The following is a 143,372-nucleotide window of genomic DNA, read 5'->3' as shown; positions in this document are numbered from 1 at the left end:
TTTGAGAAAACTTTCCTTTTTTAACCATGTTCATGATTTAAAATAGAGTTTAAAAATTAAATATTCTCTTTTATTAGTGATCCGGCGGTAAGAATGGGGGATCCACTTCCTGAAGGGTCTCAGCTTGAGGACAGATGGAGGGCTGACTAAGCGGTTAATGGCCGCGCCGAGCAGCTGAGTAGGTCCGAGCGGAACCAAAGATAACCCAGTCATGGGCTGAGGTTTCCGACGCCAAGGCAGGAGAACCGAATGGTTGATCGGGGCGTCTGCCCGGCTGGGACCGAAGGTCCGAGCGGGTGGCCCGTTCGGCCAGGATAAGGGCGAGGATATGAAGGTTAGCCGAGCGGCCTATTCGTTCGGCTCGGGATATGGGGTGTCAGCAAGGGCATGTCTGATGATTACGCTGTACACAAGAGTGTACGATGGAGGATCTCGCCGTCACATCATGGAGAGGTTGATATAGTGGCGGTATGGCCTTATTGACGTCTTTCTGACAGACCCATACATGGACATGGTCCTTCTGACAGACCCATACCTGGGCATGGTCGAAAGCAGGTGATTGCTTTGATTGGCGCGCCTAGGCTCCTTCGAGAGGTCTATATAAGGTCTCCATTTCTTCACCAGAGGTACGCAAGTCTTCATCCGGAGGCCACCTTTTTGTTATTCCTCGCCTGACTTGAGCGTCGGAGGGCCGTCGCCGGGACACCCCTCCCGGCTCGATTTTGCTGCAGGTTCGCCGGAGCACTCGAGGATCCAGCAGGGAGCGCCACGTGCCCAGTGTCTGTTGACTCCTGGTTCGGACAGGATCAATTTGGCGCCGTCTGTGGGAACGCTCCTGCATCCGAACGGGAACGATGGACGAGGCTGGACGACAACACACGGTGGCGCTTTCAACAGAAGAACTCGACGCTCTGGTCGAGATGAGGGCCGCCAAACTTGTGGAGCAAAAATAGAAAGCAGCGGCCGAGCGGCCGGAGCAACTGAGTAATAGCGGGTGCTGCTGAGCGGCCTCAGCCACCGCCGCCTTCCAGCGGCTTATCGCACGCCCCAGCTCGAAGAGATAGAGGCTCTTCTTCGGACGAAATGCCAAGGCGGGATGACAGGAAAAGCTCCCCGGCGGACTCATCTCCCGAGCGGATCAATCGCCAATTCTCGGAGGCTATTACGAGACCCTCTACCCAAGCACTACGTGCCTCCGACGATCGCGAGTACAACGGAACAACGGACCCGGATGATCATCCGGTAAGTTTGATAACACCACAACCCTCCATCAATACACGGAGTAAAGTGCCGCGTCTTCCTTACAACTCTCTCGGGTTCGACAACGATGGTTTCGGAGGTTGCCGGACGGATCCATCACTAGCTTCAAAGACTTCCGAACGGCCTTCCTCCACCACTCCGCCAGTAGTCGGCGTGTCAGCTTGTTCGCCATCAAGCAGGAGCCGAGAGAATCACTTCGAACTTACATCCAGCGGTTCAACAAGGTGGCAATGGATATTCCAACGGCCACATCGGAGACCATGATGAATGCCTTCACACAAGGCCTAGTGGATGGGGACTTCTTCCGGTCGCTCATCCGAAAGCCGCCCCGAGATTATGATCACATGCTACACCGAGCCAATGAATACATCAACGTGGAAGAAGCGCAAGCCGCCCGGAAAAAGGAAACTCCAACCGAGAGGGCGCCTATTCAGGCCGAACGGAGACAGCAGGCCGCTCATCAGCCGCCTAGAGGACCAAGGGCCGAAGCAATCCGCTCCCCTCGTGTGAGGTCCCAAGTTCAAGAAGTAGCTGCCGCTCGGATCAAGCCAAAGAAGAAATGGACCCCTATGTTCTGCTCCTTCCACCGGACGGATACGCACAACACGAGGGATTGTCGAAGTCTTCCCTTCGTGGCTAATCCCGTGCCCAGGAAGGCTGAACGACGGTCTCCTTCCGTCGACCGAAGACAAAGGACCCATGAAGCCGACCGGACTCGCACCCAGAGGCGACATCAGCAGACGCCCGATCGGCACCGATCTCCAAGACAGGAGAATCGCCGAGCGTCCAGAGAACGGTCCCGGTCGTCCGCTCGGGAAGAGGAAAATAGGAGCAACACTTCCCGAGGTGAGATCAACGTTATTGCTGGTGGGCCGACCGGAGGAGACTCCAACCGAGCCAGAAAGGCCGGCGTCCGGCAGCTCCAGATCCACGCGGTCGGTTGCAGCCAGGAGCGGGCAAGTGGACCGGAAATCACCTTCGGACCCGGGGACTTAGAAGGAGTTGAAGTGCCCCATGACGATGCTCTGCTCATTAAAGCGGTAATAGTAAATTACACTATCCACCGCATATTCGTTGACACAGGGAGCTCGGTCAGCATCATATTCAAGAAGGCGTTCGATCAGCTGCAAATTGATCGAGCCGAGCTGCTACCCATGACAACCCCGCTCTATGGGTTTACTGGCAACGAAGTTCAGCCGGTCGGACAGATCCGGCTGGCTACTTCGCTGGGAGAGGAGCCGCTCAGGAGGACTAGGACTATAAATTTCGTGGTGGTCGACTCTCCCTCATCCTACAACGTCATTTTGTGACAACCGGCGCTCAGCGAATTCTGAGCGGTCGTCTCAACCTTCCATCAGAAGATCAAGTTCCCCGTGGAGGACAAAGTGGGAGAAGCACGAGGAGACCAGCTAGCAGCTCGGCGATGTTACATCGAAATGGTCAGAGCAGAAGCTAATTCTGCTCGGAAAACGCCTCGGATCGAGGTAAACACCATCACCGAAAAGCCACCCTCTTTAATTTATGAAGAAAAAGAGGAAGTACAGATCCACCCGACCCGATCGGAGGCTACAACTTTTATTGCCTCTGATATGGATGAGAAGCAAAAGGAGGAGCTGATCCAATGCCTCCGACGAAATCATGATGTATTCGTCTAGTCGACACATGAGTTGCCCGGGATTTCGCCAAGCATAGCGCAGCATGAGTTGCATGTCCGACCGGACGCTCGGCCAGTGAAGCAGAGAAAAAGGGATTTCAGTGCCGAGCAGAATGCCATCATCCGGGCGGAAGTAGAGAAACTTCTGGAGGCCGGCCATATACGCGAGGTGCAGTTCCCGAGCTGGCTGGCTAACGTAGTATTGGTCTCCAAGTCGGGCGGCAAGTGGAGAGTCTGCATCGACTTTCGGGACTTAAACAAAGCATGCCCCAAAGATTTTTATCCCCTGCCCCGGATAGATCAGCTGGTGGACTCTACGGCCGGCTGCGAATTAATTTGCATGCTCGACGCCTACCAAGGATATCATCAAGTGCCGCTCGCCCGGGAAGATCAAGAAAAAGTAAGCTTCGTAACGGCCGACGGCACATACTGCTATAATGTGATGCCGTTCGGATTGAAGAATGTCGGGGTCACCTATCAACGCTTGATGAACAAGGTGTTCAAGGAGCAGATCGGGCGTAATCTGGAAGTCTACGTGGATGACATTCTTATCAAATCCGTCCGAGCGACCGATCTTTTCAAGGATATGGAAGAAACCTTCCGAACGCTGCGCAAATATGGAGTCAAGCTAAATCCCCAGAAGTGCCTGTTCAGAGCAAAAGGAGGGCATTTCTTGGGGTACATAGTGACCGAGCGGGGAATCGAAGCAAATCCCAGCAAGGTGAAAGCTCTGCAAGACATGTCCCCCCCAAGAAATACAAGAGAAGTGCAGAGGTTGACCGGTCGGATAACTGCTTTGTCCAGATTCATCTCCAAAACCGCCGACCGGAGCCTTCCATTCTTCAAGATCCTACGCAAGGCTACTAAGTTCCAGTGGGATGAAGAATGTGACCGAGCGTTCGGAGAATTGAAGACATATCTTAATTCTCTGCCAGTGCTGGCCAAGCCGATCGGGGGTGAGTCACTTTATATTTATTTGTCGTCAACTGAGCATGCTGTAGGCTCAGCACTTGTGAGGGCAAGCGGCGAAGAGCAGCCGGTGTATTTTCTAAGCCACATTTTAAAAGATGCTGAATCTCGTTACACCGGGCTCGAGAAGTTGGCCTTTGCTTTGGTTCTAGCCGCTCGGCGCCTTCGACCGTATTTCTTGGCTCACACCATCATTGTCCGGACGAACAGTCCACTAGGAAGAGTACTGTTGAATCTAGAAGCGTTCGGACGGCTCATCAAGTGGACGATAGAATTAAGTGAATTTGACATCCAATACCAGCCCCGCTCGGCGATCAAAGCACAATCCTTGGCTGATTTTGTGACCGAAGTGCAAAGGCCAGAGCCGGAAGCTATGTGGAGAATATATGTGGATGGGTCCTCCACTCGGCTCGGAAGTGGGATTGGAATATTGCTGCTCTCACCTCAAGAAGAGAAGATGCACCTATCCGTCCGGCTGGATTACAAAGCTACCAACAACGAAGCAGAGTATGAGGCCATCATAGCCGGATTGCAGGCAGCCCGGCATGTGGGTGCCGGTCGGGTGACTCTCTATTCGGATTCACAGTTGGCCGCTCAACAACTTTCTGGCACCTTTGAAATCAACAGTGTTCGGCTTAAACTCTACGTTGAGGCCTTTGAAAAACTCAAAGCTACTTTCCGAGAGGTTCTTATACAGAAGATCCCCCGAACGGAGAACCAGGCAGCAGACGAGTTAGCCAAACTCGCGAGTTCAATAACGCCAGTTGTCATTCAGCAACCAATTGAAAAAGTACTGCTGGTGGCGCACGTCGATCGGATGCAAGGCCTCACGTTTCCAAGTGACTGGAGGACACTTATTATAGAATTTCTCCATTCGGGCACCGCACCCTCCGATGAATATGCAGCCCGGCTCCTCAGAAGAAGAGCCGGTCGGTTTACACTCATCGGAGAAAGCTTTCTCGCGCCCGTTGCTGAAATGTGTAAGCTCGGAGGACTCAGCTTACATCCTCCAGGAAGTACATCAAGGATCATGCGGTGGTCATCCGGGCGAGCGCTCGTTGGCCAAGAAGATCCTCTTGGCCGGATACTTTTGGCCAACTTTACAAACAGATGCCGCTCGGACAGTATCTACCTGCCTTTCATGCCAGAAGTATCACAACTTCTCCCACCGACCGTCAGAGGAAATGAAGTCAAGCGTTTCATGCCCGTTCGACCAATGGGGAATGGATATTGTCGGTCCATTTCGGATGGCGACCGCAGAGGAAATTTTTGCCGGTGGCGGTCGATTATTTCTCCAAGTGGGTGGAGGTCGAGCCACTAGACAGATCACCGAATGATGGTCAAAAATTCATCCGCAACACATCATCTCGAGGTTCGATCCTCGCCGATTGGTCTCCGACAATGGGCGGCAATTCACAGGGAATGTGCTAGAAGATTGGTGCAAAAGCTACGGCATCGAGCAACACTTCACGTCCGTGGCTTACCCCCAAAGCAACGGTCAAGCCGAAGTAGCCAACCGGGAAATTCTCCGTATTCTGCGCGCTCGGCTCGACCACGTGGGAGGAAGTTGGCCGGATGAAGTGCCGGGCGTTTTATGGGCCATCCGGACGACTCCTAAGGAAGCAACGGGCGCCACACCGTTTCATCTGGTGTACGGCGGCGAAGCAGTTATTCCGGTTGAAGTCGGCGTCGAGTCCGTCCGGGTCCAATTGTACGATGAAGGCAACGCCGATCGGAGGAATGTGGAGCTGGATTTGATTGACGAGGAGCGGGCCAAGGCATCCGTTCGGCTGATGGCATACCGGCAGCGGATGAAGCAGAACTACAACCGTCGAGTAATCCCCAGATCATTCCAGGTCGGCGACTTGGTCTGGAAGAAAGTCAAGCCGGTCGGCGACGTCGGCAAGCTTGAAGCTCCGTGGGCAGGTCCCTTCAAAATCATCGAGAAGTTTCGCTCGGGTGCGTATTATTTGGAGGATGAGGAAGGTCGGCAGCTAGATAGGCCGTGGAGCGCGAACCACCTCCAGCCTTACCGGGCAGGGTGAAAGGTGTGCCTATGTAAATCATCTTGTGTACTTTTTTCAACTGAATACTTGAACTGCAGAAACGAAAATTCAAGAGAACAAATAAGGTATCTGTTACGCTCCGCAAGTGTACGGAAATGTCGCAAGTAATATAAAAGATTATCGTATCCACAGGGACTGGAATAAGCACTAGAAATGTCTCAATGCGAATTAGCTAAACAACTATCCAATCGTTTCAAAAGCAAAGTAAAGGTAAACAAATCTAATATTAAAGATCAACAAACAAGAGTTTAGTGTTTTGGGTTATGATAAAGGGAGATTCTAGGAGTTTCGGTTTCTTTGTAAGATTTCTTGAATGTAAATGGTTTACCAATTCTTATCCCTCAATTGTCAAACATGTAGAAAGTTGCCGGCTCCCTCTTGTAATAGAGAACCGGCTAAGGACTGAGAAATGTATCTAAATAGGATTAATTAGACATGAACCTATGTTGTCCTTACACAGAAGTGCACCTATTACTATGCCTTCCTCGGATATCAACGTAGAAGCCCATGACTCATTAATCTATCAAGATACAAGAAGCTAATCATAAAATCCATCCTACTCTCTTGAATATCCCTATTTCCTATTCAAGATTATCTCTCAAACGTCCTTACACGGGCTTGCACCTGTCACGTGGATCCCTCGGATGATCGAGTGAGAGTTTATCTTTACAAAGTCCATAAGAAATCCAAACAATCAATCAAGAATGAGAATTAAGCACAAATCACCATCAATCATTCAAGATCTAATTGATACAAGCAAGATAATGTCATTGAAACAAGAAAATGGCAAATCCATAAGAGATTACATCAATCCATCATACAAATACTCCTTTAATCCTAGAATACAAGATCTACTCCATGAATCGAGGAAGAAAACCCGAAGAAATAGAGATTACAAGCATTCCTTAAATCCCCCAATCCAAGAAACCAAGAAAAGGGAGAAAGAGAAAACTTATCTACGAAGAAGCTTCGTCTTCGGATCCAATCCTCGCTCCGGAGTCGAAATCGTCGAGATCTCCCTTAGAATCGCCCAGAAATCCTCCCAAGAATGGGAGGAAACCACCAAATCTTGCTTTCTCCCAAAGGGGGAGAGATCCCCTTTCAATTCATGAAGAAGGGTTTAAATAGAGGAGGGAATCGGGCGCCACACGGCCCCGTGACACGGCAGTGAGATCCACACGCCATGTCCAGCCCTTCTCTCGCCATCTGCAGTGGTGCACACGGCCAAAGACCCTTCGCTCGAAATGCTACACGGCCGCAGTGGTGCGCACGCCACCTTCTGGCCTCGAAACCTCACACTACTGCAGTAGATCCACACGGCCACCACCTGCTTGGCCTCAGGAAACCTCACATGGCCGTGTAGATTTACACGGCCATGTAAGGTTTCAGCACTAGATGCCATACATGGCCGTGTGCAGCTGACACCCCCTTGCATGGCCCTTGCACACCCTTTGTCTTAGCTTTGAATAGTTATGTTTCATTGCAACATCTTTTAGGCCACCAATATGGGGTTTTCTCCCGTTTAAGTCTTCATCAAAGTTGTAGATCTTGAAGTTATCTACAAGTCGGTATAAAGAACAGCCCAAATCTCCAACCGAGCACAAAGTTATGACCGTTTTAGTTTCAGTCTGTAGTACAGAAAACCTCACACGGCCTTCACACGGCCGTGTGAGGTTCACACGGCCTTCACACGGCCGTGTGAGGTTCACACGGCCCCAACATGACCCCTACACGGCCTTAACACGCCCATGTGAGTTCTACACGGCCAGAACATGAAGAAAACATAGTTTTGCATGCCCATGTCACTCTGGAAGCTCTAGACTTCATTTAAACTCTGTTTTTACTCCAAATCACGTCCTGACAATCAAAATAAGCAAAGAGTGGATCTCCGAACAGAATATAATGAAAGTATGATATTCTAATGAAATAGGGTGCAATAAATATAGATTATGCCAATGAAATACAAGTAGATGTGCGTCAAAGTATGCATAAAAGAGTATATAATCTACGCATATCAGTATCGCCAACTAAAAAACGAAGGCCCCGAGCCGCTCGGCCGGAGGTAAATGGGTCGAGCCAAGCGCTCGAAAATTGAAGGCCCCGTACCATTCGGACGGAGGTATATTATCCTAGCCAAAATGCTCGACGAAGCAGACCCTAAGCCATTCGGCCAAGAGTATGTTATCCAAGCTGGGTGAAAGGAACAAAAAGAGGGCAAAAAGCTTCACCGAACGGAAGCGTCAAAATTAGTCTGGAAGCCCGTCTAGCCCAGACGTTAAATCGTAGAGCCGCGCCGATCGGCTATAAACATCCGCGCCGACGAGCACCGTCGTTAAAAATCGAGAGCCGCGTCGATCGGCTATAAACATCCGCGCCGACGAGCACCGTCGTTAAAGATCGAGAGACGAGTCGGCGTCTAAAAACGTCCGAGCGGAAGGCCGACGAGCACCGTCGTTAAAGATCGAGAGCCGCGCCGATCGGTTGTAAATATCCGGGCCGACGAGCACCGTCGTTAAAAATCGAGAGCCGCGCCGATCGGCTATAAACATCCGGGCCGACGAGCACCGTCGTTAAAGATCGAGAGACGAGCCGGCGTCTATAAACGTCCGAGCGGAAGGCCGACGAGCACCGTCGTTAAAGATCGAGAGCCGCGCCGATCGGCTGTAAATATCCGCGCCGACGAGCACCGTCGTTAAAAATCGAGAGCCGCGCCGATCGGCTATAAATATCCGGGCCGACGAGCACCGTCGTTAAAAATCGAGAGCCGCGCCGATCGGCTATAAACATCCGGGCCGACGACCACCATCGTTAAAGATCAAGAGACGAGCCGGCGTCTATAAACGTCTGAGCGGAAGGCCGACGAGCACCGTCGTTAAAAATCGAGAGCCGCGCCGATCGGCTATAAACATCCGGGCCGACGAGCACCGTCGTTAAAAATCGAGAGCCGCGCCGATCGGCTATAAACATCCGGGCCGACGAGCACCGTCGTTAAAGATCGAGAGACGAGCCGGCGTCTATAAACGTCCGAGCGGAAGGCCGACGAGCACCGTCGTTAAAGATCGAGAGCCGCGCCGATCGGCTGTAAATATCCGCGCCGACGAGCGCCATCGTTAAAAATCGAGAGCCGCGCCGATCGGCTATAAACATCCGGGCCGACGAGCACCGGCGTTAAAATCGAGCCGCGCCGATCGGCTATAACATCCGCCGACGAGCACCGCTGCAAAGAGCAAGAGACGAGCCGGCTATAAACGTCCAAGCGGAAGGCCGACGAGCACCGCTATTAAAGATCGAGAGCCGCGTCGATCGGCCAGAATATCCGCGCCGACGAGCACCGCGTCGTTAAAATCGAGAGCCGCGCCAATCGGCTATAAACATCCGCGACGAGCACCGTCGTTAAAATCGAGAGCCGCGCCGATCGGCTATAAACATCCGCCGACGAGCACCGTCGTTAAAGATCGAGAGACGAGCCGCGTCTATAAACGTCCGAGCGGAAGGCCGACGAGCACCGTCGTTAAAATCGAGAGCCGCGCCGATCGGCTATAAACATCCGGCCCGACCGTCGTTAAAATCGAGAGCCGCGCCGATCGGCTATAAACATCCGGGCCGACGAGCACCGTTAAAGATCGAGACGAGCCGGCGTCTATAAACGTCCGAAGCGGAAGGCCGACGAGCACCGTCGTCGAAGATCGAGAGCCGCGCCGATCGCTGTAAATATCCGCGCCGACGAGCACCGCGTCGTTAAAATCGAGAGCCGCGCCGATCGGCTATAAACATCCGCCGACGAGCACCGCCGTTAAAGATCAAGAGACGAGCCGGCGTCTATAAACGTCCGAGCGGTAGGCCGACGGGCACCGTCATCGAGAGCCACGCCGATCGGCTATAAACATCCGCCGACGAGCACCGTCTAAAAATCGAGAGCCGCGCCGATCGGCTATAAACATCCGCCGACGAGCACCGCCGTTAAAGATCGAGAGCGAGCCGACGCCTATAAACGTCCGAAGCGGAAGGCCGACGAGCACCGCCGCAAAGATCGAGAGCCGCGCCGATCGGCCAGAATATCCGCGCCGACGAGCATCGTCGTTAAAAATCGAGAGCCGCGCCGATCGGCTATAAACATCCGGGCCGACGAGCACCGTCGTTAAAAATCGAGAGTCGCGCCGATCGGCTATAAACATCCGGGCCGACGAGCACCGTCGTTAAAGATCAAGAGATGAGCCGGCGTCTATAAACGTCCGAGCGGAAGGCCGACGAGCACCGTCGTTAAAGATCGAGAGCCGCGCCGATCGGCTGTAAATATCCGCGCCGACGAGCACCGTCGTTAAAAATCGAGAGCCGCGCCGATCGGCTATAAACATCCGGGCCGACGAGCACCGTCGTTAAAAATCGAGAGCCGCGCCGATCGGCTATAAACATCCGCGCCGACGAGCACCGTCGTTAAAGATCGAGAGACGAGCCGGCATCTATAAACGTCCGAGCGGAAGGCCGACGAGCACCGTCGTTAAAAATCGAGAGCCTCGCCGATCGGCTATAAACATCCGGGCCGACAAGCACCGCCGTTAAAGATCAAGAGACGAGCCGGCGTCTATAAACATCCGGGCCGACGAGCACCGTCGTTAAAGATCAAGAGACGAGTCGGCGTCTATAAACGTCCGAGCGGAAGGCCGACGAGCACCGTCGTTAAAGATCGACAGCCGCGCCGATCGACTGTAAATATCCGCGCCGACGAGCACCGTCGTTAAAAATCGAGAGCCGCGCCGATCGGCTATAAACATCCGGGCCGACGAGCACCGTCGTTAAAGATCATGAGACGAGCCGGCGTCTATAAACATCCGGGCCGACGAGCACCGTCGTTAAAGATCAAGAGACGAGCCGGCGTCTATAAACGTCCGAGCGGAAGGCCGACGAGCACCGTCGTTAAAGATCGAGAGCCGCGCCGATCGGCTGTAAATATCCGCGTCGACGAGCACCGTCGTTAAAAATCGAGAGCCGCACCGATCCGAACTCGCGACTGTGAACCTGGACGGAACTAAGGACGCCAAATAACGAGCGTTCGCAAGTACTAAATTAATTAGGTCCGATCGGCCATCGGTTTGCCAATACTTCGCATTCACTGGATGCAAACAGTGTAGCCAAGCGTTAAACAATTTCGAGGAAAATGAGTCTACCGATTAACCTGATCAGTCGTTTAGTAGGAAACATGGGGAGCCCAACTGATTCTACGAATAAGCAGCAACACACTAAAAGGAGACAATGAAGGGCAAACAAATACAAGCAAAGGAACATAAGGAGGCCGAACGGCACGTACAAAAAATGTTGCATCCGCCGAGCGGATGAAATACAGAAAGCACTTGAAAGAACTCGCCTCACTCCGGGTCTTCAAAATTAAAGAAGGCGTCCGGGATATCATCAATCATGGTCGCCAGGTCGGAGGCGGGAATATGCATTCCCTCGGGAAGGTGGCCACCCTTCTTCAAATACGCCAAGGTGACCTTGACCGCCTCGGCGAAAGTTGAGGAAACGTTGCCGCCGAATTTTGCGCCGAACCGTTCCGAGCGGAGGTATTCTTGGCGCGCTGCTGCCAGGCGACTCGGCTCTCCCTCCTTATATTGTCTGAACGCCGCCCGGGAGGCAATCAGTGAATCTTGAAGTACTTTCTGGTCCACCTCCGATTTGGTGCGTTCAGCGGAGCGCTCATCCCGTTCGGCAGCCAGTTGGGTCTCCAGCTTTTTAGATTGCTGATCTAAGGCTCGGACTTCAACTTTCATCTTATCCAGATCAGCAATCGCCTGCCTCTTTCGGCCACTGGCGCGCTTCACGTCCCCGTCACGCTTCTTCACCAAGTCTTCAAGTCGGGCTACCTCTGCAGCCAGATCGGCGGCCTTCTTCTGTTCAGCCTCAAAGGCTTGTTTCTCCCGCTCGGCCGTGGGACCCCCCGACACTTGAAGTTTTTCCAGGAGCTCCTCCAGCTCGGCTAGCCGATGGCTAGTGGCGATTTGCTCAGCCCAGCGTTGTAAAGGAAATAATGAAATCAGGAACCAAACAGTAGCATGGCACAGGAAGAAAAATGAATTTACCTGAGTGGCCTGCTGCATGTTGTTGTCGCCGAGCTGCTTGGGCGTCATGAGGGCCACTTGAATCTGCGCGTCCTCAAAAAGCTTGGCGAGCGGACCCGTCAAGATTATTTCGTGAACGGGGCTCGATGGCCGATCGGAGGACAGTAAATATTCCTCCGATGGGAATCGGAGGGTAGTCTTGATGGTCGGGTGGCCGGTCGGCACTTCTTCAGCTGTAGCCGCCTGGCCCGAGGACTCTCCTATGGTGAAAGTTTCGCCCAACCGTCGCAGGCGACGACGAGTCCGTGTAGGAGAGCCAGAGGGCTGTGCGGTGGGCGAAGCCACAGGGGTCCCGATCTGTGATGGCGTGCGAGCAGGCGAAGTTACGCCGATCGGCGCCTGTGGTTCTCCCTCATGGGTCGGCGGAAGGCTGGAGTCTCTTCGACGTTTTCGCCGAACCTCCAATGGTGGGATCCGAGGAAACAGGATCACGCCTCAACCTCCGCTGAAGCGGATGGGCAGCTTCTGTTTCGGGCGGACTGCGCCCCTCCCTCTCCTGCACCCCCTCGGCGAGCTCTTTTTTGGTGGCCGCCTCAATTTCCACGGCCTTCAATTTCAAATTAGCGGTAGCCTTGGAGCGCCACATGACTTCAGCTGCAGTAAAAGAAATTAAAATCAATTAGACAAAAAAGACTAAGAGAGTAAAGAATCCTTACTCATGCGGAAGGGGAGATTTGCCCGAACGGGAGACAATCCGAAAATATACAACACCCCCTTGAGCAGCAACTGGTCGATCTTGTAGCGCTGACTAGACAACCAGTTCGCCGCATGAAGATAGGCTGGATTGCTTCTGAACTTGCCGAGCTCCGGCTGATTCGGCACAGCGGTCTGCCATTTGGTTCGGAATGCTGGCCGCTCGGGAAGTCGGATATAGAAGAAAAACTCCTTCCAGTGTTTGTTGGAGGTCGGCATATTATCAAAAAATTTAAAGCCTATTCTACTTTGGAAGATAAAAGTGCCCGGCTCGGATTGTTTGGGGTAGAAGAAGAAGTGGAATATTTTGGGGTCAAGAGGGATACTGTGCAGCTTAAAGAGGACAACCACCCCGCTCAGCAGCCTAAAGGAATTCGGCACAAGTTGGCCGAGCATGGAAGAAATCGACCCTTGGGTAGAAATCTAAGGCCGCCCTGGAATTGGTCTAGAAAAAAACAAATGGTGCCGATCGGGGGGTCATGGGGCCGGTCAGTCAGGTCGGCTACAACTATTTCATAGTTATCGGGAATCCCATACGTCCGAACAAGGCGCCGAGCACCCTCCTCATCAAATCGACTCTCCATGGTCAGGTACCAAGGGCCCAGAACACCAACAGCGGGTTCGGAGGAGCTTGCCATCTCGAAGAAGCAAAAAGATAGCAAGAAGTCGAAGGAATGGGAGCAAAAGAGGCAAAACAAGTTGGGAGGACCTTGTAAACGGAGGGAGAAGACTCACTGAGAAGGAAACGGACGGAAAGGATCACCGGTGAGATGGTAGCCGCCGAAAAACAAGAACTGGATCGTCGGAGGTCACGGCAGAGGAAGAGGCAGAAGGCAACGCGCAAGCGAATATGCGGCGATGGAAGGAGACGGAGGCTTTATACGGCTGAGGTCGGTCGACCTCCGCCGTCGGATGCAGGTCACGGGAGACGAGGTCATCATCTAACCGTCCATTTCAAAGCAATCGGCGTCCCATCGTACGGATCATCATCGCCACGCAAGAGGAGCCACGTGGCGCTCTGTCACCAGGTGCAATTAAGGCGCCCATACCACGCATGTTTCGGCTTAATGAAGAGGATTTGCGTGATTTTCGAGAAGATTTAGACAAGCAAGCAGCCACGTTGAGCGACAAGACAACCAAAACGAAGAGCCGAGCGGCTAAGTTCGGTATAAGGGCCGAACGGCTCAAGGGATATTATAAGCGAGGGTAAGGCGGCGACCGCCCGCTCGGACACATAGTCCAGTCAGTCGGACTCACTGCCTCCTTCGACTAGACTTGAAGGGAAGGCAAGTGATCCGGCGGTAAGAATGGGGGATCCACTTCCTGAAGGGTCTCAGCTTGAGGACAGATGGAGGGCTGACTAAGCGGTTAATGGCCGCGCCGAGCAGCTGAGTAGGTCCGAGCGGAACCAAAGATAACCCAGTCATGGGCTGAGGTTTCCGACGCCAAGGCAGGAGAACCGAATGGCTGATCGGGGCGTCTGCCCGGCAGGGACCGAAGGTCCGAGCGGGTGGCCCGTTCGGCCAGGATAAGGGCGAGGATATGAAGGTTAGCCGAGCGGCCTATTCGTTCGGCTCGGGATATGGGGTGTCAGCAAGGGCATGTCTGATGATTACGCTGTACACAAGAGTGTACGATGGAGGATCTCGTCGTCACATCATGGAGAGGTTGATATAGTGGCGGTATGGCCTTATTGACGTCTTTCTGACAGACCCATACATGGACATGGTCCTTCTGACAGACCCATACCTGGGCATGGTCGAAAGCAGGTGATTGCTTTGATTGGCGCGCCTAGGCTCCTTCGAGAGGTCTATATAAGGTCTCCATTTCTTCACCAGAGGTACGCAAGTCTTCATCCGGAGGCCACCTTTTTGTTATTCCTCGCCTGACTTGAGCGTCGGAGGGCCGTCGCCGGGACACCCCTCCCGGCTCGGTTTTGCTGCATGTTCGCCGGAGCACTCGAGGATCCAGCAGGGAGTGCCACGTGCCCAGTGTCCGTTGACTCCTGGTTCGGACAGGATCAATTAGTTTCTACAAAAGATTAAGAAAAGATTTGATATCTTTCCTTATTTGTAGATTAAAAGGAGATTTTAATTTTTAAAGATAACTTTCCTTTTTGGAAATCATCCATATGTTTAAAAGAAAGATTTTAATTTATAAAATTTCCTTTTTACAAACCACCATGAAGGGAAAAATTATTAGAGAAATTTTTATAAATTTTCGAAAATAAATTAGGAAGTTTTAATTCTTGTATGAATTAAATTTTTCCTTGATTGGGATTAGAATAGTGGCCGGCCATATAGTTTGAGAAAAAGAAATTGATTTTTAAATCAATTAAATTTTCTTTTTCATGGCAAAGGAATTAAGGAAGTTTTTATTAAAATTTCCTTATTTGTCAAGACCAAGGAATATAAAAGAGGGGGTAGAGGTGCCTTCATGGGGGATAACCTCTATTCTATTTTTCTCCTCTCTTTTTCTCCTTGGGTGTGGCCGGCCCCTCCTCTTTCTCTCTTCCCTTTCTTGTAGCCGAAACCTCTTCATTGGTGGAGTTGCTTTGGTGGCCGGATCAAGCAAGGAGAAGGAGAGAAAGGAAGCCTAATCTCTCGCATCCCTTGGAGCATTGGTGGTGGCCGAACCTATCCATCAAGAAGGACTCTTGGTGGCCAAAACCTAGAAGGAAGAAGAAGGTGCTTGGTGGTTCTCATCTTGGAAGATCGTTGCACACACAACGTCCGGGGTTAGAAGAGGAATACGGTAGAAGATCAAGAGGTCATTAACATACAAAGAGAAGGTATAACTAGTCATTTTCTTCCGCATCATACTAGTTATTTTTCTTTGTATGAATTCCAAACACAAAAGGCATTAGATCTAGTTTTTAAAATTTATTTTTCGAGTTTGTGTTTTCTTTATTTTTCGAATTTGTGATTCGATTATTTTTTTGGTTAACCTAGAGTTATTTAAGGAAATTAAATATTAGCTTTCCTTAAAAGGTTTTGTCTAGACGGTGGTGGTTGCTCCCATATCCAAGAAGGCCATGTGCCTCGCCATGCAGTCCTGGAAGCTAATTTTGGAAATTAATATTTAATGAAATTAATAACATAGGTAGATTTGAATCAATAGTATTAAGTTTCGCTTGCGATTCAAATCTAAACCATTAAGAACAGATAAGTTAAATTTGGAATCAACGATGTTAAGTTCCATCTGTGATTCCTAATTTAATTTCTAATTAAGAACACAATAGATTATTTAAGGAAAGGTTCGACACTTGTACAAAAAAAAATTTGTATAGTGGAACCAGTACGATTTTCCTAGGACTAACCAACAATTGGTATCAGAGCTAGGGTTTGCCTCTGTGTGTTTAGAATTCAAATATGTTATGCACATGTTATACATAATTTAGGCAGGATAATAGTAGGATGTGCTAACTTTTTGGTTGCAGGCTCCAACTATTATGGCTTATAAATGTTATGTGTGATTGGACCCTTGGACATGTCAAGGGCATTATTTTGTGTGTGCATGATTGTATGTAACTAATACAGCAGGAGCTGTATTAACCCTAGGATTTTAGAATTTTATTTTCGATCTAGATTACATGTACATTCCCTCATGGAATATAGGATCGATATATGTAAAATTCTATTTTTGTCGCGGATCGGATACTTGCGAGGCGTGGTACTTTTGTAGCACCAGAAGCGCAGCGGAATAAGAAGCAAGATGGATGCGACGACTAGACCCGATGGCGGTGGCTAAAGATGGCAGCAGCTAGGGTTGGAGCACACGGGAGACAGTGATAGAAAAAGGTCATAATAGTTGGAAAATAAATTTCCATATTTATTGCTTTTATTTACTGTGATGTGTGTGTATGCATGTGATGTATGCTAGGATAGTTTAAAATTCCTCACTTTAAATAACTAAGTGGGAGAGGGATTTATTTTAATAAATTCCACGGTCTCCATTACTGGTTTGTAAGTGATGCAAACAAACTTGCGCGTTGGCTCTGAGTGCCTTCCTCCATATCGGATGAGTTTGTTTGCGGATCACTAGATCAAACTTCCATTTAGGATGACTATAGGAAATTAATTAAGAACGTGTGATCTTCCCCATCGGAAGGGGCACAATCTTATTAATGGACTTAGTGTCAAGTAATGGTATACACTTAGGCACGTCTAATAGTATCCTCCCCATCGGAGTCACTGCTATTATTTGTGTGACCAAAGGAAAACCAACTATTAATTTGTCAAAAAGATAAGTTGACAAGATAATAAAATTAAAACCCCTCTTACAAATGTCGAGTTTTTGTATACGTCCACACTATCGTGACATACAAAATTCACGGTGTATGAGGTAATTTATTTGTCAAGATGACAAGAAAATAAAATTAATGGGAAAAACTCCTTTTACAAATGTTTGGTTTTGTATACGTCCACACTATCGTGGCATACAAAATTCACGGTGTTTGAGGTAATTTTATTTGTCATAAAGATTTATTGACAAGATAATTAATGGGTAAAACCCTCCTCTTACAAATGATCGAATTTGTATACGTCCACACTATCGTGGCATGTAAAATTCCCGGTGTTTAAGGTGTTGGTGAATTTAAATAATATTGTTTGAGGAATCAATGTTATTTTAAATTCAAAGTTTTGACCAAAATATTTGATCAAAGATAGACCAACTATTAATTTTATTTATCATGAAGTTAGGATGACGAGATAATAAAATTAATGGACAAAATCTCTTTTTTGAATTTGTATACGTCCACACTATCGTGGCATACAAAATTCACGGGGATTTTAAAGTGTTGGTCTTGACCAAATATTTTTGTGATTCTTAGGATTTTAAATGTTTATCAATCCCCTAGTTGTTATACTATAGAAAAGACTTAGTAGTCCCAATTATAATAATTGGAAATAGGACTTGGACATTAAGGTAGACTGCCCTCTTAGAACTGAGAACAATATAGGTGTATTTAATTCATTAGTTGTTGAAACATGTTTAGTGGTATTATCTACCAGTACCTGGAGTGTAGATACAGATGCCACTAATCATGTCTGCAATTCATTGCAGGGGTTCCAGGAAACCCGACAACTATATGAAAGGGAAATCACCGTCTATATGGGCACTACTGTAAAAGTAGCAGCTGTTGCAGTGGAAGATGTTTATCCTCTGATAGGAATAAAATATGGATTTTCAGAAATTGTCTTTACATACTAAGTTTAGAAAGAACCTGATTTCGATTTTTAAACTATTAAAGAATAGATATTCTGTCTATTTTGATAACTTGTTATCAAGAAAAATAGGGAAGTTATCTGTTCTGGTACATTTATTGACAAATCCAATAACTCCCACGATGTAATAAATGGAAATTAATAACACATTTTCTAAATAAGAGAAAGTAACATTCGGAGATGAATCAATCATATTTTTGGCATCTAAGGCTAGGTTATATTAACTTGAGTAGGATTCAAAGGATAATAACCAATGAACTCTTGGGTTCATTGGTAGTGGAAATCTTTCCAACCTACGAGTCTTACTTGGAAGGAAAAATAACCAAGAAGCTTTTAAGTCTAAGGGGTATGGAGCCAAAGATATGTTGGAATTGGTTCATTCTAATTTGTGAAGACCTTTGACTATCCCGGCAAGAGGTTGTTTTGAATATTTCGTCTCTTTTATAGACAACTATTCGAGATAAGGATACATTTACTTGACGTGCCACAAGTCTAAGTGCTTTGATTAGTTCAAAGAGTACTAGGCTGATGTGGAGTAACGTCAAAGTAAAAGTATCAAGACACTACGGTGAAATCGTAGTAACGAGTACCTCTTAGGAGAGTTTAGGAGTCACTTATCAGAAGTCGGGATTTAATCCCAACTAACTGCACCTGGTACACCCCAACAAAATGGTGTAGTAGAAAGAAGGTATAAGGCCCTTATGGAATAATTAGATCGATGATGAGTTATTCAGAAAATTACCAAATTTGCTTTAAGGATATACACTGGAAACGGAAGTGAATATAGTACCTTCTAAGTCAGAACTCTCTACTCCCATAGAATTGCAGAATGGACGTAAGTCTAGTCTGAAGTATATTCGGATTTGGGTGGTCTAGCACATGAGAGACACTGATAAGTTGGACATGAGTTCACTTGTTTGTGAGTTATCCTAGAAAAATGAAAAGAGGTTTATAGTCTTTAAAATCGGAAGTTCATTGTTGGCACCAATGCCCGATTTTAGAAAAGGACTATGAACCACAAGCCCATGAGTAAAAATTGTTCTTAAGGAAATTAAAGGACACGTCTAATCTAGTACCAACTGTACAAGATGAAATATTACAAGAAATTGCAACACGTATCACAAATAATACACAATTGCAGAAAGTGCCTCGTCGTAGTGGGAGGGTTGTTAAGCAACCTAAAGGATTCATGTTTTGGGAGAGTCTTTGGACTTGATCCCTGGTGGACATGAACCTGATCCCCGGACATATGACGAAGCACTCCAAGATAAAGATGCAACATCTTTGCAATACAGAATTAGAATATATGTATTCTAATAGAGTCTGGGAGCTTATAAAATCACCAAATGGTGTAAAAGCCATTGGGTGAAAATAAGTCTACAATAGAAAAAAAAAAAAAAAAGGATAGACAGGAAGGTAGAAACTTTCAAAGCAATGCTTGTTGAAAAAGGAAACTTTTTCACCGGTAGCCATGCTTAAGTCTATCCGGATTCTTTTATCTATTACTTCTCATATGGACTATGAGATTTAGAAAGTGGATGTCAAGACAGCTTTCCTTAATGGAAGTCTTGAAGAAAACATCCATATAAAGCAACCAGAAGGGTTCATTGTAAAGAGCAAAGAGCATCTTGTGTGTAAGCTCAATCAGTCTATGGACTGAAGTAAAGCTTCAAGGTCTTGGTACATTCGGTTTAATAAATTAATCCAGACCTATTGATTTATTTTATAACCGAATGAGTTTTGTGTATACAAGAAGTGTGATGGAAACGTGGTGGTATTTTTTGTACTATACGTAGATAACATTTTTGGTAGTTGGAAATAATATCAAAGTATTGTCAGAAGTAAGGGTATGGTTGTCCAAACAATTCGATATGAAGGACTTGGGAGAATGTATATATTCTTGGGATCAAAGGGATCGCAAGAAAAGAATATATTTTACTTATCCCAAGCTTCATATATCGAAACAATCCTTGCTTATTTTAAGCATGCAAAACTCCAAGAAAGGTTTCTTACCTTTTCAGCATGGAGTAGCTTCATCTAAAGAGATGTCTCCGAAGACATCAAAGGAGATAGATGAAGGCAGTTCCTTATGCTTCGGCTGTTAGAAGCCTAATGTATGTTATACACGAGATCATAAATCTGTTTTGCCGAGGGCATAGTTAGCAGATATCTAAGTAACCCTGGACAAGGACATTGGACTGCGGTAAAGCATATATTGAAGTACCTTAGAGGCACTAGAGATTGTATGCTAGCTTACAAGGCAGATAATTTGGTCCCTGTGCATCCAATCAGATAGGGGCAATAGTAAGTCGACCTTAGGGTTTTGTGTTTACTTTAGGAGGTAAAGTCATAACTATGGAAGAGTGATAAGCAAAGGTGATTTTTTCAGACTCCACCATAAGAAGTTGAGTAAGTGGCAGCCTCTGAGGTAGTCATAGAAGTTGTATGGCTCAGATACTTCATGATGGACTTAGACATGTTTTCTGGTTTGCCAAAAAATTATTACAATTTATTGTAATACTAATGGTGCAGTAACAAACTCGAAGAAACCATGAGTCCATAAGGCAAGTAAACACAATAGAGCGCGAGTACCACCTAATACGAGAAATCGTATAAACGAGGAGAAGTTGTTGTCGCCTAGATTGCATTAGGTGATGACCTATAGATCCTTTCACTAAGGTCCTTAAGGCAAGAGCTTTTGATGGGCATGTTGAAGGGTTGGGAATCAGATGTATGGTAGCATTTATGGCAGCATAGTCTTTTAGTATAAGTGGGAGATTGTTAGAGTGTATACTAAAAGTCTAGCTTTTGTATAAACATTTATTTAGAAATAAAGAATCACAATGGTCAAATATCTACATTTATTTGTTAAATGTAATTTGTTCAATTAATTTATATTATAGATAACATGGTGTGTAGTGTCACACACAGGAGATCATGTTATCAGTTCTATATAAATTATAAACAGTTGCTCACGACTAAGATGGAAAGGAACAAACCATTGAAATAGTCGTAGTGTAATTAGAGATTAGTTTATCTTGACTAATAAATTGCACTAGTACACTCTAACTGTATTGAGTAGGACCATTTTAGGTAAGTTCTTTTTATACTGACTTGATAAAAGAACTAGACCTTAGTTATTATGAAAGTGTGTGCTCTTAATCCTAATATAATAACAAACACATATATTTAGTATTTATTTTTTTGACTTATCAATGGGTGAGATTTAGCTTGATAAGCCAATAAGCCCGATAAGTTGGGAAATGATATTACTTATAGTGTGTGTTGTTAATTATAGAAGGAAACTGTGTCCTAGTAATCTAGGTTGAAAATGACCCCAAGAGAAGCTCATAAGGATTGTCTTGTTAAACCCTGCAGGTAGACTTAGTCCGACATGACGATAAGGTTGAGTGGTACTACTCTTGGACTAAGATATTAATTAAGTGAGTTGTCAGTAACTCATTTAATTAGTGGGCATTCATTATCTTAAACACGGGGAGACTAACACACTCATAATAAGAAAGAGCCCAAAATGTAATTTGGGATTGGTGCGGTAGTTCAATAATAGTTCTTTAGTGGAATGAATTATTATTGATGAAATTAAGTTATGTGTTCGGGGCAAACACGGGATGCTTAATTTCACCGGGAGACCAAAACCAATTCCTCCTCTCGGCCTCTATCGTAGCCTCTTAATTATAGAGCACTATACCCACCTATACCCACATTCTTACCCATCCTATAGGGGTCGACCAAGCTAGCTTGGAGTCCAAGCTAGGGTCGACCAAAGGCATGGTTCATGGGTTCATGAGGTGGTCGGCCCTAGCTTGAACCCAAGCATAGGTGGCCGGCCCTATTAAAATAAAAAGTAATTTTATTTTTTAAAATTTTTCTTATGTGGATTTCATAGTTTTAAAAGAGAGTTTAAAATTTAAATCTTTCCTTTTATAGCTTTCTACAAAAGATTAAGAAAAGATTTAAAATCTTTCCTTATTTGTATATTGAAAGGTAGATTTTAATTTTGAGAAAACTTTCCTTTTTTAACCATGTTCATGATTTAAAAGAGAGTTTAAAAATTAAATATTCTCTTTTATTAGTTTCTACAAAAGATTAAGAAAAGATTTGATATCTTTCCTTATTTTTAGATTAAAATGAGATTTTAATTTTTAGAGATAACTTTCCTTTTTGGAAATCATCCACATATTTAAAAGAAATATTTTAATTTATAAAATTTCCTTTTTACAAACCACCATGAAGGGAAAAATTATTGGAGAAATTTTTATAAATTTTTGAAAACAAATTAGGAAGTTTTAATTCTTGTATGAATTAAATTTTTCCTTGATTGGGATTAGAATAGTGGCCGGCCATATAGTTCGAGAAAAGGAAATTGATTTTTAAATCAATTAAATTTTCTTTTTCATGGCAAAGGAATTAAGGAAGTTTTTATTAAAATTTTCTTATTTGCCAAGACCAAGGAATATAAAAGAGGGGGTAGAGGTGCCTTCATGGGGGATAACCTCTATTCTATTTTTCTCCTCTCTTTTTCTCCTTGGGTGTGGTCGGCCCCTCCTCTTTCTCTCTTCTCTTTCTTGTGGCCGAAACCTCTTCATTGGTGGAGTTGCTTTGGTGGCCGGATCAAGCAAGGAGAAGAAGGAGAGAAAGGAAGCATAATCTCTAGCATCCCTTGGAGCATTGATGGTGGCCGAACCTATTCATCAAGAAGGACTCTTGGTGGCCGAAACCTAGAAGGAAGAAGAAGGTGCTTGGTGGTTCTCATCTTGGAAAATCGTTGCCCACACAACGTCCGAGGTTAGAAGAGGAATACGGTAGAAGATCAAGAGGTCATTAACATACAAAGAGAAGGTATAACTAGTCATTTTCTTCCGCATCATACTAGTTATTTTTCTTTGTATGAATTCCAAGCACAAGAGGCATTAGATCTAGTTTTTTGAATTTATTTTTCGAGTTTGTGTTTTCTTTGTTTTTCAAATTTGTGATTCGATTGTTCTTTTTAGTTAACCTAGAGTTATTTAAGGAAATTAAATATTAGCTTTTCTTAAAAGGCTTTGTCTAGGCGGTGGTGGTTGCTCCCATATCCAAGAAGGTCATGTGCCTCGCCATGCAGTCCTGGAAGCCAATTTTGAAAATTAATATTTAATGGAATTAATAACATAGGTAGATTTGAATCAATAGTGTTAAGTTCCGCTTGCGATTCAAATCTAAACCATTAAGAACAGATAAGTTAAATTTGGAATCAACGATGTTAAGTTCCGTTTGTGATTCCTAATTTAATTTCTAAAGAACACAATAGGTTATTTAAGGAAAGGTTCGACACTTGTACAAAAAAAAAATTGTACAGTGGAACCAGTACGATTTTCCTAGGACTAACCAACAGTCTATGCATTGGTGCTAGCCGCTCGAAGACTCCATCCGTACTTCTTGGCACATCCGATCATCGTGATGACCAATAGCGCCCTATGAAGGGTCCTTCTTAACCCAGAGGCGTCTGGATGGCTGATCAAGTGGACGACCGAGTTAAATGAGTTCAACATTCAACATCAGCCCAGGACAGCGATCAAAGCACAAGCCTTAGCTAATTTTGTCACAGAGGTCCAAAACATCAAGCCAGATGCAACTTGGGAGATATACATCGATGACTCATCCACTCGGCAAGGCAGCGGGATCGGCATTCTATTGATTTCACCCCGGGAGGACCAGATGCAGCTGTCCGTTCGGCTGGATTATCGAGCGACGAATAATGAAGCTAAGTGCAAAGCCTTGATAGCCAGCCTACAGCCAGCTCGGCACATCGGAGCTACAAAAATCCTCATCCACTTGGACTCGCGGTTAAATGCCTAGTAGCTATCGGAAACATTCAAAATGAGCAGCTCCTGACTCAAGCTATATGTAGAAGCTGAAGACAAATTTTTAAGAAGTCATTATATAGAAGATCCCCCGATCAGACAACTAGGCAGCAGACAAACTGGCTAAGTTAACTAGTTCATTATCCCCGGTCGTGATAAGTCAGCCGATTGAGCAGGTCTCACTGGTGGCGCATATCGACCGGATGGAGGGAATTTCCTTTTCAAACGACTGGAGGACACCTTTGACTGAATTCCTCCGATCAGGAAGCACATCGTCCGATCAGGAAGCAGCTCGTCTATTGAAAAAGAGGGTCGGACGATTTACGTTGATCGGGGATCAACTTTATAAGTGGGCTTTCTTGAGGCCACTGCTCAAATGTGTTGGATCAAAAGACACAGAGTACATCCTCTATGAGGTACATCAAGGCTCATGCGGAAGTCACTCGGGTCGCTCACTAGCCCGGAAGATCCTTCTAGCCGAATATTTTTGGCCCACACTTCAAGAAGTCGTTGCCCGCACTGACTGACCGAGGAGATGAAGGCGTCCACGGTGTCTTGCCCGTTCGACCAATAGGGCATGAACATTATTGGACTGTTTCCAATGGTGACCGCTCAACAAAGATTCTTGCTCATTACCGTAGATTATTTTTCAAAATGGGTGGAAGTCAAGCCGTTAGAAAAGATAATCGAGCATATGGTCATCAAATTCATCTGGTAGAACATCTTGTGTCGGTTCAGCATCCCCCGATAGATTGTCTCAAACAATGGGAGGTAGTTCGCCGGTTGGAGGCTCAGGGAGTGGCGTGAAGGTTATGACATTCAGCAAGCATTTACCTCAGTGGCTTACCCCAAGAGTAATGGCCAAGCAGAAGTTACAAATCGGGAGATCCTCAGACGTCTACGAGCTTAGCTTGACCACGCAGGAGGTAGCTGGGTTGACGAGCTCCCCAGCGTCCTATGGCCCTTCACACGACTCCAAAGGAGGCGATGACATAACACCATTTCATCCGGTGTACGGCGGTGAAGCGTTAGTCCCATTGGAAGTCGGAGTAGAATCCTATCGGGTGCAGCTTTACAACGAGGTCAACGCCGAGTGAAGACTTATGGAGCTCGATTTGGTGGACGAGGTGCATGATAAAGCTATCGTTCGGCTGATGGAGTACCAGCAGTGAATGAAGTAGAACTACAACCGGAGGATGATTCCAAGGTCCTTCCAAGTCGGTGATCTGGTGTGGAAGAGAATAAAGCCGGTTGGCGATGTCACTAAACTCAAAACCCCATGGGTGGGACTCTACAAGGTCATGCAGAAGCTTCGCTTAGGAGCCGACTATCTGGAGGATGAAGACAGAAGACAACTCGAGCGGTCATGGAGCACGAACCATCTCCAACCCTATATGGCCAGGTGTGAGGTGCGTGAATAAATACAAATGTATCTGTATAAGTGCATGTATGGCTTATGGATACATGATAAGTAGGAATAAAATCACAAATGTTCCAGACTCTTGAGCCAATCGGCCAAGTTAAAAGTTAAGCGGTGACTATAAATCCTAGTATTCACCGACGGTCAAGCGGTGACCTTAAACCCTCGTCTACGTCAATGGTCAAGTGGAGACCTTAAACCCTCATCTACATTAGCGGTCGAACGGCGACCATAAACCCTTATCTACATCAACAGTCGAGCTACGACCTTAAAACTTCGTCTATGTCAATGGTCGAACGGTGACCTTAAACCCTCGTCAACATCAACGGTTGAGTGGTGACTTTAAACCCTCATCTACATCAGCGGTCGAGCGACGACCTTAAACCCTTGTCTACGTCAACGGTTGATCGACGACTATAAACCCTTCTCTATGTCAGCGGTCGAGCGGGGACCTTAAACCCTCATATACATCAGTGGTCGAGCGGCAACCTTAAACTCTCATCTACGTTAACCATCGAGCTGTGATGTTAAACCCTAGTCTTCATCAACGGTTGAGCGACGACCTTAAACTCTCATCTATGTCAACCATCAAGTGGCGACGTTAAACCCTAGTCTTCATTAGCGGTTGAGCGGTGACCTTAAACCCTCATCTTCATCAACGGTCGAGCGATGACCTTAAACTCGTGCCTACATATTTCAACCGTCGAGCGACGACGTTAAACCCCGGTCTTCATCAACAGTCGAGCGGCGACTTTAAACCAGAGGCTACAACGAGAAACAGCTGATTAACTACTCTAAAGTTAAGCTTACTATGAATAAAGATGATCGGCCAGTATAACATTGTTGATCAGTAGTTTATGGAGCCACACTTAAGAAATTTTTCGCAGAAATGGTAAGTGGTTTGTAGTCTTACTCGAGCAAAGCATAGATCAATGCATAAAAGGAAAAGCAAGCCGAGCGGACGATCTTCCATTAACACTTAGAATTTTTACAATGAGCAATACAAAATCAGACAAGATTTTCAAGAGCAAGTTCACTCGAGGTAATCCAGCACATCGTCAGGTAGCGACTTGGTCATCTTGTCTTGGTTGATGACCTTGTTTGTCTGAGCGGTCGAGTTATAGCCGCTACCCTTCAGCTGGTTGAGCGTTCCATCAATTGCAAGGTTGAAGAGATAGAGTGCCTGGTCAATAAGTTGGTCATTGAAGACATCTAAGCGGAGGTAGTCCCGCTTCATGGGCTCGAATCGGTTGGACTCAGCACCCTGATAAGCCTCAAGGGCTGCTCGGGATGCTTTTAGGTCCGCTTTCAACTTGGCTAGCTCCTCATCCTTTGTGGCGAGCTAGGTCTTCACGGCGGAGTGCTCGACCGACCCTCCTGCTCGGCAGTCAAGGAGGCCTCTGCCTCCTTTAGGTTCTGAGCCAACACCCAAAACTCTTTGTTCTTGGTTTCAAAATCCTCGATAGCTCGGAGCTTTTTGGTGTTGGTCGAGTGGATCTTCGCTTCGAAGGAGGTGGCCTACTTGTTGAGCCTCGTCAGCTACATTGTCTACTCGACACTCTTCCCCTTCTCTGCCTCCAGAAGCTCGGAGCTCCGCTGCAGGTCGGCCCTTAATTGGGCCGCTTCGGCGCTCATCTTCTCTAAGCATGCCTGTGAAGCAGATGATTGACCGCTCGGAGCGCGCAGCTATTGGAATTCATGCTCCAAATAGGTTAGCTTGTAGCACATGACCAGACTCTCTACCCAAAACTGCAATAATAGGAAAATGGTAAGCGTCGAAAGGATAAAAAGTAAATACCAAAGTAGCATACATACCCCAGTGGACATCTGAGAGTCACTGTTGGCAAGCTCCCCCGGAGAGATGACCGCTGCATGGGCTCAGGCATCGACCTATATCTGTGCGAGCGGCCCTTGGATCCTTATCTAGTGCTCAGGGTGAGGGACGTTGGGTCGTCCGTACTACGATACTCGTCAGTCAGCAAATGAATGATTACCATTATTTGCCTCTGGCTGCTCGGGCCAGAGGGGTCTGAAGTCACCCTACCTGAAGACCGGGACATCGGGACTAGTTGGATTCTGGACACTTGGGACGCCGACAAAGATGGTGGCATGAAGGCGACTGGCGGCGCGCAAATTATCCCCTGAGGCAGCACGGACAACGAGGGTGTCCGATCGGAGGACATGGAAGTCGAAAGCTCTACGACTTCCTGCTTGAGAGGAGGAATGGAGGTCTCACCCTGCTCAGAGGAGGGTCGAGAGACGACCGATGTTGGTGTCTACAAGGCAGAAGTTGCAGAATGGGAGGATGCTTCCGCGTGGCGTCTCTTGCGCTGTCATAGAGGTTCGCCGGAAGTAGCTAACTCCGAAGCGACCGCGATCGAAATCATTGATGACTGTTTGGGCGGAAGGTTCGTAGTAGCCACCGCTCCACTAGCAGCCATCTGGTTGGCTCCTCCTCCGCTCCTCAGCGCTTGTGTTCCCTCCACGTCGCGCAGCGGATCCTCATGGGAGCTGACTGGCTGCAGGCCATGACCCTCCAGCTCTGCCACGGCTGCAACGTTGATCTTTGCGTCCGTGAGCTTGCACTTGTCGGCCAGACGTGCTCACAACATGATTCGAGCTGCAAAAGAGGAGGAAACATAAGTTAGATTCAAAGATTGGGGAAAGAAAGGGCATACTTAGGCTGGACCGAAGCTTCATGTGGATCGGGCTCAAGCCGAACACGTAGAGGGCACCCTCCAGCAGCAACTTATGGATGTGATACTTCTGACAGGACAAGATTGAAGCTTCCTAGAGATAGTCCGATCGGCTTTTATAATTCTTGAGTAGTGGTGGGTTTGCCACTTCTAGCTGCCAGCTGGTTGAAAACTTTGGCCGCTCGGGAAGGCAAACGAAGAAGTAGTGGTCTTCCCAGTGCTTGTTGGAGGACGATATTTTATCAAAGAAGACCAACCCCACTCGGGCTTGGAACAGAAAAGTCCTCGGCTCGGACGGATAATAAAAGCAATGGAAGAGCCGAGGAGTCAAAGGAATGTCATGTAGGCGGAACAAGACTACTACCATGTTGGAGTGTATACTAAAAGCCTAACTTTTGTAAACATTTAGAATCACATTGGTCAATATCTGCATTTATTTATTAAATGTAATTGTTCAATTAATTTATATAGTAGACAACATGGAGTGTGGTGTCACACTCAGAAGATCATGTTGTCGGTTCTCTATAAATTATAAACAGTTGCTCGCGACTAAGATAGAAAGGAACAAACTATCAGTATAGTCGTAGTGTAATTAAGTATTAGTTTATCTTGGCTAATAAATTACACTAATACACTTTAAGTGTATTGAGTAGGATCATTTAGGTATGTTCTTTTTGTACTGACTTAGTAAAAGAACTAAACCTTAGTTATTATGGAAGTGTGTGCTCTTAATCCTAATATAATAACAAGCATATATATTTAATATTTATTTCTTTGATTTAGCAAAGGGTGAGGTTTAGCTCGATAAATCAATATGCCCGATAAGTTGGGAAATGATATTACTTATAGTGTGTGTTGTTGATTATAGAACGAATCTGTGTCCTAGTTATCTAGGTTGAGAATGTCCCCAAGAGGAGCTCATAAGGATTGCCATGTTAAACCCTGCAGGTGGACCTAGTCCAACATGACAATAAAGTTGAGTGGTACTACTCTTGGTGCTAGATATTAATTAAATGAGTTGTCAGTAACTTACTTAATTAGTGGACATTCGTAATCTTAAATACAGGGAGACTAACACACTCATGATAAGAAGGAGCTCATAATGTAATTTGGGAATGGTGTGGTAGTGCGGTAATAACTCTCTAGTGGAATGAGTTATTATCGATAAACTTGAGTTGTGTGTTCGGGGCGAACACAGGATACTCAAGCTCATCGAAAAGACAAAACTAATTTATCCTCTAGGTCCCTGTCGTAGCCTCATTATAGCCTCAAGTCCATCCAAATATAAGGCTCTTCTTGGTGTCCAAGAAGGGGGTCGGACCATTGCTTGGTGACCAAGCAATGGCCGGCGGCCACATCCTCTTGAAGGGGTCGGCCCTATAGCTTGGTGACCAAGCTTGTAGGGGCCGACCATAATAATTCAAAAAGGGAGGGTTGTTTTGAATTTTTAAAATATTCTCTTTGTAGAAAACTATAAGTTTTAAAAGAGAGATTTTAATTTTTTAAAAGTTTCCTTATTTGAATTAGGCCACATGTTTAAATAGAGAGTTTCAAAGATTTTAAAACTTTCCTTTTTTAACCATCCTCATGGTTTAAGAAAAAAGGGAAAAGAAGTTTTAAAATTTAAATTTTCTATCACCATGTTAAAAAAGGAAATTTTATAAGAGAGTTTTTAAATTTTAAAACATGGTTTTAATTTTTAGAAACTTTCCTTTTTTAACTCATACTTTAGGAAAGAGAGCTTGTAAATTTTATAAGAGGATTTCTTCTTGTAAAATTTAAAAAAAAATTATTTTTCCTTTAATTGTGGTCGGTCACCTTGCTTGGTGCCCAAGCAAGGGCCGGCCAATAGGATTAAACCAAATTCAATCCTAAACCAAATAGGATTGATCTCAACCATTGATTGATGATTGATTCAATCAAGAGGAAAGAAAAGGAAAAATAAAAAGGGAAAAGGAAAAACTCTTGGATGATTTTATTTTTTGTAAAAGGTTTTTCCTTATTTGCCTTGGCCAAGTAATATAAAAGAAGGGGCGAGGGGGCTTCATGAGAGACAACTCTTATTCTTTTGCTTGGGTGATCTCTTGGTGGCCGTCCCTCTCCCTTCTTCCTCTCCCTTTGCTCTCTTCTCCTTGGTGGTGGTGGTGGCCGGATTTTAGAAGAAGTAGGAGGAAGCTTTTGGGTGGTGTTCATCTTGGAGGATCGTCGCCCACACGACGTCCAAGGCGAGGCAAGGAATACGGCAGAAGATCTTGAGGTCATTAGCTTACAAAGAGAAGGTATAACTAGTATTTTTCTTCCGCATCATACTAGTTATTTTTCTTTGTATGAATTCTAAATACAAGAGGCAATTAGATCTAGTTTATCGAATTTATTTTTCAATTTTGTGTTTTCTTCTTTTTCGAATTTGTGATTCGATTGTTCTTTTTGGTTAACCTAGAGTTATTTAAGGAAATAAATATTAGCTTTCCTTAAAAGGCTTTGCCTAGGCGGTGGTGGTTGCTCCCATATCCAAGAAGGCCATGTGCCTCGCCATGCAGTCCTGGAAGCCAATTTTGGAAATTAATATTTATGGAATTAATAACCTAGGTAGATTTGAATCAATAGTGTTAAGTTCCGCTTGCGATTCAAATCTAAACCATTAAGAACAGATAAGTTAAATTTGGAATCAATGATGTTAAGTTCCGTCTACGATTCCCTATTTAATTTCTAAAGAACACAATAGGTTATTTAAGGAAAGGTTCGACACTTGTACAAAAAATTTTGTACAGTGGAACCGGTACGTTTTCCTAGGATTAACCAACATACCCCACACAGCAGCCGAAAGGAGTTTGACACTAACTGATTAAGGGAAATACAGAAATATTTACAGACTACGGATAAAAAAGGGTGAACAGGGAACCATACACTGGCGGTGAACTAGTCCCTAAAGAAACATAGAAAACTTGGCTGTGGTTCATGTGGTCGGTCAAAGGCAGAAGGAATGCCAATTTGGTAGCCAGGGAGAATTCATAAGATGATTTCAAACTCTCAGCGTCGTCCCCGTTAAACCTGGACTCAGTAGAAGTATGTTGGGACCTTGACGTCCGCTAGAGGGGGGTGAATAACGTCTCACCCAAATCGATCGCTTCTTCCTACACTTGTTAGTTACGCAGCGGAAATATAAACAAACAAGTAGAAAGCTAATCTAAATACAAGACAAAAAATGCAAACTAAGCTACATAATCATTTAACGTGGTTCGGAGATTAGGGCTTCTACTCCACGGCTGTCCGTAAGGTGGATGATCCCGATCCGTCGGTGGATGACTCCCCGGCAAACTCCGGCTAGCTCACGTAGCTCCTTGTGGGTGGAGAAACCTCACCACAACTCTCACAAGAACACTTGAGACGCTAGGGCACAGGTACACTACTAATAGGGGTTAACCACCTCTATTTCATTAACCTCAACTAAGCTCCCAAGTCTTGGTTATATAGGCTACGGGTTGGAAAATCCCGCCTACCAGTCGACTGCCAAAATCATCAGTCGACTGCTCTCTGTGAAAATTCGACCGTTACAAGCCAACGTCTTTATACCAGCCCTTTGTTCGCTCCCAGTCGACTGGTGCAGTCGACTAATGAAACCACCAGTCGACTGCTACACTAATGCTACAGTAAATCCTAATCCTAGGATTTAACCCTCAAGTGCATTCACTCAGGACTCGTCCTCACCCGACCAACCTAGACCTAGCCTTCTAGCCTACTCCATCAGTCTTGCATCCCTCGGATGTCTCCCCATCCTTCACGTCTTGCATTCTGGAGCTTCCATCGGCCTTGTCATTGTTGTCGGGTCTTCCTTTGCCAAGAGGTCTCGCCTCCGGGACTTCATCCATTGCCAAGTCACACTTGGACTTACGTTGCCAAGACTACATGCTTGGACTTACACCGCCAAGACTCATTCTTGGACTTTCCTCCTTTGCCAAGATCACACTTGGACTTTTCTTGTTGTACCTGTATCCTGCACACTTACAATGCATATCAAATACAACAATAAACATAACTTAAACCTTTGCCCAAACATCAAAACTTAGGGTACCCAAATTTCTCCAACAAAGTATACCAGAGACCAGGGTCAGGGATGAGGGGTTGTGAGGAACTGGCCATAAAAAACAGACTCGGTGAAGAACAACGAACAGATTGGAACAAGAAAAAAAGAGGGAGCTTATAGGAAAGATCTCCGGAGAAGAAGAGAAAGTGAATCGTCGCGGAGTAGCACGAAGATGAAGGCACGCGAAATGAAGAAGATGGTGATGCATGAGAGGTTTATAAACCTCACGGTCGATCGACCTGACCCGTCTAATCTAGGATTGCAAAAAAACTAGGAGATGATCTAGCTGTTGAATTCAAAAAGGCGCCTGTCGCGTCGCCAGTGGATATCCGCTTGTCACATCAAATGTGCAATGGTAGAAAGGAGGGCATGTGGCGCTCAATCACTGGGAGTCATTAATGAGACTTAATTAAAAGGTATGACCGCGTGCTCGGCCATAATGATCAGAGATTTACATGATTTTCAAGAAATCTGGATGACATCAAGACATTCAGCCAAAGAGGCGCAAGGAAAGGAGAAAGTTCGCCAAGTTTTGTTGATCATCGTCCCAATCGAGCATAGATAAGGGATTGTCACATTGACAAATGGTCGAGGAATAATCTGCATTGAAAGGCATGGTCCGAGTGGCAGCTACAGACCTAGCATGGCGATACGAAGCCGAACAGCGAAATCGTGGAAGCCACTAGAGACTCTACTGGTCCAGTCAGTCGGACTTGCAACCTTCTTCGACTAGACTTCAGGGGGAGTCTTGTGATGCGGAGATAGAGGGAGGCCTACCTGGCACGGGGTCAACTGTGAGGGTGGAGGTCAAAGTCAAGATGGTTAATACCTGGGTGTCAAATGGCCGAACGGAGGACAATTAAAATAGCCGGTCAGGCTATCAGGGCTCGACCGATGGGAGACATGTCTGAGCAGACCTCCAGTCCAGCTCGAGATGATACGTATGATAGTCGATACTCCATACGGAGTAGCAGGACACCGAGGGAGACTAGATAGCTGGTCCAAATGGGGGAGGACAGGTTGCTACATAGTTATCGCACGGAAGAGCAACTGAGGTCGATAGAGCGGAGGGGTCCCGGTCGAGCGGCTACCCGCTCGGCCAAGCAACGGGACTTGGCCATGAATGGAGCGGAGTCCTGGCCGAGTGGCTACCCCGCTCGGCTAAGCAACGAGACCACTGTAGTATCTCTCGATATCTTTTTAGGAGGTAGTGTCGCTGACACGAGACATGGTCGACAGGCAGATCGTATGACGGAAGCTTCTAGTGTCTCGTCAGGGATATGCATGCCTTGTTAAGGTATATTGTGAGAGGTACTTTCCTGACAAGTCCTTTCATAGGACATATCAGAGAGCATGCCTATGCCTCGAGAAGCGTGCATGTCGCCTACAAGGCTCTATATAAAGGGGGGCAATCACTAGCGGAGGTACGTGTTATTACTGTTTGGTGCTAGTTCTACTATTGCTCCACTTCTTCTCCACTTCCGGTGATTGACTTGAGCATCGGAGGGCCAACGCAAGGGACCCCTTCCCTGGCTCGGCACTAACGTTACTTGTTTGCAAAGAAGAGCGAGGTCTACAGTTGATCAGCGAAGCCGTCACATCTCCGATTTTCTACCTTCCCGCTTTCGAATAGGATCAAATACAAAATACAAATGAATTGACTTTCAATGATTACTAGGCTTAGAGACTTAACACTATAAAAAAAAACAAGTTTACTGATGGAAATATCCGTTGGCATTCCATCGGTATATACTTGTATCGACGGATTTCCGACGGAAAAACAACCGTCAGGAGAGCATATGTTGGAAATATGTTTTCCGACAGAATAAGGAATTCAGTCATTAATATTTTACTGACAGAATTATAATTCCATCGTTAAAGTTGCCGAAAATACTATACCAGCAATCGGGTGTCCTTCGACGGAAAATATTTTTCCGTCAGCAAACAACAAAAAAATAGCCGATTTTACCGACGGAATCACTTTATTCTGTCAATAAACTATCAAAATATTGATAGAATTTAGTATTTTCATCGGTGTTTATTTTTGATAATCATCGACGAAAATTATATTTCATCGGTATTCCGTCAGAAATCGAAAAAAAATTACAAGTTCAATATGTTTACATGCTCTTCACTATATACAATTTCTAAATATACAAAAAAAAAGGTAGATCCGCTACCTTAGCGGCCCCCTAGTACTGGCCCCACGGATATGGAGGGAGGTATATACAGATACACAGACATAGGCGCACTAGGTCATCAATTTCTGAGAATCAACCCTTGACCATTACGCTAGAGATGTCATGAGCCACCGTCTGCGTTACGCCTTGGGGGCATTTCCAAATATACAAAAAGCATCACAGACGATGTCTTATACATACAATCCACACATACAGATAGATCAAATATAATCCACATACATCATATAACAATCACACACAAATAATTACACTTACAAAATTCACACATAAAACATATTCCATATATCTTAATGATTCATTCTTCTTCGTACAATTCATATAAGTACAAATAAACTAACTGATCTTGTTCGAATGAGGGAAGCTAGAAAGTCGGGGATGGGGTGACTACTGACGGGATGAAGACCTCAATCCTACAAAACAAAACCAAACCAGGGAAGGAGTCCCTGACGTTGGCCCTCCGACGCTCAAGTTAGAATCAGGAAGAGAGAATGAGTAATCAAGAAATAGATAAATCTTACCTTTCCTCATACCTGACGTACCCTTTTATACCTTTCTTTGTGAATGTTCATCTGTCCTTATTTAATGAAATTAATTGCCAGAAGAAGGCTTCTTTGTCTTAACTTCCGTGCGATAATAGATGGAGTGTTCTTCTTTGTCTTGGCTTCTTCATATTTAATGATAGACGGAGTGTTCTATTTTGTTTTCTCATTCCCTCCTGTGTAATGTCATTCCTTGCACCGGACGGGTGGTCCGAGTGGCTCATTTTCCTGCTGACCAAAACAACCGGCTACGGGTTTGTCCATTCGTCTGACCGGCTCATGATGTCCATTTGTCTGACCGGTCGGGTGATCCGTTCGACCACTCCTTTGCCGATCGGAGTAACCAGATAGCCACCTTTGGTCGAGGCTCTTTCCGTAAGCCCCGATGTTGACCGCCTTGACTTTGACCGACATCGTGTCAACTGACCCATGACAGGTGGGCTCTCCATTATGACCGCATCACAAGCCTCCCCCTCAAGTCTAGTCGAAGAAGGCTATAGGTCCGACTAACTGGATAACTGGTTTCCTTGGTGATTTCTACGTCCGATCAGAGTGTTTGGTCCCTAGTATCTGATTGATGCATCAACCAACGTCGCTCGGTCGTTGTCTAACCATGGCAAATGGACGATCAGTCCGATAATCAGTTCTCTATGCAGAGTGGGACGATGAGCAACAATACTTTGAGAATTCTCCAAATACGCTTCTTTGAACGGGCGCGGTCATCGCCAATGTCATCCATATTTCTCGAAGCCCATGTAAATCATTGACCATTATGGCCAAGCATGCAGCCATCCCTTCTAATTAAGTTTATTAAATGCTATCCGGTAACCGCATGCCATGTGTCCCTCTTTCTGCCGTCGCACGCTTGATAAGACAGGTGGATATCCTCTGCTGACATGACTAGTGCCTTTTTGAATTCCACGGTCAGATCTTCTTTTAGGTTTTCGAAACCTTGGATCGGACGGTTGAGAGCGACCGACCGTGAGGTTTATAATCCTCGCGTGTGCCATCATCTTCTCCAATTCGTGCCTTTGCCTTTGAGCTTCACCGTTGTGGCATTCCGCTTCTTCACCGGTGGTCTGCCTGTACTCCGGTGGTCTCCCTGTAAGCTTCTTTGATCGATTTTGTGTGATCTTTCTTGGAAAGTTCTTCGATCGATTCATAGTGTTTGTTTATCGTTCATCTTCGATCTTGTTGTTTCGTTCTGTCGATGGCAAGCTCATCTCAACCTCCCGTCGTCGTCCCTGGGCTCTAGTACACCTCCATTGAGTCTAGGTTCGACGCAAAGGCAATGCGGAGAGTTTGAGGGCTGCATATGAAATTCTGCCTAACTATCAAATTGGTCTTCCCTCTGCCTTTGACCGTCCGAATGAACCACCGCCTGGTTTCGTAACATTTTTTAGGGACCAATTTATCGTCGATCTACGATTCTCGATCCACCCTTTCTTTTCTGCTGTATGTAAATATTTTCGTATTTCTCTCCACAAATTAGTGTCGAACTCTTTTCAACTGCTGTACAGGGTCATCGTTTTGTTCCGCCTGCGCAGTATTCCCCTTACTCCTTTGCTCTTCCACTATTTTTATTACCCCAAAATGTCCAAGCCAGGGACTTTTCTCTTTCAAGCCCGAGTTGGCCTAGTCTTTTTTGACAAGATGTCATCCTCCAATAAACATTGGAGGGACTACTATTTTTTCATCCGTCTTCTCGAGCGTCACGATTTCCCGACCGACTTGCGACTGGAAGTGGCGAGCCCACCGAAACTCAAGAAGTATAAGAGCCGATCGGACTACCTCCACGCAGCTTCACAATTGGTCAGGCAAAAATACCATATCCACAAATTACTGCATGAGGGAGTCCTTTACATGTTCGACTTGAGCCCAATTCACACGAAGTTCCCAACCAGCTTAGGTATGCTCTTTATCATCCTTCTCATTGAATCTAACTGATTGTTTCTCTATTTTTGCAGCTCACATAATGTTAAGGGCACATCTGGCCAGCAAAGCCAAACTCACGGACACAAAGATCAACGCTGCAGTCATGGCTGAGTTGGAGAGCGGCAGTTTGCAGCCGATCGGCTCACAAGAAGACCCTCTTAGAGAAAGCGAGGGAGCGTTGGCCCTAGTGAGCGAAGGGATAGCTAGTTGGATGCCCAGCGATGGAGGGGTTGGTGCATCGAATCTTCCCTCCGCACGACTACCGGTGATTCCAATTGAGGGGGCGTCAGACTCAGCCTCTTCTAGGGAACCACTGATAAGCCGCAAGAGGTGTCGGGCGGAGACTACATCGTGATTCGCTTCCTCCATGGTGCGGACCCCCACTAGAATTAGTCGGCGCCTTCCTTTTGCCGAGCGGGTTGAAACTTCGACGCCAGCTCCTGCCACGGTGACCGTTCCCCCTACATCATTTGATCGGATACCATCCCTATTCGGTTTGCCACAAGGAACTATTTGTGCGCCGCCAATTGCTTTCATGCCGCCACCACTGAAGATTCAAAAGTCTAGTATCAGGTAGGCATCAATGTCTCGGCCATCCGACAGAGTGACCTCGGCCCAATCAGTCCTGAGCGGCCAGCGCCACATAACGGCGGTTATCTATCTTTCGACTGAGGAGTGGCATGATTTGGACGACGATGAATCCCGAGCCCTCGAGCATCAGATAATCATTCAGAGGTCGCTCGTACAGATATGGGTTGATGCCCAAGCTCGTGCAGCAGTCATGCCTCTGGGAGAGCTCGCGAACAGTCATACCTAGATGTCCACTGGGGTAAGTTTTTTGTATGTTCTTAATTTATCTCCGATTGACTTATAATTTCCTGGTTCCTCGTAGTATTGGGTAGAAAGTCTGGCCATGTGTCAAAGACTTACTTTTTAGAGCAGGAAGTTAAGCTGCTGAGGGCGTCGAGCGACCAATCATCTGTTTCTCAGGCGCAGTTGGAGCACATGAATGCTGAGATGGCTCAACTAAGAGCTGATCTGGCTAAGAGCGCCGAGCAGCTGGAGGCAGAGAAGGGAAAAAATGTCGAGTAGGCCAACCAATTAGGTCGACTTAATAAACAGGTCAGCACCTTTGAATCCAACATCCATTCAGCCAACACTAGGAAACTTCAGGCTATTGAAGATCTAGAGATAAAAAATAAAGAGTTTCAGGTGTTGGTCCAGAACTTGAAGGAAGCTGAGGCTACCCTGAAGGCAGAGCAGGACGGACGATCGACCGAGCAGACTGTCACGAAAACCCAACTTGCTGCAAACGATGAGGAGCTGGCGGCATTGAAGGCAGATTTGGAAGCCTCCCGAACGACCTTAGAGACTTATTAGGAGGCCGAGTCAAGTAGGTTTGAGCTCATGAAGTGATCCTACATCCGCTCAGATGCTTTTAATGACAAGGTCACCGGCCGAGCACTTCGTCTGTTCGACCTTGCGATCGATGGGATGCTCAGCCAACTCAAGGTAGGCGGCTACCTCCCCACCACTCTAACAAGCAAGGTTATCAATCGGGATAAGCTAACTGAGTCGCTGCCTGACGATGCCTTGGATTATCTCAAGTGATCTTGCTCGAGCAAATGATTTTGTATTGCCCTTCATGCATGTTTGTAATCCTTATGCAAGTGTTAATGAATGATCACTCATCCGGCGATCTTTTCTTGTTCGTTCATCCCCTCATTGTCATTCGGCATCTTTCTGTTTGACTTGCATTTTTAGTCGTTCACGTGTTGCCTCGCAAACCTGAGCAAAACTATGAGTAGTTTATACTTTTTAAGTGTGGCTTTGTGACCCTCCGATTGGTGACGAGCAGTCATAGCAGATTTATCCACTCCTGATTATCGAACGGTCATTGTATTCTGAAAACTTGGAGCTTTCGAGTAGCGCGTGTTCCCGATCGACCGTTTTCAGTCGATATTGTTCTGCATCGGGCCTGAGTTTAAGGTCGTCGCTCGACCGCTGATGGAAACAAGGGTTTAAAGTCAACGCTCGGCCATTGATAGGGGTTTAAGGTCACCGCTCGACCGCTGATGGGGACAAGGGTTTAAGGTCGCTGCTCAACCGTTGATGGAGATAGGGGTTTAAGGTTGTCGCTTGACCATTGATGGAGACAAGGGTTTAAGGTCGCCGCTCGACCGCTAATGGAGTCAAGGATTTTATGTCGCTGCTCGACCGCTGATGGAGACAAGAGTCTAAGGTGGTCGCTCGACCGTTGATGGTGATAGAGGTTTAAGGTCGTCGCTCAACCGCTGATGGAGACAAGGATTTAAGGTCGCCGCTCGACTGCTGATAGAGACAAGGGTTTAAGGTTGTCGCTCGACCGCTAATGGAGATAGGGATTTAAGGTCGCCGCTCGATCGCTGATGGAGACAAGGACTTAAGGTCGCCGCTCGACCATTGATGAAGACAAGGACTTAAGGTCGCTGCTCGATCGTTGATGGAGATAGGGGTTTAAGGTCGTCGCTCGACCGCTGATGGAAACAAGGGTTTATGATCACCGCTCGACTACTGATGGAGACAAGGGTTTAAGGTCACCGCTCGACTGTTGATGGAGACAGGGGGTTTAAGGTCGTCGCTAGACCGTTGATGGAGATAGGGGTTTATGTTGGATTGAAAAGAATTTAGATATCTCCACAATGACATGATATTGTCCACTTTGGGCCTAAGCCCTCATGTCTTTGCTCTTGGGCTCTCCCCAAAAGGCCTCAACCCAATGGAGATATCTTTCTCTTTATAAACCCACGATCTTTCCCATGTGTTTTCAATGTGGGACTATGTTTGCAACCTTGCAACACCAATAGTTTATAGTCGCCGCTCGACTTTTAACTTGGCCTGGTCGACCCAAGAGTCTGGAAATCTTTGGTTGGCCCTGCATCCAGAAGACATACACAAGTACATTTATATTTGCTTGCGCACCTATCACCTGGCCCTATAGGATTGGAGATGATTTGCGATCCATGGCCGCTCGAGTCATCTCCCGTTTTCTTCTTCCAAGTAATAGGCCCCCGAGCAGAGTTTCTGTATGACCTTGTAAGGCCCCACCCATGGTGCCTCGAGTTTGGTGACGTCACTGACCGGCTTGATTTTCTTCCACACCAGATCACCTACCTGAAAGAACCTCGAGATCACCCTCCTGTTGTAGTTCTATCTCATCCGCTGTCGGTAAGTCATTAGTCGAACGACCGCTTTATCCTGCACTTCATCCACCAAGTCGAGCTCCATTAACCTTCGCTCACCATTTCTCTTGTCGTAGAGTCGCACCCGGTCGGATTCTACTCCAACCTCTACAGGAACCACCGCTTCTCCTCTATACACCAGCTGGAATGGTGTTACGTCGGTTGCCTCCTTTGGAGTCGTGCGAAATGCCCACAAGACACTTGAGAGCTCATCGACCCAGCTGCCTCCTGCGTGGTTGAGCCGAGTTCGTAAGCCTCTGAGGATCCCCCGGTTTGTGACCTCCGCCTGGCCGTTGCTCTGGGGGTAGGCGATTGAGGTGAATGTTTGTTGGATGTCATAGCCTTCACACCACTCCCTGAGCTTCTGACCCGCAAACCGCCTCCCGTTATCCAAGATGAGCCGGCGGGGGATGTCGAACCGACAGAGGATGTTCTGCCATATGAACTTGATGACCATTTGCTCACTTATCTTTACCAAGGGCTCAACCTCCACCCATTTTGAAAAGTAGTCCACGACAATGAGCAAAAACCTTCGCTGACCCGTCACCATGGGAAATGGTCCCACGATGTCCATGCCCCATTGGCCGAACAGGCAAGATACCGTGGATGACTTTATCTCTTCGGTCGGTCGATGTGAAATATTGTGATACTTTTGGCAGGACAAACATGTGGTTGTCGTCCGAGCGACATCCTCACGGAGAGTTGGCCAGAAGTATCCGGCCAGGAGAATCTTTCGAGCTAGCGAACGACCGCCTGGATGACTTTCACAGGAGCCTTGGTGCACTTCTTGCAAGATGTATGTTGCGCCCTCTGGTCCAACACATTTGAGCAAGGGCCTAGAGAAGTCTCTTTTGTATGGATGATCTCCGACCAAGGTGAACCATCCGGTCCTCTTCTTTAATAAATGTGCCGCCTCCTGCTCAGCTGGTGTACTACCCGATCGGAGAAATTAGATTAACGGTGTTCTCCAGTCGCTCGGAAAGACAACTCCCTCCATTTGGTCAATATGCGCCACCAAAGCAACATGTTCGATCGGTTGGCTGATCATAACCAGTGATAATGAATTAGCTAACTTAGTCAGTTCATCTGCTGCTTGATTGTCCAATCGATGAATCTTTTGTACAGTGACTTCTTGAAAATTTATCTTTAGCTTTTCAAAGACTTCTGTATATAACTTGAGTCGAGGGCTGCTAATCTCGAGCGCCCCCGCCATCTGCTGGGCGGCCAACTGGGAGTCCGAGTGAATGAGGACCTTTGCGGGTTCGACATGTCGCGCTGCTTGCAAACCGGCTATCAAAGCTTCACACTTAGCCTCATTGTTAGTGGCGCGATAATCCAGCCGAACGAAAAGTTGCATTCGGTCTTCCCTTGTGGAAATGATCAGGATGTCGATCGTGCTGCCTTGGCGGGTGGAAGTTGCTTCTAGCTCATCGTTCTGGATTTCTATGATGAAATCAGCTAAGGCCTGAGCTTTTATCGCCGTTCAGGGCTGGTATTGGATGTTGAACTCACTTAGTTCAGTTGTCCACTTGATCAGCCGGGCGGATGTTTTCGAATTGAGGAGCACTCTTCCCAAGGTACTATTAGTTATCACGACGATTGGATGGGAGAGGAAATACAGGCGGAGTCTCCGATTGGCTAGTACTAAAGCGTAAGTTAACTTTTCCAGACCAGTGTAGCAGAGTTCAGCGTCTTTCAATATATGAATTTAAAAAATACACGGGTTGTTGCTCTTGCCCATTTTTCTTAACTAACGTCGAGCCGACGACATTCTCAGTGGATGACATATAGATCCAGAGCGGCTCTCCTGTGCTCAGCTTAGCTAATATAGGCAAGGAGTTGAGATAATCTTTGAGCTCTTCGAACGCCTGGTTACATTCCGCATCCCACTGGAATTTTGTTTCCCGACGCAGCACCTTGAAAAATGGTAGGCTCTGGTCGGATGATTTGGATATGAATATGGACAGAGCGGTAATACGCTCGGTCAGCCGTTGGGCTTCCTTCAAATTATGTGGCGGTGGCATATCTTGTAGAGCTTTGACCTTGCTCGGATTCGCCTCGATCCCCCACTCGATGACGATGTATCCTAGGAATCGACCGCTCTTGGCGTCGAACATGCACTTGTTTGAGTTCAGCTTTATTCCATAAGCCCTCAGAGTTTGGCAAGTAGGTCTCCTTGATGTTTGTACAAAGATCAATAACTCTTGGAGATTTTATTAATACGTCGTCGACATATACCTCTATGTTGCGACTGATCTGCTGCCGAAACACCTTGTTCATGAGCCTCTGGGAGGTGGCGCCAGCGTTCTTTATTCCGAACGACATGACGGTGTAGCAGAATGTTTCATCTATAATGATAAAGCTGACCTTTTCTTGATCTTCTCGAGTGAGCGGTACTTGGTGATAACCTTGATATACGTCGAGCATGCAGATCAGCTCGCAGCCTGCCGTAGAGTCCACCATCTGGTCTATCCGGGGCAACGGATAGAAGCCCTTCGAGCACGCTTTATTCAAGTCATGGAAATCTATGCAAACCCTCCATTTGTTGCCTGGCTTGGAGACCAGTACGATGTTAGTAAGCCAGCTCAAAAATTGCACCTCCCGTATGTGTCCGGTCTCCAGCAATTTCTCTATCTCTGCTCGGATGACCAAGTTCTGTTCCGTGCTGAAGTCCCTTTTCTTTCGTTTTACTGATCGAGCGTCCGGTCAAACGTGTCGCTCGTGCTGAGCCACACTTGGCGAAATGTCGGAAAGCTTATGTGTCGCCCAAGCGAACACATAATGATTTTGTCTGAGGCAGGCTATCATCTCCGCCCTTTTCTTACCCTCTAGATCGGCAACGATGAAGGTAGTTGCTTCCAAGCGGTTAGGGTGGATCTGAACTTCTTCTTTTTCTTAGTAAACCAGTGGGGGGGGGGGGGTTTTTCAATGATGGCGTTTACCTCCAAGCGCGGGTTTTTCCGAGCGACTCTTGCTTCAGACTTGACCATCTTGACGTAGCATCGCCGAAAGGCTAACTGGTCTCCTTTGACTTCTCCTACCCTACCATCCACCAGAAATTTGATCTTCTGAGAGTAGGTGGACACCATCGCTCAGAACTCATTGAGTGACGATCGGCCCAAAATGACGTTGTAGGCTGAGGGTGCATCTACCACGGGTGCATCTACCACTATGAAATTTATAGTCCTTGTCCGCTTCAGGGGTTCTTCTCCGAGTGAGATGACCAACTTGATCTGGCCGATCAGCAACACTTTGTTGCTCGTGAAACCGTAGAGCGGAGTCGTCATTGGCAACAATTCACTCTGGTCAATTTACAATTGATCGAATGTCTTCCTGTATATGATATTTACCGAGTTCCCTGTATCAATAAAAGTTCGATGAATTGTATAATTGGAAATTACCGCTCGGATGATTAATGAATCTTCATGGGGTCCTCTACTCCCTCCAAATCCTTAGGATCGAAGCTAATCTCAGGTCCCTCAGCTTTCTCCTTGCTGTAGCCAACAGTGTGCGAGCCACCGCGCATGCAACTTCCTTGCTCGGTTAGAATCTCCACCGGTCGGCCTACCGGTGATCATTCCTATCTCCCCCCGAGCGGCATTATTTCGGTTCTCTTCTTTCCTTGCGGACAGTCTGGTCTGTTCGGAAGAGGCGCGGGAAGGGATTCGGTCCCTTTGTAGTTGGTGGTGGCGTGGCTTGGTCGTCCTTTCCTCCTTCCTTCGTTCTGCAGATCAGCTTCGGTGACGTCGGTCTGGAAGTGGCGATCGACGGCGGTATCTGCGCGGAATCGACCTGCTAGTTGCCAGGTCATAGCAATCTCTGGTGTTGTGCGTCGTTGACTGGTGGAAGGTGCAAAACATAGGTGCCTACCTCTTGCCTCTTGGACGAGCGGTCGCCACCTGCTGTATGGCATGTGGCCTAGTCTCCTGGTGTGGAAGGGCTCCCAACCGAGGCCCTTTAGGTGGTTGATGATTTCTCGGTTGACACCGTTCGGATGCTCTTGCAGGCTCAGCGGTCGTCTCCTTCTTCCTTGCCGCCTGAGCTTGTTCCACATTAATGTATTCATTGGCCTTCATTGAGACATGACCAAAGTCCTTCGGCAGGCGCCGAACGAGCGATTGGAAGAACTCTCCCTCGATGAGCTCTTGGGTGAAGGCGTTCACCAACACATCTGAGGAGACTGCTGGAATGTCCATCGCCACCTGATTGAAGCGTTGAATATAGGCCCTCAGGGCCTCTCGGGGCCCTTTCTTCAGCGAGAACATATTCACGCTCGTCTTCTGATGGTGGCAACTACTAGCAAAGTGATGTGGGCATGCCGCTCGGAAGTCCTTGAAGTTGTGGATCGAGCTATTCGACAACCGTTTAAATCATCATTATGCCGATCCAGATAGAGTGGTAAGGAAGACTCGGTATTTTACCTTGTCCGTGTACTAGTGAAGGGTGACCGAGTTATCGAACTTAGCCAAATGGTCATCGGGATCGGTTGCTCCATTGTACTCTCCGATCGTCAGTAGGGTGTAATGCTTTGGCAGAGGGTCATGTAGGATCCCCTCTGAAAATTTTTTATTGACCCACTCAAGCGAGTTGTCTTCCCTCGGCGCTTTTCGTTTTCATGCATCCCGTACGAGAACCTCATCCGAGGAAGATCCCTGGTCTCTATCCACTCGGCCCCTTTCTTCTGGGGGAGCCCATGATAGCGCTCGGTTGAAGGGGGATAGTGTATTACGGGTGTCCCGATAGGAGTCGATCGGTCTCCTATTTTGCTCCCGAGCGGAAAGTTGATCCGCTTGATCTCCTCTTTCAGCCTGCCGACCTGCTGCAGAGGCAGCAAACTCATGCATTGGCCGATTGGCCAACGCTTGTTGTTGTTGCTTTAATATCTTTGTCACCCGAGCTTGTATTAGTGCATCAAGATCCTCTTGCGTTAACGTCACTATTGTGAGTCATCCAGTGTCTTCCATCTTCTTACTCGGATGCGGGCTACTCTCCCATAGATGGTGCCAAAATGATCCTGTCTGAATGAGGGAAGCTGGAAAGCCGGGGATGGGGTGACTACTGACGGGATGAAAACCTCAATCCTGCAAAACAAAACCAAACCAGGGAAAGGGTCCCTGGCGTTGGCCCTCTGACGCTCAAGTTAGAATCAGGAAGAGAGAATGAGTAATCAAGAAATAGATAAATCTTGCCTTTCCTCATACATGATGTACCCTTTTATACCTTTCTTTGTGATCGTTCATCTGCCCTTATTTAATGATATTAATTGCCAGAGGAAGGCTTCTTTGTCTTGACTTTCGTGCGATAATAGATAGAGTGTTCTTTTTTTGTCTTGGCTTGTTCATATTTAATGATAGACAGAGTGTTTTGTTTTATTTTCTCGTCCCCTCTTGTGTAATGTCATTCCTTGCGTCGGACGGGCAATTCGAGCGGCTCGTTTTCCTGCCAACCGAAACAATCGGCTATGGGTTTGTCCATTCATCTGACCGACCCATGATGTCCATTCGTCTGACCGACCGGGTGATCCATTCGACCACTCCTTTGCCGACCGGGGTAACCAGATAGCCACCTTTAGCCGAGGCTCTTTCCGTAAACCCCGGTGTTGACCGCCTTGACTTTGACCGACACCATGTCAAGTGACCCATGACAGGCGGGCTCTCCCTTATCGCCGCATCACTAACTTTCATATTAATAGAAACAATTATAATCATCTAAAAGAAACAAAACTAAACAAATTTACAGAATACATATACAAATATTCATATCTAAATCCAAGTTTATAGAATACATATCGCAATAAAAAGTACTTCAAATAATACAAGAACACTAGATAATAAAGAAAATTTTGTAGAAAGTCAAATACAAAATGATCATGTTGATATATAAATAAATAGTTTGCATAAATATGTATAACGAATTTTATAGGAAACGATACCTAAACAAAAATGAGCATATGATGACATGAAGAGTCAATATGTAAATAGGGTCGAATGTGACTCTTGAAACATATAGTAATAGAATATTTAGAAATGAGCATATTATAATATCAAAACAGAATAAATATATTACCACGGTCTATATATGATAAATAAAAAGATAAAGTGTACTTGAACAAACCTCAGAAAAAGTTAATCATCATCGTCTGATGGATCTTAAGTCTCCTGTGATTAAAAATCATGTGATGCCTAAGTAAAATTAGCTATGATCACACGTATCTGGGCCATCGGAGCTTCATTACTCACGTCACGTTTGGCTCTCTTCTTCTCCTCATCAACCCTCCACTGATCCATGTCGGTCATCCTCTGATCCATTTTCAATTGTGTACACAGTTCTTAATTTTCACATTTTAAAGACTGCGTCTCACTAGAAGAAGAGGAACTAGTATGGCGGCCCACCAGATTCCTCAAACAATCAAATACAACTTTGACCTGAGAGCCAAGGTCGTAGAAGGTGGAGTTTTTTGTCCTTCCACCAACAACATCATAATAAATCTCATTTAGAGCGTTAGTGGATAGAGACTGTAACTCTCCCCCATCTTATGATTGTTGAGATGCTTGAGCCACCCTATCCGTCATTTGTTACTGTATGAAAAAAAATATAATATCCAATTAGATCAGTATTACTAACTACTAATCAAGATAGAAACAAACAATGTAATAAAGTTAATAATCTTACATGTAGAATCTAAGATCGAGAATCAACAAATGGTATATCCTTCTTCTTATGGGTCTTTAGAAAGACCTCCATACACGTGGGTTGTCGGGCAAGCTCACATTCCTATATACAAAATAATTTTGGATAAAGTTATACAATTTTGGTAATAAATATAAAATTTATCACAAAATATAGTTCTAAATTATACTCACCAGATCCAAGTCATGCTCAACAATGGATCTGGAACCTGACGTATGTCGAGTTGTTTCGGTGCTTGGGCCACCTATCTCTGTATTTCTATTTGTTTTTTCCTTTTCAACATTGGTTTGCCACCTTTCTACAACCCAGGTGGCTATCCATGGTTGTCTATGCACTCCATATAGCCTCAGAAACATACACGGGCCTAGTGTCATTCTTTCTCATATAGTACACTAGATCTTCTTTTCTTCGTAGGGTATTCAAGATAGAAAACTTGACCCGCTTGTACCCCGAAAATAAAAGGTTCAAACTTGTTGAGTCTTTTGTTTTCATTAACCTCAACTAAATTATAATTTAGATGTATTTTGGTACCTATTCTTGGGGTCGGATTATACCGTGAATATTTGAACAACACACGCCTCTTTATAGGTAATGTAGAATATTCAGTCTCTATGATTTTTTCAAGTCTACCATAGTAATAAAACTCAGTGTTATTGTTGTGCATAGATCTTTTGACGCAAACACCAGAATTATAAGTTAATTTCCGTGAATCTCGTTGTGTCACGCAGAATTTAAGGTCGTTAACATAGTATCCAGAGTATAGCTTTATTTTACGGAGGGGTCTTGATGCAATATTCATTATCTTATCATCTTGCACATTTGATATTCTACGGTCTTTCACCTATAAAAATAGTTATTATATAAATTAGGATACTTCTTAATAGACATGAACTAAAAATTTTTACACATTCTCTAACTTACATATATTTAAAACCATAATGGAAATTCGGTCTCTAACTTTGCAGATACCTCACTTGTGCCAATTGATAGATTTTGTAGATATAGTTATTATTCATACAAGTTGGAAAATAAAGTAATTATATAAAATTTGGGATATCAAACAAAATAATTAAACGGAGGATAAATGTTTGATTAGAGAAGTTAACTTACTTTATGTATGGTTTGACCTCTTCACAGTTTAATTATATGTATGTTCTTACAGCATGGTATTCTTCTTCGATTAACCATCTAGAAAGCGATGCACCCATTGACTTACCAGGAAACTTGAAACTATAAAGCATAGATGGGTTTATCGGCTGGGGAGCATTATCAGAATTTCTAAAACACTTGCGATGTCTTGTTTACACACTATCAGCAAAATAATACGAGCAGAAAGAAGATTCTTCTTCAACTAGATAAGCATTACATATTGACCCTTCAACTCTTGCTTTATTACGAATATTATTTTTTTAATTTCCTCAAAAATCGTTCGAATGGATACATCCATCTGTACTACACAGGACATGCTATTTGTGCCTCGTATGGTAAATATACTGGTAGATGTTCCATTAAATCAAAAATAACTAGATGGAAATATACGCTACAGCTTACATAATATAAGAGGAATATCTATTTTTAGCTGAAACATATCATTCATCATAATACAGCTCACAGTCAAATCTCTAAAAAATAGACTCAATTCAGTGAGTGTTTGCCAAACATTTTGAGGAAGTAAATCATGGAAAGCTATTGGAATAAGTCTTTGCATGAATACATGACAGTCATGACTTTTTACTCCAAACATCTTTAATCTGTCATATCCACGCATCGAGTCATATTTGAGGAATACCCATCAAGAAATTTGATTTCTTTCAACCAATTACATAAAGCTTACTTACTATCTTTGTCCAATATATAACAAGCCTTTGGAAATCTATCAGTTGTTTCATCCTGATGCAACTCTGGTCTGTTGACTAGTTCTTTTAATTTCTCACATGATTTTGTAGTGTCTTTAGTTCTTCCAGGCATGTTCATCACAGTATTAAAGATATTATAAAAAAAAATTTCCTTAATATGCATGACATCTAAATTATATCGAATAAGTAGATACTTCCAATACGGTAACTCCCAAAAAATACTCCTTTTCTTCCAACCATACTTGTACATCCTAACAATATATTTATTTATCTCATCGGAACCAGATTGAGATACTGGTAGAAATTCATAACTGTCTATTTATTCAATGATTTGTTCACCTGAAGCATGGATTGAAGGTTTTCTGACTATAATATTTTTTAGAAAATTTTTCTTATTTCACCTGAAAGGGTGATCAAGTGGTAAAAATTTATGATAATTATCAAACCAAGATACCTTCCCGCTGTAAGGTAATGAAAATGCATCAGACTTTATCATGCAGTATGAACATGCTAATTTACTGGCCGTGCTTCATCCCGACAACATTGAGTATGCTGAAAAATCACTAATCGTCCATAATAATACAACATGCAATCTAAAATTAATTTTACTTGCAACATCATAAGTCCCTGACCCTACATTCTATAATTCATTCAACTCGACAATCAGAGGTTACAAGAAAACATCTATCTTCTCTTTGGGATTGGTTGGACCAGGAATAAGAGCTGTAAGAAACATAAATTCATCTTTTATGTACATCCATGGAGGTAAATTGTATGGTGTTACTATAACTGACCAACATGAATATTATTACCCCGACTGACCAAATGGCTAAAATCCATCTGCAGAAAGTCTCGATCTCACATTACGCGGTTCCATTATAAAAGAGGAAAATACAACATCAAGATGTTTCCATGTAGAGAATCACAAGAATGACTCATTATACCTCCATCATGCTCATGCTCATGATGCCACATCATATGGCAAGCTGTAGTAGCAGATACATACAAACGTTGAAGTCTAGCAGTTAACGAAAAATAATACATCACTTTCTAAACAATGTTTTTCTTTTTCTGCCCTGGTATGCGAGTACCATGTTTATAACGAGGGTGTGTACAGATTTTGCATTCACTCAGATTGTTGTCTTCATTCTAAAATATCATGCAGTTGTTTATACAACAATCAATCTTCTCTATCAACAAACCTAAACCTCTAACTAATTTCTTTATACTGTAAAAACTATCAGTCATTATGTTATCAGTAGGAAGCAATTCTGACATCAATTGACATATGTCATCATAACATCTTTCCAAAAAATAATGTTCTACTTTCATATTCAATAACCTTGCAGTAGCTGATAGTTGGGAATGACCAGAAGGAATGTCTCTCACACTTCTCTTTCACTAGCCTTTAACATTTCATATAATTGTTGATATTTGTGTGTTGGTGTTTCATCTATATTGGAATAATCAACTGCAAAATTTATCGCATCGTGAACCATTGATTGCATTGTAATATCATTAGTTGATGATTCAGGCACAGTAAAAGTTGTGGCAGACGACGAACCACTAGAAGGTCCAATTGATTCATACAAATAAGACTCTCTGTGATAGTACCAATTGTAGTAATTTGGCATAAAACTATTTCTACAAATATGTACTTTTACGGTATCCTTATCACGGTAGGCTCTATTCCTACATTTCAGATGATTACACGGACACCGTAACTTAGCATCATTCATATATTCTAGATGACTCTTATCAAAGTTAACAAACTCTTCAAGTTCAATAATAAAATCATTTCTAATAAATCTATTTTCTAATCGATTGTATATCCAAACTTTGTTCATAGACATTTTCACCTAAAACTAATAAATTGAGAATTAAAAATTAGCTTGGATTAACGTACTAACACAAAACAAACAAAAGGACTATATTATGTTATACATTAACATACTAACATAACATATATCTTAATTGAAACATGTTAAATAATATAAAGTACAATTTACTAAATTATACCTGAAAAATATTTAGTTTATCCGAAGAAGAGTAGTAAATGCTATTTGTTAACAAAATAAAAATAATTTAGCTCAAATTTATTACAAAAAATGCCAATTAAAAGCAGGAACTACTGCTGACGGCAGTCGCCAGCAGGTAGCCAGCGGCTGGCACGAACGCCGGGTAGGCACCTGGCGGTTGTCGCCGCTACCAGCAAGCACCTAGCGGTCGTCGCCGCCAGCAGGCACCTGGCGGCCGGCGCAACGACCAGCAGGCACATAGTGGCCGCCGTCGCCGCCAGCACGCACCTAGCGGCCAGTGCAAAAGCCACTAGGCACCTAGAAGCCATCGTCGTCGCCAGCAAGCACCTAGCGGCCGGCGTGGCAGCCAGCAGGCACCTGGCGACCGTCATCGCCGCCAGCAGGTAGCTGTCGGCCGCCATGCGAGCCGCCTGCATCAGAAAGAGGGAAAGAAAGGGGGGAGAGGAGGGGTTACCGACGATCAAGGAAAACGGAGCGAAGGTGGTGCACGTGGGAAGAACACGAAGGGTCAGGGTTTTCATTTTAAGCAGAAATACCGACGGAAATGTATTTCCGTCGAAAATTATAAAGTTTATCGACAGAGGTAAACCCAAACCTCATACCCTAAACCAACCAAGAATTACTGACGGAATGATCATTCTGCCGGTAATCTCAAAGTATCTATGACGGAATAACTATTCCGTCGGTATACCCATCGGTATTGTTGTTTTTTTTAGTATAAAATGTTAAGTTCAAAAGAATAGTAGTTCAATTAACCAAATCTATAAATTGATTCATTAACTCGCCTCTATACATAAAATTAGATTGAATTAATTTCACATAAATTTTAGATTGTTGATCCAATGTCTAAGCTACATTTCAAAAGCCTCTAATCAATTGCAAGTGGGGTTGCCAAAATGGCTGATAGAGCTACAGTTCGAATTTAGTCTTCTTATCGAGACTTAACTACTCAACTGAATCGAAACTTTCATCATGAGATGCACAATCCTTCCTTCGCACGATTGTATGAAAGAATGTAGGATTAGGTTTGATACAGTACAAATACTACTCGATAACAAAATCAACTTCTTACCCTTATTAGACCAAACTTTTGGACTAAAATAATTTATATCAACATAACAGCAATTCATCATTTAAGCTTATACACTGAATTATTACTCTAAAAATCCACATATAAACTTAAGTGTCAGAATATTAACACTAACTATTTTCATTAGCAAACACAGTGAAGTATTACAAAGAAAGTTCTACTTGATCTTAAGACCAAATTTAGTTTTCTGATATACAATGGGAAAATAATTTCTACTTGGGATTCTAAGACTTTGTTTTCTCACTTTATTCATAACCACACAACATTAACCAAACTCAACTTATGAAAATTGGTGAACCACGATAAGGCTTACTGTTTGTTAATTATAGGCTCAAAATACGATGCCAACAGACTATTACAATAAAACGCCTTCCAGGATGAATTAGCAATATGAATGCCTGCTGAAAATAAAAGAATAATAAAGTAAGTTACTTGACAATAAGATGAAACCATAAGATAATTTACTGATCGCTAGGCAAAAATAAAAGGCAAGCATATGTTAATCAAGACATTTTGAGACAATAAAACCAGAACCTGAATGTAATTAGAATGAAAATAAACTTTTAAAATGACGTGTATGAGCAAAAGATAGTGCCACTAGTTTAACAGAGAAGAGACATGATAAAATTTGTGGCATAGGTCGTTATAGAAGAACTGTGCACATTTGTTAAAGTCGCTGCAAAAATTATGAAGCTGAAACCGTCGGTATTGTTCTTTAGATATGACAGATCCATCAATGAGGGCTCCTCAAAAGCCAATCAACTGCAGCATGGACGTTTCCAGCAGTGGCTTCTAATGCGCGAATGTTTTCTTGAGTGTCAGAGAAGCCCATTTCTTGTAGCTGAGAAAGCTGTGTTGCATATCGTTCCTCAAGAGGCACTGCAACATAAAGACGACAATGTATTAAGTATAAATTGTTTGATATGAAGAAATATATAAATACATATTATAGCATTTTGTTAAGATAGGGTAGAAGTGCGCAACCATCAGGGTTAGGAGCCCCCATGCCAGACCCAAGTCCACTAAGCATATTCATCATAAATTCTAAGCCACTGGTATTGATCGCTCCTGCAGCGAAAGAAGATGATAAATGCAATTTCTTATTCAAACTCAGAACTCAAGCTTGAGGACAATTCTCAGATATGATCAGCACGTGTCCTGAGATTCCTTGTACCTGTTGCAGTGGCACCAGTCTGATTTTGTTCCCTGAAAGAGAAGGCAAGAGCTCTGCTCGGTAAAATGCCAAGGTTTGAAACGGAACTAAAGCAATTTTGTGTTCATTTCATTGACCTTCTAATGAATTACATGATCCTACCCATTATAAACCTAAGCTGTACTGGAACCATCGTTAATCTTTATGTATAACAATTATTAGCATCACTGCAATACATCCAGTCAATATAATCATCAAATAAAATCTAAAGCAAACTGTATTTTACACGTGATCACTGTCAGCTCAGTAACATTGAGCCTTTAATGAACTGAACTAAGAGATGCAAGTGAAGCAGAGAAGTTCGGAAATTTGCTCAAGCTATGCCATCAAAAGAAATATGAGTTTGAAATACTATGCCTTACATAAAAAAAAACAACTTCCATTTAGTTTTCTTACCATGTATTTGGAAAAATAGTTTTCGCAGTGCAATTTTATAGACATCAAACCAAACAATATGGTATGGGGAAAAAAAACACTGTTGCCAGCACTCTAACAAAAACAGCCTAACTCATTTGAAATCAGAAAGAAACGACAATTATCGATTGGTAAAATAATGTCAAACTTGACAAGTCCAATCTAGCGAGTATCAACCTAGAACCAACATTTTTAGATGAGTGATTAAATGATAGTTACTATGGAGAGCACTAGTATTGATGCAAATGAAAACAGTTTCATAACTCACTGGCTTGTTTGCCGCTGGCCACCTGGGGATAAAAGTGTCTGCTGAAATGATAGAAGTTGCTGCATACCAGACAAATAAAGATTTGAGAACAGAACACAAGTAATGTATCAAAGCGTTGTAAATGCATCTACCTGCAGTGTCTCAGGAGAAGTAAGCTGCTGAATTAATTCTGGATTCTGTAACATACTGCTAAGCTGAGAGTTGGAACCCAACAAGTTACGGAGTTGTGGATTCAGAACCTGATAGTAAACAATCAGATAAAATATCAAAAATTGATGGCAAAAACAATTCCTTCTCTCTAATAATAAGATTTTTTTTAAGAAAAAATGCCTGATTCATAAACTGAGGGTCGGAGAGGAGACTCTGCGTCATCTGCATAATGGCTGGGTTTTGCAGAAGTTGATTGACAAAGGATGGGTCTGTCAATCCACCAGCCATCCTTTCTAACCCTGATAATCCACCAATGCTTGGAGATCTTCCATCATGAGGAGGAGCTGGTGTGGTATTGGTTGTCTGCACTCCTGAAATTGCAGGAACTTTTAGCATATAACCAATAACACTGCAACAAATACAAAAATGCTACCAGTTCTGCTCCATGGGTTTGGAAGTGGGTTACTATTTGGTGAAGATGATTCACTAGTTTGATTGGAACCAGTACCAGGCTGGTCTGGTGTCAGATCTCTAGACTGCACACCACCCTGATTCCCCAAAAGTGCTGCAAATGGATTTTGACCCACATCATTCCCCTCGTTTCCTGCCCCTGCTGTAGCATTAAGAAACGGCTCCTGGACAGTTTCATACATTCGCCTAAGCATGTTGAATCCTTCTGGGGATGACTCAATGTTGCTCATAGCTCTATCAGTGCTCCGCATCAATTCTCTCATGAGTTCAGGATTCCTCATGACTTCCAGAGATTGCCGAAGAGTGCTGGGGTCGTTTAGGATGTGCGCGAACTCAGGATTACGGTCAATGATCTCACGCATTTGAGGATTGTTCATTATCATGTTTCGCATCAGGTCAGGATTATTTATCAGACTCTGAACAGCAGGCATATTCATCATTTCCCTCATCATGCTTGGATTTTGCACTAACTGCTGCTGCATCTGACTGAGATCTGGTAAGCCAAATCCAAGCATGCCTGATCCAGCACCATTTCTAATGTTACTACCAATGCCAGGAAAGAGCGAGCTTGCAACATCAGCTCCTCCAAATCCCCCACCTCCATTAGAACCACCACTCTCAACTCCTGAAACTCTATTAGCAGCTGGAGTCACATCGGAAGGTGGATTTTGCAGGGTCAAACCATGAACCAAATGAATTGTGTGATCTGACTCCAAGCCTAGGAAAGACAAAAATAAGAGACTAATTTAGAAAATATGAGCCATGATTAAGAAGTGAATTAAAAATGCCAATTTCAGCCTAAGTGCAGATGAAAAAGTTTGGTCATTGTGTTAGGCATTGACGACCAACATTAAAGTGTCTAAGCCTAAGAGCATGGATCTGAACTGAATTTGTTATAAGACTAGGTCCCCACGTGTAAGTGAAATGAGGGGCTTTTGATATGCAAAATATTGATCAGAAGGCCATCCAAATCCCATCAGTACCATGCAATAACCCATATAGTTGAGGCTAATACCGCTTGATCATGATTGAAAAGTGAACTAACCACAACTATAAGTCATCTAGCTGCTAAGAATTAAAAATTAATTTTTCATGCAAGAAGAAAAAGAGCAATGCTATCAGATCTAAATGAACCAACTGCTAACAAGTAGCAGTACATAATTCAGAATTCCATTAGAATACAACAAAATCTAAAGCATGAGTTCTTATGTCTAAAAATTAAAAAATGGAAAAACCTTTTAAACGTACATATGAGTGAGACTTTCAAGTTGCAAAGAGAATACTGATTTGGTTGAATACTGATCAGATGCTTCACCTACCCAGTTGAGAGTGGTTCATGTACAGGCTTGGATGAGGTATTTGGCCACAGTAGTAATCTCAAGAAACGACCACTGGTGACACCAGGAGTGACCTTGTACCTATTGACAATCTCAACCAATTCACAAGGGGAATGAAATGACTGGTGTCTGAGGAGAACTTGTTCTTTACTGAATTGAGGTTGAAAAGGTTGTCGAGCGAAGAGTCAAAGCACAAGTCGCGGTAAGCTTATTCATCTTAAAGATTCCTCCTAAAGAATTAATGCAAAGAGAACTCCACTCAACCGGACAAGGACTTGTGAGGCTAAGATAGGCTAAGGCTACAATTAAACATAAGGCAGTGAGGGGGTCAAGCAGGCTTTGAAGAACTTAGAAGTTCGAACTCAAGTTACAGCAAGTAGAGTGGGAAGGATCTAACTAGCTAATTGACAAGGTTTAAATGCTAAGTAACCTCCCACCTAAGTGTGTTTCTTCTTTGGGATACGTATTGCTCTTTCATTGGCAGGTAGAAATGGCGGGCATCTATCCCATGTCAAATAGTTGGAGAGGATACTTCAGAGAGGCCACAATGCCTTATTAAACACTCGTCAAGGCAGCTTGTGTTAACAAACAACAATGAACCTTTCAAAAAAAGGCAAAAAAATGAACACATGATGAGATTTAGACGTTTCAACATGATCCATTCAAGTTCCTTATCAAAACAAGTAGAGATTTTTCTAAGTGTGATTCCTAAACACCATCCTTTTAATCCCGATCCATCATAAATTTCAGAGACGTATTATACTAGAAAAGACGAGTTGGACCAAAAAGAACTAGAAGCCATCATCTTTAAGCAGTTCATCCTTCTTTCATACTTAAGCATTATAGTATGCGATTGACAACGGCCATTCAAAGGAACAGAACAACGACCTACAAGTAGATGGGCAAACCATCGGCGAAAACAGCAAATATAAGATAGAAATCAAGGAGGAAATCGGTGCACCATAGCTCATTAGGGTTTTTTCGTCCTTCAAAATCTGGCCTTTGTAAATCAACCGCTGCCGCTCCGCCGGGACATCGGACTTCTCCTCCAGGAGAACCTTGAAGGCCCCTACCGTGCACTCGAGTGAGGCCCGCACCGAGAGTTTGGACCCGTTGGAGGATCGGACATGGATAGTGACTGCATCAGCCTCGCCGACGGCGCCCGGGTCGGCGGAGACACCAGGATCGCCGTCGGTGGCCATGAAACCTAGACCAAGGTGGATCGGATTCCAATTCAAGAACTGGGGGATATAATCGAGAAAAGGAAGCGATTCGTCCTTCTGGTGGCTTGGAGGAGGGGAGAAGGATTTCGTTGCAAGGAAGAAAAAAGATTAATGGAAAAGGGAGAAAAATGAGAGGGGACAAGGGCGTGCTTCTCACGTGGGCACGAAGGCAATCGTCCGCGAACCAGTCCACTCAGCTAATCGTCTGGTCGCCGCAATATCATGTACATCGTCCGCTCGATCTCTCCCGTCCATCGCACTTTTCCTGGCTCCTTTCATCCTCCGTTAGATCGCCATCCAACGCTCCACACTTCTCCGTCTCTTCTCTCCGCCCGCTCATACGCTCCAACGCCAAGCCACCGTAAATTCCGAGCCTGAACTCTTCCGATCGCTTCGCTCCTCTCGCCATTGCCCATCTCGATCCGCCTCCTGTGTGTCTTCCCCTGAGAATCCCTCCCATTCTCCAGCGTGCTTGATCGACTTTGGAGTAGTTATATGGCTGTCTCTTTAATCGAGGGGTTCCCACATCACAGATTTCTGGGAACATTGCATATTTTGCTGTTACTTTCGATTTGATGTGAGATCTCTTTGGTTTATTCATTGTTGTTTGGTTTTTGAATCTCTAGAGTATTGCTGGTCCTGCGGCACCATCGGAATCCTTGCTGCTGTTCGCGTAGGTTAAATCTGACGTCAAATGGGTTATGCCATCGCGGATTAGACGTGGGATTTGTCGGTATTCGATATCAGTTTCTCGTCGCTGATTTGTGCAGATGTTTCGATCTCAAAGCTCAAGCTTAGGAATGGATCTTTTGGTCGCAAAATTCAATCTTACTATCACGTTACGCGATTGATGGTACATTTTCTGGTTCTGGAAGCACATTGATTGAATTATGCGCAGAGACCGTGAGATACCACGGCAGTGGAGAGTTGTTTTACATTATGGGTCTGATAGAGAAACTTTACCTAAATCTATTATCTTATTCCTCACCTGGATGGGCCGCGGCTATTGGTGGTGCCTTGGTTGTTATCACGCTGTTCCTTTCCATGTTCCTTCTATTCCAGCACCTCTCCTCATACAAAAATCCAGAGGTTCTGCATATTCTTTTCATCGGCTGGTTTACTGAATTTTGCTTCAGATAGTTGTTCTATGACCTTACTTTTTCCTGTTGCAGGAGCAGAAGTTTCTAGTTGGTGTCATCTTAATGGTACCTTGCTATTCAGTTGAATCAGTAAGTTCTCTATTCACTAAATGATACAATTTGGTGAATCCTAATCTATTCTAGCTGTGCCATTTAGTTTATTTGAACAGCTATTGGTGAAACATGGGTTTTTTTGTGTGCTGGTAAAATGAAAAGAAAAAAAAAACATTTTGGACCACACAGCATATATGAGTAATAAATATGGTTTCACATTAATATATGACCGCAAAATGAACATGGACTTGACCACATGTTCTTTTGCTGCTAAGTACTTGCATTTAGGGTGATATATATACTTGCTAAGATGTAGTATTGTTGCGACTGGATCAACTATTACACAAGCATGCATGGCTGCAAAATGGTATGTGATGAGACCTTCAACACTCGAACGGAAGTCAATATTGTATGTGATATAGTTTCCACATCAATAGGAGTCAATTAAGGGAAGCCAATTGGCACTTAATGAAACTTCAAGTATTTAAATGTCAGTTAAATTGAGACCTTATTGATTTTTTCATTTATTAATTTCCATTTTTGTTCAATCGATATATTATATATATAATGATAATGACTGCTTTTAGAAGAAAAAAAACTTATTGGGCATAACATTTTATGAAACTCTGGTGAATGATTATTGCATAGTGCAGAAAGTAATAAATAGTTGTTTCATGCTTTCTAAATAATTTAAAAGTTGAATTCTCAGATGCTTAATACATCAATTATTTTTGGCAATTCTTTCTAATATATGAATGTTTTGGAGTATTTTATGTTCATTGGATGTGGAAATTTAATTGTAATTCATACTTAATGCACGATGAATGTGAGTATTGTTAATTCTTCTGAAGTTATTGAGGTGTTAACATTCACGACACGAGTATATGCTAGTTGTTAGTCAAAATCTGGTGTTCGATAGAACTATTTAACATATTTACTAATCACTAATGTTTTTCCAATACATTAATAACTGGAAGTTGATTCAAATATGTGGTCTAAGTGCTTTGCCTCAAATTATAAGTTACCACCCATTCACTCCTCCCTCTCTCACACACACACGCATTGATCAGTTCGATTCTTTTTCCATGAAATATTTGGTATATTGAGTTGTAGCAAAACATTTGGGATCTTTAACGGATGTGTGAACACAATGAAAATATCTTCACATACATTTCTCATATACTTACTGATTGATTTTCAACACATGGTATTTGGTTGTTGATGACGTTGATATTCTTGTTCATTCTCTGGAGTTTTCTATATTCTGAACTTTTGGTTTGTTTACATATATATATCATTTTCTTCTTTTATTTGTTTTATTTCTTTTGTGGGCAAGCAAGTAGGGGTGAGCAAAAATTCGGTAAAAATCGAAGTAACCAAACCAAACTCATCAAATTTAGAAATTCGGTTTAGTTAATTCGATTTTCATTTTTTAAAAATTCGGTTCGGTTCTTGGTTAATTCGGTTCGGTTTTGATTTTAAAATTCGTAATTTGGTTAAACCGAATAAACTGAATAAGGATATTAATTTGATTATTTTTTATTTAAAAATGTAATTAATTAAAAAATATATGTAATTAATTAAACAAAATTTAAATTTAATTAATTTGGTTTTAAATTTTCAATTGATTCGGTTAATTCGATCAAAAATTGAATTAAATGATATTAATCGGTTCGGTTTTGTTCGGTTTTCATAGGAAAATTCGGTCGGTTCGGTTGGTTCGGAAAAATTTCGGTTTGTTTAAAAAAATTCCAGTTTGTTCGGTTTCCAATTTGTTTGGTTCGGTTTTAATTGAATGATTAGCCCTACAAGCAAGCAATTCGTGGTGGATTCTAAGGTTGATTCTTTTAGTACACAATTAAATTTCCGGTTGTTGCAATATTTTGGATATCAGAATATCAACTTTCCCGCCCCTAGGATGTTCTCATGGCATTGTGGACTCTTTAAGCAGTTTGCCATCACAGTGAAAATCTTTTCACATATATTTCTTAATATCAAGTACAAATTGGTTGTCCCTAGCAAAGTGTGCTAAATATTGGTTAGTCAATGATGTTAATATTGTTGTTCATTCTTGGGAATTTTCTAAAGAATTTTGCTATAATTTTATTCCAATCTGGACTTTTCGTTTGGTTCAATTTGTTTCCAGGAAGTATTTGACATGTTGAATTGCAGCCAAATTATCAATCTATGTTTCATTAAAAACATTGCTGAGTTGTTTGTTATTTGAATTTAGTATGTATCACTGGTGAATCCGTCTATCAGTGCTGATTGTGAGATTCTGCGAGATTGTTACGAGGCCTTTGCCATGTATTGCTTTGGAAGATACCTTGTTGCTTGCATGGGTATGCGTCCATCACAATGAAGATTCTTCTATATAATCTGATTATATTTCTCATACCTCGAAAATTTTATTCATGCATAAATGCAAACTAGTCATGATGTTTCTCTAAGTAGCAATATGTCAAATTGTATTGTCAGTGGATTATTTGGATTTAGTTTGGCTGGGGATCTCAATATACTAACATTTAAATCATGCTTAGTATACAACAGAAATGTCTCTTTTGCTTATTTGCTATGAGATTCTTATAGTTACGATTCTGGGATCTGACTAAAAACAACTGATAATTATATCAAGTTTTTGTTATTCTTTCTCTGGGTTTGCTTCATTGCATTCTATCAATACCTTTTTCACCGATATCAGACGAAAATTGAATTGGCAAAAACCGAGGAAAGATTTTCCCCTCTCTTCCTTCTCTCTATTTCTGTCTAAGGAAATGGAAATAAGGTACCATGAGAGAAATATTTCTATCACTTTGTTTCCATCTGTTTTTTCCCGGGTAGGAAACTCACATTTAATGCTCTCCAATCATAGAAGACATACTTCCATTCAAGTTGAAATTTTTTAAGCAATTTCTCTAGTTTGTAATTACTGATATTAACTGATTGCTACATGTTCAGTAGTGATATCTCAAAATTTTATGGATAATGACAAACCTATGTTTTTGAACAGTAAATTCTTTCTTTTTCTACCTTGTTTATTATACTTGCTTTTGCATTTGTCAAGGTGTCAAATGAAATCTAATGCTAGCAATATTCTAGCGCACTTATGGGTGGCATTACATTGCATCATTTATTTATTTACCAAATTCATCAGTCCTTGCATAATTATTCAGTTAGATAACTTGTTTGATATTTCTTATTTGGTCTGCATAATGATCTCATTCAAGTTGAAGCCAGAATTGTTTCTTATTGGCTAAGATTTAATTAGTTAATGTATGAGAGAAAAAATTTGTTGCTGTTGTTTTATTGGCATAAATCTTATGGGAAAGTTAGAATTCTAATTGATCAACTTCTTGTTAACACTAGTTTGTAACCAGAAAGATTTATATGTTTCTGCATGACGGATACATGCTAGAATACAATCGTAGCATATAATCAATTAAGCATTTGGCCTTTTATGTCATCAAATTGCTCCTTTCTTTTGACTTTTTGCATGGAAATAGCCAGGTTTTTCTGCATAGCACCATTTTTAATGTAATTTTGCCTGTTGAAACTATTGATATTTTATTAGATCTAGCTATCATTATATCTTCAAAAAATGTCCTAATTTGACATGAGCATGTATTGTGCTTTCCTTAACAGGATTTTGCTATTATTTCTGATTATCTCCGCTGCTCTGCTGTAGGTGGTGAAGAGAGAACAATTGAATTTTTGAACAGACAAGGTGGTGTTACCTCCAAAACAACCTTACTAGAGAATGTTTCTAAGAAGGGAATAATAAAGCATCCTTTTCCAATGAACTATTTTTTGGAACCATGGAGACTAAGCGAGTGGTTTTATCAGAGTATCAAGATTGGAATTGTTCAATATGTAAGCTTTTGCTGTATGATTGCTAGATTTCTCTTTTTAACAGATGAATTAGTTTACACTACTCCTGGCCATTTCATACAGATGATAATAAAAACTTTTACTGCGATTTTAGCTGTGGTTCTTGAAGCTTTCGGAGTATATTGTGAAGGAGAGTTCAAGTGGAAGTGTGGGTAAGTCAAGTCCAAGTCCAGATTTCGTGGCTAATGAAATATGTATGGTACTTGTCCCTTTTCGTGTATTTTTAAAACTAAACTAGCATTTCAATTTAGATTAGTAAACATCTTTGTTAAAATCTGGATAGCCAATTGCCTTCCCCAAGTTGGTTGACACAGAGTTTCAAGTCAGATGCATCAAAATTGTCAATTTATGAAGGCAATTATAATGCATGACTACATGTAAATCTTATAAATATTCTTTCTTTTTCTCTCATCAATAGTCAGGAGTATGATACCTTTTGTGGTAGATATTTAGCAAAATGAAAATCACACAGGTTAATGGAGCATGTTATCAAATTAGAACATGCTTATTAAAACTTCTCTCTTCCATAAAAGGATACTTGCTGTTTTGTGAAATATAACTGTTACAGACCTAAATGACTGGAAGAATACATCATCTCAAAATTCTAGAAGCCATGTAATTGATAGGCATTTGTATCTTGGACTCTTAGGAGTCATTATATATAATAATATTTAGAAAGAAGTGCATTGCTTTCAGTCACATATGGGTTATTAATTTGATAGCATGAAACTCTTGGCCTTAAGAGAAGCAATCAAACTTGTTTTTATATGGGTACCTATAAGAGCTATGTTGTTTAGCTTGATCAAGAAAGTTAATATTGGCACCCCCACGGGTTGGCACAGTTAGTTCATGCAAGAGTGTTGCTGTCAATAGGCCTAAAGTAGATTCCCAATGGGTGCGAAATACCCCGTTGGTTGTCTCAACCCCTCCTTACATGCGTTGCTGTTATTAGGTGAATCCTCCCACGATTTACCTCCCTTCCAAACAGTGGAAGGCCACCTTGGAGGGGTCGTCAAGGTGACGATTTTTACCTTTTGTTGCCAAAGAAAGCTAATATTGGCACTACCAGTCATAGGGTAGAAACAATGTTTCTTCTCTCCTGTTATTTTGATGTTGAAAAATAGTCAATTGGGTATGCCACCTCATAATTTCTAATGACGGTGAATAATCATCTAATTTTCAATGCATTAATTTAAAGAGGGAACAAAATGTATCCCCTCTCAAAATCTCTTTTTTTTTTGTTATTTCTTTATTGAGGGAAAACTCCGATAAACACGTTTAAGATAATACGGGCATGTACTTAGACAACCAATAAATGCTCTAGACGATGTGAAACTATGACAAACATGTGCATCAAACAAAGAAGAAGAAGACCAAAAAATACTTGTTTAGTAACAATAAAACAAAATAAAATTTATTTAAGTATAGATGATGATATAGTAGTAGGGGATAGAACCCAATGGCGTAAAAGAATCCATATAGCTGGCCTCACCTAGTGGGATAAGGCTTGGTTATTGTTGTTGTTGTTGTTCTCTTGTCTAGTATTGTTTATTTAACATGAAAAACCTCTGATCTCATCTTAATTTTGTAGGTACCCTTATATGGCTGTAGTTCTCAATTTCAGTCAGTCTTGGGCATTGTATTGTTTGGTCTTATTTTATACTGCTACAAAGAATGAACTAGCTCATATAAAGCCACTTGCCAAGTTCCTGATGTTCAAATCAATAGTTTTTATGACATGGTGGCAAGATGTGGCGATTGCCCTACTTTTTAGTTGGAATTCATTTGAAAGTTCTATAGCTCAAAATTTGCAGTTTAAATCAAGTGTACAGAACTTCATTATTTGTATAGAGGTAATTCTGTCTTATATTTAATCTAATACGTGATCCATTACCATATCTATAAATATGCTATTTGAGATACTGAAATTGCACTGAAGCAATGTATTAATTTTCGTAGTCCATAAAACTGGTTCATGTTTATTTATGGTAAATTTATTGGTTAAAGATAAGATGTTTTCAATTATTTTCTTGCCTCTGGAGGATCACTATTTTTTAAGAGGTGGAAAGGAATTGGTTATGGATTCTAATCCTCTGTATAGTTTTTCATGGGTATATTATGTTCTTTTGTGTATATTTTCTGTTGATCTATTCTGTTCCTTACCTTTTGAAAGTTGTCTTTCAGGTGACGTATTATCTGTAAAAAGGCTTCTACTTGAATTCCTGCATTAAAGACTATTATCTAGATAAAAATCTAATAGATTAGTTGTTCCAGTACAGATGTTTATTGCTTCGATTGTGCATCTCTACGTGTTCCCTGCTGAACCGTACAAGCTAATGGGTGAACGAATTACCAGTGGTGTAGCTGTTCTTGGAGACTATGCATCTTTAGATTGCCCTTTAGACCCTGATGAGGTTAGGGACAGTGAACGACCAATAAAGCTTAGGCTGCCCCAACCTGATCTTGCTACCAAGAGTTCTACAGCTATTAGAGAGAGTGTTCGAGATGTATTTGTTGGAGGAGGAGAATATGTAAGCTCCACAATCACTCTGATTACTGCATTCCACTAATATTCTTGTTGATTTTCTCTGGTAAGAGTTCTGATCTTGACTTGGCTAAAGAAATATTCTCTAATTTCAGTAGAATAAATGAAGTAAAGATTCAGGAAGGCTTTGAGAAAGCTTATGATTGAGGGCTTATAGGATGATAAAATATATTTATACACGCTTGTTTGTGCACGTCTATTACATATATATATATATATATATATATATATTCTCATTTTAATGGCCATCATTCAGGTGTGGGTGAGAATTTTGTACTTCATAGCTTCATTTGATTGGTTTAAATTCAAAGTACAATTTGATTAGATAGTTATTATTGTATTTTTTTTTACACAAGCAGGATTGGAACTCCTGCATATTAAAGTTTACTTGCATCATACAAACATCTGTTTACTCGCATCATATTTCCTGGAGAAACACTCCAAGAATCTCATATTGTCTAAGAGAGCAATCGCCCTTTTGATCAGATGAAGTGATACCCTACCCTTCAGCAAGGGCATGACTTAATTGTCATAGGTACACTAACCCGAACGTAGGATATATCAATAACAAAAAAAACAGGTGCATTTCAGTGCAGAAGCATAAAAAAACTGATATTAGACTTGAGATATCTTGTCTGCTTATTAGCTGCTATTGTGTGGAATATTTGTGCAAGTGAAGTCAACGCCAGTTCTTTTTACATGATCCTGCATTTTCTTTTCCAGATTGTGAATGATCTAAAGTTTACAGTCACACATGCAGTGGAACCCATGGAGAAGGGTTTCACACGATTCAATCGGAAGCTTCACAGATTTTCAGAAAACATAAGAAAGCATGAAAAGGGAAAGTTAAAAACCAAGGATGACAGTAGTATGGGTTCATCTTCATTGGTTAAGCGAGTTCGTGGAATCGACGACCCACTCTTGAATGGAAGTGTTAGTGACAGTGCGGCCAAGAGAGGAAGAAGACAAGTGAAAGAATCCGGAAATAAAAGTGCAGAAAGTGGGGGAGAAAACAGTGACACTGGCCATGGTGGGTTTGAGGTGCATGGATGCAGGTGGATCACTAAGGACTGAGGAGCCAGGAGCCAGGAGCCAACTTCTCTTCATCAGGTACTAAGTTGGATATGTCCAAGAACACATGAATACAAAAATAGCATCTTTCTCGGGCTAATGTGAAAGAAGCAGCTATTTTAACTACAAGAACTATTCATGTTTCCTCCTTGGATAGCTTCGGTAGAGAGAAAAGGTGCACGGGCTCATCTACCTAGGATATCTGGCAGTGATGATTGCCATCTTAAAGTGTCTTCACGACCCAAAGCACTAGCCTTTCAGATCTCTCCATGTGCATTGTAAGGCCATTTGGATCAACAAATTTCGTTCCCAGTAACAGAAATATTTATGCCATAAAACTTCAGAATTTGCAACTACTGTTACATTGTTATTGCGTATGTTTGCTATTTTGCCTGCTGCGTTCTTAAGAATTGTTGCCAGTAAATTAAAATAACATCAGAATTGAGATCTGCATTCTGTTTGGTAGAATAACTCAGTTTGAAGCTTGAAACCTCTAAAAACTTATGAGATATAGAACAATCTGTTGCAAAGACCATGAGAGGAGAATTTCTTCTCTCTTTTTTTCTAAGTTTTTCTTTTAATTTTTTAACACAATATATATATGGAAGGGATGTGGGGCAACTTGCAAAAGTAAGGCCAAGAGACCTTGATTGGCATCTCAGTTTATTCATTCTATTAGAAACCTTCACTTTGATTTGCCAAGAGACTATTTTCACCCTAAGTTTATACCTCTTTGTGCCCATCTGCTCTATACTTACTAGTTCAGTAATTTGAATTTTAGATAATCATATTCCAAGTTTTGCCTATTTTATTCCTCCCTGCCTTTTTTACTCTTCTTTCTCCCTTTTTAACTAGATTGTCCCCACAAAGAACAATTGTGTGTTTTGACCAGAATTATGGTCTACCTCATAAGATGAATCAAGACAAGAAATTTTTTTTGCACACAGACAACCTTGATGGCAACAACATCCAAATAAGAGAGGAAAAAAGGTTGATAGGATTATGCCATGAAACATTTTGACAACTTTGCAGTGCTTTCAAGGATTGGGCTTATTTGATTTTGACCAACGTTTAGCTGAAAAATTCAATGCAAACAACATTGACTTCTGACTCAGTGTTCCAAATCAAACTCCTGCATATTGTACAGATACATTCACTGCTAAGATAGTCAACTGAACCATCACCATCTTTAATCACCTCTGATCTTTGAACCTGAGAAAGATCTTCTAAGTATGAAAGAACATCAGCAATTTTGTGTTTTGCGCAAGTAGTTTCTTCGTACTGGGAGATTCAAAACGGATCGAAGCATAGAAATCACAAATGGTCCCCCCAAAAAAAAGTGTTCATTCATCATCCGTTTCAGATTTTTTTTTTTTTTATTATAAAAAAAGTAGATTTTTACAAGAGGAAATTTTAATCGAGAGAAGAGAAGATGCAAAAATCTTTGGAATCCAGATCAGTTCTTGAAAACCTGGATCAAGAGAGTGAATTGAGACGCACCTTTTGCCATCTCCTCCTCCCACCACAGCGAGCTCTCCGTGGCGCTCCTAGTACGGAACATGAAGGTTGCGCCGCTGCTGGAGGCCGAGGCCGAGGCCGAACCCCTGAACCACCAGTCGTGGACGTCCCAGAGAACGTCGATCGCCGATCCGTCGAGGTAGATCGTCCGATTTCCTCTAAAGTTCAAATTGACCTCCCTCACGTCGATCAACCTCTTCCGATCCACGCAGAAGTAGAGCTCGCCGTCGTCCCCTGTGGCGGCCTCCCCGCTCCCTCCCTCTCCTCCCTTGCACCGCACCATCACTTCGTGCTCGCTTCCGCCGTCGCGGAAAACCGCCTTGGTAGAGTGGTGCGTGGAGCCAAACACCCGCTCGCGCCGGGCGTAGAGCACGGCGCAGTATTCGGCCGCCCGCGGCGCGTGTTCCATGCGTTCGACGAAATGCCCGCTCAGATCTCCGAGCTGTAGAACCAGCTCCTGGTCGGCAATAATCACGAGGTAAAAGTCCTTCGCCGGATCCGGCGCCGCGCCGGCGAACTTGGCAGCGGAGACGTCCCAGTGGAGGGCGCAGGCGGCGGCCCCGGCCGAGAACGCCCGGCTTCCTTTCTTCTTGCGCAGGATCACGCGGTGGGTGGCGGAGCCGTCGAGGTCGATGGAAACGGTTAGGAAGGCGTCGCCGGAGGCGATCCGGCGCCAGGTTAGTTCGATGAGGAGCTGCTTGCGGGAGGAGAGGGTCGCGCCGTAGGAGCAGCAGACGGTGTTCTCCGACTGGGGCGGAGAGGAGCCGTCGAAGGCGAGACTTAGGGTGGATTCGGCGACCTTGACGGCGTTGTGGCCGAAGCAGGCGACGATATCCTTCATCGGATTTGGAGGAGTTAATGTTCGCGGTGAGTTGGTGGAGTCGAATGGCTTGAAAAGTCGAAAAATGGAGGAAGAATAATTCGCTGGCTTCGAACTCCCACCAACGCTTAAAAAGAAGAGCCGAGGGAGGTTGGAGGAGGACCCACTTGGAATCGATGTCATAAAAGGCAATAATTAAAAAATATTTAATCCAACCCATTCGAAATTTTATTTTGACTTTTTTTCGAACCATTTTAAAACAAGAGGTCCGTTGTTGTGCTAAACAGTGCACAGAAGCAGAGTAAAAATTTTGAAAAAAAAAATAGATTAACTGAATCAATCGAATTTAAGTTAATTTAATTTTATGGGTTAACTGAATTAATCAAATTTAAGTTAATTTAATTTTTATTTTTTAAAATTTAATTTTCAGTTAATACTGTTAAATTCGATTTTAAATTTTATAATTTAGTTAAATTAAATAAACTAAATAAATCAGAATATTATTTTAATTATTTTTATTTAAAAATATAATTAATTCAATAAAATCTTTTTTTTTAAGTTAGAATCGAATAAGATTTTAAAATTTTGATTAATTCAATTATTAAAAAAAATAATTAATTTAGTTGGTTAAAAAAAAAAATTTATTTAATTTTTTTTATCTATTCAATCCGATTCATTCGATTTTAACCGATGAATAAATAAATACCACAAATAGAATTGTAAGACAAATATCTGAATCTCTGATGGACTTTGATGGTAACGGATTCGTTAACTAATCCTATTTCCTAGAAGGAAGAGAACAACCTGAAACAATTTTGCAAACTCTGAAGAACAAAATGAAAATGTTAGCAAAACTTTAAAGGGAAAGTAAATTCTCTGTGTTCTCTCAGTTCCATGAGATTAATCCACAGTAGATGGGGAGGATAAGGGTGGGAAAATGAAGACTAGAAAGAGATACATGCACTCTTCACGCATGCAGTGGAAGTCATTGAGAAGCAACTAATGAAAAAGCAGCCACCCCACTCAGCCGGAGATGGCAGGATGGCCATAAATGAGAAATACTTCAAACAGTCATCATCAAGTGCTACCAAGGCTGACAATAAGGTGAAAATGACATGTCATGATAAGATGCACCAATAAGATTGATCAAGCCAATACTCCTCATGCTCGTTATAGTTTAACTACTTGGCACGTTCTATTCGACTAAATACAGTTTGCATCATCAAAATCAGAATCAAACTAAATGAATTGATAAATATAACAGTTTGGTTCAGTTTGGGTTGGACGGAACAGTAGCTTGTGGTGCAAGTTGCAGAGTCCCATTATTTCCAGGAGTACGTTTTGATGTTTTCAATAAACAACAGCCAGAAGTTTCAAGACAAAGCCCGTGAGCACTAATTATAGATGGCAAGCTTTAGTTAAAATTAAAATTAGAATAAATAAACCAATCCAACAACTGATGAGAAAAAATCAGTATATCGAGATTGATATGAAGATAAAATCTATTCTTAGGATTAGTATGAGATTTCCCTAACTAGGAACAAATAAGATCCATCAGTTTAAATAACATAACGATAAGGAATGATGATACCAGTAAGAGAAGACAGTGGGATAATCAAAGATCAGCCCTTCCTGGATATCTTGGAAAAGGTATAACATCTCTGATGTTGTCTATCCCAGTGGCAAAAAGAATCATGCGTTCAAAACCCAAGCCAAATCCACTGTGCTTGACGGTGCCAAAACGTCGGAGATCTAGGTACCATTCATAAGGCTCAAGAGGCAACCCTGCATCTTCAATTCTGAAAAAGCAGATGAAATAAGCCATGTAAACTTCAACAAAACAAATGAAGAGAACAAGTAAGCAAACTAGAGGTGGAAGAATATTCTGACCAGGTGCAACAATAAAAAGCACTTTTCAAATTACTAAAAACATGACTTCATTGAAGAATCCAGTCAGTCATGATGCAAAAATATCTTCTCACTTATATACATTCATAGAAGGCAAATCTAGTGTAATTTAATTTCAAAGCATGACACAACGTGCAACAATAGGAAAATAATTATCCAAGAAAGAAAATTGGAGGGATATTCTAATTTTGCCTAAAATTTTGAATTTCCTCGTGAACAATAGAAAGTGATTATGGGATTTCAAAATCGAAAAATAACCCTGACAGATCTCAAGTCCAATCATGCATTCAACATGAATAATGGAGTTGGCTCTAGCCTCCAAACTCTTTGGAATCAAGATTTTAAAAGAAACAAATGAACAAATGTATACATGATAAATTTTAAATGAAAAAGGAAGACATAAATATCATACACGTAATGTTCAAGCATACACACCAAAGTTGACCACAGCTAAATACAACTGAAAATTTAAATTTATTATCTGTACCTTTTAGTGAGGATCTCTAAACGCTCCTCTCTTTGGCTTCCTCCAATCAGTTCACCAACCTAAAAACAAGAAATTCTCCAATAAGATGAATGTGACTGCAAGAGAACTTTAAAATGAAATAAAAATAGGTGGATGACACACAAAATCAGGAGGAAAAGTTTCAGTTGGAAGGAAAAATGCACCAAATGGAAGGCATACCTTGGGCACAAGCACATCCATAGCTGCTACTGTTTTTTGATCATCATTGAGCCGCATATAAAATGCTTTAATGCCTCTTGGATAGTTATATACAATGACTGGCTTTTTGAATATCACTTCTGTCAAATACCTAAATCATGCGACAGATTGTCAACCCTTCGAACCTTCCAGACAACTTTAAATATACTTTGCAGCAATGTTACTTGTACCTTTCATGTTCTGATGCTAAATCAACTCCCCATTCCACCTTGTTCTCAAACTTCCTGTCTGTCACATTGGCTAGAAGCTCTACAGCTTTGGTGTATGAAACACGCTCAAATGGCATAGATGCAACAAGCTTCAAACGCTTTATGGCTGTCTTATCATAGTTCTTGACCATAAATTCCATGTCATCCAAACAATTATCAAGTAACCATTGACAAAGAAATTTCACATAGTTCTCAGCATAGTTCATATCATCCTGCAGTTAAGAAATTACAACTAACTCACTAGAATCTAGATTCTAGATATAACTTTACTGCAATAATAAGCAACAAGCAGAACTATAAACAAATATCAAATCTGTGTAAGCACGCTAATGAGTAGCATTAGACTGCAAAAACATCAAGTTTCCATCACTAGAATAACAAAATATTCAAATATTATACCTCCAGATTGGCAAATGCTATCTCTGGTTCAACCATCCAAAACTCAGCCAAATGTCGTGATGTGTGGGAGTGCTCCGCTCGAAAAGTTGGGCCAAAGGTATACACATTTCCAAGAGCACAAGCATATGTCTCAACCTGAAGTTGGCCAGATACTGTAAGAAAAGCTTGACGCCCAAAAAAATCAGTTGCATAATCAATCTTTCCATCCTTCTGAAGAATCCCAGGTTTCAAATTAAATCTTTCTTCAAGCTTTGATGCATTTTCCTTTGCCTTGTTTAGCTCAGCAACAGAAGCAACTATCTCATCCTTGCTAGCCTTTGACGATTTTAGTACTGAGACAACTTCTCCTTTTTCTTTGACAAGAAGCTTAGAAGCCTCAACATCAGATTTTGATGGTGGAGGATTCTGTTGCAAGTCTTTCGCCAACTTTTCAGCATCACTAAATAGTGTGGTAACTTGGAACATCTCACCAGCTCCCTCACAATCACTAGTGGTGATTATAGGAGTATGTATGTACCGAAATCCATTTTGCCTGAAGAATGTATGGGTTGCATAAGCCAGCTCATCTCTAATTCGAGCAATCACAGATATCTGCAACAATTTATTGGGAACAAATAACAAGAACATCGAAATGGAGCAATTAGCAGAGACACATTGTATAAATAGGGCATTTGAGAAAAAAAAATAGTATTTCCTGCTTAATATGACAACCAATAAAATCAAAATTTCATACAGGTATATATGCATTTATGTGGTTTTAAATTTCCATACTCGAGTTAAAAAAAGATGACAAATTGAATACCGTGTTGGTGCGGGCGCGGAGATGCACGAAATCACGAAGAAACTCGAGCGTAAGCCGAGTCTTTGGGAGGGGGTACTTCGCCGGATCCACCGGCCCGACCTCGAGCACCTTCTCCACCCTGAGCTCGACTCTCTGCTTAGTACCCTCGGGCGGCTTCTTGAGCTCGCCCTCGACCAGCACGGAAGTGCCGGTGGGCACCAGCAGGGACAAAGGGTACACCGCCGCGTCGACGATCACCTGGAGGTTCGCGAGGCAGGAGCCGTCGTTGAGCTCGAGGAACGCGAATGATCCCTTCCCCTGCTCGCGCCCAGTCTTGACCCAACCACCGACGACGACCTTCCTGCCGACGAGGTCCTCGATCGTGCCAGCGACGATCGATTTGATGAAGGTGCGGGGGCGAGAGCGCTCCAGGGTGGGGTCAGCGTAGAGGGAGGCCGCCTCCAATTCGCGCACCGGTGGATTTGCGACGGCGTCCATTTTGGATTGGCGGCGGCTAGGGTTTTGGTGGGTGTACGGGGCAGATGTGGCTGAAGGATCTTTATAGAATTTAGACCTTACGACACTCGTACGAGGTCGAGGACTGCGAGGAAATAAGATTCTATCCAAAGGAAAAAAACAAAGATTCTGATTCGATGGGCTGCCGTTGGGGGTGTCGTCGTTCAGTCAGCGAGGAGTTTTGCTTGGGGAAATATAGAAACAACTTTTCATATTCGTATTGATAATCCAGTATCCAGTTGAATCTTTTCTTCCAATTTCTGGATCATGATTTCAAGGTCGTGTAATTTTTTTACTGACACTATCGATCCGTGCTAAATATTTGGCAATACAAGTTGTCAGCTGCAACATAGGGATCAAACCATGTTTACTTATAAAGGAGTTTTCGTCTGTACATGTCCACGACACTCATGGACAATTTAGTAATAGGAACACCTAAAAGTGACCCATGAGTGTCATGCACAGGCAGTTGTACAAGCTAAAAACTTCCCTATACATGCTTCATTTTTATCTATTTTATTCCACTAGGTAAATATTGACACTTTTTGAAGGATACCCTGTTTTCTCACAACAGAAATATCATTCTATTCTCATAACATAAAGAGTCGAATCCAAATTCATATGATATAAAACGAGCAAATGAAGTAATTCATGAGCGAACCATACTGTTACAAACAACCCTACCCGCCTGCTGTTTAACATTTAAATAGTGAGAAGAGATCTGCCACTATTGGCTTCATTTGAACAGTCAATTCAGATGACTTGCGGAAACAATGGACTAAAATGGATGACTTGTGGAAACAATGAATTAAAATGTGAACAATTTCTTTTGATGATTAAAGATAAAACAAAATACTTACGGGCATAAGTTGGATAATCAAGTCAAATAGTCTAAGAACAATCAGATAACAGATACTATCATCAAAGGTTAACATTAATCATGAGCACCGGAAGCTTTAATTATATGCCCCGGCAACAGGAAGCCACCACTGTAACGAAGTAATCATGGGGAAAAGTTGCTTGACAAGAATCCTAGCATTGCCTGGGAATATTAGTTCTAACATCGCAAACCAGTTGTGTCGATTTCAGTCAGTTATTCTCTCGTAGAAGTACAGGTACCCCATTTCTTTAGGTGGATCCACGGATGCTCCAACTTTACTGTCATTGAATATTATCCATCTTCCATCTTTATAGACATGAGCCACATAATGGCCACAGTGGGTGGAAGTCCCCATATGACTAATAAATGACATGAGCTTGTATCCTGCAAAATGAAATTGTTAAATGATATAAAGATAGCAGTCAACACGACCAAAGAACAAATAATAAAAGTTAAAAGTGAGGTTCACAAAAAATTAAAAGCACAATATAGTCCAAATCTGATAGTTTCGCCCCCAGCAGAGATGCACAAAGTTACAAAGATATCGAAGCTGGTAGGGAAAAGAAAATTGCAGGTTGTTCAATGATCTGAAAATAGGCAGCAGAAAGTTCTTCTGTTCCTCATGGAGCATCTGGAATAGGTATTCATCAATCTTTGAGTTTAAATTTTATGAATACAGATGAGAGTAATATTTGTAGATTTGCAAACATAAAAAATGAAGTCACTGTGAAAAAGGAAAAAAAAAAACAATATACTGTGAGACATGGTCTATAGCTAACTGCTACCGAAGAAATAGAAACTTCAAACTGCTTACTGCAACAACAAAAAAAAATTCCAGATTTTGAGCGGTAAACAACTATATAACTAAAGGTGTGGTGTCGGTGAGCATGGCCCAGATCCCAGCCCTGAATAAGCAGGGAAAGAGCGAGGCCCAGTCAACAGGACAGGACAGGACATAGTCACAGTCCCAGCACAGCTTGATTATGGTTGGGTAGGGCTGTTTCAATCAAAATCAAAGCTCGGACAAACTCATATTTCCACATTTAACTCGAAATATCAACTGCAGTAAGTTATTAATAGATCACACTTTCTCTGTGACAACCCATCTATATTTCATCCATACAGCAATATCATCCATACCGGAGGGACTAAAATAAGGAATACAATTTCAGTTTTATGGGTGAACTATAAAACAAAACGATATAAAGTCTACCTAATGCAACAAATCAACTATGAAGTTTGAATATACCATCAACCAGTCTTATCCCACTAGATGGGATCGACTATATGGATCATTTTATGCCATTGAGCTCTATCTCCTACTATATCATCTATATTTAAATAAAATTTATATATTTTATTGTTGCTAACCAAGACTTTTTTTTGGTCGTCTCTTCCTCGTTTAATATGTGTTTGTGTTTCACATCGCCTAACTGGAGCATTTATTGATCGTCTAAGTACATGTTCGTATCATCTTAAACGTGTCTCTCGGAGTTTTCCCTCAATAGATGCAACTCTGACTTTCTCTCTAATGCTTTCATTTCTTATTCTATTCATTCTCATCACATATCCACCTTAACATCCTCTCTCTGCAACTCTCATCCTCTCCTCATGTGCTCGAGTCATAGCCCACATTCAGCTCCACGTAACATAGCAAGTTTAATTGTGATTTTGTAGAACTTTCCTTTAAATTTTAGAGACATTTTACGAGCACATAAAACATTCGACGGTCTCCTCCATTTCAACTATTCTGCTTGTATTCTAAGTAAGACATTTCTCTCAATCCCTCCATCGTTTTGCAAATATGATCATAAATATTTAAAGCTCTCGATTCCAGGCAATTCATCATCTCCTATTTTAGTAATTGTCTCATTACGTTTAATATTGTTAAACTTAAATTCCATATAATCTGTCTTTATTCTACTAAGCCTAAAACCTTTCCTTTCTAGTATTTCACAGTAAGAATCTAATTTAACATTTACTACTTTACATGTTTCATCTACCAAAACAATATCATCTACAAACAATATACAGCACGATACTATGTCTTGAATGTGTGTAGTGAGTTCGTCCATAATTAGTGTAAAAAAATAGGAACTTGGAGTTGATCTTTGATGTAACCCTATCTTATTGGAAATGCTTCAGTTACTCTGTCAAGTCTTTATTCTAGTCGCTACATCCTCGTACATATCCTTAATTAGTTTAATATATGTTACGTTAATACCTCTCTTTCATAGAATTCTCCATATAATTCTCTTATAACTCTATCATAAGTTTTTTTCTAATTCAATGAATACTATGTGTAGATCTTGTTTTTATTCCTGATATTTTTCAATTAGTTGTTTAAGAAGATGTATAGCTTCTATTGTCAATCATCTAAGCATGAACCCAAATTGATTTTCGATCACCGTGGTCTCCTTCCTTAATCTTTTTCCTATTATTTTTTCTCAAAGTTTCATGGTATGATTCATTAATTTAATACACCTATAGTTGCATAATTTTGTACGTCTCCATCATTCTTATATAAAGGAAGTAGAGTACTTACCCTCTATTGATCGGACATTTTTTTCATTTTTAATATACAACAATAACAACAATAACAAAACCATATCCCACTAGGTAGGGTCGGTTATATAAATCCTTTTATGTCATTGAGTTCTATCTCCTACTATATCATCATCTAAGGTTTAAAATTTCGACCCGTGCCGAGGTTTCGGTCTCAGACCGGAACGATACGATTTCGGTATCGTATCGTACCGTGCCGATACAGTTTCGGTATTTTTTTATTTATCTATAGTAATTATAAGATAAATATGTTTATGGTGTATATAAAAATAAGTTGTATATTGATTTATTATAAGTTCTCAATTATTGAATAATTTAATATTATTAGAAAAAATAATTAAAAATAGTTTTATTTAAATAGAATTGATATATCAATAATTTAAATTAAAATGGAAGTATCTATAATAATAATAATAAAAAGTATATAAATTAATACAAGATATTACTTTATATTAATAATAATTATATAAATTAACTATTTATTCATTTAATTAATTATTAATTAAATAATATATATTTTAAATAGCAAAAAAATATCAAGTAAAAAAATTTTAAAAAAAATATCAGAATATAAATATAATTTATAAAAATTATTTTTAAAAAATAGAATTTTTAAAAAAAATTGAATTTTTAAATATTTTTTTGAAATTTAAATGAAATTTAAAATAATAAAGAAAATATTAGAATATAAATAAGAATTATTATATTTTTTAAAATTTTTAAATTAAATTTACAACATTATTTTTTTCAGAATATTAATTAATAAAATTTATTAAATTCATTTTAATTTTAAATATATTTTTATATATCTTATTAGGATAATTTAATTAGGGTTTATAAAAGCCTCTTCGAAATATCCCATGTCCTCCTTAGGAATTGTTTAATTTAATTAATTTAATTAAATAAATAAATATTAAAAAAAGAAAAAAAAAAATCGCGGCCTACGCGAGATCGCCCGCGATCATCACGGGCGATCCCACGGCCAGTGTCCGGCGACGCCGCCGAAGGCGTCGCGCGCGACGTCTTTGGTGCCGAAGGCGTGCCGGGCGGCACGAAACGGTATTTCATACGTTGTCATCATCTATACTTAAATAAATTTTATCTTGTTTTATTGTTGATAACCAAGTTTTTTTTTGTCTTCCTCTTCCTTGTTTGATATGCGTGTTTGTCATAGTTTCACATCGCCTAACTGAAGCATTTATTGGTCGTCTAAGTATATGTCGGTACCATCTTAAACGTGCCTCTCAGAGTTTTTTCCTAAATAGATGCAACTCCAACTTTCTCTTTAATGCTCTCAATTCTTATTTTGTTCATCCTCATATGTCCACGCATCCACCTTAACATCCTCATCTCTGCAACTCTCATCTTTTGCTCATGTGCTCGAGTCATAGCCTAACATTCAGCTCCATATAACATAGCAGGTCTAATCACTATTTTATAGAACTTACCTTTAAATTTTAGAAGTACTTTACGGTCACATAAAACACAAGACGCTCCCCTTCATTTCAATCATTCTTCTTGTATTCTATGTAAAACATCTCTCTCAATTCCTCCATCGTTTTGCAAAAATAATCCCAAATATTTAAATCTCTCCGTTCCGGACAACTCGTCCTCTCCTATCTTAACAATTGTCGTATTACTTCTAACATTGTTAAACTTAAATTTCATATATTCTGTATTTAATCTACTAAGCTTAAAATCTTTCTTTTCTAGTGTGTCCCACCGAGATTCTAGTTTAGCATTTACTCCTTCACGTGTTTCATCTACCAAAATAATATCATCTGCAAACAGCATGCACTACGGTACTATGTCCTGAATACGCGCAGTGAGTTCGTCCATAATTAGTGTAAAAAAAATAGGGACTTAGAGCTAATCCTTAATGCAACCCTATCTTTATTGGAAATGCTTAAATTACTTCGCCTGAAGTCTTTACTCTGGTTGTTACATTCTCGTGCATATCCTTAATTAATTCAATATATGTTACGCTATCACCTCTCCTTTTTAGAATTCTCCATATAATTTCTCTTGGACTCTATCATAAGTATTTTCTATGTTAATGAATATCATGTATAGATCTTGTGTTTTGCTCCCGATATTTTTCAATTAATTATCTAAGAGGCATAGCTTCTATTGTCAACCTTCCAGGCATAAATTCAAATTGATTTTCAGTCACTGGTCTCTTTCCTTAATTTTTTTATTACTTTTTCCCAAAGTTTCATAATATGATTTATTAGTTTAATACCTCTATAGTTTGCACAATTTTGTACGTCTCCCTTGTTCTTATATAATGGAACTAGAGTACTTATCCTCCATTGATCAGACATTTTTTTCATTTTCAATATCATATTAAATAATTTTATAAGTCATTCAATACCTTATTTCCCTATACACTTCCATACCACTATCGGAATATCATTTGGACCAACGGATTTTCCATTGTGCATTCCATTAAAATTTGTTCTACTTCTGAAGTTTGAATTCTACGATAAAAATTAAAATGTTTATGCTCATTTGACCTACTTAAATTATCTAAGTTGGTCGTCTAAATCTTTATTAAAAAGTTGATGAAAATACCTCTTCCATCGCTCTTTTATTTCTCCATCGTTTACTAACACCCTATTACATTTATCTTTAATACATTTTATTTGGATAAGATCTCTTGTTTTCCTTTCTCTCACATTAGCTATTCTATAAATGTCTATTTCTCCTTCTTTTGTATCCAATTTTTGATATAATCGTTCAAAAGTTTCATTCTTTGCTTCACTCACTACTTTCTTAGCTTCTTTCTTGGCTATTATATATTTTTTAAAATTTTCCTCATTCTTACAAATATATAATTCCTTATAAGCTATTCGTTTTTCCTTCACTTTCTCTTGTACTTTCTTATTCCACCACCAAGATTCCTTACTTAGTGGAGCATGTCCCTTTAACTCACCAAGTACACTCTTAGCTACTATTTTTAACTTTGATATCATCTTATCTCTTGTTGTATTAAAGTCATCATATATTTTACCTAATGCTTGTACCTCTACCTTCTCCTTAAATAGATTTTGCTTCTCATCCTTTAACTTCCACAACTTAATTCTAGGAGTTGTATATATTTTCTTTTTATTGATACTATGCTTGAGGCGTATATCCAATACTACTAACCTATGTTGGGTAGTTAAGCTTTCTTCAGTGATGACTCTGCAATCTTTACAAATCTTTCTATCCTTCCTATCCATAAAAAAGTCAATTTGCGATTTATTACTTTCACTTTTGAACATAACTAAGTGTTCTACTCTTTTCTTAAAAAATGTATTAGCTAATATAAGGTCATAAGTTATCGCAAAATCTAATATAATTTTCCCTGCCTCATTTCTCGTTTCAAACCCATAACTTTCATGTACTTTCTCATATTCTTCATTTTTTACTCCGACATGCCCATTTAGATCACCTCCAATTAAAATCATTTCATTTGGCGAAATATTTTGTAATACTTCATCTAAGTCATCTCAAAACCTTGATTTGGTAGCTTCATCTAATCCTACTTGCGATGCATATACGCTAATTATGTTCATAGTTTTTTTCGTCACTATTATCTTAAGGGTTATATTTCTATCCCTTTTCTAACTACTCTTAACAACTTCATCCTTTAACGAACTATATACAACAATATCCACTTCATTTCTTGCTTTACTCTTTCTTGTGTACCATAACTTAAAACTCAAATTCTCTATCATCTTTGCCTTCTCGCCTATCTATTTTATCTCTTATACACACAAAATACTAATTCTTCTCCTAATCATCGTATCTAATACCTCCATTGAATTTACCCGTGAGAGTTCTTATGTCTCATATTCTAAATCTTAGACTATTAGTTTTCCTATCATATTTGTTCTTATCCAACCTATGGTGTAAGAACTCTTGCCTATTTAACACTACACCCAAGTTCTCATGGAGATATAGCGGTCTTTGCTGATACGTTATAGTCGTATCACGTGAAGCCTTACATATTTAGCACTACACTGAGTTCTGGAGATGTAGCGGTCCTTGCTGAGGCGTTACAATTGGGCCCTGCAACGCGTACCTTCCAGGGAACAACCAAGCATTAGCACACTAGTTAATCGATGAACTCATGGACGGAATTTGAAGTTGTTTGGATGAACAACATAATATATGGATGGTACCAAGTTTGATTATTAGAAATCAAGTTGTATGGCTAAAAGGAATTACATCGTGTAAAAGTATCTAATTGTGAGATAATTATGTGTTATTACTTGTTACAAAACCTTACATCTTAAGATTTGTATAAAGCCAGATATGCAGTTTTATACCGTCTTGTCTCTCAGAAAACAGTAACATGGTGATGCGTAACAAATGAAGACAAGAAAACAAAGAAATCCATCATTTTCATTATGAAGGAAACAAAAAAAAAGGGCAAGTAGTTAAAGAACACTAACTTCCACTTCCATCTGATACCCCAGGATCACCAGCCTCCACAGCGTTTGAGGTTGCATCTGTATCCTTTGAGCTAGAGACCTCTGGGTGGCTAAAAATCCAATCAGTTGCTTTCTCTATGTCCCCTCCCTATGTGAAAATACATACCAAAACAAAGTTGGATCTTGTAAAACAACTATATAAGCAAGCAAAAATGTAATATTTAATTGAAACATGTAAATCAAATGATCAGTCAACTAAAGGAAGTATCAGAAAATACTATCATCTAAAAAAAAATTTATTCTTACAGATGCTTTTAATGCTTTTCTAGCCACCTCTTCGTGGAACCCAAATGAAATTAAAGTTTCAACACTTGTTTCATCAATAGATTGAACTTCCATAGCATGAGAGTTATACAAAATAGGCTCATCTATATCTGCATTGAAATGTTGAGAACCGGTCAAAACAATTGAATCGCCTTTCCAAATAACTTCTAGATCCTCTCTGTAAGGCTAAAGGACCAATTTGATCCAGAAAAATTGCTTACAGGAGTTGATGCTTAGAAAAAAATTTGTTCAGTGATTCTAGACACAAACCCGGATCATCCATGTGAGATAGCAGCCATGTCATTGCTTCCTCAACTCCAACATTAGCCGTGTTTAGGGCAGCCTTTTGACAATGGAGATAATTGAAACCCATAGCCGCAAGTTTGGAAACAATGTCCTCACTAGCAACTAGTTGGGTAGCTTCAACCTCCCCAATGACACCTGCAAAACAAATGCATGCAAAAACAAGAAAGTACTGAAGAAAATATTAAACAGATGGTGCACTTATAGCAGCTGCTTTGCCTCTTGGATTCACAGAGAACAGAGATTAATACTATTAACCTGTTTCTGGCAGTAATTCTTCTCCTGGCTGTAAACCATTGCTGCGCATGTGTGTGATGTCAATTACATCAGGTACATCAATATAAACATCTGTAGAATAAATTGCAAATGTACAGAAAACCCAAAATAAGAAAATAAAAATACCAAGACTCACTTAAAAAGGTGAAAATACCAAAAAGTAACACAATAAAAGGAAGATACCTAGTTTCTTTGGCACCCAGCCTTCTTCCATCACAAACTTCCTCATGTGCAAAACCAGATAATCAGGAAAAGTAGCCAAACCAGCAGTCCTTGAAAAACATTTGGTAGTTGCTTTAGAAGACATAGGGTAAATCATTGTTAAAAATCAGAAAAAGAAGCAATTTATTTAAAAGCCTCCTGATATTATCAACATACTTGTTTGCTGTTGTCTTAGCATCTAATGCTGAACTGTAAAAGTCATGAATTTCCTCAGTGGATGAAAAACTAGCTAGGCACGATTCCAAAGGGACCCTTGGTCGTACAATTTCACCACTAGTTCTGCCCAAGCATGCATTCAAAATATATAAACATACAAAACATGAAAACAGGAACAATGAAAAACCTGTACAATCGTCCTATAGCTTACATATCAGCCCCTTCTGCATTCTTTTCTGCTTTGGTCTTGTTAAAGCCTTCAAGCTGTTCTGAATCATTAAAGAGCAAAATGAGTAATGACTTTGACATATCAGCATCAAGAAAAGGGCAAGCATAACAAATTTACCTTTGTTAGTAGCCTCATGTAGTGGTATATTTAAAGAAAGAATATAATCTGATCTTTTATTATAAGCAACTTTTCCAGAGGGGCACTGAAGTCTCTCTTCAATCACAAACTTGAAACTCTTCGAAGGATCCAGTGCAGGTTTTTCAGTATTGGCCCGTTCAACTTGGTCAAGCAAATGCAGAAAAAACTCAAGTGCATCCTAAACAGGAACAAAACAACAGAAGCAACAAATTTAAGAAACTCATAGGGGAATAAGTAATAGCGGGCAAAAAGTTAACATATAACTGAGCAAAAAAAAAGTTTTAAATTATATCTTCCAGAGTAGAGGAAAACCAATTTATTAGGATTTTTGTACTAAATCTATAGCCTACAACCAGAGACCATCAACTTTATGTTTGTTGGGTATTAAAATCCTGAACCCCTATATTTGAATAAAACCATTGACATTGTGAAATATACAGTCTCAACTCCCAACAGTAAATGGATTCCCCATCTTCCATCAGTTAAAGTCAATCTTGCAACAAAATCAAGGGATATGTTAGTATAAAAATTTTGTAGATGAAGGCAGCAAAAGAGTTCATATAAACAATTAAGTAGATTTCCAGTGATCTTGAACAACTAAGACAACAAACAAAAAGGCTGGCTTCTTACACGACAAATCAATCAAGTGGTCTGCAACTAGTTCCAGTGCTTCACTGGTTCCTATTAAAGTCATATATACACACACATAAGAAAACTGAATAATTTGTTGAGTTGCACTAGGGCTGACCAGTTCATGGGCCTCAAATCTAACTGGATCCATACAATCCTCCGAATGTTTCAGTCTGCTGGAGTCAGGATTAAAAGACTGTTCTTATTTTCACATGTCGGAGGAAAATATGAGATAAATTGTAACAAGACAACTTTTTCTGAGTTCTAAGACATTGGCAGCCAATAAACCACCAGCAGCATTAATATTTGCCTTAATCAGGGGAAGCCCGTTTTAGCCTCCAGCACTTCGAATTTCGCCTCAATTACCACTACTAGATAGCTATTCTTCTATAAATACAATTACTGATACGAAGAATGACTACTATAAAAGAATAGATTATTCAGGAAATGCAATCACCAACTAGAAGCACATCTAGAAACAGAGCTCCTTTTAGTCATACCAAAACACCACTGGCAATAGCATGAACTCCCCTTAAATTCAAAGATTTCAGAAACAGGATGAATCCAGTAAAAATAAATTCAATAGTAGGTACTCTTTCTTCCCCGGGAAAGAGCCTTTTGCAAAAAGATCACGGGTTCGAATCCTGAAAACAGCCTCTTGCAAAAAGCAGGGTAAGGCTGCGTACAATGAATCCTTCCCCGGGACCCCGCATGGCGGGAGCTTCGTGCACCGGACTACCATTTTTTTTTTTTTTTAGTAAGTACTCTTTCTTGCTCTTTCCATTTCCCACACTTTAGATTGTAAGTCCTTCCATCTATTCATGCATGAGCTGGTAATGGTTCATGGAGAAAAGCCAACTTGCCAATGCCAATGCCAATGCCAATTGTATCATATTTGAAGGTGCAATAACAGAAATGTTAAGAAACATATATAAAAAGAAATAAATGCACATGATAAAACAGCTTAAAATAACAGAAGAAAAGGTGTAAAAGGAATGGCATATGATTATCAGCAGCATATCAAATTTAGCATGACTTGTAGCCAAGACATAAGCCAAAATAAGAACCAGTAGTGTTGGTGCATGTCAAAATAATCCCACATGATTCATTAATGGTAATAACTGATTAGCAACAACAAGGTACCTGCTGCCTCATACTCGAAAACTCAGGATGACTAGCAGCAATAACTGTTTTAAACATGCGAGGAGGGATACCTTCTTGCTTCTGAATCAAAAAGGAAATCAAAGAGTTTTCATTAGCAGCAAATATCAAAGCCACGGGTAGAGGATTCTCACTTTTTAGACTATAACAGATAGTACATCAAGTCAAATTTTAGATGAGGTCAAGTTTTGTATATCGTCTTTAATAGCTTGAAATCATTAAAGTTAGCACTAATTACTGAAGCACATTTGAAGAAGAATAGGATCATTATCATATAGAGCTCCTAATTAAACAAATTAATCAGCATTGATTCACCATTTGTATGGGATGACCCCATCAAACATGTGATATGCACCAAATCTATTATCCTTCAAACTTCAATTAACAATAGGAACATTAACAATATTAAGTCATGACTTCAATAAAAGAAAAATTAAAATGAAAACATGTACACATAAGCAAGGTTTAAAATTTCGACCCGTACCAAGATTTCAGTCCTTGATCGGAACGATACGGTTTCGGTACCGTATCGTGTCGTGCCGATATAGTTTCAGTATTTTTTAAATATAAAATATATTAATTAAAAACTAAAATATTTAACATAAATATTTAAAAATAAATAAGATAAAAAAATAATCTTTTAAAAAAGAAAAAGATATGAAAATAGATAAATAAATAAATAAAAAATGTATTATAATTTTTAAATTAAAATAAATGAAATATAAAATTAATTAGATAATTTTATTAGGGTTTAATAAAGTCTCTTTAGATTTTTCTACCATAGCTAGGAGTTGATTAAAATAATTAACCTAAATTTAATTTTAAAAAAATCTGAAATCCGACACCACTCGCAAGCCCCCACGACTTCGGCGTTGTCGCGGGGTTGCGTGACCAACCATGGCTGCGGGGATTGCGCGACTCCTTCGGCGCGACCACGTTGGCTGTGTGACCCCTCTGTAGTGACCGCAGGGTCGCACGATGCCTCCGCGGCGGCAACAGAAGGGTTATGCGACCCCTCCGCTACTGTTGCAGGGTCGAGCGACCCCTCTGCTGTGACCACGAGGTCATGCAACACGTCGCACCTGTCGTGGGTCTGGTGTCGGGGTCGTGCCGGTGCTGGTCGCCGAGCAGAACGAAACGTTTCGCCGGTTTCGACCGTTTCGGCACGGCACTTTAAACCATGCATATAAGCTATAAGATCAGATATAAAAATTTGGTTCACCTAAAGATTTTTTTTTTCTTATTAATATTTCTAAGTTTACATGACATATAACATAAAAGATTAACTAAAGGGAGCATAGGGAATAAAGGGGTAATCCAGTATGATAACAAACAAAATACTCCATCTAAGAAAATATAATGTGCGTCTAAATTAGGTCAATTAATTGCAAGAACCAACAGAAAAACTGAACTACATTATGGCCATGAGATATTCCAGCTACATTAATCATAGCACACATCAAGCTAGGATTAGAAACAATTAACAACATCAGTTAAAAATTCTAAAGGTCCATCAGAGTTTCCAGCACTGGAAGTATCTGTATTACAGTTCCTGACTTCATTAGTTTGGTTGAAAAACAAATTAATGTAAATGCAGGATTTTCAGCGAGTAAGCCTTCAACATACCTGTTGAACTGGCAAGGAATATTTGCCAGAAAGCAACCCATGTGCCAGTTTAGTCCTACATGCAGTTTGCAAGCAAATATTAGAGAAGTATCAATTAACTCATGTAGGGAAGATCAGTCAGCTCATGGACATCAAAATGGTAGATTTTCATTGCTCTAACAAGGACCTCAATCACACCATTACTTTTATGAAAAGTTAAAGATGCAATTCACAAAAACGATGCTGATCGAAAGAGAACAGTAGAAAGCATCTTCATTTAAATTCCGTACTTAATTAGTTGAACCAGGTTCTAAAATACCATAACGTGCCAGATTGATCAGTATGCACTGGTACAAACAAAGAAAAGACAGAAAGACCATTTTTTATTTGAGCAATCCACAATCAAGAATGACCTTAGTGTCTGGTGTAAGGTGGAGTACCTCATGCCATAACACACCTAATTGTTTTTAATGCATTTTTTTGGTCAATATGAATGAGTCCAACAAATAACTGAAATTGGCATCAGAACAGTTTAAAGATAAAATTCAACACACTAGAAAGGGCAACCCATGCATGAAGCTCCCGCCAATACGGAATCCCTGAGAAGGGTTGGACCACATTAGGTCTGTTATAAGCAACATTACTTGCATTGTAAGAGGTTGTTTCCACGACTCGAACCCATAACCACAAGGTCACACGCAACAACTTTACGATTGAGCTAAGGCTCCTCTTAAAATTCAACACACTAATTTGAAATAATCTTCAAATATAATAAACTAAGTTGACCATTTCTATTTTCCTTTCTGTCCAAGTTTATAATTGAAATGATGCAATAAAGTATTCATTTAGAACTCAGTCTATCTTAGAAATAACTTTGACAAAGTTGGCCAGTTTATACAATAGTAATGAACACATAATTCAGTGGAAGAGCATAGTTTCCAAACTCAATTGATCCTGATACAGATAGTGGAAGTTTGATTTAGATCATCTGATCCTATTATAGGTGATATCTCTGACATGTGCCAGAGGGTTGTCAAGAAATTGAAAATACAAACAGCAATCATAATATCTCAGTGAATACTGAAGGAATCATGTGAGTATATGGAGGAATGAGTGACAATCAATGGATTTCTCACTGATTTCATTTCAATTGAACGAAAGATTCAGCGCTTTGTTGTGGATCACTGTTACAAAATCACAAGGAGATCCATCCTCTCACTACTCTTGCCAATGCCACTAAATTGCATGAGTAAATTAAAGAGCGGAGGCAGCAACAAGTGGAGGTGAGAGTTCAGCTACAAGAGCAGAGAAGAGGGATTGACAAGGTGTTCAAGCTTCAGGCGTAGAGTGAGAACTGAGGGCTTCATTTTGGGGCTTCTTTTGTGATTTAGTGAGGAAGAAGAGTTACTAAATTGGCAACTACTGTGTTGTACAGTAATTTTAATTGGAAAATTATAACGTAATGATAGTATTAGATTACTATTATTTGATAGGTAAAGTTAATTATGATATGCATACAATAATAGAAAATTACATATGTAATTTATAGAAAATATTGACTATATTAGGAAATAAAAAATTCAAATTAACTATTAAATGATGGGTCAAAACTTCTACTGTTGTTATTATACATAATAAATTGATTACTAATAGATCATGAATTTGATAATTAAGGTAATATAACTTGATCAGTATAGAAATAATTAATACCAAAAAATATTAATAATTTAACAATAATGTCATTACTTTTAATGATCTGATTTATTTTTACTACAAACAATATCCTATTATTAGTAAATATTATTAATACTAATTTTAAAATATCCTTATTAAAAGTTATATCTACAAAGTAAATATTAGTAGTTTAACTAATTATGTTGTTTAAATCTCATGATCTTTTTAATGATAATCATAATAATATAATTAAAAATAAATTCTAACATGCATATCATGTAATGTAATATAATCATTCTAATGTTATAATAGATGTTTACATCATACTAATATGCGCACTAGTATATTTGTTAATCTAATACCAATGTTGATTAGAGCTGTCAATTTGAGTTGGCCCATCAGATTAACCCCCAAACAATTTACGCAAGTTGAGTTAAAAATTTATCGACCCATCATCTGGTAGGTCTAAATGGGCCAGCCCACGCGAATTGCGGTCCAGGTTGGCTGAGGGTTGAGAAAAAAATTAAAAGAAATTCAAAATAAATTACAACTTACAAGTCAAACACTAAATCTTGATCCAATGATTGACATTAAAGAAAGCCCTCTTCTCTCTCTAACTCTCGTAAAAGTTACAACACTAAAACAAGGTAAAAGTAAAACCCTACTGACCCCCAGCCCAAGATCAGATCTTGCTTCTCGACAAAAAGGTGAACTTCGTGAGAACTCTATCTCCTTGTTTAGATTTGTCTCTGCTAAAGATCTATCATTAGATCTTGCTTCTCGCCAAAAAAAAAAAGGTGAACTTCGTGAGAACTCCATCTCCTTGTTTAGATTTGTCTCTGCTAAAGATCTCTCATTAGGTCTTGCTTCTCGCCAAAAGGGTGAACTTTGTGAGAACTCTATCTCCTTGCTTAGATCTGTCACTGTTAAAGATGGTGTTATTCTTGATTTTGAACAGGAAGCTCGTTTGTTGTCTGTAAGAGATGGCGTTCGTGCTTAAAGCCTTGGATACATAAGTACTGTGGTGATTCAATTGTGGTGGTTGATATTCATTTATTTATTTTTTACCAGTTTCTGTGATCTCCACCATTATTTTCCATATGTTATGTGTCACATTCTCCATAGTACGCAATTTTGTCAGAGCAAAGTGCACACCATTATTTTCCAATTTCCATCTTGTTCTGTGTCACATTCTCTTACCGTAGCGAACTATAATTTATTTTTTTATTTGTTTTATTTTTTTTTAAGGACCATGGGTTGGCCCGCCTAACCCACAATCCGCCTTGGATTGGATTGAGAATTTTGCAGTCTGCCGAGATGGTGGGTCAGCCCGCCACACTAGATGTTGGGTTTTTGGTGGGTTGGCCTGCCCCGTCACGCCGCACCACGGGTCGGCCCATTTGACCGCTCTAATGTTGATACACAATAGCATATGAAACTTTATTGTACAGTGTTATACATGTCAGATTAACTAATACTTATTCATCTGATAATGAGCATATAATCATATTATTTGATATCCTTTATTATCTAATACATCAAACAAATTTGTTTTATTGTTTTCATGCTTTTTAAAACTTTTCTAATATTTTTTATCACATTCCAATCCAAGATCCAACAGAACCTATTGATCCAATATGGCCAATACCTAAGCTTTTGAAAAGGTCGATATTGGCAACCATGGATGTCAAAGTGGCACATTTACTAAGGCATTAAATTGATGTAATTTAAATATCAACCATAACGTCAGATGAGCAATGCAGATTGAATACCAAAATTACTTGGTTTACTTCACACATAAAAAAATTGAACAAGTCCTCCTCCCTCCCTTCATCAACATTGTTTCTTTCTTTCCTCTCTTCTTCCACTCAAGTATACATGCACTAATAGTTATAGTTATGTAAGGTATAAGTTTAGCTCCACATTGACATTTAGGTATAGGATATTATGCTTGAGTCTTACATATTCAATGTAATAATTTCCCTTATCAGGCACAATGATAGCAATCACTCTCAACTGGTATTATAAGACAAGCATGGGAATTTGGCATGTCAATTTCATAACTCATAACACATAAGAATCTATAGTGGCATGCATTTGGAAGATGCCATGCAATTATTCCTAACTATTTCTAGAAAGTCACTAGTTGAATCCTTACAGCTGCATATTCAAGTCCAATGTTGGATCAGAAGGTGCCATTGCAAAAGCCATCTTCAGACTTTGGTTTTCATAGTATCTAGGAAATAGGCAGACACAACAGAACTCATCAGATAAGCAACACAACTAGCCTATGCTAATGGCCTCCGATTTGAAATTAAACAGACCTAGAGATGAAAGCATGAGTTGTAAACACCACTTGAATTGTTGATGCCATATAGCAACTGACAAAGAAACAAGACAAGAGAGCAGTCAGTGTGCAGCAAAATGATGTACAAAGTGGAAGTAGATGAAGTAACATCATCTGATGACTACCTATTTCCAAGGTTAAGAAGACCAGTATAACCTGGTCCAAATAAGAGCTCCACTTCCTGCCCACTTTCCTGGATACGATTCCAGTCAAAATTGGTGTTTTGGTCAAGTTCCCTTTCAGCAGTAGTCATCTCAGTCTGGAGAAGCAAAATACAGTGCACTTCTTTAACTCCTTTTGCGACAAAATCATGCACTAATGAGTAATAAGGGCAATGAGAAGTCTTGGAAATTGTGAATAGCTATACTAAAGCAAAAATATACTTGTCTTCTTTGTCAAGCTTTGAATCAGATTACAAATCTATTAAATAACTACAATATCAAACTTGTTATACTTCTTGAGCTCATCTCAAACACTATCAACACTTCCGCTTCTTCTACCATCCTTAGCAACTAGTGTATGAACTTGCAGTCCAACAACCAGAGAACTCAAGTAACAATATATAACTTTACTAAGTCAATTTTTAATGTGAACAAATTGGTACTGGACTTTAAAGTAATAACTTCCCATTATAGAACATGTGAAAGGTCAAAAATGAGTTGATGGCTAATACATGAGCCATTAATCTCTTTAAATAGTTAAATTATGGTTAGTATCACATAGTGCATATCACAACATATTAGAACCAATGAATGGCCCCTCAACATCAAAATGAAATATAGTTATCAATTGTAAAACAAAATTTCATGACACATATTTGGAGGAAGTTTCGAGGCATGATAAAATTGAATGAACTCAGACAAATACTCATACATAAAAGTATGGTTTCAAGCTGAGCTATAGAAACCTTGCTGAATCTCAAACCAAAATGTACTGTCTATCCACAAGGAGAATTGTGGCATACCAGAATATTAAAAGCATAAATTAGCAAAACATCGTGGAAGAGCAACAAATCAAACATATACTAACTGAGGAGGGAGGAAATTAGAGAAATAACATTGGATATAGATGAAGAAAATTTTTTAGTCGTAGAATGGGTTTGAGTCTAGGAAACAGCCTCTTGGAAAATAGGGTAAGATTGCATACAATATACCCTTCCCCGGACCCCGCATTGGCGGGAGCTTCGTGCACTAGGTTGCCCTTTTATATATATAAACAAAGATAGAAAATAATAAATACAGTAGTGCTCCTAAGTACCATCATCCAAAGATATAAAGCTATTGTTCATCACTGATATATCACTGACCTTTTGCAATGATGAGAAGTCAATACCGAAAAAAGCCAAATGTTGAGCTAATAGGGGATCCTCGACAGTATCATCCTCAGGGTATGAGTAAACGTCTGAGCTGCCATGATGGTTACAAGTTAAGCAACATATTAAAGAAGAATTAAACACAATTGACACGAGCTGCCATGATGGTTACAAGCTAAGCAACATATTAAATAAGAATTAAACACGATGGACATGTCTTCACTTCACAAGAACTGTTATAAAAAGGTAGAAACATGCAGAAAATCATGATCCAGAGTCATATTTCTCGCATTGACCATCATCGATAATATTGAGTGTGAGCATTGCTGGATAAAAAGATAAACATGATTTTGCAGCCACGTGACACCATTGTTAACATGGCAAATAGTCACATGTGAATCACATCAAGTTTTTTATGAAGGGTGTACGAAATTATAACAAAGGGTAGATTTTAACACACTTTAAAAAGATTTTGCAAGATTTGAAACTTTCAAAACAACAGGCTAAATTTGAGAAAATGTGTAAAATGTTAAGTTAGATTTATATATTAACCTTTGTAATAATATCAACAACAATAGAATAGACTTGAACTTCAACCTCCCAAACGACTAAAAAAGTAGATTTTTTGGCACACATAGATTAAAGATGCAAACTGGAAGCGTATGCTCAGTTGCTAGTTACTATTTAAACTCCTATTTTTCTTGGCATGGCCTATGACTCTACACAAATCAGCAGAAAATAAAAAATGATTTACATGTTTTTGGTTCATAACAAATCATACAAAGTAACTAATCTTAAAAGGACAGGACCATTCGGTGAGAAATTTACCTGACACAAAATGCCATGGTTGACAGTTTTTTATATATTAGGATTATAATTACCTTATTGAGCTATTCATCTCATATTCATGACATTTTGTGTGAGGCCCTATGATTACCAATATTTCAGAATTGGAAAATGTTAACAGTTGCAATCTGGTCTGTGAGTTTTTAAGATGGTCTCTTTCATCTTAGTGAAACGATAATATTCAAATTAATCAAATCATATTTTTATTTCACTGACAAATATTTTATTTAGTCTCCTTCTACCCCTTCCACCTTCCAATCTATACATCCAATTCTTTTATTGGGGAATCTATTAGTCACCATTAAATATGGCCATACCAAAATTGACAATAAAATATAAAAAATCAACAATGGTATAGCCAAATCAATTAATTAATCTCAACATTACAAAAAATCACAGCCAGCAACTAGTAAGATAATGCCAAAAATAAATTCGGGAGAACAATGGAAAAAAATTGAGGATTGCAAATAAAGAATAATATATAAATAGACATAAATCATGGTATCAAAAGAAAGGAGACATGATATTCCCAGAGCAACACACAGAAACTTGATGCCAGAAATTCATACATGTTATCAAAATAATCAAAGAAAAATCAATAACGTTCAGAGAGAGAAGAACCATTACCTGCACTTTCTAAGTCTGCAGTTATTGTACCAAGTTTTACAGCTAGAGGATAATTTGTCTCCTTGTAGTGTTCGATAGCATGATTATTGCCACCACTTCCATCCCAATTTCTCCGGCCACAAAGTATCATTCCATCAGTTAAGTTCAGCCACAGATTATCAGTCTTATTGCATTTGCAACATTTCCAACAAGACGGTGGCACAACAATGCCATTATTAATCTGCTGCAGAGATAATGCATAAGCACTAACTTTCTTCTTCTCTGCAGTCCAAGCAGCTAACTGTTCTTTGCGTTCAGCACCGTCAGCTAACAAAACTGCATCGACCGCTAGCCTAATCTACAAATTAGTTAACAAGTAAATGGAACAGTAAGATGGTCTTCGTTGCAGAATAAATTTTTGGAGATGAAATTAAATAGAAGAATGCATACTTTTTCTGGCAACTCAACAGAAGGAAATGGTAGAGATACATATTCAGGCAATATTACAATGTGGTGAGTTTCTTCATACTCAATTTCCTGATAATCAAATCCTCCCTCCACACCTGCAAACCACATTGGACTAAAGCATACTTCCCAAGTTTCCATAAAAAACATTGAAAATTTTCAATCTTCACAATCATTCATACATTTCAAATTGTTTGAAAATGTCCATTTTCTTTGACAATTTGTGTTTCAAAGGAAAACATTTCCTACAAACTTAATTTTAAGTTTCTAGTTGGCACGTCGAAAATGAAATGGATAGCATACCTTAAAACACACTACTACCCAACAAAAATCATATATGCAAACTTATTTGAAAATTATGATTGGACACAAAACAATTATAATGCAAACTTAAACTAAAATTCACTTAATAAGAGAGTAGACTAAATAGTTCATTTCTTTTTTCATCAATGAAATTCAGTATTGGAATTCATTTTTCAAAAGAATATCTAACATTGTCTGAAAAAAGTATCAAGAAAACCTGCAAACGTATCTTAGAAAATATACATAACCAAATAACTAAATAGAACACTGGATCATTAGATGGAAATCAGCCATGTTAACAGATTATAAGACTATTCATTCTAACAAACATCATAAACATACTGAAAAGGACTAAACACTGAAAATGAAAATATTTGGCATACTACATTTTCTTTAGGGAAGCAGAGAAATATAAGCAAAACATAATGCAAATGGAAATATAGATTTGAATGTCCACCTTATTGAAAGTATAACTCCGTCTCAACTGTACAAAAACCCAATTCCAGTTTGAAAGAGTTTTCATTATCTTTAATTTAGTTAGACCAAGATCAAAAACAAAATATTGATATTGTTAGACAGCTCTCAAGCAACAGGATGAACAAACACACACACACACACACACAAAATACCAATTGCGAGCAGAGTTGGTTTCTTTAAAGGCCGGTCCTCATGCACAGGCTTTGGTCTCTGCTGTATGTGAAGGTAAATTGGGTTTCCTGTCTTTTCGTAATTCCAGCCAACGTGCTCCTTCCCAAATGCAAGAAACGAACTCATATCAACGTAGAGACCTCCTTCTGAACTCTAGCCTCCACGAATAGCACAGTTAGATAACAGAAGCGCATCAAATCCCAGAAGATGAAAAAGAATGGAAAACAACCAAAAGAAAGCTGCGATAAGGGGACTGGATTACCGGAGTATCGAAGGAGACGCAGCATTCATTCTTGTAGATGCGGTTGGTGGGCTCCGGTATACGGACCCTGGAGAGGTGGGAGCGGAGTAGCTCCATCGGAATCGGTATTAGGGTTTCTAGGAAAGGAATAAGAGGAAGAGATCCCGATAGAGCAAAAGAGTGTGCTTGGGGTTCGTTCTTGCGCGAGGGCTTCTGCTTTGCGCAGATGACGGTCTATCGATTTTAGAATCCAGATCAGCATTTTGATTTGACGGAATTACCACAAATTTCAAAATGCCCCTCCTAATCTGGAGGCTGGATCGGATCGCGGTTCAGAAAATGTACCATTTCACTCATAGATAAAAAATTATGGATCCTATCTACAATATAGGTAAGGTCCATAAAATCTCACCTATCAGTAACCCTTGATCTAGGAGCGGACCAAGAGTTGTGGTTCAGAGGATCCAGGCTGCCTAAGAGAACGCCTTGAAATCTCCCTCGGTATTTCATTTTACGACTTCCGCAATTCTTGATTTTACCCATGGAAATTTGCTTCGTCTTTTTTCTAAATATTCTTCGTCTTTCACTTGTTTATTTTTTGCCCTTTAAGACAAAATAAAAAATAGGGGAAAAAATTAAGTAACAAATGAGATTATTTTTTAAACCCCGAAATTTACAATAAAAAAAGTATGCTCAGTTATATCTTCACTACCAATTAAAGAGACCGCTACATATTAGTTAAAGAGCGAAAACCCTAAAACCAATTCTCGTAGATATCTTCTTTTTCCTATACCTTATCTTCTCCCTCGTCTCCCGATACTCTCTATTCATCTTCAAATGGCGACGATTTCCATCTCCTCATGTTCTATGAACCACCAGAAGCCCCTATTAACCTCCAATATCCCACAGTCCTTTCTTCTTCTCCCGCTTCCCGCCTTGAAATTCCCCTGCACTCGTCACGCCCTCGTCGCTCCTCTATCCTCCGCCCTCCGCGCGGCGGCTTCGGTGATCCGCGCGATTGCTGTGGGTTCTGATTATTCGTCAAGGAGGGGTGGCGGCAGCGGCAACGAGCCCAGGGAGACTATCCTGCTTCCTGGCTGCGATTATAATCATTGGCTTATTGTGATGGAGTTTCCCAAGGCTCCGGCTCCTACGCAGGAGCAAATAATGATCAAGACATATCTGGACACGCTTGCCACTGTTCTCGGAAGGTAAAATCTTCAGCTCTAATTTAACCTGGTTTGTCAATTAAGTTCATGCTTTTAAACCTGCGTTATGCTTATCATTGTTTAGGGTTTTTTTTTTTTGGATAGTTAACGAACTAATCATGTTTTTAACCTGGTGGTTTCTTTGTTTAGTTTGAAATTTTTAATTCATCAAAAAGAAACATTTACAAATTAAATACATGCAATTTATTAAACAATGATTATAACTATTGTAGGAAAGTTGGATAAAATGAGAAAGAAAAGTGGATTATTGGTAAAATTTACGTCAACCTATTTGAACAGGAACCTTGGTTGAAACTCAGTGTGTTCGAGTTTCATGGAACCAAATTCAGGTATAAAATGTTTAACCTATGCTAGACGTAAACATGTTAGTTTTGTTGTGTCATGGGATAAAATTACCTAGTTGCAAGTAGGCTTCTAGTAGTTAAGTTCTGTTGTTCTATATTATATTTTGATAATCAATAATTAAATATTATAATCACAAATGAAAGATTCTTTTACTCTTAAGTACATAGTTTTAAAAAATTGGACAAAAGCATTTCCTAAATTTGTCAGAATATTAATTAGACAATGGAAACTTGTTGAACGTTTGTCGTCGTGTCTATGTAAAACATATTCTGATATTCTTTTCTGACTGACGTCTTGTATTCTACCACATTGCCTTAACATGTATTGATTTTTCTCCTTTTAGGGATACCTATTAGCAAGGCAAAGTGAGGAGAGGAGTGAGAATAATCCCTCCATTTAGAGTTTAGAATTAGATCCAATGGAGGAAGCCCGAGAAGGTAATAAATGAATGGGTTAAGATTTCTCCCCTCTTATACAAAAGTTCCACATATAAGGGGAGCCCAATAGTCCCCTCTTTGAATAAAAGAGGATTTTTTTTCTTTCCCCTTAAATAAGCTAATATCTTATTATTTGGATTTATCTCCTAGATGAAGTGACTTTGAAAAGAAATTTTAAAAAGGGAAAAATGAAGGGAAAAAAAAAGAGATTCATTGATTCATTGTTCAAAATTTTGATGGGCACAATTACATATAGCCGATGATGTAAATTCAGCAAGGGTAATAGCTCTTTTATCTCTTAGTATAAGTTGAGCAGAGCTGCATACATATACAAAATTGTCTAGTTCATGAGGAACAGTATTTAGCTAGATGCACTTTGAATATAATGGAGGTTTTAAAGGCAAAATTTGGTGGGACCTTGTTAATCCGAATTATATTTAACTCTGTCTACAATTATAATTTTTTAAAAAAATCTCTAGTGGGACCATGGTATTCATTGACCTAGAAAAAGTTTATGATACAGTCCAAGAGAAATTATATGGAGAATTCTAGAAAAGAGAAGCGTAAGCGTAACATATATTAAACTAATTAAAGATATGTATGAGGATGTAACGACTAGAGTAAAAATTTCAGGCGGAGTAACTGAAACATTTTCAATAAAGATAGGGTTACATCAAGGATCAGCTCTAAGTTCCTATCTTTTTACGTGTATGTTGTTTGCAAATGATTTTGTTTTAGTAGATAAAACACGGGAAGGAGTAAATGCTAAACTAAAATCTTGGTGGAAAACACTATAAGGGAAAGGTTTTAGGCTTAGTAGAATAAAGACAGAATATATGAAATTTAACTTTAGCAATATTAGACATAATGAGACAATTGTTAAAATAGGAGATGATGGAGGGATTGAGAGAGATGTCGTACATAGAATATAAATAGGATAGTTGAAATAGAGGAGAGCGTCGAGTGTTTTATGTGACCGTAAAACACCTCTAAAATTTAAAAGAAAATTCTATAAAACTGCAGTTAGACATGCTATGTTATATGAAGTTGAATGTTGGACTATGACTCGAGCACATGAGCAAAAGATGAGAGTTGCAAAGATGAGGATGTTAAGATGGATGTGTGGACATACAAGGATGGACAGAATAAGAAATGAGAGCATGCAGTCAGAGTTGCATCTATTGAGGAAAAATTTTGAGAGACACATTTAAGATGGTACGGACATGTACAACCAATAAATGTTTCAAATAGGCGATGTGAAGTTATGACAAATACGCATATCAAACAAGGAAGAGGAAAACAAAAAAAAACTTGATTAGCAATAATAAAACAAGATAAAAGTTATTTAAGTATAGACGATGATATAGGAGGAAATAAAGCTCAATAGCGTAAAATGATCCATATAGCCGACCCCACCTAGTGGGATAAGGCTTGGTTGTTGCCGTTGTTGTTGTATCTTTTCATATTCTGACAAATTGACTATTGCCTAGCGGAAGTTGCTGTTTATTTTAATATAAATGATAAATGTGGATGTTTTTGCATAAGTACTTGCCAATAACGGCTTATTTGTTGACTTAAACTACCTATGGTTATCCTATTACCCAGGAGATAGTAACAGAGATTAATATTTATCTGGAGGTAGTGAATAAATATAGATACCATAGTTGGCTCAATTATTATCTATTTTTCTGGGAATAAATTGTTCAAGCAGAGATTAGCTGGTAAATTTTCATCTCTAAGTGCAGCTAGAGGAAATTGAACTTATGGTCATCATTTAAAGAGTCAGCATGCTCATTGTGATGTGAAAAGGACGAGTTGCCAGTATCAAGGATCTGAAAATTCAGCCTTTTCAAATTCATTCAAATATATTATTACCTGTAAATTTCTCATATCATATAATGGAGTTGCTTTAGGTAGTTTTGTTGAATTAACGTGCCTGCCTGCTGTTAAGTTGCAGTTAAAAATGTAGTAATTCTTTCATGCTATTTGATTCCCGCATGCTGTCCTAGTGGGTTCGTCCTTGTTCATTACAATGAATCACATACTTCTTCTTAGCAGTATGGAAGAAGCCAAGAAGAACATGTATGCGTTTAGTACAACAACTTATACAGGGCTCCAGTGCACTGTCTCTGAAGAAACATCAGAAAAATTCAAAGGTATCTTTGGTTCCATGGAAACACAATTCCCTTGTTTCATCCTATAAATGTGTGCACAATCTGTCGTTTCATGCAGGACTGCCAGGCATTCTCTGAGTATTGCCTGATTCATATATTGATGTCAAAAATAAAGATTACGGAGGTTAGTGAGTGTAAATCATTAATTTTTTTCCTTTCCAGTTTTCATGTGTTCTCATTCATGCTCTTTATTTCAGGTGACAAATATATAAATGGGGAGTTCATCCCTTGTACCTACCCTAATTATCAACCCAAGCAACGTTCAAAGAATGAAAGCAGAAGATACGTGAGACGCAGGGATGGTCCAACACCAGAAAGGAAAAGAGGCGGCGATTCATCTCAGGCTGGGCCTGCTTAGGCATGAGTCTGAAGCATCCACCGACCTTGATTTACAATAATCTCTTTTAGGATCATCAGTTGTCGTGTTCGTATATTGGAAGGCTACATCGAATTTAGCCGGATGCCTCTTGTGGCAACGGCGCTGTAAATTTTTAGGTGTGCCATTACCATGTTCTGGTGGGGGTGACAGGAAGGAGGCCGGATCCTCTGGACCGCAAAGTGCGGTCCAGAAGATGGACCACTTCACTCATAGGTAAAAAATCATGGACCCTACTTGGTATACAGGTAGGGTCCATGAGATCCCACCTATCAGTAACCCCTGGTCCAGGAGTGGACCAGGGGTTGTGGTTCAGAGGATCCGGGTTGCCTAAGAGAACGCCTTGAAATCTCCTTCAGTATTTCATTTTACGGCTGAGAAAATAGAAGGAAACGACTTCTGCAATTCTTCGTTTTACCCATGCAAATTTGCTTCGTCTTTTTTCTAAATATTCTTCGTCTTTCACTTGTTTATTTTTTGCCCTTTAAGACAAAATAAAAAATAGGGGAAAAATTAAGTGACAAATGAGATTTTTTTTTTAAACCCCGAAATTTACAATAAAAAAAAGTATGCTCAGTTATATCTTCACTGCGAATTAAAGAGACCGCTACGTATTAGTTAAAGAGCGAAAACCCTAAACCCATTTCTCGCAGATATCTTCTTTTTCCCATACCTTATCTTCTCCCCCGTCTCCCGATACTCTCTATTCATCTTCAAATGGCGACGATTTCCTTCTCCTCAAGTTTTGTGATCCACCAGAAGCCCTTATTAACCTCCAATATTCCACAGTTCTCTCTTCTTCTCTCGCTTCCCGCCTCGAAATTCCCCTGCACTCGCCACGCCCTCGTTGCTCCTCTATCCTCCGGCCTCCGCGCGACGGCTTCGGTGATCCGCGCGATTGCTGTGGGTTCTGATTATTCATCAAGGAGGGGTGGCGGCGGCGGCAACGAACCCAGGGAGACTATCCTGCTTCCTGGCTGCAATTATAATCATTGGCTTATTGTGATGGAGTTTCCCAAGGATCCGGCTCCTACGCGAGAGCAGATAATGATCGAGACATATCTGGACACGCTTGCCACTGTTCTCAGAAGGTGAAATCTTCAACTCTAATTTAACCCTGTTTGTCAATTAAGTTCATGCTTTTAGCTCTGCGTTATGCTTACCGTTGTTTAGGGTTTTTTTTTTTTGGATAGTTAACGAACTAATCATGTTTTTAACCTGGTGGTTTCTTTGTTTAGTTTGAAATTTTTAATTCATCAAAAAGAAACATTTACAAATTAAATACATGCAGTTTATTAAACAATGATTATAATTGTTGTAGGAAAGTTGGATAAAATGAGAAAGAAAAGTAGATTATTGGTAAAATTTACGTCAACCTATTTGAACAGGAACCTTGGATGAAACTCAGTGTGTTCGAGTTTCATGGAACCAAATTCAGGTATAAAGTGTTTAACTTATGGTAGACGTAAACATGTTAGTTTTGTTGTGTCATGGGATAAAATTACCTAGTTGCAAGTAGGCTTCTAATAGTTAAGTTCTGTTGTTCTATATTATATTTTGATAATCAATAATTAAATATTATAATCACAAATGAAAGATTCTTTTACTCTTAAGTACATAGTTTTAAAAAATTGGACAAAAGCATTTCCTAAATTTGTCAGAATATTAATTAGACAATGGAAACTTGTTGAACGTTTGTCGTCGTGTCTATGTAAAACATATTCTGATATTCTTTTTTGACTGACGTCTTGTATTCTACCACATTGCCTTAACATGTATTGATTTTTCTCCTTTTAGGGATACCTATTAGCAAGGCAAAGTGAGGAGAGGAGTGAGAATAATCCCTCCATTTAGAGTTTAGAATTAGATCCAATGGAGGAAGCCCGAGAAGGTAATAAATGAATGGGTTAAGATTTCTCCCCTCTTATACAAAAGTTCCACATATAAGGGGAGCCCAATAGTCCCCTCTTTGAATAAAAGAGGATTTTTTTTTTCTTGACCCTTAAATAAGCTAATATCTTATTATTTGGATTTATCTCCTAGATGAAGTGACTTTGAAAAGAAATTTTAAAAAGGGAAAAATGAAGGGAAAAAAAAAGAGATTCATTGATTCATTGTTCAAATTTTTGATGGGCACAATTACATATAGCCGATGATGTAAATTCAGCAAGGGTAATAGCTCTTTTATCTCTTAGTATAAGTTGAGCAGAGCTGCATACATATACAAAATTGTCTAGTTCATGAGGAACAGTATTTAGCTAGATGCACTTTGAATATAATGGAGGTTTTAAAGGCAAAATTTGGTGGGACCTTGTTAATCCGAATTATATTTAACTCTGTCTACAATTATAATTTTTTAAAAAAATCTCTAGTGGGACCATGGTATTCATTGACCTAGAAAAAGTTTATGATACAGTCCAAGAGAAATTATATGGAGAATTCTAGAAAAGAGAAGCGTAAGCGTAACATATATTAAACTAATTAAAGATATGTATGAGGATGTAACGACTAGAGTAAAAATTTCAGGCAGAGTAACTGAAACATTTTTAATAAAGATAGGGTTACATCAAGGATCAGCTCTAAGTTCCTATCTTTTTACGTGTATGTTGTTTGCAAATGATTTTGTTTTAGTAGATAAAACACGGGAAGGAGTAAATGCTAAACTAAAATCTTGGTGGAAAACACTATAAGGGAAAGGTTTTAGGCTTAGTAGAATAAAGACAGAATATATGAAATTTAACTTTAGCAATATTAGACATAATGAGACAATTGTTAAAATAGGAGATGATGGAGGGATTGAGAGAGATGTCGTACATAGAATATAAATAGGATAGTTGAAATAGAGGAGAGCGTCGAGTGTTTTATGTGACCGTAAAACACCTCTAAAATTTAAAAGAAAATTCTATAAAACTGCAGTTAGACATGCTATGTTATATGAAGTTGAATGTTGGACTATGACTCGAGCACATGAGCAAAAGATGAGAGTTGCAAAGATGAGGATGTTAAGATGGATGTGTGGACATACAAGGATGGACAGAATAAGAAATGAGAGCATGCAGTCAGAGTTGCATCTATTGAGGAAAAATTTTGAGAGACACATTTAAGATGGTACGGACATGTACAACCAATAAATGTTTCAAATAGGCGATATGAAGTTATGACAAATACGCATATCAAACAAGGAAGAGGAAAACAAAAAAAAACTTGATTAGCAATAATAAAACAAGATAAAAGTTATTTAAGTATAGACGATGATATAGGAGGAAATAAAGCTCAATAGCGTAAAATGATCCATATAGCCGACCCCACCTAGTGGGATAAGGCTTGGTTGTTGCCGTTGTTGTTGTATCTTTTCATATTCTGACAAATTGACTACTGCCTAGCGGAAGTTGCTGTTTGTTTTAATATAAATGATTAATGTGGATGTTTTTGCATAAGTACTTGCCAATAACGGCTTATTTGTTGACTTAAACTAACTATGGTTATCCTATTACCCAGGAGATAGTAACAGAGATTAGTATTTATCTGGAGGTAGTGAATAAATATAGATACCATAGTTGGTTCAATTATTATCTATTTGTCTGGGAATAAATTGTTCAAGCAGGGATTAGCTGGTAAATTTTCATCTCTAAGTGCAGCTAGAGGAAATTGAACTTATGGTCATCATTTAAAGAGTCAGCATGCTCATTGTGATGTGAAAAGGACGAGTTGCCAATATCAAGAATATGAAAATTCAGCCTTTTCAAATTCATTCAAATATATTATTACCTGTAAATTTCTCATATCATATAATGGAGTTGCTTTAGGTAGCTTTGTTGAATTCACGTGTCTGCTGTTAAGTTGCAGTTACAAATGTAGTAATTCTTTCATGCTATTTGATTTCCGCATGCTGTCCTAGTGGGTTCGTCCTTGTTCATTACAATGAATCACATATTTCTTCTTAGCAGCATGGAAGAAGCCAAGAAGATCATGTATGCGTTTAGTACAACAACTTATACAGGTTCCAGTGCACTGTTTCTGAAGAAACATCAGAAAAATTCAAAGGTATCTTTGGTTCCATGGAAACACAACTTCCTTGTTTCATCCTATAAATGTGTGCACAATTTGTCGTTTCATGCAGGACTGCTAGGCGTTCTCTGGGTATTGCCTGATTCATATATTGATGTCAAAAATAAAGATTACGGAGGTTAATGAGTATAAATCATTAATTTTTTTACCTTTCCGATTTCTATGTATTCTCATTCATGCTATTTATTTCAGGTGACAAATATATAAACCCAAGCAACGTTCAAAGAATGAAAGCAGAAGATACGTGAGACACAGGGATGATCCAACACCAGAAAGGAAAAGAGGCGACGATTCATCTCAAGCTGGGCCTACTTAGGCATGAGTCTGAAGCATCCACCGGCTTTGATTTACAATAATCTCTTTTAGGATCATCAGTTGTCGTGTTCGTATAATGGAAGGCTACATCGAATTTAGCCCGATGCCTCTTGTGGCAACGACACTGTAAATTTTTAGGTGTGCCATTACCATGTTCTAGCGGGGGTGATAGGAAGTGTGGGTTCATATTCTTGATGTTGACAGCCACGAAAAGTTAATTGAAGTTACTACTTTGTATGAGCGGAGACGGTTTAAACTTATTAACCATTAATCTTATTGATTATTATCGCTCGCATGAGTTGATATACTTGGCAGCTTAAAGTGGAAGAAATTATCTTGAATTCTATTCAAAAGTGTTTTCATAGTAAATATGATATTTATTAGGTTATTTCTAGTGTCAAACCTTTTTTTTTTTAAGAAAAAGTTGTTCTCTACCATTTCAAAATCATGAAAATGCATCTTTTATGATTTTATCACCAACTATTCCCATCCAAAGAAAACAAAAAACGATTCGGGTTCGATTCAGTGAGTTAAGAACACAATTTGATGTTCTAAATGGCGACTCCACGACAATGTCTAATTGATTAAGGATGATAGCTTTATTATAATGGCTAAGACATCAATTTCCATAGCACATATATCCTTAAAAAAATTTCTTCCGAAAAATTTATCACATAATAATTTCACTAGATGAAGAGAGAGATAATTTTAAGGTATTTGGATGATTTTGTAATGTTATAAGGGACATTTTGTGAAAAATATTGGTCTGATCTGAAAAGTTACACCTTTGCCTTGCGAACACCCGTTGGTACCCGCGGAGTATGCCATAGTTCTAATCATAATTGGTGAGGTAGATAAATAGGTATTAACAATCAGTAACTGCAATTTCCAAGTATATCCACCGTGAGAGTGCGAGCTCAGCAGCTGTAAAGAAAAAGACATAAAAAAAAGGAAAGAACGACGAAAACCAACCATCCTCCCAACATCGAATTGGTACCCGATTCCTCCTTTGACCGCCGCCGGCGATACCTAGGTTTCCGGCGATGGGCTCGTCGGAGAACCCGAATTGGTTACTGGAGTCCCTGATCGACGAAATCCCCGTTCCAGAGGGGGGTTTTGCAGGGAACAACGATGGCTTTTATTGGACTGCTCAGGGATTCAATCCTTCCTCTGGCGTCAGGTGATTTCGTCCACGAATCTTGGGGTTTTCATTCGAATACTCGCTTTGAAAACCTCTTCCCCTTTTTGATGGGTCGGGATGGCCGTTGTCTTCTAAATTTGTGATTTTGACGTCTCTTTCTTAGGGCTTGATGCTTGCTTTCTGTTCCGGTATTGAAACCTAAGGTTGGTGTTACTTTGATGCATGATTGTGAGATTTGGCTGCGTCATAATTATCGTCAGAACTGTAGTTTTATGTTTTTCAAAGACCTTGTCAAATTGATTAGCGTGGGCGAATTCTTTTCGCCTATCTAAGTTATGAGGATGAGTGAGTCACGGTATGTTTACTTGCTTGCTTGGTAGGGCTTTTCCTCTGTAGTGATTCACCTACTTTGATCTAGTAGTGGTGATATTTACTTCTTTTTTTTTTTTTTTGTTGATTCGCCTTATTTCATGAGATCTATGTGAACTAACCCCGCTTGTATTATAAGATATTTTATCTTTAATATTAGTTAGAATACAAAAGGTAAACATATAGCAGATAGATGAATCTTTATCATGGTTCTGTGCATCAAAAGTTTGCTACTAGAGCCTGCAAGATCTAGACTATTCCAATTGTTAAATGTTTTTGGTCATCGATGTTTGCCCTTATCTGGTCTTTGGGATATAGGTTTTTCAGGATGTAGCCAATATCTAATTTTTCTGAGTGGACTTAGTGGAGTTAGGTTTTACGGTTGCTGATAGTTCTTCATGCTAAATTGCTAATTTAGTTCTTTTCTATCATTTGTATTTTATGTTTTTTTAGTTCTATGAGTTTTCATCAACTTATTCCACAATCTTTTCTGTTCATTTCTTTTTTTATTCTTAATTTATTTTCTACTCTCATGCTAGAATTTTGTCCATATCATACTTGGACTATTTACAGTTTACATATGTACCTAGACATTTCATTTCTTGCATCCTTTTTTTTGCTTAAGTTGTAACTCATTCGTTTTCTATTCCCTTTGCTAGGATATGTTATATCATCCTTGGATTATTTATATTGCATATGTTTTTGGGTATTTTATTCATTACGTTGTTTTTACTTAAGGTGTAACTCATTTGATTCAAAATTGACAGCTCACTTGCAAATTCTGATAGCATCAAAGAACCAGTTAATGGAAAGCGGTTAATTCCTCAGACTTTCACCTATATATTAGATTTTTTTTCTAATTTATGCGTTTTGTGGGCCCTTTTATAATTACACTGCTTTTGAGTTGCAGTTCTAGGTCAGAAACCTGTGCTAAACCTGCTACCAAAGCTTGTAGAGAAAAAATGAGGAGGGACAAGTTGAATGACCGGTACTATTTGTTAATTATCATAATGTGAACCAATAATGATGTAATCACTTATCATTAATGATCAAATGTCTTGAGGTTTTTTACTTTGGTTTTGATTTTAGATTCCTGGAATTGGCCTCTCTTCTTGAACCTGGAAAGCAGCCAAAAACTGATAAAGCAGCAATTCTAAATGACGCTACTCGCTTGCTGACTCAGCTCCGCAGTGAGGCACAAAAGCTTAAGGAATCAAATGGAACTCTTGAAGAGAAGATAAAAGAACTGAAGGTATGTTGGACTATCATTTTGTATTCACATTCTGGCATCTCTAGATTGATTGTGCCGGTGGTTCAGATTGAATTCTATGATGTTGATTATGTGGTTCTAATACAATCATATAGGTTGGCCTAGCAGTATAAGAGTATAAGTTTCCAATCTGTGTTGTATGTGCATTGAGTAAGTGAAACTCTACATAGATTTGAGCACTAAATAGTTGTCAATGTGAGCATGTGTCTTTTATGTAAAAAAAAATAAAAGACAGCTCGGTGCACGAAGCTCCCGTCATGCGGGGTCTCGGAGAAGGATCCATTGTACGCAGTCTTACCCTTTTTTTTGCAAGAAGCTGTTTCTAGGATTCGAACCCGTGACCTTTTGGTCACAGGGCAACAACTTTACCTTACCATTGCGCCAAGGCTCCCCTCCTAGCATGTGTCTTTTATGTGCATTAAAAAAATATTTTCTCCCTGGTTGATCTAATTTGAGGAAAAGTTGAACTATTAGAATAATTAATTGCATGCGAAAGGAATAATATTGAGGTGTTTGTTAGGAAGGTTAGAGATCAGATCCAGGGGCAAGGATAACCAACATTCTTTGAGAAGCCAGCAGTGATCCTCTTGGAAAAGGGAATATAGAATAAGAGAGAATTAAGCATGTGAGAAAATTTTTTGTGATTAAATTTGCTTGATTCCTAACGCGCGCGCGCGCGCACACACACACATGCACGGCTACCTTTTATTTTAACCGTTTCTAATAGACAAAACCAATTGGATAAAAAAACTCATTCAAACATATTTGCCACTTGGCTAGTGGAAGCTACATAGCTTGCCCTAGAAGTTTGGATGGAAAGAAAACATCATTCAAATAGAGTAGATATTGATCAGATGAATAAATATATAGTGGCCAGTTGAAATGAGGAAGAATTTCTAGAATCTTGTGATCGCTGTGCCCACATAGGTGATGGACCGCGTTGACCGGTTAGAAGGGGGGTTGAATAGCCTACACAAAAAGAAAACTACCCTTCTCGAACTTTCAAAATAACACTTACATAAATAAAATAAACAAATAAAACTGAAAGAAGAGGCAAAGAGATTTTTACTTGGTTATAATCGGAGAAGTTGTTAATCCAAGGAATGAGTCGCATTAGAATCTCCTTCAGATAGAGAAGCCTCTTACAGCAATGACGTACAAACAAATAGAAGCTAAACTACTAAAAGTAAGCGCACAAGTGTTGAGTACACAATTCTTGAATTGATTAAAAAGCATCTGGACCAAGGCTGTATTTATAGCCTTGGTCGGGACGCCTGGAAGGGTTCCAGGCGCTTGAGAGGGGATAAAATTTTACCCCCTTCGCAATGGATCGCGTTTGACTGCGATCCGGTCAAAACTCAATTCCGAGCGCTCGAAATGGCTCCGGGCGCCCGAACCATTATAGTCAACAAAGTTGACTTTTGGTCCGGGCCCTCTGCTCCGGTGCTGCTTGCCTCAGTCCGGGTCTTCCGTTCCGGCTCCGCTCGCTTAAGTGATTTCAGCCAACCGAAATAAGGCTCACCCGAACCCAATTTCGGCCTTCTCGAGCAACCTTCCGCTCCGGCTTCTTGACCCTCGGAAACGTCGCGCGCCTCCTTCTTGTCCGCCCGCGTACTCTTCCTCAGCACCTTTTCCCTCGGACGCACCGAGCCCGTTGACTCTCTCCCGTGCCGTCCTTCTCGCTAGCTGCGTCTTTTGCTCGACTCCCTGAGCTCCTGAGCTCCTAAGCTCCTGCACACTTAGACACAAGGTTAAAATACCACAGGACCTAACTTAGCTTGTTGATCACATCAAAACAACCCTGGGGTTCAAACAATAGGTAGTAAGAGAAATTCTCATGAGATCATGGTGCAAGAAACTATACTTCATGGATTAGAATATTGAACAATTAGGAAACAACAACAACAAAAATAATGTAGAGATATGAAAATGGAACATGTGGGATTATTAGAAAGATAAAATAAGAAATGTTAATATTCAGTAACAATCAATTGTATACTCGAAGAAATGATATTTGAGTAGTAAGTAAATTTAGATGGTTCGTACACATTCAAGGATAACCAATTATTGTCAGCATGTGTTATAAGGTGTGGGTTGAGTCGCAATGAGCGCAACCTTTATTTGGCGTTGGAAGTTGAAATGACCGCAACCCTCATATTTAGTTGCCACATTGAGTTTGAAATAAATAAACTTCCAATAAGCTAGAGGAAGATGTTTAACTAGTTACTTTGTTAGAGTTGAAAGTAAGAGAATAAAATGTTAGGATCACAATGGCATGATATTGTCCATTTTGGGCCTAAGCTATCATGGATTTGTTTTTGGGCTCTACTCAAAAGTTCTCATACCAATAGAGATATCTTTCATTTTATAAACCATGATCTTTTCCATGCGAGACTTTGATTGTATTCCTAACAATCCTCCCCTCAAACGAAGGACCAACATTATTCTCATGGTCCAGGTCTCTCCTCAAGCATCTTGCTCCGGGCCTCCCCTCAAGTATCCGATCACTATTGATCTACTCTGGGCCTCCCCTCAAGCACCCAATCAATCGAGGTTACTCTGTCCTCTAAGACTTTTTCACCACCTAAGGTTCACTCCCTGGGATTTCCACCAAACATTCGGTCACTCTTGACCTTGGACTTCGCTTTTCAACCCAATGTCAAAATCATACTCTTTGAGATAAACCAGTGTTCTAAATGGAGGCCGAGGAGACCGCTTAGGCAAGAGACGGGCATCAACCGCACCGCCTTTGCCTGAGGCAGTGCTTTAAGCGATAATTCACCTCCTATTGCCATTGCCGCGCCTCGAATCGAAGCTGTCGCCGTTTCGCCACTACAAGGTGTCCCGATGCGTCGCTTGGTCCCGGCAACAACAACAAGTCAGGACACATCGCACAAGCCTGGACACATCGTCCGAGCATGGCAACGGGCCTAGAAGCATCACTTGAGCCCTCATGGATTTTTTTTTGGATTCACCCAAAAGGTCTCATACCAATGGAGATATATTTCATCTTATAAACCCACGATCTTCAAAGAGTATTTTTAATATGAAACTTTGATTGTATTCCCAATATAAACATCCAATATACAGAATGTTTAACAAACTTATACATTTGAAATACCTGAAATCTAATCATATGAAAATGGACTGATTTTTCTGGTATGATTCTTCCGTATATTAGGAATTTAGTCTTATTTTTCATGATCTGAATAATTGAGTCGGATAAGATGCTTTAAAAACTCAACTTGACCTGTTACCAGTTCCAGAGGGAGGCCTAAAATTTTTTAGGAAACATAAGAAAACATGAAACTCAATATTGTTATTGCTGCCATAGAGTTCAGAGGAGGGGTGAGATTTGAGCTGTCATAGGGTTCAGTGGAGTACTAAGATGGTGTGCCCCTGTGGACTCCTATGGCTCCAGTAGTCCATGTTGTGTTGCAGTTAGCAATATCTGTGTGGTGAATTTGATTTTATCTAAGATGATGAAAATGTTGGAATAACCATTTATGCATTCGAGGCAGTTTCTTACCTTGCGTTCATTGAGTTTGCCTATAGATTTTGTTTGTTTGATTCTCATGTGGTTGGTTATAGACAAATATATTCCTGTCTTGGAAGACCAATCTTTTACTCTTTGAAACTGTCTTCCATTTGTAATCCCTATTAGAATTCAGTTACTGGCTAGTCCATATGAAAAACTCAAAATGCTGCTGTTTTATATCAATTCATAGTTCGGGCTAGTCTAATACTATTGTGTATTAATCATTGCTAAACAAGGAAATTACTGGTTATAGGTTTGGCAGTAAATAATTCTGAGATTTATTATTCCTTCCCCCAACCAACACCTAGATACCATTTTGGCATCATCAATTCATTTAAGTCTTTCTAATGTCTTTTTTGTTTCTTCCACAAAATATAAATCTCATTCTACCGTCGGTCAAAGATTGTGGCTATATATACTATCTAGTTTTATTACTTTAATGAGGATCTTGTATTTTTAATCATATATTAGCCCTTGCCCTAAAAAGAAGAGGAAATTGAAAGACTGGTACAATCAGAGATCTGAGGTTGATGGTTGGGCAATTTGGGAACCATAGATACAAAACAATTGTGTAGGATGTATGCTGCTAGAGAATAATAAATTCTATTGTGGACCAGATAGATGTCTCTTTGATAGATGATCTAATAAAATAAAGTATGTTAAATTGTATTAACATGTTCAAAACTGATGATAAATTGCCTTGTTCGAATCAATTAACGTTGATGCTAAGAGTGAAAAAAAAAACCCTGGGATGTTGGTCTGTTAGGCCATCCGCAACTTGCGCTTCCGGAAAATTTTCGTGGGTTTGGCAGGTTACCTCAGGGATTAGTCGGTTTGAAGAGCTGAGTTCTAGATTACCAAAAAAGGAAAATGAAAGAAACCCTACATTAATTGTTAAAAGTGCTTTAAATGATCTGGATACAGCAGTGGTTTTACGCATGTAGAATCCAGTGCAACTATAATTGGTAAAGTTTTAGTTGCTAGCTGGGACAGGGACATTAATTTTGCCAAGAAGTTTCCAGTTTCTCTTTGATTTTTTTAGAGGAAAGATTGGTACTGATATTTTTTTATCAGAAAAAATTGTTTTTTAGATGCTTGGCAGAGACCTGATTTGCAAATTACTGGATTGCTAAAAAAATCCTAGTTTTTTTTACAGCCAAAAATGTTTTTGTTACAAGTTATTCTGTCCTATAAATGATCCATTAGTTAATAATGGGTTATGGTGTTCTCAGGATGAGAAGAATGAACTCCGTGAAGAGAAGCAGAGGCTGAAGGCAGAAAAGGAAAGCCTTGAGAACCAAATAAAGCTTCTGAACGCAAGATCAAGTTATGTTGCTCACCCGCCTGTTATACCAACTCCCTTCCCAGTCCCTGGTCAACAAACCGGACACAAGCTAATGATGCCAATCATGGGTTATCCTGGCTACCCGATGTGGCAATTCATGCCCCCTGCCGATGTTGATACCTCGCAGGATGCTGATAAATGCTCACCTGTTGCCTGAGCGATTGACTGATCAAACATTCAATTCTACGTATGTGAAGGATTGTAGATGGTTTCATCATCAGTTTAAGTTACTGAACGTACTTCTGTAGGATGCTGATAAATGCCCACCTGTTGCCTTAGCAAATGACTGATCAAAAATTCAATTCTACCTATGCCACATAATGTAGATGATTTCACCATCAGTTTAAGTTTCTGGACACTTTATGGGTATGCAGGTTTATGGTGAATGCCTTATCTATTTGTACTATATATGAATCGGCGAAGAATAAAGTTTCTGATTTCTGTCTGTATTTGCACCGTAGATGGGATGACATGACCTCCCTCACTTGCTGATGCTTATTTATTGAATGATAGAAAGTTCCATGTGTTACAAAGCTATGTGGATTAAGCAATTGAGGGGTTTATGGGTGAAACGTTCAAAATTCAAGATTACCAAAAGGCTAGATTCTACGAGTTGCAACTGTTAAGTCACTAGTTCTTCTTTTAACAAAGCAACAATGTATAAAGAAACTATCCTAATCATTCTCCCATTGTTGCATCACTTCTCATCATCCCATTAGATCTCCCATTGTTGCATCACTTCTCATCATCCCACTGGATCAGCTGGTTAGGTGTCTGCAGCTTGTCACTGAAGTCGTGGGGTCGAAGGTCGTCAGTTGTACTCAGGGATAAAACTCTGGTCTGCTGCGCTAAAAATTCCTTTGACCCCCAGTCACCTATCCTGCCCAGCATTAACCGTGATTTACTCCCTCTGGAATCTTGTAGGGTCGAGGCCAGGGGGCCGCTAACCGTGATTTACTCCCTCTGGAATCTTGTAGGGTCGAGGCCAGGGGGCCCCTAGGGTGGCGGTTCCACCTTTTCCCACTTCTCATCATCCCATCTGACAACAAGTATAATATGAGATTATTATCTAAAATAAGTCCGCTTAAGCGGTGTGGTGGTTGAGATATGGAACATTTTCATATAAGGTTTTAGGGTTGAAACTCATATGTCTGAGCATGTCTTGACCATTTATACTAATAGGGGATTAATCATCTTTTATCATATCTAAAACAACACATCATTTAACATTCTATATTTGAAAACAATCTTCGTCATTATTAAATCAAAGACCCCAATTTCAAAATTCATACTTTTAAAGAGTGAAGCAATTCAGGGTTTGTCATTTGCCAAAGATTTATGGAAAACATCAAAAGATAAAGATGGGAGTGACTAAGACAAAAAATGAAGGTGCTCAAATTAAACAATTTTTTTATTATCAGAGAGGAACTAGATAGTAGCAAATAAGTAACTCGATGGAAGTAAGAAAGTTCGGAAGGAAGAATATAAGGATTTGCCTAAACCACAAGGTGTCAGGAACCAGAGGCATTAAAAAAAATTATTTTTTTATGTTCAACAACTAGAGTTTTGGTTTGCTGACCATCAAGGTTTCATTGATTTATATAATGTTTTATAGTTACTCTGACCATGTTAAAAGATTCTCACGTGAAAAGTAACTGAGCCAATTATTCTTCACATTGACATAGATAGGAATACTACAGAACAATTTAAAATATCAGTGGAGCATATCTTAGTCATCTTCACTTTCCTAGAACTTTCCTTTTACTATACTCAAGCACATCATAATCAAGTATGAAATTATGAGGAAAACAACCAATGTGTTCATCAAATGCCAAGAATCGAGATTGTATGAAAAAAAAATAGTCCAACACTATCAAAATCAATTTGAGAGTTAATTATTATAAAGTCTTTATCATCCACGAATCTAAGTCATCTTCATCTTCTTGGAACTTTCCTTTTACTATGGTTAAGTATATCATAACCAAGTATAAAGTTATGAGGAAAACAACCAACGTCTTCCAAGAATTGAGATTGTGTGAAAAAAAAAGGTCCAACACTATCAAAATCAATTTGGGAGTTGATTAATATAAAGTCCTTATCATCTACGTATCTTAGCCATCTTCCCGGAACTTTCCTTTTACTATGGTTAAGTATATCATAACTAAGTATAAAGTTATGAGGAAAACAACCAATCTATTCAAATGCCAAGAATCGAGGTTGTATGAAAAAAAATAGTCCAATTCTATCCAAATAATTTGAGAATTAATTATTATAAAACCTCCACCATCCAATCTCGGTGTCTTCAACTTCTTGAAGCTTTCCTTTTATTATGGTTAAGTACATTATAATCAAATATGAAGTTATGAAAAAAGCAACCAATGTGTTCATCATATGTGAAGAATCGAGGTTGCATGAAAAAAATAGTCTAACTCTATCAAAATTAATTTAAGAATTAATTATTATAAAATCTTTATCATCTACATTTTCATCAAGCCTCGATGTGAATGATTGACTTATTGTGGCAGGAGGAAAAAAAAAAGATGAATACGTTTGACCCCAGTGTCCTCGTCAATTCGTCCCAAGATCAACACGGAGGAGGTAAATCATTGACGGTTTTTAGCATTTGGAATAGTGAATAGCACATAAGAGAGGTATTTATCTCGGCTTTTATCGAGATTCGAACCCCAGACATCATTGTGGCAACACCTCATGTGCTAGCTACTAGACCCATCCGAGGGGACTATGAATGATTGACTTGTGAATATTAAATTGATGGTCATCCATTTTCCGATTTATCCTATTAATTGATGAAAAATTTTCATATAATTAAATTGATTATCCCAAAATTAATAAAAAAAAATAACAAGAGTGAAGATTGTATGTAATGCGGCGATGGAAGGAGGTCTACCTGACACGAGATCAACTACCAAGGTGGAGGTCAAAGTCAAAGTGATTAACGTTCGGGTGTCAAAGGATCGATCAGAAGATAATTGCAATGGTCGGTCAGACGGTAATGCCCTGATCAGCAGGAGATGGGGCCAAGCCGACTCCCATTTCGGCTCGGGACGATACGCAAGACAGTCGACGTTCAATACGGAGCAGTAGGACGCCGAGGTAGACTGCATAGCTGGTCTGAATGGGGGAAGATATGCTACTACACGGTCATCGCATAGAAGAACCACGGAGGGCGATAGAGCGGATGAGTCCCGGCCGAGCCGATGCCCAACTCAGCCAAGCAGCGAGACCTGGTTATGAACGGAGTGGAATCCCGACCGAACAGCTACCCCGCTCAGCCAAATTACAGGACCACTGTAGTATCTCTCGATATCTTTTTACGAGATAGTGTTGCTGACACGAGACATAGTCGACAGGTGGATCGTACGGCAGAAGTTTCTACTATCGCGTCAAGAATATGCATGCCCTGTTAAGGTATGATGTCAAAGGTACTTTCCTGACGAGGCTATTTCATGGGATACATGGGAGAACGTATCCATGTCTCGAGAAGCATCCATCAGAACTCTATATAAAAGAGGATCCATTATCAGCGGAGATATACGTGATTCTTAAATTTTACTATTACTATTGTTACTCTATTTTTCTCCATGATGATTGATTTAAATATCGGAGGGTCAATATTGAAGATCTCTTTTCTAACCTGGCACTAATATCATTTATTTTACAGAGTGAAACTAAATCCATATCTAATCAACGAAATCGTTAACTTTCTAGCTTTAAAGCGCTTTAAGACAGGATAACTATGAAAAAACATAGTCAATTCTATTCAATCAATTTGAGAGTTAATTATTATACAGCAGCCACAGCTTGCTTTTCCTATTCTCTCGCTCAGTAAACGTTCCTCTGGTTTTCTGACGCACCATCATGGATGACGAAGGCCGTGCAAACGATTACGACTCGCCGAGTTCCTTCTCTTGTTTTGCTTCATTATTCTATTGAAGAGTTGGTTGGATGCCGCGTCAGCCACCTGTGAAGAATTGAGGTTAGTAAATTGCTTAAAATTTATTTGCAGCAAAAAGAAAGGTATAATGAACTGAACTAAACAGGCACTATTAGCTTTTGCTGATGACCAGCGTCCTGTTCGAGGAAGATGTTGGAGTGGTTCTGATCGTCCTACTAAGAACAGATCGCAAAATCTACTAGATTCAAAAAGGTTTGCAGATCGCCAGTATCCTCTCTATTTTCCCTCCTTTTTTCGTTTTGTTTTTGATTTTCAGCAGCCTGAAGAACAGTGCCTTGTTCCAGCAACATGGCGGAGTGGCTGGCATCATCCTTCATCGGTAGGCTGACTGATAAAATCTGCAGCTATGCCGGCAACCAATACGAACACCAAAGCTACGACACCGAGGAGAAGATTAAGCAACTGGGGAGCAAGGCGAAGATGATTAAAGATTTGATACATGCAGCAGAAGCGAGCCAGACCAGTAATCTGATATTTGCAGATTACATCCTGAGATTGAAGAACGAGTTTTATGTGCTCGATGACATCTTTGACAAGTTCGATTACAGAAAGATGGAGGAGAAAGTCAGGAACCGCAACAAATCACAGGCGGCGCATGGCTTCTTCCAGTGGCGGCTTCTTAATCATGCTGCAAAGCATGCCCAAGTAGTGATTAACCGCTTGTGCTTCTCCGATCAAGACCTCAATGACTTGTTAGAGGCTACAAGAATGTTGGACAACGTTCATTCTGAAATGTCCAATTTGACCAAGCTAGTGCAATCAGATTTAGCTCCGAGGTCAGATGACTCGCTTGAGTGGCGGATTACAACTTCAATCTCTGGGACGAAATTGTTCGGCCGAGACAACGAGAAAGAAAGCTTAGTGAAGCTTCTCCTTCAGCCCTTTGATGCAACTTCTTCAAGTAGTAGAAACTTTTCTGTGATCTCTATAGTTGGCGTGGGAGGTGTTGGGAAGACCAGTCTTGCACAGGCTGCTTTTAATGACCCTGCAGTAATGGCTCGTTTCACAACAAAGGTGTGGGCGTGTGCACACCGATTTGATCTCAAAAGCATGTCAATTGAGATTCTAGCAGAAGCTTCATCAAGGAGACAGGAAAATTTTCACAACTTGCGCAGTTTGGAAAAAATTCAATTATCTCTCATGAAGCATCTGCGGGGAAAGAGGTTTCTCATCGTACTTGATGATGTCTGGAATGAAGCAAGTGGCAAATGGGAAATGTTAAGTAGGTCATTCCAATCTGCCAAACAGGGAAGCATAGTTCTGATAACCACCCGCAACCAGAGGATTTCAGATATGATGGAGGCAAAGGAAAGTATGAAATTAGAGGGTCTAGGCAATAAAGATTTCTTGCCCTTTTTTATGAACTGTGCATTTGGTTGTCATAATCCTGGACACTACCCCAAATTATTGCAGCTTGGGCAACAGATCGCAAGGAAGATGGGTGGTTCACCACTGGCTGCGAAGACTGTAGGAGGTGCCTTGAAGTCCAACTTGGAAGAAGATCATTGGAGAAGAATTCTAGCAAGCAAACTATGGCAATTACATCAGAATGAATATGACATTGTGCCAGCTCTGAGATTGAGCTATGAGCAACTCCCTAAACACTTGAAGCAGTGCTTTGCATACTGCTCAATCTTCCCCAAAAACCACTGCTTCGAAAAGGATAGTTTAGTCCAGATGTGGATGGCCCTTGGTTTTGTTCAACCAGATGGTCAGAGAAGACTGGAGGACATAGCCGGGGAGTATATAGATGATTTGTCCAGCAGATTCTTTTTCCAAAATGCGGCGGGAAGGAGCAACAGATTTGCAATTCATGACTTGCTTCATGATGTTGGTGAATCTGTCTCAACCAAGGATCATTTCAAACTCGAAAATGAAACTTCAGAAATTCCAAGGAGTGTCAACCACCTGTCTAGTAATGCAACTCACCTGAAGAAGGTCTATGAGTTTGCACATGAAATGAAGAATCTAAGAAGCCTTGTTGTCTTTGGAGAGAAACCTTTGGCGCGGCCGGCATTTGTTGAACTCTTTGAGGAAGTTTTAAAGCAGCTTAAAGGTCTTCGTATCGTCGTTCTCCATGATCTTCCAGTGACCCAGTTGCCAGAAGCAATTGGTAACCTAGTGCACCTCAGGTACCTGGAGATTCAAAGCAGCCATGCTGTTGAATTTCCAAATTTTTTGTACAAGCTTTACCATTTGCAAGGCCTGAAGATTAAGATCAAGATGCTTAGCAGTGTGAATTCCTATGGTTGGTCACCAAAAGCACATCCAGCAGCCATAGGGGATCTGATTAACCTGAGGTATCTTCGAATTAGTCCTGAATCATTGTATGCCATACCTGGTATCGGTTCACTGACTCTTCTACAAGACCTAGAGCAGTTCCATGCAAGGAAGTCGAGTGGATTCCAGATCAAGGAATTGGGTAACCTGAGGCAGCTCCATGGAGAGATTTGCATCAAGAACCTTGACAATGTTAGAAGCAAGAAGCATGCTCAGGAAGCCAGGTTATGTAACAAAGAGCACCTCAGGAAGTTGTCACTCTACTGGAACTATCACAGGCAAGGCTGCCCAAGCACTTGGGAATATGAAGAAGTCCTGGAGGGACTCCAACCTCATCAAAATCTCATTGAGTTAAAGATTAGACGCTACATGGGCATCAGGTCTCCGAGCTGGATGCAGACATCAAATCTTGAGTATATCGAGCTGTCCCACTGTAATCGATGGAAACTGCTACCTTCACTTGGGCAGCTGCCCTTTCTGCGGTTTCTGCACATGAGAAGCATGGCAGAACTAGAAGAGCTTGGTGCACAATTCTATGGAGACAATGGCACGGCATTTGAATCACTGGAAGAACTTAAGATTGAAGACATGCCCGAGTTGAAGGAGTGGTCATATTCATCAATTGAGCCATCTTGCAATCTGTTCCCTCGCCTAACTAAACTACATATCAGAAACTGTCCCAAACTCAGAGGACCAATTCCCACTCCCACCTTACCAAAAGAAATAGCCTTGTTGTTGTCAGATAAGATTACGCCAATCGCAAATGACAAGAATAAATTATGCAAGAGGCAGGATTCAAGGCTCGTGCTCACTACTGATCGGATATGGAGGGTAGCACAGTGCATTCCAGAAGCCAGTCTTGGCTTCATTCACTGGTTGGAAATGAGCTCGTCCTTCTTGGTGACTTTTACTGCAGAGCAAGAAGAATGGCTTCAACAACTTTCTTATCTAAGACATTTAAGCTTCTCAGAATGCAATAACATGACATGTTTACCAGCAGTGCTGAAATCCATCACATCTTTGGAAACACTCCACATAAAGAAATGCCCTGAAGTTAAATCATTGCCACAAAATGGTCTTCCTGGGGGGCTGAAGGAGATTCATATCAACGCCTGCCACAGGGAACTGAAGCAGAGGTGCAGCTGGAGTGGAGCTGATGGGCACAAGATCTCTCACGTCAGCACCATCCTGATTGATGGAGAAGAGAGAAGAAGGATCAAGAAAATGAGAGCATAAAGATTAGACAACTTTTCTTTTGCTTTTGGCTTGAAGTCTTATGTCTGAAAAAAAATTCAATTGTAGATTAGAAATCAAAGATCATTTTGTTTAAAATATCTAATGTGTCAAGATCCAATAGCCAGCTCAATTCAACCTCAAATGCTATGTAAACATATTAAAAAAATTCATTTGAAGATATAAGAAGTAAGGAGACCAAAACCAGTAGGAAGGATGTTTTACCAGCATCCTCATGAAGATTTGTGGTGAAAAACATATGATTGAGATGCACAGATCTTGTGGAGACAACAGCACGTACAGTGGGGGAAACCGGAGATCTGACATGAAGATGAAGAGGATCTTAAACTAGCCAAGAGATGCACAGATCTGAGATCTCTGTATCAATAGAAGGATTGTGTTGTTTTTGAGGTCTCCATATATCAATGTATATCCAGATATTTTTAAAATAACAAATACGCCCCTCAAATGCAATTTTGCAAAAATCCAGATCTTTTCTGAAATAGTAAATAGGCTCCTTAATGTGCTTTTGCAAAATGTCCAAATATTTTCTAAAATCTCAAATACACCCCTTCAATACAAACGAAACGTGCAAAGGGATAATTGACTGCACGTTTCATGCCCACACCAAAATTAGGGTTACCACAGGCTGAGTCGCTGTAACAGGCCGGGGTGGCGCGGTGTCCTAAAATAATTCGACCGGAACACACCTACCCATGACTTCACCGGTCGACCATACAATGTGAACACAGAGTGGGACCCTCGTAAGCGCTGCATGCCTCCGTCGAGATAAAGTCCGTTTTGATTTTCATTGGGGGTAGGAATCTTAAAGCATAGAACTCCCGATCCAACGGCGAGAAAGCTGCAGTATATAAACCGCCGACAGCCGCGCCGGGGCCTCTCTCCACGGTGGAAAACAACTGAAGACGTCTTCGCACTTTTCTCCCACCTGTATTCTAGCCCAAAGAGTTTACCCTCGTAGTAATTGCTTAGAGTAGAGTACGGATGCGACGGTGGGACCTTCATTTGAGATAGGTCAATGATATTGGTGTTTATATCAGTTATCACACGTATGATTGGTCTCGAGGCGTACAAAGAGAGAAGGGGGAAGGAGTCGCTTCGTGTTCCTCTCGGTTCCCCTCTTTGCTCTCCTATACTTCGCGGCATCCTTTCTCTTTGATCATGGATACTGTATGCAATCTCCTTTGCTTCCAGATTTTATGCGTCTTTGCCAGCGGTTTTGTTTTGTTTTTTAACTGAAAGAATCTTTTTTTAGCGAGTAATCCTTGAAATTTCTTCTTTCTTGGGATCGGCGATTACCGAGATCGTGGTCTTGTTTTTCTTTATGGATTGGAGTTTGACTGTCGGATCGTCAAGTGAGAAGATCATTAGAGATTCTTAGCTATCAATTCATTTGGTGTTTGCGAAAAATGTTTACTAGGGACTGAAGATGTGTTTCCATTTGATTGATTTGGGAACTTTGTTTTTCTTGGATGTATATGAAAATCGATTATATAGGTGATTTATTATGAATATCTACTTCTAGTATTTTTCTTGTTAAGTTGATAATTTCCTTAAATTGGAATTTGCTGATTGCTTAAGCATGAAGGATCCTGGGTTCTAGGGTAATTAAATCTTTTTCACTGTATTCCTAGTCTTTTATTGGAGTGATCGATGACAATATCCTGGGTTCTTGAACTAGTAATGAGGTACCATAGAGAGACTTCAAAACGTTCGTCAGCCCTCTCCCTCTTTATCGACACTGGAATACTTTGAGTCTGATAAATGCCATTTGGATTTGATGTTTTTTCTTCTTCTTTGTACATTTGTAGCTACAAAATTAGTTATCTGATTTGTGTAGATGCTATAACCGGCACAACAGATCTGCCAAACACTTTTAGGGTGCTCCCATTTCTTTACTTGTTTTGTTTCTCACTGTGCTGGATTATCTCCGTGACTCAGATATACTCATTAAGCTATTGCAATTTAACCTCTATGTTGCTCCAGTATGATATTGTGGATGATCTGAGCTACTTGCAAACGAATTATTGCTCAATTCATGATGTGGGCTATAGCTTGTTGATATTTCTAAGTGTAGATACAGATGTGGGATGAGTCATTGACATGGAGTAAATTTTGCATTTGAATTTATATAGGGAGGATCATCTCCCTTTTTCCTGTACTCGTATTAGTTAGCTTAGTGTCATTGTTCTTGGTATTTATCTGCTACGTAATCTTTTGTCCATCTTCAAATAGCTTTATATAAAACATGTCTGCATAAAAAAAAAATAGTTCTCATATTTGCACCAAGAACAAAGTTACCTGATATTGACTCTGCATGATATCTCAATCTTTGCTAGAACTATGCTCCCTGGTACCTGGATTTATCTGTACCATGGTAAAGGTTGGCTTGTGAACATTCTTAAAGGTAAGTTATATGATAAATACATGCTGCACTTTCATCAATGTCAATGTTTTTGTTTTAGAAAACTGAAAAGTTAGCCTGACCAATGTTAATAACAACTACATTCAGATACTAACCTCTACCTGGTGTTGGAAAAATCAGAATTGGTTATGCTGCTTCCCATAGTATGTACTTGTATAGACTTTGATTTGTAGGGAAAAAAATTACATTTTTTGATGAATATTGTCCTGTATGAATGAAGGGGAGTTTTGGCGCAACAATAAAGTTGCCGCGGTGTGATCTTGTGGTCACGGGTTTGAGTCGCGAAAATAGCTTCTGTCCTTTATTGTCTTGTACAAGTATGAAATGCAAAAAATTTAATTAACATTTAGGCGCCCATGAAAATCTTGAAGAAACATTACTAATAGATTTAGTGGCTCTTAATAAGTTTCTTCAACTGGGATAAATCCTCAAGTATTTTAGCTTAAATTAATTGCTTTTATATTATACACATGTATAGTTAAATTGTGAGTAAATTTTTCTTCACTGCTAATTCCTGTGCATTTGTTTAGTGTTGTTCTGCGAAAATTCTTTGATGGTGGTCAAATTCTTTGGTTGTTGTCTTGATTTGTCTCTCATCCTTTTTTTTTGTTGATTTTTTTTTTTAATTAATATGGTACTTGCCTCATCCTTGGTATTGTTTCTCTTTACTCCATCAGGATCAGGGCCAACCACTTCCTAAATTCGGGGAGTGGGATGTGAATAATCCTGCATCTGCTGAAGGTTTCACTGTCATATTTAACAAAGCTCGAGACGAAAAGAAGACAGGCGGTAATTCAGGTGCAGCAGCAACACCATCAAGAAATGAAGGTTTACAGCCGGATATTGGCGATCACCATCCTTCCAAAACTGTATGATCTTTCCCCTATTTCTCTTATGATCCCATTAAACTTCAACCAAACTAGATTGTGGTAGACTGCCCTCCCTTCATTGCTTCAATAACCACTATCTTAATTTCATGCAGCGCAAATGGTTTTGCTGTGGTTGATTGCTGTTGAGTGATTCGGCTGTGATTCACTGAGGCTGAAAGCCTCACGACATGGTGATCGTAGTTTGGGGTTGCAGGGTAAGGGGAGTTTGTTTTAACGTACAAATTTGACTTGAATTATTATTTCCCTTGGTTCGTGTGTGTTGTATTATATATTACTAAGAAAGAAAAACATAGTTTGACGAAGTGTTTTCTTGTTTTCAGTTTTCCCGTATGATTTATTGTCGAGATAATTTTGTGATTGCTGTCCTCGTTCCTATTTGTCCACTCAAGTAAAACAAGTTTTAGTTTTAGTAGCTATTATATATGCCACTGCATGAAAATCTTCTTATTTAATTGTTATCAGTTTATAATTAAAATTAGAAATTTATTTTCTAAAAATCAAATTGGGAAATTTTGTCAGTGGTTTAATTTAATTGATTTTTTATTTATAATTTGTTTTATTTCTTATTTTCAGTAAGTCATTTTAGGCAGTAGGCACGAGAATATTCATTTCTTTAAAAAAATTATTTGTCATTTATTTCCTGTGAGATTATTTGTTATTTATATGATATTGTTTATCCTCTATGCTATGATCAAAGATGCTGGACGGTCCTTTCAAAACTCCACTCCATATAAAATTTTAAAGGACTTAATCAAATAAGAATTAATTTAAAATATTTTTTTATTAAAAATTAAATAGTATTATATATAATAACTCCTTAAACAAGATTTGTGAAAATAATTTGTTTAGAAAATTTATTTTTTATACATTATTAATAATGTAAATTAGAGATTTTGTTTAAAAGTTTGTTAATAGTTTGTTTTCGTAGGTTTACTTGGGGATTATAGTAGTTTTACTAGAAATTTAACTCCTAAATAAATATTACTTTACCTAAGATTTCAATGAAATGATATACCGATCTCAAATTATTATTTTTACAAAAAAAAAGCAGGACAAGTTGTAAAAAAAAATAAAATTAACTAAATTGCCTAGAAAATAAAAAAAAAAACAATGCTAAATGATTAGATTTTAGTAGGTTAGATTGTTAGAATGAGTTTTTTTATATAATTTTTTTTTGTCATTGTATCTAATTTTTAAGGTAATATTTATGAATCAATTATATCTGTTCCTTACCTACTTTTATATTTAATTTTTAAAATAAAATTTAATTAATTAAATTATTTTTTAGTTAGATAAATTTATTTTCTGAATGGTGAGATTTTAGCCATCCGGATTTATCAAAAATAAAAAATCTCCAAAAAGTTGAAAACAATATTGTGCATAAATCGGACAAGATTGCGAAGGTGATTGGATAAGACTGTAACATAATCAACTCACTCTCCAATCCATCGAATCCCCGAATCCAATCCTTGACGAGTTGATGGGAGGGCATCTTGCGACCTTCTCCCAGTCTATTCAATCTTCTCTCGCCGTCCTTTTTATCTGTAATTAGGGTGTTAGCAGTCATCGGTCAACATGAGAGCAACCTCGCTTCACCCTCACCCTGCCGCCGCCGCCACTTCGATCCTGTGGTCCGGAGGACTCCCCGTGTACTCTCTTAGGCTTCTCCCCTCCCCTGCCTTTAAACCCCACGGGAGGCGGGCCATGGTCGTCAGGGCAGCTGTGACTATGGAGAAGGAGTCCAAGGCTCAGGTTGCCCTTGTAAGAATTGGTACTCGCGGAAGGTATGCCATTTTCCCGCTCTTTTTAGCTCGATTTCTAATCTTTTTTGGTGTCAGATCTTACTTTCGTGTAGCCGTTGCTGTAGAAGTTAGATTTCATCTTAAAAGTAGGTTTTTAAGCTTTCGGTGTAGAATTTGCTTCAACTCAACGCTTTTAGGGTGTTTATTTATATGGGCGCCTTGCCTTTTCGGTTCTTTATCTGTGCTTATTTTGCTTTAGGGTTTTCTGCTCCACGTTTTTAGTTTAGTTTTTCTTTTTTCTTTTTATCACATTAAGTCACATTGCATGTTTTTTCGCTTAATTATCATTGGTGACTTAAGTTAATAGCATTGGTCTTATGGTCAGCTTCTTGCATTATTGGTATATTTTTCCTGCAAAAGAGACAAAAGGCTAAAATTGTCATTTCAACTGCAGTTAAAGTGACTACAAGGAAAAAAGTAATCCTGTCTGATGAAATGAAAAATTAATCTGTGATTCTTTAGTCTGCTTAAATTTCTCTATGAAATCATAAGTTTTAGGTTCTACTGCTTAAAATTCTCTTCTTTCAATTATTTTATTCTGGTCATCCTGCTAATACTTATATTTTATAGCTTTAGTTTTTATTAACTCGTGGATCACTTAATAAGGGTATGTCAAACTCATAATTTGGTGTTCGTTACTCATTTGTGTAAGAACATTCCTAATAGACCTGTGAACTGATTTGTTAGCTAGTGACAGATGTGACTGCCTCCATAGAATGTTTATTTTCACTCAATATAATATCTCTCAAGATTTGTAAAACTCTGAAAATTTTTTGTCTTTGTATGTTGTTTTAGTTGCTAACATGGCATCATCACGACACTGCAATTATACTTAATCAACATGATTATGCAGCTGTTGATGGTTGTTGTTGATTGTAAAGTGATTGTTTGAATTAGAGGTTGTCTTTGTTATGTTTTAAGATGGGATAATATTGTACATTGGTATACAGTTCGGGTCATTTTAGGTAATGAACCCTAGATTAACCAAAAGTGCATGCTACATTAATATTTACTAAAGGGCACATTTAATTTTGTACTCTTCCCATTTTACCCTTCTTGCCAAATTGATTTTCTTTCCTCTCCTAGCCATGCTGCCTTTTTTTCTCTTTCCTCTCCGCTCTGTCTTTCTTCCCTCTTTTTGCATTTCTCTTTCCTCTCCTCTCTCTCTTTTTGCATGCATGCATGTATAAATATCAGACCTAATGTGAGCCTGATATGGATATATATCAGACCTACATTGTGCCTGATACGATTCTATATCAGACCCAATATGGACCTAATACATATCAGGCCAGTGTGGGCTTGATATGAATCATATCAGGTTCAACGTGAACCCACATTGAGTTTATAACCGATTCTTCCTTATTATATTTTAACACCTCCGGATAAGCTGAAATAATCAATGGATGACATCGTTGAACTTCTTGCTATCTTAAAAATCCACAAGACTTGAAATGAGTCCAATCAGACATGTCTAGGTCCATCAATGAATTTTAACCCATGTTAGACCCACGTTGTGCTTGATATAAAATCATATCAGGCCCAACGCGATAAGATTCATATCAGGCCCATGCTAAGGTTTTGAGCCGATTCTCCCAATTACATTTTAACACCTCGGAAAAGTCAAAATAAGCAATGGGCGACACCGCTGGACTCCTTACAATCTTAGAAATCCATAGGACCTTAAATGGGTCCAATCGGATATGTCTAGTTCTATCAATGGATTTTGACCAAAATTCACTGATGGACCTAGACATGTCCGTTTGGATCCATTTTAGGTCCTGTATATTTTTAAGACTGCAAGGAGTCCAATGGTGTCATCTATTGCTAATGTTGACTTCTTTAGAGATGTTAAAATGTAAAAAGGAAGAATCGGTTCTAAACCCCAACGTGGACCCACATTGGGTGTGATGTGGATATATATCAGGCCCAATGTGGGTCTAATATGATTCATATCAGGCCCAATGCGGGCTTGATATGAATATATATCAGACCATGTTGGGCCTAATATGATTATATATTACGTCAACATGGGCTTGATATATATCCATATCAGGTCCACGTTGGGCCTGATATATAATCATATCAGACCCAACGTGGGTCTGGTATTTACGCATGCATGCAAAAAAAAGAGAGAGAGGAAAGAGAAATGCAAAAAAGAGAGAGAAGAGAGATTGCATGGATAGGAGAGAGGAAAGAAAATAGAAAATCATATTTGGCAAGAAGGATAAAACAGGAAAAGTACAAAATTAAATGTGCCCTTTGATAAATATTAAAGTAGCATACGCCTTTTGGTTAATTCGGAAATATAGATGGGTCTTTTGATAAATTGCCATTATTTTTTTGTTGGAGATGTGTATTTAATGTTAGTTGTCGTGGCCATGTAGGACAGTCCACTAGCACTTGCCCAAGCCTTTGAAACCCGGGATAAACTCATGTCAACACACCCAGAGCTAGCTGAGGAAGGAGCTATTGACATAGTAATCATTAAGACAACAGGAGATAAAATACTCAATCAACCGCTTGCAGACATTGGTGGCAAGGGTCTATTCACAAAAGAGATAGATGAGGCATTGTTGGAGGGTAAAATTGATATTGCTGTGCACTCAATGAAGGATGTTCCTACTTACCTTCCAGATGGTACAATATTGCCTTGCAACCTCCCCCGAGAAGATGTAAGAGATGCATTCATTTGCTTAACTGCAAATGCTCTCTCAGAGCTACCTGCTGGAAGTATTATTGGAACTGCTTCACTTAGGAGACAGTCTCAAATTTTATACAGATATCCATCGCTAAAGGTACAGCTTTTAACTTAATTGCTACAGTTCATTTTTCATCTATTTTCTTCTAAGCAATAGAAGGGTAGCCTTGACGCAACGGTAAAGTTGTTGTCATGTGACCAAAAGGTCACGGGTTCGAATCTTGGAAACAGTTGCGTACAATGGATCTTTTCCCGGGACCCCGCATGGCTGGAGCTTCGTGCACCGGGCTGTCCTTTTTTTTTCTTCTAAGCAATAATAGAGCTCAGTGACTTGATTAGTGGGAACTATGTTTTCTTGGTAGTTTGTCAACATCTGGCCATTTGACACAGCAATTATAGAGCTTTTCAATCATGTTTTACATTGCAAGGCACACATTCCTTTGTCAACACTAATGCCTTCATTTGTGTGGCTTGTGGCTCCACTTAGTCTGAAATTCTTCTGCTAGCTTCCTAATAATGGTCTTTGTATAAATGCCCTATATGGACAGCTGTAGATGTGAATTTTCAATTATATTGATATTTCCATACAATCATAAGTCGACATGGAGGTATCACTTGAGAGTATTCTTGTTAAAACAGTGTCGAAGTGTTCAAACAAAGTTATATACGAAATATTATTTACCTTTTGAGTGCATGACTACCTTTATGTGAGATGCGTGCAAGATGTATGCCAATTGTTGTGTCCCGTAAACTTTAATGCACGTTCAAAACATGTTTATGCATATAAATGCCTGATCATCTGCATTTTTTAGAGTGATATTGGTATAAGATATTAACTTTTCATCACTGCCACAGGCTTCTATGTGTTTGTTGAGACATATTGCCTTACCACCAATCTATTAAAATCCCTCAAGAAAAAATGCAGATAAATGAAGACTTATTCCATCAGTGACAATTAGATTGTGGTCTAGCCCATGCCATCCCAAAATGACTGGCCAATAAGAATAGGAACTTCCTTTTATAAGTCTTAACATATGTACGCTATGAACTGTTGCATTTGTTTATGTGGGATTATGGGCGTGGAGCATCTTTGCTATTAGATCAATAGAATCACTTTCCTCCAACATCTTTATGGTATATTTTGAGATGAACTATTCAAACATGAAATGGCCCCACTTAGTTTTAACCTTAATATTTGATCATGTGTACCTTTACTTGTGTGTTCTCATGGACTGATATATATATATATATATATATATATAGCCATTTGTTACCCTGCACACCCGTTCAGTGCACATTCCTAGGTGACCCTCACAATTCCGGGCCCCCGGATGCACCCCCGGGCGCCTGGAGTTGTGAGGGTCGCCCAGGAGTGTGCACCGAACGAGTGTGCAGGATAACAAACCTCTCTCTCTCTCTCTCTCTCTCTCTCTCTCTCTATATATATATATATATATATATATATATATACTCAATTCAAGGATGCCTACACTTGCTTGTTGTTTAGCAAGATTCCTATGCAACAATATTCCCTGATATATAAGTGTTAGTCCCTCAATAATTGGGCCTGACTCAACTAATTATTGTTGGTATTGTTGTGTATGTGAATGATTATCATGTTGCCTTAACAGAGGAGTCACGAAGTTTAATGCCAACAAACATCTGCATTGAAACAAATTATCGAACAGGTCTATGCATCTGCTACATGCTGCATTGAGCTGACATCCATCATCATTTTTGTTTTATCTTTCAGTTTTTTTCTATCCACAAGAATCGGCAGTCATCAAGATAGTATCAGTCTCTAGGGTGCTATCTTTTCTCCCTTGTCTATCTTTTTTATTTTGAATTATTTTGCTATTCAGCATGCATATGTGATTCATCACAGAGGTTTATACAATCAAACAAAAATACAGGTAGTTAACTTTAGAGGGAATGTCCAGACTCGACTGAGGAAACTTAATGAAGGTGAAGTTCAAGCAACACTGTTAGCATTGGCAGGGCTAAAGAGGCTAAATATGACTGACAAGGTCACAGCTATTCTCTCCATTGAAGATATGCTTCCAGCAATTGCTCAAGGTGCTATCGGAATTGCTTGTAGAAGCAATGATGATATAATGGTAAGTTGTGTTAGAACTGTTTTTTCAATGTCTTGACTAAGTTTTTTTCCCAACTGATTGACTTTACAGAATTTGCTTTCATGAGAAAGGAACATGGTCTTGAAATACAAAGTATTAAAGCACAAAAGATTTCTCATCTGGTTGATTTTGACACAAATTATATATCTAAATTATATGCATTAATTTTTATGAGTAGAGATTTTGACTCAGATAAGTTGACGGAGAGACTTCAAAGATGTAAATTAATCTTATTTTACCTGGATCTTACTTAACCAACATTGTGTCATCAAGATGCTCAATTTAATATTATAATCACACTACAAATTCCACCAAAACTCAGAATTCTTACTTCCATGATAATATGGGCATATCTATTTTCTTCTGTCTGCATGCTGTCTACAATGGACTTTGACTTTTTTTTTTTTACTGTGCATCAGGCTAATTACATAGCTTCGTTGAACCATAATGATACTCAGTTTGCTGTTGCCTGTGAAAGGGCATTTCTTGAGACACTTGATGGGTCTTGTCGTACTCCAATTGCTGGCTATGCTCATCGTGATACTGATGGATATTGTGTTCTAAGGTGTTTGGTTTCTTCGCCTGACGGAAAAAGGGGTAGTCTGGTGCATTCAAGATATATCAATGCATCTGTTTATACTTTGTAATCCATCATAATTTATTTTTCATTTCAATTTTGTGTTTTTAGTACTAGAGACATCAAGGAAAGGCTTATACGCACTGGATGATATGGTGGCTATGGGAAAAGATGCAGGGGAAGAGTTGCTTTCAAGAGCTGGCCCAAGTTTCTTTGATTGGTAACCTTTATTCAGCCTACCTTCAAAAAATTAGTAGAGCAATTTAGATAGGAAATTGTTGCTTTCCATTCTTGCTAGGCCTCGAGATTAAACCTGCAAGGGTTGTACTTCCAACTCTTATATCATCTGTGAATCCATGTGTGATGTCAAGATGAGTATATTTACTTGGTTATTAAACTTCTTTGTTCCTCAACTCTTCTCTTGAAGAATCTTGAGATGAATGTGTGAGATTATAATGTGAGAAAATGAAAAATAGCATTCATGAGCAATTAGAAGTACCTCATGCATGGTTAAGTTAGATAAAGTAGATAATGATGGCATCAATTTGCATGAAGAGTATGGATGCTTTAATCAATTAGATGGATTGTGTTTTTTAAAATTAGCTAAGGTTTATCGTAATATTTTGATGAACAAGTTGTGACTTGTTCCTTTTGACATGGTAGGTTTATTTTGTGTTCACTCTTGTTTCCAGAGTCGAGATGAGCAAACTCTGGCTTTCTATTAGTTTTTTTTATTAAAAAAAAAAAGAGAGAAAGAAATGTTGGTCTACAGCTTGCTGATTGAATGCCATTTGTTTAAGATGTTCTTATGTCTTCTAATAATCCAAAAGATGGTGTCCATCGACCATCGCAACCCCTATCTGTATTCTTTTGCTTAAATGTGGGGTCTCTTGGAAAATCTTTTCTTTGCATAAAACATGGTAAAGACGTACATTTATCAAAGTCATTATGTCCATTTAAAGCTCCAAATGTGCTATTGTTCGTATAATTAGCAGACGATGATAAAAATAGATGCTCATCGATCCAAAATAACCATTCACTTGGATGAGATTTTCTCTTCTTGCTAACCTATGAATCATTTCCTCCGAATTGTACTAAGACATTTCCCCAGCAGTTAGGGGAGTTATTCCTTGAGACACAGATAATTGATGGACGAGCTTCATGCAATGAATGGACACTATTTGCCACAAAACTTGAGCCCAGTGAACTATCAAACCATAAATGAACATGAAAGGAATGAGTTGGATACAGTACAAGGGGCAGCCATAGGCCTCATGTCTATCTGTTAAATCCAAATGCAGAGACAAATGGTCCCTCTTTTCTGAGGGCTAGCTTTGTCTAGTCTCAATTGGTTGTCAACTCCATGGCATTGGTACCACCCAAAGGAAAGGACAATCTTACAGGTTCATGCTTGCACCACTCTTTTTAAATATGGACCAGGCCAGATTGAACTGGCTCAACCATAGAGAAGGATAAAATGCGAAAATATTATGGTATCCATTGTTCTTCTGTTTACATGAGTCAATTAATTGTTACTATATGGGCTGTAATCAAGGAAATACAGTAATTTAGGATTTGCTTCAATTTAACATTATTTGGTTTAATTCCTTTCTTAGATGCAATTTATAACCAATTTATCTTCCTGACAATCAACGAGAGAGACGACAAAAATCACGATCACTAGTTAGCTGTAGCAATTGGGACCGAAACTCTCACCAGCCGAGCCACAATAAATGATGCTGACAGATGCATTTATATTATATATGTACAACTATATAAGAAGAGATGGGGAGGGAGGGCCTCCTTATCACAACCACTGCCGTGCATGGCTTCTTTATGCTTCACCATCTACATTCACTATTAGCCACATCTCTTCTCTCCTCCTCCTCTTCTTCTTCTTCCGTTCTCTTTGGTTCTTAAATACATGCTTTTCTGCTCTATTATTTTTGACTTAATTTCTTACCTGCATGATTAAATTGTTGGAATGAAGAGGTTGAAGCTGCCAGCATGATCTGGTCATGTAGTTCCTTCTGCTTGCTTTTTCTTTGAAAGTTTTTCACAAAAAAAAGAGAGTCATCTTTCGAGTGTTTAATCGCATCAATTCTTTTTTCACGTCGTAACTAGTTTTAAGTTTCTCCTTCTTCTCTCCTTGTTATCTCTATATTAAATCTTCGAAATGAATTCTGCAGGGTTTCAATCTGATTTCTATTAGAAAAGAAAAGAAACAAAAAAAAAATATATTAGTGTTTGTGATTGGAGGTACCTGTGGAAGAAATAGTGCAAGTTTTGATTTCTCAGGAATTAAGGATAAAGAAACTTTAACTTATTGATCTATCGATTGTTTTCCTCTATCTAAAAGTCTAACAATGATTGATCAATTAATTAAATCAAGAGAGGGAAGAGGAGGAATTCCTTGTTTTCATTTCATCAGATCATCTGGCAGTTTCAATCCCTCAATTCACCAACAGAACGACGAAAAGTCTGGCAGAATGCCTGTGTGAAGAGGAAACTCAAGAAGGTAATAAATGTGTTAACTCAATTCAAGAAGTCCTATTAATTGATTCTTCCTTTCTGTGTATATTCGTCACGAAATGATGAAAGTTAATTTCAAGTTTTTTTTCCCCTATCTAGCTGTTCTTCGTTGACTATTCTTAATTACTCTCCTAGATTATTATAAATATCCATTTTGTACATCTTACTGTTGTTATAATTTATTATATGAACTTAAAGTCCTATGGTTTAGTTTCAGTTAACGTTGCTTCCATTCCTTCTCAATTACATGTTGTTTAGAGTTTTATCAATGACAACAAATTAAAGTAGCTAGATCATTGAGCATGGATCATTTTTATTTTTGCCCTTCCTTTGTGTAATGTTTATGCCAATGAAAGTATTTTTAAATGAATATACTTTTTTTAGTCAATATGACGTTGTTGTTAATTAATTATGTAACCTAACCTAATAAAAAAAAATAGATAAGATGAAGATATATAGCTTATGATATTGAATGAACTCTCTTATGGATCATGCTTAAATTATCTGCCCTACACTATTTAAGGGTGGATGCTAGATGCTATAACCAAACGTTTTGACCATGTTTCAAGTAAATGTGCATGTAACGCGTTCGATCTTCACACACGGCTCTTTCTCATTGAGAAACTTCTAACGATAAAGAGAAATATATTGAGCAGTAGCTAGGTGGAAACAAAAACAAATTTGAATGATAGATCAGCATCGTGCATGCACGATATATGGACCAACAGTGTCATGTCTTTTGCAGGGCGACGGCCACAAATTAAAGCATATCATGTGGGTGCAATAGTTGTTGAGAGCTCACAATTAATTAAGCAAACCATGTGCTTTTGCCTCAAAAAAAGGCCAATGCAATGTAGCCACAGACTCCCCGTGAACCACCTCCCGTCCAAAGCGCGACCAGGACCTGAACCGGTCCCTCACCAACACATCTTTATCACGTGGATTTGATCCGAGACCATGTTCGAGTCGACGATTCTTCGAAAAGGAATAACTAACTAGTGACCGAGGATGGATTCTTCTCTCGGTGCTAAACCGTTCTTGCCTTCGCTACTGCGCGATAGAGAATATAATTGATACAATGAATACGAGAAGGCCATTCAGTAGAGCCCAGGGTCAACGAGCTGGAATAAGTGGCTGGTAAATATCTAAAGTAGGTCAAAAGGCTGGAATACGAGAAGGCCGTTCAGTAGAGCCTAGGGTCAACGAGCCGAAATATATGACGATTGATTCTGTACGAAATCTGAGTTAGATGGAGGTCGATAAAGATGACGTTAGTGTTGATGGAGAGGTGATTTTGACGCACTCTGTGTATGTACGTCCCAAAAGCTAATTCCCACGTGAAACTCCAAGGTCTGTACTTTTTTATATGACATTGCATACCTTCAGAGTTTGTTTATTATTAGAGAATGTCGGGTGTCAATGCCTGTTGGGTGAGAGAGGATGTACGGTGACCTTCTATTGGTAGAAGGAAGGTTCCATTCATAGGTAATAGTAGACCACTGGAATATTCCCTGACATATGACAGTTATTCTTTAACAGGAGATTACAATTCCCTGACATGGTTGTTGCTTAGCGCTTTCCGTCCCGCCCGGGTTTAGCTACAGACAGCTCGGGATGATCGCTCAGATGTACCACCAGGCTCGAGCCTTAATGAGGAGGATGAGCTATGGCGAACCGACTGAGTTTTATCTGAGACTGTACTGAGGGATCCATCTTTCACACCTTGATCGTTGAAGAGCTGACCGGGAGTTGTCTTAGTAAAAGTACCAAGCCCATCTGCACAGCCTGAGCTGGGGAAGTCCGATCAGTCGGGGGCAAGTCAGGAACTACTCCAAGCTTTATCTTATGTCTCAGATCTGGGGACCTGCCCTGACTGTGACCGACCAGGAATTATGCGGCTGATGACGTGAAGTGGTCTAACTATCTCCTCCTCTTGACTATTGACTGTCACACCCTCTTGAATTTTGACTGTCATGTCCCCTTAACTATTGACCTCCTGGCCTTATCGGGCCCCTCTTTTACGCACCGTATCAACGGTCAAGGTCCAAAGTAAGTCAACGATCGAATACCTGGTCTAGTAGGATCATCACCTCCTGATCAACTATCGTCGATTGGACAGGCCTTCAAAGGGTCCCACTTTCCTGCTCTGTTGAACACCCATGAGGCTTTACTCCCTATTCTTCTTTGATCAGCTATCAGACTGGTCCTTATTGTCAATCGGACATGCTCTCAAAGAGCCTCACTCCCGACTTTGCCGGACATCCACGAGGTTTTGCTCCCTCGTTCCCTCCTACGGCCAATCGTGCAAGCCCTCAAAGGGCCCCACTCCCCAGCTCTACCGAACATTCGAGAGGCTCCACTTCTCGTTCCTTCTCGATCAGTTACTGTCGATAGGACAAATCTTTAAAGGGCCCCACTCCCCAACTCTTCTGGACACCCGCAGGGTTCTACTCCTTGTTCTTCCCTAATTAGCAACAGTCGATCGGACAGGTCCTCAAAAGGCCCCACTCCCCGGCTCTACTGGATACTTAAGGGATTTTGTTCCCCGCTCTTCCCCGATCAGCTACAGTCGATCAAACAGACCCTCAAAGGGCTTCACTCCTCGGCTCTGTCGGATACCCACGGAATTTTGCTCCACGTTCTTCTCTGGAAGGCTGGAAAGGGCCCCACTTTCTGGCTTTGTTAGATACCAGGGGGATCCGCTCCCCATTCCCTCCCGATCGGCTATAGTCGATTGGACAGACCCTCAAAGGTTCCACTCTCCAACTATGTCGGACACCCACGGGGCTCTGCTCCTCGTTCTTCCCCGATTGGCTACAACCGATCAGACAAGCCCTCAAAGAGCCCAACTCCCCGGTTCAACCGGATACTCGTGGGATTCTGCTCCTTGTTCTTCCCCCATCAGCTACAGTCGATCGGGCATGCCCTCAAAGGGCCCCACTCCCGGCTCTATCAAATACTTGCAGGATTCTGCTCCTCGTTCTCTCTCGATCAACCAAGTCAATTGGACGGGCTCTCAACAGGTCAGTTGACGCCGAGCAGAATATAGATTATTCTGGGGCGTGAAGTTATAGAGGGATTAAGAAGAAACAAGAGAGAAATAACGAAATAAGAAGTAGCTCAAGATAGTTTTATATAGCTCTCAAAACTTTCAAAAATATCTAAACAAAAAAATAACCAACCAGACTTATTCCCTAAGATTTAGGATAAATTAACTATCAAGATTCGATTTCTAAGATTTAGGACAAAATTAAATATAAAAAATAAATTAAACTTAATTAACGGATAACTACTTAAAAAAATATATCTAATTTTGGATTCTCTCGTACATCACCGTAGTTTGTCAGTAGCTTCTAAAGCTCCACTGATCCACTCTCTCTCGGGATACTATCATGACCCATTTAGACCTCCTGAGAAAGTGGGACCCCTATGTCGGGCCCATCTTCTAATAACGGCCCAATAGGCCTCTTAGTCCACAAACCCATTTCACCATTAATACAACACGTGGGCTTATCAGAGATAAAAGATTTTATTTATGTATAGATACACAACACATCCTCCCCATACTCACGATGTGACTGCTAGATACAGTGAAGCATAATGATGGGACAGATTGTCTAGTAGTCAGATGAGACATCATTAATTGCGGGGAATGTGAGAGGCATCATAAAAAGGAATCCTTCTCCGCTGGTACAGGTACGTGTGCACCTTTTCTCATACTTCCTTCATTTACACTGATCCTATCCGAAAGTCAAAGAGATGGATGCTGGGGAAGTGACGCTCCTGCGGACCTCCGGTGGACTTCGCTCCCGCCTACAACACAAGTCACGTTAGCACCGAGCCAAGGAAGGGGTTCCCGGCAATGGCCCTCCGACGCTCAAGTTAGTCTCCGGCGAAGCAAGAAGAAGCAAGAACTATAGCACAACAGTGGAAATCGCTTGTAAAGCATACCTCCACCGATTCTTGGACCCCCTTTATATAGAGTTTCGGAAGTGCGCATACACGCTTCCCAAGGTGAGCATGCATCTCAAAATTTTTCATGAAAAGACGTGTCAGTAAAGTATCCCTGATACAGTACCTTAACGGGTCAAGCATATATCTGAAGTGATAGTGGAAGCTTCTGTCATACGATCTTCTGTCTGACCATGCTGTCTGTTAGCGGCCCTAGCTCTCAAAAGGATGTCCAAAGATATCATGTTGTGTTTGTTGCTTGGCCGAGCGGAATGACCGCCCGGTTGAAATTCTGCTATCCCTGCGCTATCTGCTGTCACACCGAGCGAGATAGCCGCTCAACTGAAAGTCCACTTGTCCAATTGTCGTCCGTTGCTGGGCCGAGCGGGATGGCCGCTCGGTCGAAAGCCCACTGTCCACATGCTCTATTGCTTGGCCGAGCGGGATAACCGCTCGGCGGGCAGTTCACTGTCCGCGTGTTCGGCTGATGTCGAATCTACTGCTAGGCCAAGTGGAGGAACCGTTCGGCTCGACTTCTGTGTGTCCCTTGAGCATTAGTTTGATTATTCCTTGTGTCGGTGGGTTGGTGCTTAATCCTTGGTCGAAGTATGATTCGCCGACCGATTGACACCGTCAACCCATTGACCTCCACCGTGGCAGCGGGGGCGGGGGCCCCTTATCATCCCCGCATCATACGCCATAGTCCTTTTCTTCTGATTCCTTACTTGATTATCGAAGTAGCTGCTCCAGGGACCCCCTAGCCTATTTATTGACGATTTCCCTTCCTCCTTTGCTGATATTTGCAGGCGAATCTTGGAGTTCTTGAGCAAAAGTCTTATTCCCAGTCAACCTCCAGGGCAGCTCACTGGCACTCCATGACCCACCTCTTCCAGACAAGATCAAATTTGACGTCATCTGTGGCACCTCTCCACTGTTGGTGCAACCTTAGGTCAAGGTTGACCTGGTTGACCCGACTCGAGTTGACGTGACTCGAGTTGTATTTTGATGTTTGACCTGGGAAGATTGTCGGTGCAACCTTAGGTCAATGTTGACCTAGTTGTGTTGCATGTTGATGTTTGACACTCGTGAGAGAGTTCTATTCTTGATGTGGGACAAGAATAGATGTTTGGGAGATTATTGGTGCAACCGTAGGTCAAGGTTGACCTGGTTGACCTGATTCGGGAAAAGTCCAAGCAGGGAGCTTGGCACTGGAAAAGTCCAAGTATGGAGACTTGGCACGGAAAAGTCCAAGCAGGGAGCTTGGCACTGGAAAAGTCCAAGTATGGAGACTTGGCACGGAAAAGTCCAAGCAGGGAGCTTGGCACGCGAAAAGTCCAAGTATGAAGACTTGGCACTGGAAAAGTCCAAGTATGGAGACTTGGCACTGGGAAAGTCCTAACTGGGATGTTAGGCAGTTGGAAAGTCCTGGTAAGTGAAGCCAGGCAGTGGAAAGTCCTAACTGGGATGTTAGGCAGTGTGGAAAGTCCTGGTGAGTGAAGCCAGGCAGTGAGAAAGTCCTAACTGGGATGTTAGGCAGTGTGGAAATCCTGGTGAGTGAAGCCAGGTGAAAGTCCTGGTGAGTGAAGCCAGGCAAGGGAAAATCCAGATGGATCAGGGATGATCGGACTTCTGGTGTTGGAAAGTCCAAGTAGGTCAAAGGAATTGACCGGACACTTGGCGGGAAATTCTAGCAGGTCAAGGGAGTGACCAGATGCTAGGAATGAAGTACCAACATGTCGAGGTTGACCGAATGTTGGTTTGGAAGGCTTGGGACTTGGTTTGGGCAAAAACCAAGTCACTAGTTATCTGATCGGTCTGGTGACCGATCAGTAACCGATCAGTGTGCTACTGATCGGTATCTGATCGGTCTGTGGACCGATCAGGAGCTTCCCTGATCGGTCGTGGCGACCGATCAGGAGACGATGTCGCGGAAGGAAGCGAGTTGGGATCGGTCTGTGGACCGATCCGGTCTTTGATCGGTCCGCATCGATCGTAGTACGCATGAATGTCTCGTCGACCGATCGGGGGACCGATCGGGCTTGATCGCAACACCTGATCGGTGCGGGACCGATCGGTGACAAACAAGCTTCACGCGCTTAGGCGATCGGTCTGCGGACCGATCGAGCAGTTGTGACGCAACGGCTAGTTTCTTCATTGCTTCTTCTTTGCGGTATAAAGGTGAGGGATTCTCTGGGCTTCTTCTTCTTCCTTCGGAAGTACTCTTCGCTCAAGCTTCGCTTCTTCTTCTTCTTGAGCTTTGTTGAGCTCGTTGGGTGCTAAAGCTTCGTGTGAGCTTCTTCCTGTTGTTGGTTTTCTAGCTAGGCTTGGATCCGAGAAGCTTCTGCTTCCCGCTGACTTCAAGAAGGCAAGCAAGTGTTGTTTACATTTCTGTTCTTGTTTTCTTGTTCCTATTTGTACTCCTATTGCTGTTGCAAAGAATGTGGTGAGGTTTCTCCACCCACAAGGAGTATCTATTAGCCGGGTTTCCGGGGACTCATCCACCGACGGATTGGTAGGCTTCGTCCACCTTACGGACACGCCGAGGAGTAGGAGTTCATCTCCGAACCTCGTTATATGGTTTGTCTTTCTTCTCCTGTTTTCTTTCTACTTTGTATTTCCGCTGCGCTAACCTAATCGTAGGAAGAAACGCGATCGATTGGGGTCGGCTATTCACACCCCCCTCTCTAGCCGTACGAAGAGATCCCAACAAGTGGTATCAGAGCGAGGCCGCTCTTCATCGGATCAACACCCGTGGGAGCAAAGCTAGAGATGGATCAATTCGGAGAAGACATCACGATTCCACCATTCTACAACGACAACTTCACATATTGGAAGGTAAGGATGATGTATTTTCTTAGGACTAATATGTTGAACTGGTTTTGTGTACAAGAAGGGTTTTCTCCTCCAATGGATAAAGAAGGAGAGCCTCTAGAGAAGAACAAGTGGACGAAGGAACAAGTCCACCAATCCACGATCAACAATGAGGTAACTAAAACAATTGAATTTTCATTACCTACTAATATTTTGTGTAAGATAGGTAAATACAACAATGCCAAGGAATTGTGGGATAACTTGGCCAAGTACCATGAGGAGAGCTTCACTTCAAGCCATGAAGAGGAGCCTAGTGAGCCAAGTAGCTCACATCATGGAGGGAGCAAATTGGGAGTTGAGGGCTACTCAACATCCAAGGAAGAAGAGGAGGAGAGTTCCTCTTGCTCAAGTTCGGAGCAAGAAGAAGAAGTTTCCACCTCCGGAAGGGTTGAAGAAGAAAGCTCATCTCCATCCACAACCCTAGGTAACTCAAACACTGTGATTTCAAGCAAATTACACATAATGTGTTTTGAGTGTAGGAAACATGGGCACTACAAGAGTAAGTGTCCAAGGAGGGTTAGGAAGACTCCACCGGCACCAAAAGTCAAGGGAGCCGGAGTCCCGACACGCAAAGGCAAGGAGCACGTGGTATGCTTCCAATGCAAGCGAAGGGGACATTATCGGAGTCATTGTCCGAGGGGGAGGCAACCTCACAAGGGCAAGAGACCGAGCACTTCTATAGGGGGAGCTAAGGCAAACCCTAAGGTATCATTTAAGTCTCATTCGTGCAATACTAGTAAGATGCATGCTAGAAATTTTATTGCACTAGTCAATAATGATAAGCATGATAACATTAGAAATCGATACACATGCTTAGGTGCCAAACATGTGAGCCTAGATAAGGATAACACTAGGAAAGCCAACCCTAGAATTACCTCATCTAAGGTTAAGGAGAACCTAGGTAGGAATCCCAAATCAACTAGACACATGCCTAGGAATGCCTCAAAGAAAAATGACAAATCAAAAATTGAGGTACTAGAGAAGGAGAATCAAGTCTTGAGGTCAAGACTTGATAATTTAGAAAAGGCTCTTAAAAACATGGAGAAGTCATCTCTAGGGTTTAAGGGTCAAAAACCAATGTCCAAGGACAAAAAGGGTTTGGGTCACAAACCTAAGTCCCAAATGGTCAAGCCCACTTATCACAATGTTCCATTCGATTATGGAACAAAACCTAGGGCTAGGAAGACCATTACCAAGGTTACAAGGGGAGTCACCCCTATAGTTGACCTTGATGAGACCCAAATGACCAAGGCTTCAAAGCCTAAGAGGGTCATTAGGAGGGTTGCTAGGGAAGTTATCCCTAGTGAATATTTAGTGAACCCAATGAGCTCTAATAGGTATTGGGTTCCTAGGAGCATCTTCTCTACCCCATAGATGGGTTAGAGAGTGTCAACTCCAATAAGAAGGGTAGTTAACCCAACTTTGAGGAAATTGACACTCAAGGAGCATTTTCAAGGTTTTGTTAACCTTTGAAAATGAAATAGAATTACTAGTTACTCCTTAAAAGAGTAAATTGTGCCATATTTGAAAAATATCGATTTCAATCTTATTTGGCACAATTTAAGAAAACCTAGAGAAATACCATAATTGGGATTTTGGTTTTCTCTAAGGGATATATGGGCAATCTAGGGTTAGATTATAAGTTAGCTAAGGCTAAGGATACTTAGATAGGGAATTTAGGTATTTTATTTGTGTTAACTTATCATGGTTGTTTGCCATATGCCATGTCATGACATCATATTTAATTTATGATCATTTGAAATGTCATGATAATGCTTAGGTTATTATATGTCATGCTCTAGTTAAGTTTCATACTTTATGCCATGACATCATGACATTGGCACATGTTTTCATTTATGATACCATTTTATGTCATGTCATCATCTCTTGCATTAATAATCAATTGAATTGATTTAAGGATGAAAAACACATTTTGATATTGAGATCAAAGTTGTGTTTAGAAAATGCATGAGACCTTAGTCTAAGATACCTAAACCCATATCTCACATCAAAATTGACATGGATGTGGTTTGATACACCTTAGATGTGTGTGAGATATTAGGATCATGAGTTAGGATCAAGGTGCATAGTTCTTGTACCTAGATGAGCCTAATTCAAGAAATGGAGGATCATAGGGAAAGCTTGTGTACAAGTCATGTACATTTAGCCCTAAGATTATGGTCCTAAATTCAAATGGTTTTAAAAGCATTTTAAAATTGATTTGAAAAACCTTGATGAAGCTTTCCTAGTGATAGCATTCATCATTGAACATTGTGATACAAAGTTGAGTTAAACTTGAACTATTTCAAAGTTTTTGAACTTTGTATCAAGATTGAAAAATGGAAGTTAGTTTCATAGAAAATTATTTTTCCGTGATAGTATATGGTATGAGGAGTGTATCCTCAAAATTTTACGATTTTTGGAATTTTCTGGAATTTATTAGGAGTTTCTGAATTTCCGGGAAGGGAAATCAGAAATCTCTGATTTCAGAGTATGGATCGGTCACCGGACCGATCCAGGGAAGTTCTGATCGGTCTGGTGACCGATCAGTGACGATCCAGTGCGATCAGTGAAGCGTGGATCGGTCTGGGGACCGATCCAGGGGGATTCTGATCGGTCTGGGGACCGATCAGTGCGTGCCAGTTTCTGATTTTCAGCTGTTGGTCTGAAATTTCAGCTGAAAATTGGGTTTTGTGGATTTTTTAAAGGTTTGAAACTCTCCAAGACATTGTTGGTGCAATGGTCAAGGGGGAGTTGACTTTTAGGGGGAATTTTTACTCCAAAAGACTTTTAAGGATTAGTGATATGAGATTATCACTAAGTTGATTGTTGAGTTTAGTATCAAGGGGGAAATTAAGAGTTTCAAATGAAAGGTATGAGACTTTCATTAGGAAGAAACTCTTGACCTTGATACCCTCCTTTTTCTTTTTGATGTGTGTCAAAAAGGGGAGAGTAGTCATTGGAGAATTATTGGGGAACCCAAGCTAGGTTATCGGGTTAACCTAAGCTAGGGGGAGAATGTCAAGGAATGTTCAAGGAAGAACATTGGAATTCTTTTTGATGTGTGTCAAAAAGGGGGAGAATTATTGGGGAACCCAAGTTAGGTTATCGGGTTAACCTAAGTTTGGGGGAGAAACGTTCAAGGGAGAATATTGGAGTTTGGAAAGAATGTTCAAGGAAGAACATTGGTAACCTAACTTGATTATGGTTTTGTCAAACATCAAAAAGGGGGAGATTGTTGGTGCAACCTTAGGTCAAGGTTGACCTGGTTGACCCGACTCGAGTTGACGTGACTCGAGTTGTATTTTGATGTTTGACCTGGGAAGATTGTCGGTGCAACCTTAGGTCAAGGTTGACCTAGTTGTGTTGCATGTTGATGTTTGACACTCGTGAGAGAGTTCTATTCTTGATGTGGGACAAGAATAGATGTTTGGGAGATTATTGGTGCAACCGTAGGTCAAGGTTGACCTGGTTGACCTGATTCGGGAAAAGTCCAAGCAGGGAGCTTGGCACTGGAAAAGTCCAAGTATGGAGACTTGGCACGGAAAAGTCCAAGCAGGGAGCTTGGCACTGGAAAAGTCCAAGTATGGAGACTTGGCACGGAAAAGTCCAAGCAGGGAGCTTGGCACGCGAAAAGTCCAAGTATGGAGACTTGGCACTGGAAAAGTCCAAGTATGGAGACTTGGCACTGGGAAAGTCCTAACTGGGATGTTAGGCAGTGTGGAAAGTCCTGGTGAGTGAAGCCAGGCAGTGGAAAGTCCTAACTGGGATGTTAGGCAGTGTGGAAAGTCCTGGTGAGTGAAGCCAGGCAGTGAGAAAGTCCTAACTGGGATGTTAGGCAGTGTGGAAATCCTGGTGAGTGAAGCCAGGTGAAAGTCCTGGTGAGTGAAGCCAGGCAAGGGAAAATCCAGATGGATCAGGGATAATCGGACTTCTGGTGTTGGAAAGTCCAAGTAGGTCAAAGGAATTGACCGGACACTTGGCGGGAAATTCTAGCAGGTCAAGGGAGTGACCAGATGCTAGGAATGAAGTACCAACATGTCGAGGTTGACCGAATGTTGGTTTGGAAGGCTTGGGACTTGGTTTGGGCAAAAACCAAGTCACTAGTTATCTGATCGGTCTGGTGACCGATCAGTAACCGATCAGTGTGCTACTGATCGGTATCTGATCGGTCTGTGGACCGATCAGGAGCTTCCCTGATCGGCCGTGGCGACCGATCAGGAGACGATGTCGCGGAAGGAAGAGCGAGTTGGGATCGGTCTGTGGACCGATCCAGCTGTGGCCTGATCGGTCTGGGGACCGATCAGCGCAGGGCCTGATCGGTCTGGGGACCGATCAGGGCTTCGATCGCGACACCTGATCGGTCTGGGGACCGATCAGGTGACAAACAGAAGCTTCACGCGCCTAGGCTGATCGGTCTGCAGACCGATCAGGGTTCTAGCCGTTGCGACGCAACGACTAGTTTCTTCGCTGTTTCTTCTTTGCGGTAAAGGTGATTCTACTGCTTCTTCTTCTTCTCTTCTGCCTGAAGCTTCTGCTTCTTCTTCTTGCTGAGCTTTGTTGAGCTCGTTGGGTGCTAAAGCTTCGCGTGAGCTTCTTCCTGTTGCTGGTTTTCTAGCTAGGCTTGGATCCGAGAAGCTGCTGCTTCACCAGGGTTCCTGCTGACTTCAAGAAGGCAAGCAAGTGTTGTTTACATTTCTGTTCTTGTTTTCTTGTTCCTATTTGTACTCCTATTGCTGTTGCAAAGAATGTGGTGAGGTTTCTCCACCCACAAGGAGTATCTATTAGCCGGGTTTCCGGGGACTCATCCACCGACGGATTGGTAGGCTTCGTCCACCTTACGGACACGCCGAGGAGTAGGAGTTCATCTCCGAACCTCGTTATATGGTTTGTCTTTCTTCTCCTGTTTTCTTTCTACTTTGTATTTCCGCTGCGCTAACCTAATCGTAGGAAGAAACGCGATCGATTGGGGTCGGCTATTCACACCCCCCTCTCTAGCCGTACGAAGAGATCCTAACATCCACCTGATCTAGAACATAAAGATGGACGGTGCCGACAAGTTTACAACTGTTACTTTGTCGTAAGAAGATTTAGATATGCTAATCATGACCAAAGCACAAGTGTTGGCGCAAAAGCAATAGGCAGCTGGGTCGTCCCTCTCCAAGGCTCCAGCAGCATCGTTTGAAGGGCAACAAGCCACCGACAGAAGATCCAAGCTAAGGCAATAGGTGAAGTTCGCCAAGGCTTTGTTACGAACGCTCGTGGAGGACTCAACCAAAGCCAATCGATCCCAAACCTCTTCTGCTACGAATTCAACTCCCCATGATTCTAGGCGAGGAAAGACCCCTACTGCAAATGAGCCCCCCTAAGCGATTGAGTGTACCCTTCAGTTAAGAGATTCTAGAAGTCAAATTGCCCAAGCATTTCTGATCTCTACCAATCGGAGAATACGGAGGCTCACCAATCTTGAAGACCATCTCCAGGGTTTCAAGAACGTCGCTTTGCTACACCAATATACAGATGGAGTCAAGTGTCGAACGTTTTTGTTGATCCCATATAAGTCTACTAGAGGAGGGAGGTGTATAGCCCTAAAAGAAAGTTAGCACTTAATCTATATTTCTTTCCCTTTGATCATATCAAAAACATATTAAAGAAAAATACGAAAAATAGTTAGAAAATATTGAAATTTTTTATAGGGGCACAAAACATAATTTTCAGTAATATGCCTTTTTATTGAAATTAATTTTCTAAGAAAT

General features: G+C 40.5%; 8 protein-coding genes and 2 pseudogenes across 19 annotated transcripts; 6 read left to right on the top strand and 4 right to left on the bottom strand.

Annotated features, from left to right (window-relative positions):
• Positions 1–51,699: 51,699 nt before the first annotated feature.
• On the bottom strand, positions 51,700–56,805 carry LOC122015301 (ubiquitin domain-containing protein DSK2b-like). 3 transcript variants are annotated; one of them, XR_006120877.1, is made up of 9 exons: positions 56,430–56,805; positions 54,094–54,849; positions 53,841–54,031; positions 53,642–53,749; positions 53,511–53,569; positions 52,790–52,821; positions 52,600–52,683; positions 52,278–52,494; positions 51,700–52,016 (listed from the first exon to the last, which is right to left on the bottom strand). XR_006120877.1 is itself a non-coding variant. In XM_042572118.1 (8 exons), the coding sequence occupies exons 1-8, from the start codon at positions 56,668–56,670 to the stop codon at positions 52,349–52,351; spliced, it is 1,617 nt and encodes a 538-aa protein (XP_042428052.1). In that variant the 5' UTR covers positions 56,671–56,805; the 3' UTR covers positions 52,133–52,348. The 3 variants fall into 3 exon arrangements, 1 of the variants encoding a protein (XP_042428052.1); XR_006120878.1 differs by having other exon boundaries at positions 51,700–52,013; XM_042572118.1 differs by lacking the exon at positions 51,700–52,016 and having other exon boundaries at positions 52,133–52,494.
• Positions 56,806–56,955: 150 nt separating this feature from the next.
• On the top strand, positions 56,956–65,744 carry LOC122015302 (protein LAZ1-like). Of its 6 annotated transcripts, XM_042572123.1 has the most exons (10): positions 56,993–57,181; positions 57,318–57,364; positions 57,462–57,780; positions 57,864–57,920; positions 60,118–60,226; positions 61,570–61,754; positions 61,836–61,924; positions 63,364–63,625; positions 64,052–64,303; positions 65,041–65,744. In XM_042572123.1, the coding sequence occupies exons 3-10, from the start codon at positions 57,631–57,633 to the stop codon at positions 65,389–65,391; spliced, it is 1,455 nt and encodes a 484-aa protein (XP_042428057.1). In that variant the 5' UTR covers positions 56,993–57,181; positions 57,318–57,364; positions 57,462–57,630; the 3' UTR covers positions 65,392–65,744. The 6 variants fall into 6 exon arrangements, with proteins under 6 accessions (XP_042428058.1, XP_042428059.1, XP_042428057.1 ...); XM_042572120.1 differs by having other exon boundaries at positions 57,318–57,780; XM_042572121.1 differs by having other exon boundaries at positions 56,993–57,364.
• A 606-nt stretch (positions 65,745–66,350) lies between these two features.
• LOC122016087 lies at positions 66,351–67,823 on the bottom strand. The gene is made up of 2 exons (XM_042573273.1): positions 66,889–67,823; positions 66,351–66,600 (listed from the first exon to the last, which is right to left on the bottom strand). Exons 1-2 carry the CDS (start codon positions 67,745–67,747, stop codon positions 66,578–66,580), a joined length of 882 nt encoding a protein of 293 aa, XP_042429207.1. The 5' UTR covers positions 67,748–67,823; the 3' UTR covers positions 66,351–66,577.
• A 1,038-nt stretch (positions 67,824–68,861) lies between these two features.
• LOC122016573 (asparagine--tRNA ligase, cytoplasmic 1-like) lies at positions 68,862–72,471 on the bottom strand. 2 transcript variants are annotated; one of them, XM_042573924.1, is made up of 7 exons: positions 71,769–72,471; positions 70,967–71,557; positions 70,529–70,779; positions 70,320–70,449; positions 70,122–70,180; positions 69,318–69,525; positions 68,862–69,120 (listed from the first exon to the last, which is right to left on the bottom strand). In XM_042573924.1, exons 1-6 carry the CDS (start codon positions 72,243–72,245, stop codon positions 69,342–69,344), a joined length of 1,692 nt encoding a protein of 563 aa, XP_042429858.1. In that variant the 5' UTR covers positions 72,246–72,471; the 3' UTR covers positions 68,862–69,120; positions 69,318–69,341. The 2 variants fall into 2 exon arrangements, with proteins under 2 accessions (XP_042429858.1, XP_042429857.1); XM_042573923.1 differs by lacking the exon at positions 68,862–69,120 and having other exon boundaries at positions 69,125–69,525.
• Positions 72,472–73,071: 600 nt separating this feature from the next.
• Positions 73,072–93,859, bottom strand: LOC122014876 (ubiquitin carboxyl-terminal hydrolase 14-like). 3 transcript variants are annotated; one of them, XM_042571365.1, is made up of 19 exons: positions 93,637–93,859; positions 93,356–93,527; positions 92,409–92,521; positions 91,980–92,316; positions 90,501–90,595; positions 89,320–89,453; positions 89,172–89,228; positions 89,006–89,083; positions 85,195–85,249; positions 83,551–83,631; positions 81,757–81,955; positions 81,622–81,679; positions 81,411–81,533; positions 81,216–81,304; positions 81,015–81,104; positions 80,724–80,894; positions 80,436–80,563; positions 80,151–80,277; positions 73,072–73,527 (listed from the first exon to the last, which is right to left on the bottom strand). In XM_042571365.1, the coding sequence occupies exons 1-19, from the start codon at positions 93,730–93,732 to the stop codon at positions 73,349–73,351; spliced, it is 2,382 nt and encodes a 793-aa protein (XP_042427299.1). In that variant the 5' UTR covers positions 93,733–93,859; the 3' UTR covers positions 73,072–73,348. The 3 variants fall into 3 exon arrangements, with proteins under 3 accessions (XP_042427299.1, XP_042427300.1, XP_042427301.1); XM_042571366.1 differs by having other exon boundaries at positions 93,356–93,532; positions 93,637–93,835; XM_042571367.1 differs by lacking the exon at positions 73,072–73,527 and adding an exon at positions 73,541–73,774.
• A 593-nt stretch (positions 93,860–94,452) lies between these two features.
• LOC122013458 lies at positions 94,453–98,158 on the top strand (annotated as a pseudogene).
• Positions 98,159–98,893: 735 nt separating this feature from the next.
• Positions 98,894–102,492, top strand: LOC122013457 (annotated as a pseudogene).
• Positions 102,493–103,463: 971 nt separating this feature from the next.
• On the top strand, positions 103,464–110,671 carry LOC122015513 (transcription factor ILR3-like). The gene is made up of 5 exons (XM_042572452.1): positions 103,464–103,739; positions 104,837–104,884; positions 104,980–105,057; positions 105,159–105,321; positions 110,110–110,671. The coding sequence occupies exons 1-5, from the start codon at positions 103,603–103,605 to the stop codon at positions 110,377–110,379; spliced, it is 696 nt and encodes a 231-aa protein (XP_042428386.1). The 5' UTR covers positions 103,464–103,602; the 3' UTR covers positions 110,380–110,671.
• Positions 110,672–118,759: 8,088 nt separating this feature from the next.
• Positions 118,760–121,349, top strand: LOC122017244 (protein NOI4-like). The gene is made up of 3 exons (XM_042574806.1): positions 118,760–118,902; positions 120,835–121,026; positions 121,140–121,349. The coding sequence occupies exons 1-3, from the start codon at positions 118,894–118,896 to the stop codon at positions 121,161–121,163; spliced, it is 225 nt and encodes a 74-aa protein (XP_042430740.1). The 5' UTR covers positions 118,760–118,893; the 3' UTR covers positions 121,164–121,349.
• A 1,105-nt stretch (positions 121,350–122,454) lies between these two features.
• LOC122015750 (porphobilinogen deaminase, chloroplastic-like) lies at positions 122,455–128,675 on the top strand. Of its 2 annotated transcripts, none has more exons than XM_042572771.1 (5): positions 122,455–122,831; positions 125,242–125,647; positions 127,464–127,667; positions 128,105–128,282; positions 128,374–128,675. In XM_042572771.1, exons 1-5 carry the CDS (start codon positions 122,623–122,625, stop codon positions 128,484–128,486), a joined length of 1,110 nt encoding a protein of 369 aa, XP_042428705.1. In that variant the 5' UTR covers positions 122,455–122,622; the 3' UTR covers positions 128,487–128,675. The 2 variants fall into 2 exon arrangements, with proteins under 2 accessions (XP_042428705.1, XP_042428706.1); XM_042572772.1 differs by having other exon boundaries at positions 122,693–122,831; positions 125,237–125,647.
• Positions 128,676–143,372: the final 14,697 nt, after the last annotated feature.

This window comes from Zingiber officinale, chromosome 8B (assembly GCF_018446385.1).
Source record: "Zingiber officinale cultivar Zhangliang chromosome 8B, Zo_v1.1, whole genome shotgun sequence".
NCBI lineage: Eukaryota > Viridiplantae > Streptophyta > Magnoliopsida > Zingiberales > Zingiberaceae > Zingiber > Zingiber officinale.
The sequence above is the reverse complement of the archived record's forward strand: the minus strand, read 5'-3'. Positions and strand labels throughout refer to the sequence as shown.

Bases quoted from the DNA above. Each gene is read 5' to 3' on its own strand.
- LOC122017244 (XM_042574806.1), top strand. The intron at 121,027-121,139 runs GTATGATCTTTC...AATTTCATGCAG, and splicing joins ATCACCATCCTTCCAAAACT to CGCAAATGGTTTTGCTGTGG.
- LOC122015301 (XM_042572118.1), bottom strand. From the start codon at position 56,670: ATGGCCACCGACGGCGATCCTGGTGTCTCCGCCGACCCGGGCGCCGTC. The intron at 53,750-53,840 runs GCATTTTTTCTT...GTTTACTATCAG, and splicing joins ACCCTCAGTTTATGAATCAG to GTTCTGAATCCACAACTCCG. The intron at 53,570-53,641 runs GTAGATGCATTT...TCTGGTATGCAG, and splicing joins CTTCTCCTGAGACACTGCAG to CAACTTCTATCATTTCAGCA.
- LOC122014876 (XM_042571365.1), bottom strand. From the start codon at position 93,732: ATGGAGCTACTCCGCTCCCACCTCTCCAGGGTCCGTATACCGGAGCCC. The intron at 93,528-93,636 runs GTAATCCAGTCC...CGTGGAGGCTAG, and splicing joins GCGTCTCCTTCGATACTCCG to AGTTCAGAAGGAGGTCTCTA. The intron at 89,454-90,500 runs GTCAGTGATATA...TTGCTTCTCCAG, and splicing joins ACTTCTCATCATTGCAAAAG to ACTGAGATGACTACTGCTGA.
- LOC122016087 (XM_042573273.1), bottom strand. From the start codon at position 67,747: ATGAAGGATATCGTCGCCTGCTTCGGCCACAACGCCGTCAAGGTCGCC. The intron at 66,601-66,888 runs GTGCGTCTCAAT...GATCTTTCTCAG, and splicing joins GGAGGAGGAGATGGCAAAAG to GTTCAAAGATCAGAGGTGAT.
- LOC122015302 (XM_042572123.1), top strand. From the start codon at position 57,631: ATGGGTCTGATAGAGAAACTTTACCTAAATCTATTATCTTATTCCTCA. The intron at 57,921-60,117 runs GTAAGTTCTCTA...ATTTGAATTTAG, and splicing joins CTTGCTATTCAGTTGAATCA to TATGTATCACTGGTGAATCC. The intron at 61,925-63,363 runs GTAAGTCAAGTC...TTAATTTTGTAG, and splicing joins GAGTTCAAGTGGAAGTGTGG to GTACCCTTATATGGCTGTAG.
- LOC122015750 (XM_042572771.1), top strand. From the start codon at position 122,623: ATGAGAGCAACCTCGCTTCACCCTCACCCTGCCGCCGCCGCCACTTCG. The intron at 122,832-125,241 runs GTATGCCATTTT...CATGTAGGACAG, and splicing joins AGAATTGGTACTCGCGGAAG to TCCACTAGCACTTGCCCAAG. The intron at 125,648-127,463 runs GTACAGCTTTTA...ACAAAAATACAG, and splicing joins ACAGATATCCATCGCTAAAG to GTAGTTAACTTTAGAGGGAA.
- LOC122015513 (XM_042572452.1), top strand. From the start codon at position 103,603: ATGGGCTCGTCGGAGAACCCGAATTGGTTACTGGAGTCCCTGATCGAC. The intron at 104,885-104,979 runs GTTAATTCCTCA...TTTGAGTTGCAG, and splicing joins GAACCAGTTAATGGAAAGCG to TTCTAGGTCAGAAACCTGTG. The intron at 105,322-110,109 runs GTATGTTGGACT...TGGTGTTCTCAG, and splicing joins AGAAGATAAAAGAACTGAAG to GATGAGAAGAATGAACTCCG.
- LOC122016573 (XM_042573924.1), bottom strand. From the start codon at position 72,245: ATGGACGCCGTCGCAAATCCACCGGTGCGCGAATTGGAGGCGGCCTCC. The intron at 70,450-70,528 runs GTACAAGTAACA...CGCATGATTTAG, and splicing joins TTAGCATCAGAACATGAAAG to GTATTTGACAGAAGTGATAT. The intron at 70,181-70,319 runs GTATGCCTTCCA...TCTTGTTTTTAG, and splicing joins TGGATGTGCTTGTGCCCAAG to GTTGGTGAACTGATTGGAGG.